The sequence below is a fragment of the Pelophylax lessonae genome (genome assembly GCF_965119305.1).
Source record: "Pelophylax lessonae genome assembly, chromosome: 5".
NCBI classification, from domain to species: Eukaryota; Metazoa; Chordata; class Amphibia; order Anura; family Ranidae; genus Pelophylax; species Pelophylax lessonae.
The window spans coordinates 284,291,032-284,435,210 of NC_138772.1; the positions used below are offsets into that span (position 1 = coordinate 284,291,032).

Here is a 144,179-nt window from a genome sequence, read left to right on the forward strand (position 1 = left end):
GGGTTATAACCCTCCCTTACTCTATCCAAAATGAAAAAAAAAAGTTTTGCCTTTTGTTTACTTTAAAATAACCACTATACATTATTTTTAAATCAGTATTAAACCCCAAACCAAAAATATAATATATTTCATCTTACTAATCCTTAGATGTGGTGGTGGTATTAGTTTTCTTTTCTAGTCTTTTTTCAACTCTGTTTTCACCTGGTGATCTGGCCAGTAACACACCTTCTATATTAGAGTGTACCCAGGGCTTTTTTTCTCAGAGAATAGGTGCAGGAACTCCCCCTTTCTGGGTCAATTCTTGTCTCTGCCCCTACCCACCCCTGAGCACCGTTTCTTTATTCAACCCCCCTCCCCCCTCCCCCCCACCTCTTAGTGCCGCCCTCTTTACAGAATACAGAGCCAGGTATCATTTTGTGGTGCTAAGTAATTTGTATGGAATTTGGTAATGATAGCAAGAAAAGCAGTAAAATAGATCCCCTGCATCCACCAGCAATAGATTTTCCCCAGCAGCCAGCATCAACAGACCCCCTTCCTCAACAGCACGTCCTATCCAGCAGCAATTGACTCCCCAGCATCATAATCCCCCCTCCAGCAAACCAGCAACAATTGCCCTCCCCAGAAACAATAAATAACCATGCAAAAATAGATCCCCTCCAGCAACAATAGATTCCCCCAGCAGCCATTATCAATAGACCCTCCAGCACACCCAAGCACCCCTTGCCATTAAATAGAGTACCATTCAGTACTGAAGGTGCCGGAACTGCGTTCCCCCGCGTTCCTGCTGAAAAAAAGCCCTGAGTGTACCTATTCTGGATGAATGAGCACAAAGGGGGCACCTTTGGACAGCAGCATTGTCAGTTGGTGGGAGGGTAGTGTTAGATGGACTAGCAGACTTAAATATATTGTAGCACTTACCCCCACAGGAGCCACCAGCTATGATGGGATCTCTGTTCTGTCACAACTCTTTAAGCTGCACATACCCCTGTGTTCTTAAAAGTTAATATGCTACCACTCTATAACAATGTACAGAAAATAGGCCACAAGCAACTATATGGTATTATAGCAATGCAGTTAAAGCGGAGTTCCACCCAAAAGTGGAAGCTCCACTTATCTGCTTCTTCTTCCCCTACGGTACCACATTTGGCACCTTTCGGGGGGGGGGGGGGGGAGCAGATACCTGTCAAAAACAAATACCTGTCCAACTTCTGTGTAAGGGCACTGCGGCGACCTACGTCATTTGCGGCTCCTCCTCCCCCCCCTCGCTGTCTTTTGGGAGGCACACACAGGTCCCAGAAAACAGTGGGAACATTCAGAAATCGCAAGTGCGTTTTGCACATGTGCAGTAGGAAACAGGCTGTGAAGCTGCAAGGCTTCACTTCCTGTTTACCTTAGTAAGGATGCCGACACCTGCACCCAGAGCAGATGGAAGGGGTCGGCTTCGGGTGCGGACATCGCAGGCACCCTGGACAGGTAAGTGTCCTTATATTAAAAGTCAACAGCTACAGTATTTGTAGCTGCTGACTTTTATTTATTTATTTTTAATACAGGCTGGAACTCCACTTTAAACAATTCATGAATCAATAAATAGGCGATTGAACAGGTTTTAAAAGGGGTACTAGATAACGTGAGCACTGACCCATAAAATGGTAATTAACTGAACTGTAGATGGGACTGTGGACAGCAATGGAGCACAGAAAGAAGACCCAAATAAACAAATGGTGGAGTTAAAATGGCCACGGCCCCTTTATTATTGGTATATACAGTACATATCAAGACAAATGCATAACTTGTGCTATTACAGTAGCTAATAACAACTCACTTAAAACATACCAGTGAAAACCAAACAGCCACTACGGCTCATGTTGTCATACTATTAAACCATTTCACTACTGACCCCTGGCCCACCCCCCCCCCCCCCACCACAGCCAACTCCACCACATTTTGTTATTGAAAATGTCGAGACCAGTGTCTGACAACTGGACACCATCCTCTCTATATAGTCCCACTATTCCCCCCCTCTAAATCTACGTGCCGAAAAGGGGAAACCACCCACGGTGGGTAAGACCTTTGCAGTTGCCCTATTTTTTTTTTCTCCATTTCTCAAAAGGTGAGTTGAACCAAACCAGCCTGGGTACAATTTCTGAGAAAACTAAAACCGTCTTAGGCAGTGACATTCGGAAATGATAGAAATCATTTCTGATTTAAAAAATCATATTCAGTGTTTTTACCAGTGGCGGAACTACCAGAGTCGCAGCAGTCACCATTGCGACTGGGCCCTGGAGTTCCGCCACTGTGGAGGGGTCCAGCGGGCCCACCCGCCCGTTCGTTCATTCGTCCATCAGTCCATTTGTCCGTTCATCCATCAGTCCGTTCATTCATTCATTCCACCGTGTGGGGGGGTGTGGCCAGCTACTGAGGGGAGACGGAGCTGAGCACAGGAGTCTGGAGCCCCACCTATCCTCTCCAGGGAAAGAAAGAAGCGGTGCAGGGAGGAGGCGGACACGAAAAAAAAAATGTCTGCTGACACCAATAGAGTTAAGGGGGAGGAGCTCTCCCCTCTGCAAGGAGACCCCATGGAGGCACGTGTAGTGGATGCTGAGGAGGAATCGACTGACTGACAAGGTAAGTGACAAATTGCTAGTGCAACTGATCCCAACCTCCACCACCTCTCCCTCTTACTGATCCCCCCCACCACCACTACCACTACAGATCTCATCCCTATTCCCCCATCAAATCTACAACAGATAGGAATGAGATCTGTGGTGGGGGGATCAGTAAGAAGCAGAGGTGGTGGGGGGAGGATGACACCACCGCTGTCACTAATCCCACCCCCCCTCACCACCACCGCTGTCACTAATCCTACCCCCCTTACCACCACTGCTGTCACTAATCCTACCCCCCTCACCACCACTGTCACTAATCCTACCCCCCTCACCACCACTGCTCTCACTAATCCTACCCCCCCTTACCACCACCGCTGTCACTAATCCTACCCCCCTCACCACCACTGCTGTCACTAATCCTACACCCCATCACCACCACCGCTGTCACTAATCCTACCCCACTCACCACCACCGCTGTCACTAATCCTACCCCCCTCACCACCGCTGTCCCTATTCCTACCCCCCTCACCACCGCTGTCACTAATCCTACCCCACTCACCACCATCACTGCTGTCACTAATCTCACCCCCCTCCCCACCACCGCTATCACTAATCCTTTCCCCCTCACCACCACCGCTGTCACTAATCCTACCCCCCTCACCACCACCGCTGTCACTAATACTACCCCCCCCCCACCAACACCACTTTAACTATTCCCACCCCCTTACCACCACCAATGCCACTAATCCCATCCTGCTACCACCCCTGCCACTGATCCCATCCCACCACTGCCACTCGTCCCATCCCACCACCGCTGCCACTGACCCAATCCCCTCCACCACCGCTGCCACTTTTCCTATCCACCCCCCCCCCCACCACCGCTGCCACTCATCCCATCCCCTACCACTACCACCACAGCTCATTCCATCCTACCACTGCTGCCACTGATCCTATCCCACCACCACCCCTGCCACTGATTCCATCCCACCATCACCTCTGACACTCATCCCATTCCATCTACCCCACCACTGCTGCTGCCACTGATTCCATTCTCCCCCACAGCTGAAACTCATGCCATTCCTTTACCACTGCCACTTATTCCATCCCCCCCATTACCGCTGCCACTCATCCTATTCTATCCCCCCATCACTACCACCACCGCTGCGACTCATTCCAGTTCCAGGGGGCCCATGGCTCATTGTTGTACACCAAGATGGGAGGGGCAGCGGGGGCGGCATATAGAGGAACCAATCCCCCCTCTGCTGCAGGAAGAAAATTTAGGGGATCAGTTCCTCTATATGCCGCCCCTTCTATCCAGGTGTACAGGGGTGATGCATTGCGCTGGGTCACCCCAGGGGTTAAGGGGGCCCTTCATGGTTTCTTGCACTGGGGCCCTGAAGGTTTTAGCTACATCTTTGGTTTTTACCTTCCCAATGTCATTGCCTCCCAGATGAAGAATTAAAACATTAGGTGCTGGAAAAGAATGAATTCTGCTACTCAATTCAGAAAATAAATCCTGCCATCGCATTCCTCGTATACCATGCAAGCAAATATGTACCCTAATTGGATCAAAACTCAAGCTTTCGGAATAATTTCATGACAAAGGACAGGAATTGACCTGAAATTAGAAATGATAGGGCAGATACACATTTTCAGATTGCCATCTTCCAATTTTCTTAATAACGCTGACATCTTTTTTTTTTTTTTCTTTTTTTTTTTTTTTTTACTTTATTTTTATTTGCATATAAAATCTCAATATAACAGAGTTCCACCAATTTGATTTAAATTCGCAAATTACATAGTTAAATTATGCATCAAAAAGGCACACAAAAAAAGAAAAATATACATTAAATTTTATATATTTTTCCCCTTCCCACCCTCCCCCTTCCTCCCAGGATTCCTCCCCTTCTTGCCAGCCGTTTCACTCTAGAATGCCTCCCCATGGTAGATATGCTTAATTGTTTAATTCAATATATTTGGATGATTTTTTAAATTCTTTCCATTTCCCCCATTTTCTTTTCATATTTCTTGGAATCTCCTCTTGTGTATTACATAGGTATTCCATATTATAGTTATTATTTATCTTTTTACACCATTCCTTTATTTTCGGGCTCTCCTTTTCTCTCCACTTTTTTGGTATGGTTCCTTTTGCTGTATTTAGCATGGTTGGGACCAGAGTCATTTTATATTTTTTTAAGGGTATTGTTGTTTTATGAAATAGGCATGCCCATGGATCGTCCGGCACTTTTATTTCGGTGATATCTTCAATCAGTTGTCTTACCTCTAGCCAAAAATCTCTTATTTTGGGACAGTCCCAAAATAAATGATAAATTGTACCTATGTTGCCGCAATCCCGCCAGCATTTATCTGTCTTGCCTGGTTGGTATTTATTTATCACTTCTGGGGTGATGTACCACCTATATAGACATTTATAGTTTAATTCTGTAGTACTAACATCTATGGCTGTGGATCCAGCCATCCCCAGTACAGTCCCAAGCTCCTGTCCTTGCAAATGTGTTCCTATTTCTTTCTCCCATTTTCCTATATATGGAGGTTTTTCCATACTGTGCCATTCCGTCAGCATTTTGTAAATCTGAGACACTCCATGCCTTTGCATGGGAGAGTAGCTCAGTTTCTCGATATTGTTAAGATTTTTTTCCGACCTAATCGGCTGTGGTAATGAGCTGACAAAATGTTTCAGCTGGAGATATCTCCAATTATCTATTTTTATATTATTATTTTCTTGTTTTAATTTCTGAAGTGTTTTTATGTGCCCTTTGTGTAAAATATCTTTTAATTGAGTGTTCCCTATCCAATTTCCTCCCTGTTCTTCCTCCCCGGGTGGGAAGTATTTAGTGCCATTTAATGCTATCATTGGTGAGTTGTATTCCCATTTCAGTTGTTTATTTATTCCATCCCATATTTTATAAACTACCTTTGTCAATTCATGTGCTCCCTGTGTTTCCCTATATTTTGGTGGAATCCAAATTGTTTTGTGTAACTGATTATTATTTTGTGTACATTCTATCTCTACCCATCTTTTTTCTCTCCTTTCTATTTTTGTCCAGTCCACCATTCGTGAAATAATTACCGCCTTATAATACCTCTCTATGTCTGGGGTGGCTAATCCTCCCTGTGCTTTGCTTCTTGTCAGGGTCTTGTACTGTACTCTGGGTTTTTCCCACTGCCATATATACTTTGTCAGTAAGGTTCTAATTACCCTAAAAAAGATTGCGGGGATGTTTATTGGCAATAAAGAGAAGGTATATAAGATTTTTGGCAAGATAAACATCTTAACAACATTGTTTCTTCCAATCCATGAGATTTGACCATTTGATTTCTTTCTTATTTCTGTTTTTATTTCGTTCAGTAACGGTATATAATTCGCTTGGTATAATTTTTCAGTTTGAGGTGTTAAATATATCCCTAAGTATTTTAATTTTTCTTTTGTCCACGTATATGGGAAGTGTGTTTTTATACTTTGTTCTTCCTGAGTATTTAACCTTATATTCAGAATCTCTGATTTTATTGGATTTATTTTAAAGTTCGACAACTTTCCATAATCTTTTAGCTCCTTTTGAATATTTGGGAGAGTAATCCTTGGATTTGTGACAATGAATAGCAAGTCGTCAGCGTATGCTGCAACTTTGTGTTCTTCTTGATTTACCTTCACTCCTTTTATGTCTACATTTTGTCTAATTTTTGCCAGTAATGGTTCCAGGGTTAACACGAACAATAGGGGTGACAGGGGACACCCCTGTCTTGTCCCATTACTCATTCCAAATTTCTCTGATAAGCTTCCGTTTATTTTTATTTTTGCTGTGGGGTTGTTATATAATGCTTCTATCCATTGCCTCATTCTTAGCCCGATCCCTAAGCTTTTTATGGTTTCTTTCATGAAGTCCCAATCCACCCTATCAAAAGCCTTTTCGGCATCAATTGATAATAGGATGGAGGGGGCCTCGTGTTTTGTTGTTTTTTGTAGAAGTAGCAAGGTGCGTATAACATTATCCTTACCTTCTCGGCCTGGAACGAATCCTGTCTGGTCCGGATGGATCCACATTTTTAATAAATCTTTTAATCTCGTTGCCAAAATTTTCGCGAATAATTTTGTATCTGTGTTTAACAACGCGATTGGCCTATAACTAGAGCATAGGGTTTGATCTTTCCCTTCTTTCTGTATGACCGTTATATATGCCATTAGAGATTCTTCTCTTAGTTCTTCCTTCCCTATTTTATTCAGATATTCTTGCATTTTTGGTATTAATATTTCTTTAAATCTTTTATAGTACTTTATTGTGTATCCATCCGGACCTGGACTCCTTCCATTTTGAGTGGTTTTTAATGCTTCTCTTATTTCATTTTCAGTAATTGGCGCTTCGAGAAGTTCCAATTTATCTTCTGGGATCTTGGGCAGGTTTGCTTCCTCAATATATTTTTGGATATTTATTATTCTTTCCTGCCTTGTTTTTGAGGTTTCTTCCTTCCGGACGTTATATAACGTACTATAGAAGGCATGGAACGCTTTAGCTATTTCTGTAGTTGGGTTTACTGTTTCATTTTTACTGTTTTTAATTTTTTCTATGTAATTTTTTGATTTTTTCTTCCTCAGTAATCTTGCTAGGGATTTCCCTGGTTTATTTCCAAAGTTGTATCTGTATCTGGCTATCTTATTGAAGTAATTTCTAGATTCTTCTTCCAATAGATCTTTTAATTCATCTCTTTTAATTATAAGGTTTTCCTCTATTCCTTTTTTAAATTCTTTTTTATGTTTTTGTTCTAGATCATATATTTCTCTTATGAGTGTATTGATTTGATTGGATCTCTCTTTCTTTTTTTTTGAGGCACTGGCTATTAATATTCCTCGGATATACGCTTTGTGTGCTTCCCAGAGTGTAGCGGATGATATTTCTGGCGTATCATTCTTTTGAAAGTATAACTCTAGTTCTTTTTCTAGTCTGTTTCCTATTTCTTCATCTAGAATTAGTTCTTCATTTAACCTCCATGTTCCCATACTTTTGTGGTGTGTCGGTGTCTTGATTGTTAGGGTTAGGGGGGCATGGTCTGACAGTGTGATTGTACCTATTTCTGTGGTTTCTATAAATTCCAACAGGCGATGGTCAATAAAAAAGTAATCCAGTCTTGAGTACATCGAGTGTATTGAGGAGTAGTAAGTATAGTCTCTTTTTTTTGGATGTTGAACCCTCCATGCATCTACTAATTGGCTCTGGTGTAACTTTACCCTTATTTTCCTCAGTTTTTGGTCTCCTAGCGTCCTTACTCCCGATGTACTGTCGACGTTTGGATCTAAACAAAAATTTATATCTCCTGCCATTATCAGGTAGCCTTTTTTAAAGCTCTCTAGGTCGTACAGGATTCTCCCCAGATATTCACTTGGTTTTTTGTTTGGGTTATAGATATTGGCCAATGTCAGCTCCATCCCCCTTATTTGTCCCTTAAGGAAAATATATCGACCGTTCGGGTCTGTTTTCATTTCTTCTAAGGAGAATTCTGTATTTCCAGCTATTCCTATTGCTACTCCTCTTGCACGTTCTATTGGTGAGTCTCCGTAATACCATTTAGGAAAGTGTTTAGAGAAAAGTTTTAAATTCGAGTGGAGAGAGATGTGCGTTTCCTGTAGAAAAGCAATATTTGCTGCTTCTCTCCTCAGCTCTTCCAATATTTTATACCTTTTTGTATGGGAGTTTAATCCTCTTACATTGTACGTTATTATTTTTAGTTGTTCATCTTTCATTTTTTTTTCCTCCTACTTGATCCAGTTCCTCCTCGAACACGGGGGCACCGGATCGGTTTAAATTCTACTGACAACATACTACCAATGTTGTTAGTCTGGCAGGCTTTTAAAATTTCTTTTCTTTTTTGGCAAAGGAGAGTTTCACTATCCCTACCCTTCCCCCCCTCTCTCACCCTCCCCCCCTCCCCTCCCCCCCACCTCCGTCCCCTTCCGTCTCATGATGATATTTTTCTGATCAATTTTTGATCTTAGGGTATTTAGTTGTTTCTTTGGGTCATTCTCCCTGATACCCATTCCTTTGGGGTGGTGCTCTAGTGGGTTAGCACGATATACCTCCCTCCTCAGTTGGAAGGACGTTCCGGCTTTGGGGTGGGGCTATCCTGCTTCCTTTGTATAGCTTACCTCTCTTCCCCTCCCTCTCCCTCCCTCCTCCCCCCGCCCCCCGACCCCCCCTCCCCCAGTCCCCCTGCACAGTTCACATCAGTAAGAGAGGCCACTCCACGCAAAGCAGGAGAGGGGAGAGAAAAAAAAAAAAAAAAGAAAAAAAAAAAGGGGGGGGTTCTCTCCCGATTTGCATTATTTGGGCAGTATTTCCACATATTTTATCTTTTGTTTTTTCTAGCTAATGTCCATTGCTGTTCTTCCGTCTGTGAGTTTCTTCCTAGTTCATCTTCCCTATCGCCTTCATACCATCCAGGCAGGTTTGGTTCCTGTATATCAAGTTTTTTGCAAAATTCTTGAGTTTCCTCTGGAAAAGTGAGTTTTGCTGATCGCCCATCTCTTTTTCCTATTAAACTGGCTGGAAACCCCCAATTATATCTGATTCCTTGTTTTTGCATCTCTTCTGTCAAGGGTTTTAAAATTCTTCTCCTCCTCAGTGTTTCCGGTGCCAGATCTGTAAATATCTGTATCTTGTCATTTTCTGTATTTACTGCATTTAATAATGATTTATTCTTCTTTAGGTTTTCCCATATTTGTGCTTTATCTGTGTAGTTTTGAAACCTGATTATCACATCTCTAGGTGATTCTGCTGGGGCTCCTGTCGGTTTTCTTATGCGATGGACTCTGTCGATCAGCAATTGGTCTTCTTCCCTTCTACCTAATACTGGGTTTAGGATTTTTTGAAGTTTTTCTCCTAAATTTTCTTCCTGTGTTGTATCTCTTAATCCTCGGATCCTCAAATTTTTTCGTCTAGCTCTATTCTCTTGATCCTCTAGTTTGTAAGCTAGATCTCTGGCTTTTTTCTTGGTCTCATTTATTTCCTTTCTCATTCCCTGTATTATTTTTCTTTGGTCCTCTTGTTTTTTTTCTAGTTCTTCTACCCGTCCCAGGGCGTGTCCCAGGTCCATCTGGACCCGTCCTAGGTCGGTTTGGATTTTAACCAGTTTGATTTTTAAAGATTTTTCCAATCCTGCGAACATTTCTCGCATTTCACCTTTTGTGGGGGCGTGTTCTTTTGTTTCTCCCCGCTCTTCCTCTTCTTCCTCGTCGTTTTCAATCCTTATGCTTAATTCTGAATTTGCTGGACTGATTGGTGATTTAGCTACTTCAGTTTTTTGATTTTTCTCTACTTTCTTCTTGTCTGTTCCTTGTTGTTTTCCCTGGGATGTTTTTTCTAAGGCATTTTCTTGTGTCATAAATTTCCTTATTGTGTTAGGGCTTGAGGACACCCTTGGTGATTTTGCAATGGCTCCTCCTCTTGTGGATTTACCCCTCATTATGTAGAGAGTTGTTCCGCGGTTCCTATATAAAGTCTCGCAGCCTCCTATGATGGTGCTCCGAAATTTGGTATACCGTATTGATAATCAGAAAAAGATTTTGTCTACCTTCAAGCCAGAGGGAGACACAGACAAGCCGGGTAGCCTCTATTTTGAATCAATGTTCACAGGCGGCTATAGAGGTATGAGGCATGGGGCACTTCCAGCCTCCCACCCCCCTACTCAGGTCCTTATACAGGCTAGGGTGAATCTCGTCCTTAAATGTTTAAGAAGTGGGAGAGAGAAAAGACAATAGAACGAGGGAGAAAACTCAGGCTGTATGTCATAACAAGGTGTTTGGGTAATGTCAGGTATTATTTCACAGAGAAAGTGTTAATCATTTTATATATTTTATATAACCCCAAGGTCTTTATTTATACCTGTGATCTTCTTATGAGTCTCTGTGTACGGTTGCTGAGGAACCATGTGGAATAAACATGAGCTGATTTGGGGTATTGAGAGACTATTGTGGCTGTTAATCCAATAAGAAACACTTTATATGAGGTTGCTGGTTTAAACAGGGAGCAGCTGAATCAGTCTCAGATGTGCTGACATTGATATTTTACCATACTGCTTTATTGTATGTCTCTAGGAAGTCTTTATAAGTCCTTCTAATAAACAGTAAAATGACAGTAGGTATGATATAGAAAGAGGGTTTACTCCTCTGTGACTCACGGTTTTGTAGACTGTCCCTTTTTAAAAGTTTTTTTTTTCCCTTCTTCTCTCCCGTTCGTCTTTAGACTGAGTACTCTCCTGTCTCCTTAACTTCCAGCCCTCAGGCATCAGGACATCATCGTCTCCAGATGGGTGGGCTCAGATGGACCTGGCAGCTCTCTTGGGGTCCGCTCCCTCGGGACCTGCTCGCCTACGGACGTTTACCGACCATGTCCGGCCCCCCGCGCTGGCGGATTAGCAAGGAGGTCTCTCCTGTCGCCGCTATGGCTGCTCACCTGCGTTCCCGTGCAGGAGACAAGGCTCTCCAGCGCCGACTCCGCGTGCTGTAGGCGTGCAGGACTCCTCCGAGTGTTAGTGCTGCTTGAAGTCGTAGCTACAGACTATGGAGGGAGACGTCAGGGAGGGTGGGGGGGGGTCAGCAAGGTTCGCCGCTCGCAGTGCCCGCGCTCATCCCCGGGAGCTTAGGCATCCAGAGTCTGGCCGGAGGTGGGTCGGGAGCGGTCAGGATCCTTGGTGCCTCCATTCAGCAGGAGATAGCCCTCTCCCCCTCCGTCCTACGTGCGTGCCGATAGGCTCCTCCCCCTCATGACGGCCCAATAACGCTGACATCTAAACCCAGCCTGGTAGCCTCTGTGGCTGCCCCAATACAGAAAGAATGTGAAGACAAATTCATATTGTCCAATTTTAGAGAAGTTAGGCATTTACTCAGAACAGCATTGAATTGAAACCTCGTTAAAGGGGACCGATTCATATGACTAAACAATAAATCATGCATCGGAGGCCTGGACTGCAAAAATCCCAATAGCAACATCACAGGACAGATGGGGGAACCCGGAAAAGAATGTAAATGCAACAAAGAACCTTTGGCTGACTGGTCAGTTTTAGATCTAGGAATGAAAATTCTTAAATCGTCCTCCTATAGGAAAACGTGCTCGAATAAAATACTCAATAGTCTTTTTTTTATTAGGGGGTACCACCTCAGAAATTTGCAACGCCCCAAAAAAAAGAATCGAAAAAACAGCCCGAAATAAATTTGCCTCGTAAGCGGAATAACAAACCTTATCAATGGCCATACATAACTGTTCAAGACTAGAGGGCGCGATAGCTGTTTGCGTATGTGGCCAAAAAGATACCCTCTTGTAACCCTTTTCGCCTGTTTCACTCAAAGAACCTATTGCAAGCTGTATATTTATGTAATTTTAGGAAAAAAGAAAGCCCTGATAACATTTTATTAATATGGGCCCAAGATAGAGATTGAGAAATTAGGCTATTGAGGAAGGATAAAAGTAATTATTCAGAGAACATGGACAAAGGTTCCCCCCTGGAGGCTAAGTAAGAGAGCCACTGCCACCATGCAGAAAAATAAGCTGTGAAGGTAGAAGGCGCAATGGATCTCTCAATGCTCTTGCAAACCATACCTAAATCAGATCCCAAAGATGCAAAGGACATTTTATACCTCTCTCTCTCGTAAAAGCAGCCTGAATCTGGTCATCTGCAAACGAGAAAGAGAATCTGCAATCTCATTGTGCTTACCTGGTAAATAGCAGGCCTTCACCCATATGTTAAGACTCAAGCATTTGAAAACAAGGTATTTGATTAAAATGAGGACTGGATGGGATTTGGAGCAGTGCTCCCCAACCTTTTTATTGCCGTGGACCGGTCAACGTTTGATAATTTTTCTGTGGCCCGCTGGGGGACGGGGACGTCAAGAGTGACCAGCGTGCCCTTAATCAATGCAGAGTGCCCACAGCATTGCCCCCAATAAATGCAGAGTGCCACAGCATTGCCCCCAATAAATGCAGAGTGCCACAGCATTGCCCCCAATAAATGCAGAGTGCCACAGCATTGCCCCCAATAAATGCAGAGTGCCAATAAATGCAGAGTGCCACAGCATTGCCCCCAATAAATGCAGAGTGCCACAGCATTGCCCCCAATAAATGCAGAGTGCCACAGCATTGCCCCCAATAAATGCAGAGTGCCACAGCATTGCCCCCTTTCAATGTATAGATGCCAGCGTGCCACCTTTCAATGCAGAGCGCCAGCGTTCTCCCCGCGAGACCCGTCCGTGCACTTACCTCACTCCTCTTCAGTTTAGTCCCCGGCTTCCCGCATCTCCTCAGTCCTCCCGCTGCACCTCGGCCAATGGCGTGGGGTTTGCCTTTCGGCCAATCAGGAAGTGGGAGGACCCGCTCCCTGATTGGCCAGGAGGAGGATCAGTGTGACAATAGCAAATTTTCATTCGCTATTGTCACACAATGGGCGGGGTCGGGGGGGCGCAATGCTCTGCGCCGCCACAGTGAAATCATTTAAAGTTCCTCGGGCGGCCCGGTACCGTTTGATCCACGGACCAGTACCGGTCCGCGGCCCGGGGGTTGGGGAACACTGATTTGGAGGATAAGCAATTCACAGCGAAAAGGACCCCTTTGCTGTCTGTGCAAAAAAGATTCCTTTTATTTCTTAAATACTCACCCCAAATCTCGAACGCAACCTGAATAGGAAACAACTCCAGTAGCACCACATTCTTAACCAAATCCCTAGCTCTCGAAGAAGGATGCCACAATGAAGCGCACCAATGGGTTTCCCAAATAGATGCAAAACCCACCAAGCCCGCTGCATCAGTGAAGAGACAAATATCATTGTCTGATACAAATTCTTCCCATTAACTTCATCTAAAAACTGAGCCCATACCAACAGATATTCCCGTAAATCCGAAGTGATCCTGATACGAGACGTAGGGGATTTAAAATTGCCAAGTAGAAACGCCTAGAGAATATCCTGCCAATGGGCAATACTCTTGAAGCAAATGCAAGAAGGCCAAGAAGCTTCTGCATATCCTTCAAGATGATTTTTTCCATCTAATCACTATGGCAATGACATTCTTAAGTGTAGCAATTTTTTAATCCGGTAATCTAAATTCCATGGCCAAAGTATCAGTAGTAATACCTAAAAATATAATGGAAGTTGATGGGAAGATGGTCTTCTCATGGGCCAAAGGAATATTGAATTTGGCACAAACTGCTAAAAAGGAACTTAAAAAAAGCTGTTCATTCGAAGGGATTGCATGAGGACTCGAGGACATACAATGCGATTAGAGGAGAAGCGTTTTAACCTCAGGCAACGAGGGGGGTTCTTTACTGTTAGGGCTACAAGATTGTGGAATTCTCTACCACAAGAGGTGGTTTCTGCGGGTAGTATGGTGTCTTTCAAAAGACTCTTAGACTTGCATCTCAAGGATCAGAACATTAAGGGCTATGTGAGATGATTACAGCCACACACACCTACACAGGTTGAACTGGATGGACTATTGTCTTTATTCAACCTCACCTACTATGTATGTAACTATGTATGTAACTATGTATGTAACTATGTAAAATGTTATTGCATTCAAAAACTGATCGACGTAAAAAAAGAAAACCATCTAATTAATACATTGGTAAAGAGGACCCAGAACAGACTCTAACCACCCACTCAATAAAAGTAGAAAAAGCCTCAAAGTAATTGCAGGAAAGAGAGCAACCCATGGAAAGGCATTGATCAAAGAAAACACAATCGTCAAAATAAAATCCTAACAAATTAAAGGATAAAGGGTTAATGGGCAGTAAGCGAAAAGCGGGTTTCACGTCCACTTTAGCAAAGAATGCACCCCCACCTTCAAACAGGCACCCCTTACTTTCATTTTAATGCTAAACCTAATTTTAACTGATACAAACAGGGTTAAAAGTATAGGTAACTAACCCAAAGAAAAAAAATGTCCTTGTGTGCACACTACACATACAGCCCCAATAATGGGTGGGTATATATGTTCCTGAAAACGTGGTATATCTGGGGGTGACTACAAGTACCTGTAGCCTAAATAACAATATTAGCTGGCTGTTGTTGGGGTCCTGTTGTAGGGTGCTGCATGTGTAGCTGTCTCTTTAAGAGTTTGCAATAGATGGCTGATGGGCTGCTAAGCAAGGAGCAGGCTCTATTGCATTAATAAGCACAGATGATTCAGTTCTCACCCCTCCTGGGACACAGGAATCTGGCCCAGATCACTTGGCGGTCTGCTATCCACAGGCATTCAGGACCCAGTGATTCAGTCCTCCTGAACAGGTCCTCACATGGCTCAGCCTCTCAGCTTACTGAACATGGATCTGCTGACACCCGTCAGTATCCAATCCTGTCCCCCTAAAACGGGATCAGATCTAATGACAGTCGGATGGAAACGGACAGGTGGTCCATTTCCATCTGACAGCCCCAAAGAGAACAGCGGGGCTGTGTCTGCTCTGCATAACGGAGCGGACACAGTCTTGTCATCCACCTGCTGAGTGGGGAGATCCTCTGCTGAGCAGGCAGATGCGGATTACGGAGAAACCAGCCTTAATCATCATCTTCTGCTATATAGAATTTATTGTAGGGTATTCACATACTAATAGCCAATCACCAAAACAAAACTGTATCTTATTGCAGTTAACCAATACCTTGATGTAGTGGCGGCATTAGTGTTCTTTTTTTTTTTTTTTTTTTTAGGCTTTTTTCCCTTTTTTTTACCTGGTGATCCAGTCAGTAACACCCTTCTTGACGTAGGGTGCATCCACTCTAAACGGAAGAACAATGGAGACAGTTGTGGACAGCAGCGTTGTCAATATGTGAACAGGGTAGTGTTAGATATACTAGCAGATTTAGATGGACTTGACTAACATATTAAAATGGAATGCCAGCTAACATGTTTTAAGCAGTTTCAGAAACATTTTTTTCCCCTTTTGGGGTAAGGGTTTTACATAAATTAATAAAAGCTGATCATTGTAAGCACCCTTGTCTGTGTTATACAGTTTGTCTCCTCCCTCTAACTGCCACTTTTGCTGAACATGTTGGCTTGTTAAAGAAAAATTTAAAACAGACTTGTAGGTAGGATCAACAGGTAAAAATAAATGAAAAAAAATTAATGCAGCCGCCACAGCTAAAAATTGATAAGCTGCAAAATAATACATTTTTGTTTTTGGGTTTAATACTGATTTAATGCATTGGTCAGTTTTGCTACTGTTGTGTGGTGATCAGCCCTGGCAATCCCATACAAGTACAATGCCCCCATTCTGTCACCTTGCATTGTCAGCTGCAGTTGCATAGGGTTATGAATGCTTACTGAGCAGTATTCTATTATTGTAACATTCAAATGTGTTATGCAAGTATAACAGCCAAAGAGTTGACATTACTGTGTAAAGCCTGTTAAATCCAAGCATCCTCCCATGATTCTTAGCCTGAATCAAGACATGCACGAAACCAGTTTTTAGTATAATGATGACTTTTAATCATTTAAAAACATTTTTTTTTTTTTTTGTATTCTTTGTGGATGGGAAAACCTAACACTTGTATATAGGGGTTTTCTCAATTTGACTGCAAAAGCGGAAATACACTAACTCTAACCTTTGCACCAGTACTTTCTTTACTAAAAGGTTGACTTAGCCTTTAAGATAAAGTTTTCACCAAAGATTATAATGTGTAGTTCTTAGTATGACCACAAGGTGTCACTTGTGATTTTTCTGTCTGGAGTGGACAATATAATACATTCCTCTCTGCAGCAACATTGCGATAGTGACATCTACAGGCCGTTTAAAATATTGGACACCAATAAGACTAAATTAACTGTCCTGAAACACATGGCACACAGGGTTAATTAAAATACTGTCTTCATATTGGTACAAAATCAGTTGGCAATGCCTAATCTAATATATGATAACATGATCAAACCAACAGCATAGAGTAAAGCATATAAATGAGTTATAAAAATATTTTTAAAAACTATGCTTGCAATCAGTTAACAGGTATTGAGAATAACAGTAGCTAAACTGAAAATTTTCAGCATCTCTGTTTTTGCTAGATTGCATAATCTAGAGGGTCATAGGATGGGTGCTGCTAATATATAGTGGAGCTGAAGAGTCATTGAAAGGATGAGCAGATGAGGGAGGGCTATTGCCTATTATTGTCTCGCTGCTTATCATTGGCACCTGCCTACAGTACAAGTTCACAGGGAGCAGAGGATGCTCATTCCATCTTCTCTGCTCTGACCTCTTGCACATCTAAAATCCCAAGGACCAGCAGGGAAATGCCAGGACCTGAAATATAAGAAAACCAGATTATGTTCTTTATATCTTTGTGACCTCCCAAGAACACTTTTTACTATCTGATGAAACTCTTCCTTCTGTACAGCCTTCAATGTTATAGATTAAAAAGAGTAAGTAGGACTTGTTCATTATTTTTTTACTTGATAGTCTACAAACAGCATATAGCTGTTAAATGATTGTGATGTGTCATTGATTACTGATATATCTATCCATCCATTTTACTATTTATTCTGTGTTTTGTTTAGTTTTTTTTTTTTTTTTTTTTTTAAGGAAAATGTAATTTCTTTAAGTAAGGATGCAGAAGATATGCAATACATTCATTGCCTTGTATTCTGAATGCTAAAATAAGTATTTTATTTCAATTATTAAAGTAAAATTTGAACTTACCTTGTGTTATATTTATTTTTTATTATGCTAAAAATATATTGGTAGAGCAATACTATTAATATTATTTTCCCTCTCTTGATTCAACTTTTTTTTCAGCAATTTTATGAAAAATAAGATCCAGTTTTTGCATTCTGCGTAATATATAACTTAATTTGCGTTGGATTAGTTTGCTGTGATTGTGTATACTTCCATGTAGAATAAATACTGTGTGGAACCCAGTATGCGCTGCATGGGGTAGTGCTGGGGTCAAAGTCTCCGCTTTCCGATTGATAAATTCAGCACCGCTTTCTTACACTGAGCATCCTGACTCTGTAACACTAACAGAAATAGACTTCTAAACTGCTGATTGATTTGCAAAATGTCAGCCTAGCATTTACCATTTTCTAGATTGTTGCTCCTTTTGTTTAGATTTGCAATTTCTTTTTTTTTTTTTTTTTTCCAAAATATTTTTATTTGGTATTAACAAGAGTTACAATCGTGAAAAGACAAACATTTTAAGAGCTTGTGCAGGCTTATGTAAAAGCGTGTTCTTATCCTTTTTTTTTTTTTTTTTGTGTGTTCTTATCCTTTTAGTAATCAATAATATATCTTATCAGTAAGCAGACCCTGTAGAGGAAATGTCGCTCTGTTTATAGAGTTAAAGGTAAAGAACTTTGGTGGGCAGTGCGCAGAAGGGAGTCGCTGTCCATTTCTGGATGGTGCTGAAACTTTTATTCAGCCCCTTCTAGGGGTTAATAAGCTTTCCATTCCCTGACGACTGTGCAAATTGTGTCACAGCATCCTGATTTTATGTCTATTAGAACAAGAAAAAAAATCAGATTATTTTACAATTAATCTTGGAAGAATTTTAGAGTAAATTCTTCCCTGTGCGTGGGTACCTTCTGGAGACCAAATTTTTTTTATTAAAAAAACAAAAATGCTTACAGGGAGGACATTTGGTAATGTTTCTTTTCCAGTGCAATTGATATATAGGTTCTCATGTCAATGCTCTTGGCGTGTAGACAACTGTTTAAACCTAACATACACAGTCATCGTTTATATAGAATTCATATTCAAAGTTTTATAGTTGTAAATGTAATTTGTGGAATTTGATATTAAACAATAGTTATCCTACAAAATAGTTGATCAGTGAAAAACTTGTCATTTTCTCAGTTACAAAATTTTCAGTACACCACTGTTAAGTCTGATCATTTAGATAAGAGATACTCAATACTAAATACAATTTTGATAGTTCCCTTTTTTTTCTTTTTTTTTTTTATAGATGGGACAGTTTTACAAATTTTTTTTATTTTATAAAACTATAAACTATTTAGACAGTTTTCATGTTGCAGTTATACTTATACATTATATTCTTGTTTCTACCTTCAGTCATGCAATACCCAAAGCCTAAAAAAATAAATATATATTTTTTTATCTGATTTTTTTTTTTTTTTATCTAGCCAATCTGAAATTTTCCACTGATGATGAATCTTATATGAAAAGAGGTAAAGACTCCAGAGACAGGAAGAGAGAGAGAGAGAAATATAATTTTGCCCCTGTACAAATCATTAGTAAGACCTCATCTGGAACATGCAATTTGGTTTTGGGCACCGGTTTACAAAAAGCTTCAGAGAACTGGGGAAAGTTCAGAGAAGGGCAACCAAACTGATAAAAGGCATGAAGTAGATCAGCTATGAGGAAAGATTGGATTAGAACTGAATTTATAGAGAATAGGCGATTAAGGGGGGATATGATCAACGTGTATAAACACATAATAAACATCTAAACATCCATTTAGTGAACTTGGAGTAGAGTTTTTCATTTTCAGTTCATTACAAAGGACACAGGACATTTTTTCCATCTGGAGGAAAAATAACTAACCTCTAAATATAGAAAATATTCTTCACAGTTAGAGCTGTGAAAATGTGGAATAGACTCCCTCAAAAACTAGATCTGGCCAGTATAGTTTTGAACATGGCTGGATGAATTCCTAAATGCACAAAATAGAATTGGATAGTAACATTTAATAGTATTAGCACCAGGGACAGTTGATCCTGAGAATATTTAATTGCCCTACTGGATCACATTGGATCATGTTTTATTGTTCTTCTTTTTTGCTTTCCTCTGGTTCAACTCTGGGTATAGGATTGTGTATAAATATGGTAATATATGTTTGTTTATTTTTTATATTAGTTGAGCTAGGTGGACTTGTGTCTTTTTTCAACCTATGTAACTATGAATAAAACCACATGTTATTTTTATATTTAATTACATATTGCTTTCAGATTTAGTTTGTCGGTGTGGTATATATGTAGTTTGCAAGAACTGCTGGCGTGTGTGTATGTTGTGGAGCTAAGTGCTCTGGGCAATTCAGCTCGAATTGCACAATTCACTGCAACACACATAGCTAGTGTAAAAGTGGTGTCAAGTGAACCTAAATAACGGTATATACAAATGACACCTCAAGCGTAGCATATGCCAAAACTGGGTCAAAAACTGAGCTTGACCTTGTTGTCTGACCTCTTACTGAAAAAGATTATTTATAAAATGTACAAATGTACAGGCTAAAATATGCAGGCTAACATCTCAGGTAGTATAGGCTTTCTACCTTTTTGAATATATATATATACAGTATATATATATATGACTGTACATTTATATCAGTAAAGGTGAGCTGCAATCATTTAGTATCCATGTATCAACATCCACCAGTCTTTCTTCTTCTTTTTATTCAAAATTCCATGTTACACAGAACTGAGAACAACAGTTTTGGGCAACATTGCCCTTCCTCAATTTCTCAAGTAATCAAAAACACTAACAACACATTTTATATCTACTAACATCAGAGCTGGAAGAACTCCTACAGCATTGACTCATTACAATGTTGCGTTATGGCTGTGGGAGTTCTTCCGGTGCTTCAGAACTGGTACTTTATCCACTTTATTCATTGGATTATATATATATATATATAATTTTATAATTGTATATTATGTGTGTGTACAACCTACAGTGTTTTATTCTAGTATGCTTTAATATTGTTTTAGTTCTGTATAGTGGCAAAATCCTAACAATATTAAGTTGAAAAGTGACTCTGTTACAGATTAATGGAAAATGGAGCAAATTTTAAACTTTTGCCCTTGATGACTTTTCAGGTGTCTAGCTGGACTGTGGTAAGCTGACGGATTTTTTAGTTTTTTGGCAAATTTCCACTCTAAGTGTTTGACTATTTTAAGTTAAATATACAGTACAATATTTTCAAACTATGCAAGCTTGGTCTTATGTGGAATCATATATAGGAAATGCAGTCCAAAAATACCCTTTACTATAAGCCATCTATCTATGTATGACAGGTTGTCAGAAGATTTGGTAGTGACAAATGAGCGAATAGGTGTGCAGAGGTTAGGTTTAACAGATATCTAGTTGAACAGATACAGCTACAGGATAAATATATCTAATGATACATATAAAACAAATTAAGAAATACATTGTTATGCAAATGAAAGGAGTTACTTGGATAAGGCTAAAATTACAAGGGTACATTCTTTACAACTTTCCTGTATAATCTTATATATAGTTTTACAAATACGTTAGTGGATTATAAAATGCATTTAATTAAATTAAATGAAATTATTCAACGTGACAGATGAATAACTGAAAGAGTAATAAACATGTATGATACATTTTTTTTTGGATTTAAAGGCCAATGGCCATTAAAGTTATTGGCAAGTGCATACCATTGCTTTCTGTGTCTTGTTTTTATTTTTTTGTAACATTATTGTATTTCTTTTCCCTCTAAAAAATCTTTTTTTTTTGTTATTCAGAATTAAACTGTTATTTGGTATCACATGCATTGCATTTTCCTTTTTTGCAGTATTAAAATTGTGGAATCTTCCAACACCACTGGATGACTGCATCAGAACCTCATGATTAAAGCTAGACCACCAGTGGGACAAATGTCTTCAGTTGTTGCACCTGCTAAAGAAACCAATGCAATGGGACCTAAAGATGTTGAACTTATACTTGTAAAGGAACAAAATGGAGTCCAGTTCACTAACTCGACACTGGTTAATCCATCTCAGACAAATACTGAAAATGAAGAGAGAGAGACCTGGAGTAAGAAGATTGATTTCCTTCTTTCTGTTATTGGCTTTGCAGTGGACTTAGCTAATGTTTGGAGGTTTCCATACCTGTGTTACAAAAATGGAGGAGGTAAGAAATTATTCATACAACAGATAAAGACATAGCTAAACCTAGGGCTTTTTTTCTCATGGAATAGGTGCAGGAACTCTCTCCTACCTACCTCCGAGCACCTTCCCTTAGTTCCAAACCCTTCCCGCATCTCAGTACCGCCCCAGAGTAAAATATTTTCTTGTGGTGCTAAGTGATTTGTATGGAATTTGTTAATGATCCCCTGCAGCCAACAGCAATAGACCCCCCCCAGCAAAAATAGATTCCACCAGCAACAATAGACCCCCCCAGCAACAATGGACCCCCACAACAACCCCCCCCGCAACAATAGACCCCAGGCAAAAACAACAGATCTCCCAGAAGCCAGCATTAATAGACTCTCCAGCAGCCAGCAACAATAGACCCCTCCCTCAAGAGTAGATCCCCCCCGCAACAATTGACCCCCAGCAACATTAGACCTTGCCAGCAAAAATAGACCACCATGCAATAGGAGACCCCCTCCGCCAAGAATAGATCTCCAGCAGCCAGTATCAATAGATCCTTCAGCACACCTCTGCACCCCTTACCATTACATACATTTAGCGCTAGAGATGCAGTAAATCCGTTCCCCAGCGTTCCCTCTGAAAAAAAGCCCTGGCTAAAACTATATATGTGAATAAATATTTCTAGTTCTGTTGCACCAGCAGCCAACCATTATTTGTAGTTCTTTTCAGCTATACAGTTTGACACAAATAAAGTCTGCAGACTCTCGTGTCACCGTCTGACCTCCAGCATCTATTGGTGAAGTACTTCATCTGCCTTGTCCACTCCACTCTCCTTTTTAGCCTGCCAAAACCCCTCCCCCTATAGCTTGAAGTACCAAAACCTGTTATGATGAGACTACAGTGCAAAGCAATAGAGTGTGAAGAGTTTAATAGTTGTCTCTCTCATTTGTAGTATAATTTCTGTGGTACAAAGGATTATGGGAAGATAATATATAGCAGTAATGCTAGCAGTATCAGATAGTTTAGAGTAAAGGGACCATATTTTGCAGAGGTGCCTTGATCCAGCAGTGTGGTTGTACATGTATTGGCAAATGTATTCAACAAAAACCTATGCTGGAGTGTGTGTGTGTGCATAGGTGTGCGCAGCCTATTGCATTAGGGTGTGCACCCCAAAGTTTAAATACACATGCATGTGTTTGCCTACATGTATATGGCCCCGGTACATTACTCTCCCGGCTGGCAAAGTGAAATAGAAGTGTGTGGCACTTCTCTTATGGCAGAGCAGGTCCGAGGGAGATCTTTCCCATCTCCTCACTGGCAAACAGAGCGATAATGCTAATGTGCCCTAGGTGATTAGGGTGTGCCCAGGCACACCCGGCACACCCTGTGCGCACGCCTATGTGTGTGTGTGTGTGTGTGTCTGCTGGTGTGTGCGTATCTTACAACATCCAGCTATATATTCCATTGCATTGTTTGAAGTGACTATATGGTCTAAAGTAATATTTTTTGTTTGAAAAGGAAAAATGAAAAGAGTTTAAACCTCTGTAAAGATTTTTATTCTGGTTGTGTCCTTTTTCAGTGATGCAATAAAGACTATTTCAGGCAGCAATAAAGACCCTTTTTAGGTAGAGCAAGAAAGGGTTAGATGGTCTGCCCTTTTTTCTGCTTATGTCCACATTGGGGAGATACATTTTATTCCTATCTAGGCCACAGTGGTCACTAGTCATTATGAAGACAACAATAAAAACCTGACAGAAGACCTTGCACTAACAAGGGAGTTCTGACGAGATGTCATTAACTACTCTGGGCAAAGTTTTTTTTTTTTTTTTTTTTTTTACCAATGAAGACCATCACTGAGAGACTTGCTTCCCACAATGCATCACATGCTTAGTTGTTGAGTGAGGCACCCAGCACATAGTCCTTATGTTCTGCAACATTTTTCATTTCTGTATTTTATTTTTATACACGCAATGACATGGCAGAATCAACACTGTTTTTGGGTAGAGATATTTGTCTCTGTCTGTGAACAATGAACTATGTTGAGATACTGGGCGTAAGAAGCTGCTAATCATTCAATCTTTACTTAAATCCATTATCTACTTGTGTTTATTATATAACCATTTAGCAAATGTATGTATGTGTTTGTGTTATTTTATAAAATCTTTATAACACACAATGCAACCTTTTATACTGTAATATACCTTAATACCTTCATTAAAGGTGTTTTCCATGGCTTTCTTTTAGGTGCTTTCTTGGTACCATATTTGTTTTTCATGATTATTGCTGGCATGCCTCTTTTCTATATGGAGTTGGCTATTGGGCAGTTCAATCGAGAGGGAGCTGCTGGAGTGTGGAAAATATGCCCTATATTCAAAGGTAAATATGTTTAAAACACCACATTGCATTACATGCAATAGATAATTCAAATATTTAAAGATCACTGGCGATCCAAGTATTAAATGCAATATATTACAGTCCAAAGTATCTGCTTTTATCCTCATGGTTGGACACTGCCTTTATAACAAATCTATTTTATATAAATGAAAAGAAAATTGTTAAGGAAAAAGTGCCTGTTGGTGTCCTGAATGATAGCATTTTATAGGCATATATATATCCTCCTACTGGAAACCAATGGAGTTCAGCAAGGTGGATATTTCCACCCTCACCCTGTTTTGTAAATAATATTGAAGGAATGAGAAAAAGGTTGAAAGCACATCTCCCAGTAAAAACATCCTCATGGGCTGGCAATAAACAGATACAAATTACAACCAATGGTTGTTGACATGGGTTGGTATAAATACCAGAAAGCATTTGGGCAGTTCATTTGTTTGAAACATTATGGAATGCTCTATACCTGTTCATTTTTGCACTTCTTTTATTGGTCACTCCTGATGAAGCTACTGTAGTGGTGAAACATGCTGAGTTATGGCAGAAGCACACACCCATAGCACTCAAAACTAGCCTTTCTTGTACATGGACAACCTGGTTGATGGCCATAGTAGTCCATCTCCACTCTCCATTGAGAACATAAAAGAATGTCAGCTGCGCTCAACTTAGCTCTTCTTGCAGTATTATTACCAAACAATACATTTACTGGATACAGCGATACCTCCACCCAAAACCAGCCTTCTTTGACACGTTTTATCCCTCCTGGCTTGCTCACAAGAATAAGGGAAGTCCTATCAATTTATTGAATATTAAAAAATATTACATAAAGAGCTTAGTGGAGTGCAGCTGACATGTTATGGATCATGTTTGAGAATGTAACGAAGAAGGGAATAGTACCACATAATAAGGGTAACCAGTAACCAGTGTGTTTAGGGTCCCCCAATATCCTCTACTTACTCCCTTTCCTTTCCCCTAAATGTGAAGGATTAAAGGAAAGTGAGTGAAGTGCCATATATGACTAACATATAACTTAACAAGTACCCCCTCCCGCCTGGAGACTTGGCTCACAATTTCCTCCAGAACATCTACAGCCTTGATGTGTTTCACGCCATAGCACTTATTTATAAGGATAATTGCATAGTCAGCTATGGAGTGATTAAATGTCAGCACTGTTGAATCCTTTGCCACATACAGGCCACCCAATCACTGCATAGCTGACTGCAATTCTATATAAGAAAAGGGAATGCGTGAGAAGAGATGACTCATATAGAGTTGACTTGTGTTCTTTATCCATCCTTTATACAATGATACAGTGGGTACGGAAAGTATTCAGACCCCCTTAAATTTTTCACTCTTTGTTATATTGCAGCTATTTGCTAAAATCATTTAAGTTCATTCTTCTTCCTCATGAATGTACACATAGCACCCCATACTGACAGAAAAACACAGAATTGTTGACATTGTTGCAGATTTATTAAAAAAGAAAAACTGAAATATCACATGGTCCTAAGTATTCAGACCCTTTGCTCAGTATTTAGTAGAAGCCCCCTTTTGATCTAATACAGCCAGGAGTCTTTTTGGGAAAGATGCAACAAGTCTTTCACACCTGGATTTGGGGATCCTCTGCCATTTCTCCTTGCAGATCCTCTCCAGTTCTGTCAGGTTGGATGGTAAACGTTGGTGGACAGCCATTTTTAGGTCTCTCCAGAGATGCTCAATTGGGTTTAAGTCAGGGCTCTGGCTGGGCCATTCAAGAACAGTCACTGAGTTGTTGTGAAGCCACTCCTTCGTTATTTTAGCTGTGTGCTTAGGGTCATTGTCTTGTTGGAAGGTAAACCTTTGGCCCAGTCTGAGGTCCAGAGCACTCTGGAGAAGGTTTTTGTCCAGGATATCCCTGTACTTGGCCGCATTCATCTTTCCCTCAATTGCAACCAGTCGTCCTGTCCCTGCAGCTGAAAAACACCCCCACAGCATGATGCTGCCACCACCATGCTTCACTGTTGGGACTGTATTGGACAGGTGATGAGCAGTGCCTGGTTTTCTCCACACATACCGCTTAGAATTAAGGCCAAAAAGTTCTATTTTGGTCTCATCAGACCAGAGAATCTTATTTCTCACCATCTTGGAGTCCTTCAGGTGTTTTTTAGCAAACTCCATGCAGGCTTTCATGTGTCTTACACTGAGGAAAGGCTTCCGTCGGGCCACTCTGCCATAAAGCCCCGACTGGTGGAGGGCTGCAGTGATGGTTGACTTTCTACAACTTTCTCCCATCTCCTGACTGCATCTCTGGAGCTCAGCCACAGTGATCTTTGGGTTCTTCTTTACCTCTCTCACCAAGGCTCTTCTCCCCCCGATAGCTCAGTTTGGCCGGACGGCCAGCTCTAGGAAGGGTTCTGGTCGTCCCAAACGTCTTCCATTTGAGGATTATGGAGGCCACTGTGCTCTTAGGAACCTTAAGTGCAGCAGAAATCTTTTTGTAACCTTGGCCAGATCTGTGCCTTGCCACAATTCTGTCTCTGAGCTCTTCAGGCAGTTCCTTTGACCTCCTGATTCTCATTTGCTCTGACATGCATTGTGATCTGGAAGGTCTTATATAGACAGGTGTGTGGCTTTCCTAATCAAGTCCAATCAGTATAATCAAACACAGCTGGACTCGAAGGTGTAGAACCATCTCAAGGATGATCAGAAGAAATGGAAAGCACCTGAGTTAAATATATGAGTGTCACAGCAAAGGGTCTGAATACTTAGGACCATGTGATATTTCAGTTTTTCTTTTTTAATAAATCTGCAACAATGTCAACAATTCTGTGTTTTTCTGTCAGTATGGGGTGCTATGTGTACATTCATGAGGAAGAAGAATGAACGTAAATGATTTTAGCAAAATGGCTGCAATATAACAAAGAGTGAAAAATTTAAAGGGGTCTGAATACTTTCCAGACTGTACATACTAGTGAGCAAATATTGGGAATTGGTATAATGACTGTCAAGTGTTTTTTTTTTTTAAAGACAATTTACAATTTAAAAATATATAAATATAGAAATATTTAGAGCACTGTCATATTTTTATTGCTGTGTCTCAGAGATTCTTTCTGTATTTGTTCTAATCACCATTGTCACTGAAACTGAAAGCAAGGAAAAGTCAGAACTTTTGAATTCAGAACCTGAATAGGGGGGAAATCTTCTAATAGGGACAGTTCTTGTAAGAAGAGATGTCCCTCTTTTTGGAGAGATTTCCTCTCACATGTTGTGGCTAAAGGACAGAAAGTATAGGGAAATATCTTAAAGGCAGGGGTTTTATTCTTTCCCAAGTCTATCCAACACAAGAAAAAAGTTTTGGCATAGATATATACCCGACTTTTAGGGCAGACCAGAGGTAGATATGTAGTGTGCATGTCCGATTTTGACCCCAAGAAAAGAAAATGACCCTATTTTACAACAGCATTATACATACAGTTGGGTCTCAATGCCCATCCACCTCTTATATGTCTTGCTGCCTTGTTTTGTTGTGCCATTGGTGTCCCCAGGATTTTGAGCTGTCATGGACAGAACACTGGCAACCATCAACAGTCAAAAGCTGGTAGGACAGACTCCCAATGACATGAGCTCTGGGAAGCCAATCACAGTGCAAGATGATTGGGAGCCCCTTCAACTGGGCTTTATTTAAAAATAAAGAAAAGTGTCAATTACATTTCTAAACATCATCAGACTTTAGGAATTAAAGTGGTTCCAAAGTCTAAACACTTTTTACCTTAATGCATTGCTTGAATTAAGGTAAAAAATTTTTAAGGCATCAAATGTGGCCCCTTACTCCCCCCCCCCTTAATACCTACCTGAAACATCATTCAACCAAGTGCTGTGCACATTTGCAGCTTTCCTCTCCCCTCATCTCTATCTCAATGGCTTTGCTGGGTCACCGAAAGCAATTGGCTCTCAGTGCCGTCAATCAAAGCCACTTACAAGGGAGTCTGACTTGGGGCCAAATCCTGCTGTCTTTGTCAATGGACACAGCAGGGGGGGTCAGGAGCAGGCAAGCATGAATGCCCCCTATTGGAAGCGGCTTACCATGGGGGCACTGGAAAGAGAGGAGGAGCCAGGAGCGCCAGCAGGGGGCCTGAGAAGAGGAGGTTTGGGGCAGCTCTGTGCAATTCCATTGCACAGAGCAAGTGTTAGAGATGTTTTTTTTTTTCCTTTACAATCATTTTACCTTTTTTTACACTATGAATATACTGTACATCACTAGAGGAATCCAATGAGTTTCCTTAAAACTCTCATTAAAAGTTAAGTGACCAAAGATGTTTCAGCAGTGTAAAAATTGCCAGCAGCAAGACCTTTTTAAATAGAAATTTTGGGACCAAATTTATTTATTTTAAAATGTATACTTTATTTGCATAAGAATATGCAAAAAACAATACTTTGTCGGGGTACATTCTCCCCTGTACTGCGACGCAGCGCATAAATACACTACATTACAATACATTTCCAATCATACAAATAAATACATTCAAATACATTCATTCTGCGGTATGATGCCTGATGTGTTGTGCGGAGTAAGGATACCCGTGCCATCATGCATGACGCCGCAATCTATATTGCTCCAGTTGCTTCGCTCACCGGTCATACACCGTAAAGTATTTTAATTGATTCTCATCCCTTTTCCCCCTTCCCTAGATGATGCATTTGATGACGCCGCAATACCCCTAAAGCATGAAACTAGAAATCATTGACTATACGTTGCAACTATCAGACAACATTACGTTTCAAAAAAGCAACAGGTGTGATGGGGGGGGGGGGGGGGGGTAGGAGAGAGGGGTAAGGGGAGGGGAATGAAGTCACAAGCCTGAAGCTTTATTGAATAGACAAAGACACACAAGCGAGAGTGGGGGGAGGGGAAATCTTCAGACCTCCTCTTCCTCCATGAAATCCATCAAGTTATAGTCTCTGAGCAGACTGTGGACCAGTCTGCGACAGTCCTCAATGGACATCCTCTCCCGCTGGTGGATAAGGCACTTTCTGTCGCACCATAAAGTGCCCTTAAAGCAACACAACACCCGCCAGGCATTGTGAATGTCCTCTTGGGAAAAAGTTCCACAAAATAGTCTGTTCAGCACACTGAAGTGTGTGATGGCAGTCTGTAGTACAAAGCAGTGGCGTAGCGTGGGGGATGCAGGGGGAGCCGGCCGCACCGGGCGCAACATCTGGGGGGTGCATCCGCTCCGCAGTGTCATATCAGATGTCACGGAGTCACTCACTATGTCATAGGCTGGCCGCCGCCGCCGCTGAGTCTGCTCTCGACTCTGCCCCTGGCTCACTCTCACTGCTTCGGCTTGGCAGCTCGGCTCGGCCGCTCGGCTCCCGAATCCAATCCAGCTGGCGTCGCCCACTGTGGAGTGGTGGTGGGGGGAGACAGGCCAGGCGTGCAGTGCGGAGATGGACTGTCTGGGGGAGGGACTAACCCGTGCAGCGGCCGCCCAGCGCAGCGTGGGAGACGGGGAGAGAAGAACCACACCAGGCCAGCAGCAGAAGAAGCCGGCGCGGCGAGGAGGAGGAGGACGACAGGACAGGAGTCACAACAGGACAGGAGTCAGCAATTTCAACAAAGGAGGCATGTGAGAGGCCAGAGAGCCTGGTGACAGTGGTGCTGCAGCAGGAGGAAAACCTAGCCTGGGGTCGGTCGGGACAGGTGAAAAAAAGGTAGGAGTAGTGTACTGGCTGTACTAGTCACGGTCTGACTGAGTGAGAAGACTATGTAAAGGGGATCTATTTTAAGGGGAACCTGGCCTGCTGTAAGGGGGAGATCTAAATGGGGGACGACGGGACCTCACCTCACCTCACCTCACCCTGGCCTGCTGTAAGGGGGGGATCTATATGGGGGACCTCACCCTGGCCTGCTGTAAGGGGGGGATCTATATGGGGGATCTGATCCCCCATATAGATCCCCCCTTACAGTAGGCCAGGGTGAGGTGAGGTCCCCCATATAGATCCCCCCTTACAGCAGGCCAGGGTGAGGTGCGGTCCCGTCCCCCATATAGATCTCCCCCCTTACAGCAGGCCAGGGTGAGGTGAGGTCCCCCATATAGATCTCCCCCTTACAGCAGGCCAGGGTGAGGTGAGGTCCAGGGTCCCCCATATAGATCCCCCTCACTCTTGCCTACTGTAAGGGGGGTGATCTATATGGGGGACCTCACCTCACCCTGACCTGCTGTAAAGGAGGATCTATGGGGGACCTGCCCTGGCCTGCTCTAAAGGGGGATCTATGGGGACCCTGCTCTAAAGGGGATCTATGCCATAGATTCCCCTTTAGAGCAGGATCCCCATATATCCCCTTTAGAGCAGGCCAGGGTCCCCATCGATCCCCCTTTAGAGCAGGGTCCCCATAGATTCCCCACTTTAGAGAAATGTCCCCATAAATTATATGGGGACCATTCTCTAAAGGGGATCTATGGGGACCCTGCTCTAAAAGGTGATCTATGGAGACCCTTCTCTAAAGTAGGTTCTATGGGGGACCCTGCTCTAAAGGGGATCTATTTAATTACATCAGTATTTTCATAACAAACAATACATGTGCTTAGGGGGTAAGGGTTTCTCTAGTGGAAGAGACTCAAGTGCTAAAATCCCGCGGGTTAGGGGGGTGCAAATTACTTGCCTCGCCCCGGGTGCTGACAACCCATGCTACGCCACTGGTACAAAGTATTTGAGTTCAGGTTCCAAGGCCCTCAACAGGCTCTGTGCAAAGGTGCACTCCCAGAAAACGTACAAAGCAGTTTCCTCGTGGATGATGCAAAAAGGGCAGTGCCTGTATCTGCACAAGTTTCTGGCATGCATAAATGTCCTGAGCGGCAACCCCCCTTGGATTGCCATCCATGCCAGATCTTTGTGCCTGTTGGTGAGTCCCTTTGAAGAGACGTTCCTCCAGACCACTTTGCAAGTGGCTGAAGGGAGGCCTGGAACAGTCTCAATAGTGTCTGTTTCTCTGATTTACTTGTAAATAGTTTTTGGCTTCCACAAGTTGGGCTTAACTCCAGTCAGCCCCTGCTCCCTGATGAACTTGAAAGTGTCCAAGTAGTACCAGGGAGTGTCCCAGTTGTAGGGGATGGGGCTGTCCCATTTGTCCCATCCAAGGGACCTCCAAAGAGGAAGGAGGAGGAAACGGGACATGGAGTTGCCGCCAGAGTCCAAAGTTATGTCAACCAAAGTCCTGCGGATGCAGTTGCAGGCAAAGAACACCCTCAGCAATGTGGCGATGTCGGGCACTCCCTTACCGCCCTTGAGGGGTTCCTTGAACATGACTACCCGCTTCACTCTGTCTATCTTGGAGCCCTAGATGAAGTGAAACACCGCCCTGGTGATGGCCTTGCAGGTGTTGACCCGGGGGGGCAGGCCTGGGCGAGGTACTGAAACACAGGGAGAATCTCGCTGCGGAGTACCAGTGTTTTCCCTTCGATGGTGAGTTCTCTGAAGCTCCATAGTCCAAATTTCTGTCTCATCTTGGACAGTCTTTCCTCCCAAGACTTCAGGGCTGCGCCTTCAGCTCCAAACCAGACTCCAAGAATTTTGATGAAGTCCACCTTGACGCTAAAAGGGATGGGTGCAGAAGAAGGCAGGAACCACTTTCCGAAGAGCATGACTTCTTACTTCCCGCAGTTGACCTTTGCCCCTGAAGCTTTGCCAAAGTCCTTACAGGTCTGGATGAGCGAGTTGATGGAGCACTGATCAGCACAGAACACCGTTACGTCGTCCATGTAAAGTGAGCACTTGACATCCCTTCTGTCCGGTCCCCGTGCGGTGATCCCCCTGATCTCTGGGTTCCGTCTGATGCATTCGGCAAAGAGCTCTATACAGCAAACAAAAAGCAGAGGTGAGAGAGGGCAGCCTTGTCTGACCCCAGAGAGCACAGGGAAAGGATCAGTTTTCCAGCCATTCACCAACACCGTACTACAAATATCATGGTACATTACATTGACATACGAACAAAACATTTCCCCAAGACCAAACCTGCGCAGAGCTCTGCACATAAACTCATGGGAGACACAGTCAAAGGCCTTTTCCTGGTGAAGACTGACCAGGGCCACGTGCACACGGCGGCCTTGAATGTACTGGACCGTGTCCCAGACAAGCGCTAGGCTGTCCGCAATCCTGCAACCAGGAATGCCACAAGTCTGATCCGGGTGGATGATCTGTCCGATGACAGATTTCAGCCTGTTTGCCAGAACTTTGGCGAGGATTTTGTAGTCCATGTTCAAGAGAGAGATGGGACGCCAGTTTTTCAGATCCCATCTCTCCCCCTTCCGCTTATACAAAATCGTGATCATCCCCTCCCTCAGCAAAGGAGGCATTATGCCCTCCATCACCATCTCCTCGTACAGCTCGAGCAGGTCCGGCCAACAAGATCCCACATCGCTACATAGAGCTCTGCTGGTAGACCATCGCAGCCTGGGGTCCTGCCTTGCCTAAAGGATCTGATGGCAGAGTGCAGCTCATCCAACGCCAAGGGGGCGTTGATGGCCGACGAACCTGCAGGATAAATTTGGTTAGTGATACCTGACAAGAAACTGTCGGCCGCAGTCGTGTCTGTTTCTTTAGTAGTGCCAGAGCTGGTGGTGGTGACATTGTACGGTGGTTCCTATAACTGACACCAATGACCCTGCATTGAAGGCACTGTGTATTGCTCTAGCACTACATAAACAAAGACTTTTGAAGGACTCTGTTCTTGCTTAGTTGGATGTTTTGGATTATTTATGCAATTTATGCACTTTATTTATTTGCACTTTATGAAAGGAGGGTAACACCATCCCTGCGCTACTGAAATTCTAAGAAAAATAATCAGTATTTTTTTGTGATGAATTTTAGTTTATGTATAGTTGTCACTGAGGCTTTATCAACTCTGCGATGTGAAAATCACCTGCAAGACGCACACTGCTATGCGACCCAAAGTTGTCGCTAAATACAGCAAATGTGTGTATCGCTGAAATGTATTTTGCACAATAGCTGACTAGCAAGCACGTATACCTGCTGTAGATATATCAGCAGTGCAACGTGCTCACTAGACGGAACCCTGACACTTAAAAGTATCCCTACAAAAACTAGATTATTGAATCTAACTATAGTGGTATATAGTATCCTAACTACACTGCATATCCCTTTCCTCACACTAAAAGAACAGCCCCATACAGCAGAAGATAACTGACACTGTCCCTTTAATAATCGCTGTATTTCTAACTACAATGATAATCTTTCTGTAAGCTGACTGTTCTTCTGCTGATATGGAGCTTTACAAGCAATCGGCTATGCAGCAACGTTGTTTAACACAGCAGGAGAAACACAAATGCTTCCACTCTCTTCCAAAGCCTGTGTATTACAGTGCTAGAGGTTAGGCGGGGCTATGTTATATACTGGGGGGCGTATTCACTCCTGATTGGTCTCTGGTCCCCGTAGTCACTCCAATCGCATTCCTAGCAGACTCCTGCCATCACATTCGCTTTTACTGACGTTTCTGGGCCAATCACGGGCTTTTAAAGCCCACTTCCTATCCCATTGCATTTTGGGCGGTTCTGGTGACCGAATTCCGAACTTTTACCGCAAAAAGTTCGGAATTCGGCCGAATTTCGAACACCCAATGTTTGGATCGAACCGATGGTCGACCCGAGCCATTTCGATCATCCCTACCAATGACTTTAATTCAACCACAAAATACAATTATAGACAAATAAGCCAATCATATTTACCAGTTCTGGACGGGAAAGATTTGCCTCCTTGATGACCAGGCCATCCTTTGTGATTCGACGCTGCGTTACTTTAACAGAAAATTGCGTGGTTGTGCGACACTGTACCTGTGCGATTTCTATTTTTTGCGATATAAACAAAAAAAGAGCGACAATTCTGAAAAAAGAAAACAATATTTTTCACATTCTGTTATATAACATTCCCAAAAAAGAAGAATTTAAAATTAAACATTTCCATCCTTTTAGGCCAATTTGTATTCTGCTACATATTTTGGGTAAATTGCAACAAGCAATTTTTGATTGGTTTGCACAAACTAGGGGAAAGATTTATGTCATTTTTATTTATTTATTTTTTACTAGTAATGACAGCGATCTGCGACATTGTGGCGGACAGATCGGACCCCTAACTGACATTTTTGACACTTTTGGGGGGACCATTGAAATTATTACAGTAATCAGTGCTAAAAAGATGCACTGTTACTGTAATAATGACACTGGCAGGGAAGGGGTTAACCTAGGGGTGATCAAAGGGTTAAATGTGAGCCTAGGGGGAGTGTTTTCTAACTGTGGGGGGAGGGACTTATGAAATTATCATAGAGACCTGTGATCCTATATAGAAGGATCACAGGCCTCTGTGATCATTTCACAGAGAAGAACAGTCAGCTGTGTTTACAACAGCTGACCATCCTACTCTCTCAGCGGGAGCGACCCTGGGTGCCCAGAGGCAATCGCGGCAGCTGGTCCCGTGGATCGGTATCCCCTCTGCCTAGTGGGGGCTGGAGAGTGCCGCCAGCGGTGCGCGCTCGCCCTTAAGCACCACTCCAGCGACCGACTTACCCCTACGTCGTTTTGCGCAGCCGAGCCAGCCTGCCGCAGTAAATATGCAGCGGGCAGTCGGCAAGTGTTTAATAACAAAAAAGAAACAAAAGTGTGGATTGTCAAAAGACCTAGCAATAAGAATTAAAGTACAGTTTTCTAACTGACTCTTATCTTTTCCTAAGCAATTTATCAGCTTTGTCCTTTCCCTACAGCAGCTTCCAATACACTGACACTTCTGCTGCTCTGTGCCTCCCACCCATCCTATAGTGAGAGGGCTAGCACACAAGAAAGCCTCAATTATTAGCCCTTCTACATCAGCTGACCTAAGTTCAAAGGACCTTGTAGGGTAATTTGCAATCATGTTACAATGGATTAGGACAGCTAAATTCCTGAATTAGTTCACTGGGACTAAAAATCTTGAACAGACTGGGTATGCCTGAAACCCATGGTAGACCTGAACAAAAAACGAATCTATACTTAAGCCTAATGGGCCATACACACTATAAGATTTTCTGAAGACTTTTTCCTTTAGACTTACCAAAACCATATAATATGAGGTCAGACCTAAACACTTTCAATTTGTATGCAATCTGGCAGGCACTACATAGAAAAGGTAAATCTGAAGGAAATCTAACCACAAAAGTTGGATAGTGTGTATCCAGCTTAAGACTGATTAATTTTCAGCGGTAATGAAAGCTACACCCAAATTCATTGTGAACAATGTGTAAGAACTGGGAAGCCTTCATAATTAAAAACTATGGGAAACTGAGACTGCAGTCCTACCAGATACACTGGTCACAATGCAATGAAATGAGTTATAAAACAAAAAACAAAAAGAAAAAACACATTTACATTTCTCATAATTTTTTGGTTTACACTAGAACAATTGCAGGGTTCCCTAAATAGCATTCCTAATTTGCATACTTATTGCCTAATTTTTTTTACCCAAAAAGTTATTTTTGTCTTTGTTTTACAGGAGTTGGCTTTACAGTCATTCTGATATCTTTATATGTGGGATTTTTTTACAACGTGATCATTGCCTGGGCTTTGCATTATCTTTTCTCCTCATTTACATCGGAGCTTCCATGGATTCACTGCAATAATTCATGGAATAGTCCCAACTGTTCTGAGACAAGATATGATTTCAATGGATCAAGCTACTCTTCTTTCAATGACACTTCCATGGTCACTCCAGCTGCAGAATACTTTGAGTAAGTACTGAACAGTTACTCATCAAGTCTCTGATGGTGTGTGAGTAAATAACAGCAGTGGAGTGGTTTTCTAACTAGGTTTGGTTTATTATATAATACAATAATGTGTAGCACAACACTATAAAACGTAAACTAGCACATATACAATATGTATAAGTCCATATAAAATTGTGAATAACTACAAAAAAAAAAGAAATATTCAAAATGAATAACACAGTCCTGCACCCGATAGTGCTCTATATGTGAATTATTCTTTCAAATTCTTCTTGTGCTCATCTGCCACCAGGTGAAAAACCTGCTCACCCCCAATACAATAAAAATAATGGCTATTAATCACTCAGGCTTTGGTAACACCTTCTCCTTCCACTTGTCCGGCATTCACCATATATTAAATGGGACAAAATGGCAACAACATAGTGCTCTCTGTATAAATCTTCTTAATTTATCCCCCACTTATAAAAACACTTACCAAAAAGACAATCAAAAAATGCTTTAAAACAAATCCGTCAGCCAGCTCACCACTACCCTAGTTTATCCTGGGAGATTAATAGCCAGTGAAGGACACAGATGAGCCTATTTTTATTGTTTTGGAAGTAAGCAGGTTTTTCACTTGGTGGCAGATGAGCATTATTTACAAGAAGAATTTGAAAGAATAATTCACATATAGACCACTATAGGGTGCAGGACTGTGTTTTTAATTTTTAATATTTTATTTTTATTTTTGTAGTTGTTTCACAATTTCATAAGGGCTTATACATATTATTTTTGAGCTAGTTTAAATTTTATAGTGTTGCGCTATACTTAATTGCATTATATAAAAAAAATTTGGTTGGAGGTGAGGTGAAACATCTTATAGTGTTATATATATGGCAACACAGAGGTGTACAACTTTAAATAATTTTGTTTTAATTTTTGTTTTACCTGCATGGATGGAATTAGTATTGATTTGATTAGATTTGGTTTATTGTTGATGTAAAAACCAACGTATAATGTTGCTGTACCTTTGTGTGATCAAATTATAGTTTTACATTTAGGTACTGAACACAGGTTTTATTTAAAGGGCCAGTCTATTAAAAATGGAAAATTTGGGTTTTGGTAGATGCTGGAGAGCTAACCAACTAGACCATTTTCTTCATATAAATCTTGGGGTCTCTGTTAAGCCCCGTACACACGCACAGATTGTTGGCCAATTGATCGGCCAACTTTTGTCCAGTGTTGTTTGTTGGTTGAAATGTGCTCTCGACTTGCACTGGACTTTTGTTGGCCAACAAAAACCAACTTCAGAAGTGATGTCATGTGATGGTTGACTTTCCGTGTGTTTTTTCTTCTCTGAGCATGCCCAGTCTTGCTCATCTGATTTTTGTCTGCCGAAATCTGTACTGACTGAGGAACAATCGGCCGTTCTTTGTTGGCCAACAAAAATTTTATAGCATGCACACCAGATTTTTTTCGGCCGAAAATTTGCAGTTGGTTGTCGGAAGCATCATACTAACAAGCCTACAATCGGCAGATCGGACGTTGGCCAACAATTTACGGCCAATAATCTGTGCGTGTGTACGGGGCTTTAGTGAGACATTTTAACGTCAGTTCCCAAATCTGCACAACTTCTTTGGCCATTATTAGAGGTTCCCAGTCTTCCTATTGGATTTTTACCATTAAGATAAACTTATTGAGAATACAAGAAGCGATCTTGTATCAATGATGAATGGAGACACCCAAAACTCCATAGTGGGCAGGAAAGAAGTCAGGAATTGTAGCAGGGAGATATTGCAATTGGAGAATACAACACATTTAACAAGCTGGAGCTGAATCAGCCATACATGCTTTGACTAAAATATTATAAACCCTGTAAACTGACTAACCTTTTACCATCCAAATGTTTTTCTGAAGATTAACTGACCCTGTATACATAAAAATGTTATTCTATAGAATGCCATATTCAGCAATAAATCACAAAGCGCTTACCAACCTACGAAAAGCTTTTCCATTACATCTCCCACACCTGTATACCCCTAATGGACAAGAGCAATTTTATCATCTCAGCTACAGGACTATTGATTTGGCAAGTACTTTGTCTTAAATATGGAAAAAAGTAAAACATATATATATTTTTTTCAGGATCAATAAGTCATTCTTTTGGCAGTGCTTTCTTATAAAATTGATTTTATTTCGTATGCAATGTAGAGTCAAAAAGGCATAACAAAATGAAATAAATATCCTTTTTATGGTTTTACCGGTGATAGTTTTAATTTAAAACAACTTGTGTTACTATAGATAAAAATTTCTAATTTTTCATAGCAAAGTTTACTTATTTAAAAATTAAATTTAGGCAGTTTTTTTTTTTTAAATATATATAAAATCCCTGCTTGTAAGGTTGCTTCAACCGATATTATGTGCAAATGTAAGGATACTCTTTTGATTTGCATCTCACAGAAATAGTATTAATACAGTGTAAAAAGAATATAGGTAAATCTTTTTCAATGCTGCCTGAGAACACTGGGGGAGATTTACTTAAGCTGGTGCACAAAAAATCTGGCGCAGCTGTGCATAGTAACCAATCAGCTTCTAGGTTTTATTGTCCAAGCTTAATTGAACAAGCTGAAGCTAGAAGCTGATTGGTCACTATGCACAGCTGTACCAGATTCTGCGTGCATATGTTTTAGTAAATCTCCCCTGTAGTTTACATAATTTAGATACTTTTAACAGGAAGTGCTGCAGTGGCTCCTGAGACACAAATTTTAATTTTGACAGCTGGCCTCTCAAAAATAGCAGTCGAATGGCTGCTTTGGGTGAATAGGAATGGGTGTATGAAGCACTCCCTAGGAATTTAGATGACATTTTTGGGGTGTACCTTGTGGGGCTCAATGACTTTTGTGTAGTACTGCATGTTAATGCATATAACAAGTATTAGCATGTTGCCGTGCTATTCATTTTGAATGGCACATCAATCCACTAAAGCAATTCAATGCAGCTACAATGCATATGTTTTGCAGTGCATTACAAAGCACAGTAGTGTACTAGGATGGGTGATGGTACAATGCGTCAAAAGAAAATTCTGCATGTACTTTTTCTGTCCATTCCGGCGCATTGGCAGCCAAATCCAAATTACTGGGCTGCCCTAGCACAACACATGGTAATTCGGGACACAACACACAAGAAGGCAAAGTGTGGATAGAGCCTAAAGCCCCGTACACACGTACCGATGGTCGGCTTACAAATGTTCCTCTTTTCTCCCCGGGATGTCGGTGTCTGCTGAAAAGTGCAAAGACAGCACAAGGACAGCACAAGAATTTTGTCCGCCGACTGCAGAAGTGATGTCATGTAATGGTTAACTTTCCCTGTGTTTTCTATTTTCTGAGCATGCCCAGTCTTGCAAATCTGCGGTCTGTCGGCCGAATTGTGTACTGACAGGCGAACAATCGTCCGTTCTGGTGTCGGCATACAAATATTTTCATGTTTGCACGAAAGACTTTTGTCCGCGGATTGTGCGCAGACATCTGTCGGAGGCACCATACTAACACGCGTACAATCGGCAGATCCTTCGTCCACCGACGTTTGTATGCCGACGATCGGTACGTGTGTACGGGCCTTTACTCCCAAAGTCCTCAACAAGTACCTCTTAGTTTTAGTCTGGGAGTGTGGAGTAAAGATCCTAATTGGATTGCTGGTTATAGTTTTAAATAGGCTTTATTAGGTTTCAGAAGCTTATTAGTGTGTTTCAAGGTCGATAAAGTCTGCTAAAGTCTGTCAATGGACTGTTTAAAGCTACAGCCATTATTCCCTTTGTCATTTGTACACAGATGGAGTAGAGCTAAAAGGTGATTCAAAACTTCAAGAAAGCTTTAAAAATGCAGTTTGAAGTAAATACCTTTTAAAGTTTTAGCTTTTTAAGCTAAGGTTAAACACATACATGTGTTTAAGGCTCAGTGCTATTGTGTGCCATTTAAATTATTATTTCTGCAGTGAATATGGATCAATGGTTTATAAAATATGGAAACCCCTTTAGTAAAGGTAAGTGGAACCCTATAGGAAGCTTTTAAAAACGAGAATATGATGTTCTGTATAGTAGCCGGTTGCCCATTCAAAGCTGAATCAGCAGAGGAAAGATTTTTTTCTGAGAGATGTAAAATTATTAGGATATTGAGGCAAAAGGTATGATATTCATGCTTTATATATTTAACTTTTGAATTAGTCTCCTGTGCTTCGAAAATGTTTGAGCTGAGAATTTTCAGTTTTCTGACCACAGCTACAGTATATGTCTCAGACCAACAATTAAGATAGAAGTGCAACTGAGACCCAGGTGCAGACAGTAATGGCAGATGCATGTGGATTGGGGAACATGATCTGCCGTACAGTGATCTTCATGCTGGCTGAACATAGTTGGAGCGGCAGTGAAGAGGTTACTGTACTACGCGGGAAAGGGCGCGCTGAAGAAATCTGTCCAACAGGAGGAGCCACCACCAGAGAGCCAGCTAATCTGGAATTGTGGGCGGAGTCTTATGCTAACCTCATCAGGAGAGAAGAGACCCTATATTCCCCACCTGGGAGAGGAAATAGGCAGACCCTCCCCAGGTTCTTAAGGTGCCAATGCTTCATTCAGAGGAAGGTGGCCCTGGAGTATGGGAACGACTACCCCTATGCTCCTCGGGGGATAATGCTTGAGATTGAGGCCAAGAGGGAATAATGGTGCAAATATGCCATCTGGGAGCTCCTGTACATTCCTAGACCATATCGGAACAAGGAGAGGCCTGATCTATGGGACACCTTCTGTTCTGTGAAAACAAATTGGAACTTGGGATGGGCTGTTTACATAGACCGAGTGGAGGTCCGTTGCCCAAACGGATCTGGCAAGGCTGGGTCTGTCCATGTCAAGGACCCCGATGGGAAAACCATCTCGACCCCTCATCCAGACTATTACTGCTGAGGATGCAGGACTTCACCTTTGCAGAGGTACCGTGTTAAGGCTGGCTAGCCTAAGAATTTCTGGAAGAAGAAGAGGGGCTAGAGAACAGTTTAAAGTTAAAAGTCAAGGTTCAGGTTGTTGCTGTAAGGGCCAAAGCCCTATTCCCAATAGCTCTTTCCCTTCTATCCTTGCAATAGGGATCAGGAAATCAATAGAACTGCTACCACTTGGTAGTATCACCAAGATAGGGCCGACCCTCTAACTTTACAGGAGACTCTTTGTTCAAAAGACTTAAGTCAGTAGTTGCGCAGATCCATTCTTCAGCTGCTACAGGAAGTTGTTCTTACTAAACATTCTTTGGAGATCCTTTGGGCCATGGGGCCAGGATCATTCTCTACCTCAAAGTTAAAGGGGACACTCTGCAAAGAAACTTGGGCCATCGGGCCATGGGAGAAAGTACAGAAGAAGAGGATCCTTTCATAAAGATACTTTGCTTAAAACGCACTTTGCGAAGATCCTGTCGGGCCAGTTGGAAGAACTTTATGTAAGTTACTACCTTCAGGAGAGCAGGTAGTGGCTTAAGGTCTTTTCTGGGAAGGGGATGCCAGGATGTCAGGGACCCCTTGAAGAGACCGGTAACACTCTTGGACAAGCTTGCTCAGGCTCCAGCAAAATAGCTTGTCACAAGAAGAAGAGACGTTGCCTCAGTGTTACAGGAGGAAAGGGCACTGTGAGCATCAGTCCGGTGGACTCCACATGCCTTCACTCTGAACTTGTGAGTTTGACTGTGATAGGAGGAGAGTCAGTGCCCTAGTGCTGGAGGAGGGACTGTGCCTATCATTCAGTCGCCAAGAATGATGTGTAAAGTCTAGATGACTTCTACATGAATGTATAGTAGAAAAGTATGTAGTGAAAAGGTCGCCTTAATACTTGCCTAATTTACATTTCTTTTGCAGGCTTGCTTTGGAATTCTGGGTCTGGCTAGGCCCTTCACCATTTGTACAATGTAAATATTGCATTTAGTTAGTTAGCCAGGATGCTATTCTTACCTGCCCAAGCTGATTTTTTTGTTTAGCCTAGGGTGCATTGACTTAAATGCACCTACTTTGTGTAGATAACCTTGTGAATATTTGTACAGCAGAGATATATATTTTTTTCATGTAATTTATTATATCTATTGACTGTGTACATTTGTTATTCCCCTTTTACCCCTTTCCAGGTTAGTGGGATACTCCATTGTAAATTAAAAAAAAAAATAGTGTAGGGGGCGGCTGCCCCAGAGCCAGTGAGGACATGGCTCGGTTTGGCTGGGGGTGATTGTAGCACCCTCCTAGGTAGGTGCTAGAGAGAGAGTATAGTTTTTGGCTGTTTCTGCCTATCAGAGGAGCAGCAGGCAAATGCTATATTGTTTTCTGCTTAACAGAGAGCAGGATCTGTGAGTTAGGTCTGCTCATGGTGCTCAGTGTGTTATTCATCTGGTCTAGGGAGTTTTTCACGCTGGTCCAATAGGGGGGAATATTGGGCGGTGGAGGAAACCAGGCCAATGGGTACACAGGCTTTGATACAGTCTCAGTGATTGGCACAGACTGGTTGTCTCGGTGCATTCTGGAGTGTGGTAACCCTAACGGTAACCCAGGGGGACCCGAAAGTGTAATATCCAGCAGTCCTCAAGGGGGCAGTGATAGATAGATAGATAGATAGATAGATAGATAGATAGATAGATAGATAGATAGATAGATAGATAGATAGATAGATAGATAGATAGATAGATAGATAGATAGATAGATAGATAGATAGATAGATAGATAGATAGATAGATAGATAGATAGATAGACTATATTACCAAAAGCACACCCGCCTTTACACGCACATTAACTTTAATCCCAGTCGTCATAGTCTGTAGTCATAGTCCAGTGCACAAAGCAAGGTCCATAAAGACATAGATGAGTGAGTTTGGGGTGGAGGAACTTGACTGGCCTGCACAGAGTCCTGACCTCAACTTGACAGACACCTTTGGGATGAATTAGAGTGGAGACTTCAAAATTCCCATAGAGAAACTCCTAAACATTGCGGACTGCCTTCCCAGAGGAGCTGAACTAAGACTGGGATGCCATTAAAGTTCATGTGAGTGTAAAGGCAGGCATCCCAACACGTTTGGTAAAGTGTGTGTGTGTGTGTATATATATATATATATATATATATATATATATATATACTTTTTTTATATATATAGCCATTTGTCCATTAAATCTGCCATGTACATTTGTTCTGTGTAAATTGCTGAAAAATAAATGTTCTTTAAGGCTGTTTTCTCCTTGATTATGGTCATTAGTCAAATACTACATCATGGCCACTAGATAGGGCAGGGGAGTAACGGAAATACTGTATATACATCTTTTTAACAAGAGATACAATGTAACAATAATAGGGAACGCTAGAGGGAATTATCAAATTAATGTATAGTTTACTACTGCCCATAATAAAAGAAGCTGAAAACAACCTCATTTTTGCCCCATTTGTACTTAACACTTGTACATGCATAAAATAAGTATGTATCTGGATATTTTATGTAGACATTTTACCAGTGTGTTATTTTTAAAAAATTACACATGGATTTTTGGGATCTGGAATCATGGGCCTTATATCTAAGCTATAGTAGTTGTGTTTGACATCTGGTCTTTCATGCTGAGATGATGTCCTTTTGTTGTGCTAATCCTCTCATGCAGCAGATGTTGCAGCTGTCGTTGGGTTTTGATGTGTAGCTGCCACTTGTTTACCATCATGTCTGAGTTAGAAAGGTAGAGAAAGTCTTTTGAGGTATTAATGTTTTTTCAAATTTTTGTCTGAAAGGTGTTTGGCTTGATAGCCACTAAATATGTTGGTTTTGTGACCGTATCTGCAAAAGTGAAAGTGATGAATTAAGAGAACATCTTTTAGTGTTGGAAAATGCTGCACAGGTCAGACAGATATATATATATACAGTATATATATATACAGTGTATATATATATATATATATATATATATATATATATATATACACACAAGTTATACACACACAAGTTTATTGGTCAAAACCCTTTTTTCAAACTCAAGCTAACAGGGTATTAGGCAGTAGTCCCAATTAATATTGATTTAACTCTGTTATAAAGATAGTCTCCACATAAGTACTTGTAATACGTACCTATAATCTGATATTTGGAAAAAATTTACAATGACCAATTATATATACATTCCTGGTTGAATATATACAGCTTATTAAATCATATAATAAATAAAACTTGGAAAAGATATAGGCCCCTGGTGTGAGAAGTAGTGATCTCATATGTTGTCAAATTCATATCTTCTAAATTCAGAGCTTACCCAGGGCATAAAGCAGTGTTAAACCCAAAGCCAAAAATGTAATATATTGCAGTTTATCAGTCATTAGATGTGGTAGCTGCATTCGTTTTCTTTTGTTTTGGGCTTTTCCCCTCTGTTTTTACCTGTTAATCTGGCACGTTATACACCCCGTGTATTAGGATGCCTACAATCTGGATGGAGAAGCAACAGAGACACCTTTAGACAGCAGCATTGTCAGTCTATCCGCAGGGGAGTGTTAGATGTACTAGAATATAAATACACTAACAAGTTGAAGCTGAACTACAGCTAACACTTTTTTAAGCAGTTACAGAAATAGTTTTGTTCCTTTGTAGATAAAGGTTTTACATGAATGAATAAAAGCTGATTATTCTAAGCACCCCATCAGTGGTTCATTTCAACCCTATAACTGCTACACCCGCAGGACAGCATGTTTTGTTGAAACATAACAGACTTACAGTTATGGGCCACATCACCGGGTGAAAGTAAAAGATAGAAAGACTAAAAAAGAAAACGAATGCAGCCAATCATATCTAAGAATTGGTAAGCTGCAATATAATAAATGCTTTTGTATTTAATACCACTTTAACTATGCCTAAAAGATGGGGTTTTGGAAACCCAATACTATTGAATACTGAAATCTGATCATCATTCAAGTGTAAACTACATATGTATTGTCATTGTATACGTATCCCTTCCAAGGTTTTTGAAAAACACTAAAATCCAATAACATATACTTAGGTATTGAAAGCCTAATTAAAGCCCTACATTTTCTACTTGCTATACATACAATCAAGTAAAAAATAAGATACTGTTTGGCAGCATGTAGTTTTGTCTTCTTTACATACCTGCTATACTCCATTGAGCGGAAATGCTAAGCTTATGTCCTTTTCAGCTCTATTTTTTCCCAGCTATATTACATTTAATATACAAAGGGCAATAATCTTACCCTTCTTTACCCATGCACTTTTCAAAATTAAAGCAGAGCTAAATTCTTCTGTATTGGGGCTGAGCTGTCACCATAGTGTGCAAGGATACACAGCACACTTGAACATCATGACACACTTCCATATGATTCCACCGCCATATTCCCCTCTGCTTCTTCCCAGTCCTTCATTGTTTCTCTCCAGTCATTGGATGGCCGCTGATAATGTAACTTCTGCACATGTGCACCGGAGTCACAGTGCAGTAAACGAAGTGACGAAGTCGGAAATGACGAAACGCATTGGGGCGTGACTATACTGCTTTCTGGAATCAGCCGTCAAGAACCGGAAAGTGTCTCTGAGAGATCTTGTATACCAGTGTGGAGAGGGTGAGATTATATGGGAGATGCTTAGCAGATTCTACAGGCAATATTAACATTGTGATCATATGAATGTAACTATTGAATTCTTTTTTTAATAAATGTGACGATTTCTACAACACTACACTAGTGTTAGCTATTCTTTTTCATATGCCTGTATCTAACACCCAGGGGATGAGGAGACAGAGAGTGAGAGGACCGCACACTAACTATCAGGGAGATCGTGTTCAACCTGTTACACGATTATAGCCTTGTCCATGACAGTAAAAATGTTTAGATGTCTGGTGAGTGGTTAATCTACCAGGAGTGTACCTACACAGTGGTGGTGGAGTGTGAGGTGTCACTATAACTGCACATTTGGATTTATCCTGGACTCTCCCTGAGTTTGAGACATATACACATTTTTGAAAAGAGTATTGGATGGACTTATTTTAAAGACTATATTTATTGTTTAAATATTTTACTATTTTAAGGACTATATTTACAATAAATTTTTTAAAGGTTAATTTTGCGCTACTGTTTTCTTTGACGTGTAACCTGGAAAAAATTAGGTATACGCTAGATTTCTTTTTATTAATCATATCTGTGTGTAAGTAGCAGCATCTAATGTTTGATATTTAAATTTCACCTGAGTGCAGGGGTGTACTACATAGCAATACGTTGTTTGGTAGTTCATATTTTTTTTTCCCATATACAGTATGTATTGCATCTGTGTAATTAGCTGTTTGCCTAGATTTTAGCTTTAACATTCAGCTGAGCTCTTTAAAACGCATATAAATATAAATTAAAAAAAACCTTGAAAAGAAGTTGAGGGCACACATATCTGTCTATCATGACCTATGCTTTAAAAAAAAACTTGATGAATGGCTAGATCGAATTATATTTAAAGCTACCTTTTTTGCTGATAAGAAAGGGGTCTATTTCTAAAGCATTCGGTAGGAAATTTGACCAGTGAATCCTTTACCCCTATTTACTCAAGTAAGATTTCCCAGCATTTGCCTAGCATTCCATAGTCACATTCACCCAATTTGCAATAGTATGAATGTGCACCAGATGAATTCAGCTTCAGTTGTAAAGCCATTTAGGCCCCTTTTACACTTGTGCGGCTTGTATTGCGACTTGGGACTGCAAAATCGCATGACCAGTTGTACTCCATGATTTCCAATGAGTACTGTTCATATCTGTGCGACTTCAAGTTGCAACAACTTCAAAGTAGTCCCTACACTACTTAGGTCCAACTTTGATGCGTTTTGAGATCCATAGACATAGACATTGCTTCAAATCCAGTCAAAATCATGGCAAAATCGTGCAACTTTTAGGTCGTACAAGTGTGAAAGGGGCCAAAATCTTACTTGTAAAGGCAGCATACTTCAGGTTAATCTGCCCATCAAAGCTGTCCATAGTGCTGAAATTCGTTTTTTTTTTTTTTTTTTTTTTATACACTGTTTTAGTACTAGGAGGCTAAATGTCACTTTTTCATTGTAAAACAATTTAAAAGAAAAAAGAAAATATCCCTGCCCACTCCACTGAGAACTAACCAGCCCACCACACTTGTCATACAGGCATAGCAAATGTTTGGAGAGTGTGCAGCCCTCTTACAATGCTTATAACAGCCTGTGCGCCCTTCAGCATTGGGGTTCAGCAGAGGGGTTCCCCCAAAGCAGAAGTCCCCCTATCAAAGCACCAGTTCCTGACACTCAGAGGGACCCAGGCTCTTTGGCATCACTGGTGGCCAGGAGGTATGCTGATAAATGGAGGGATTATAGCCATCTCCTTCCAGATGAACTAGTTTTGGGGGTCTCTCACGTAGAAAAGAAGTCAAAATGGATAAAAAAACACCACACATGTACGTCACTTTGTTGAAGTGGCTGTACCAGGGTAATGCCCCGTTTTTTAGAAAGGGCGGTTGGTCTGTAGGTGATAACAACTGATGTGGCTAAGTAACCGCTTGGCTGTTGACACAAGGAGTGGGAGGGGACATCTCCCCCCCCCCCCGTTGCCGATCCACCGAGGTCTTCAGGGACAAGGAGACCCGAGCAACCAGCCGACACGTTTGCCGGCTGGTTGGAGTCCCGAACAAACCCGAGATCTACTTCGATTGGGTCTCCAATGTAGTAAGCCAGAAGCAACGTCACTGGTTTGCTCGGCTGCCAATGGTGCCAATTTTAAAAACTCCAAAGTATTCAATAACCCATATTTTGGAGTTTTTAATACTTTGAAGTGCAGTGGAGGGGTTTGGGGTCTTTTAGACCACAGATCCCTCCACAAAGAGTACCTGTCACTACACGCAAATGTAAACAGTATTCAAATAACACATGTAAGGTATAGTTGCAATCATCAGAGTGAGAGCAATAATTCTTGCAAAATACCTCCTCTGTAACTCTGAACTGGTTATTTCGCCTATGGAGATTTTTAAATACCATAGTTTGTCGCCATTCCATGAGTGTGCTTAATTTTAAACCATAACATGTTAGATATCTTTGTAATCTGTGTGACATCATCTTTCACAATTTACAAAAAATTGGGCTAACTTTGCTGTTTAGTTTTTTTAAAATTCAGTGAAGTGTAATTGTTTCACAAAAATTGTGTTTAAAAGACCACTGCGCAAATACTGTGTGACAAAAAATATTGCAGCAACTGCCATTTTATTCTCCAGAGTCTTTGCTAAAAAAAAAAAAATATATATAATATATATATCCTCAAACATCAGCAGCTCCAGCTCTCCCATCTTGTTGGCCAGGACTCTGTCATTGGTATACAAACCTCGTAATTTTGGCCATTTACATATATCCTCATTTGATGTTTTTAGGCTGCTCTTGTGATTTTTCCCCATACCCACCCTGGGTTTAGGAGCTCCGAACACCCTACCACTAATGTCCCCATTTGTGCCCTCTGAATCTTGCTTTCATGCAACAGGCAACCTAATAGATCAGGCTCCCCTGAAAGCAGATGGAGCATAAAATGCTTTGAACCTAGCACCTAACTAGGAGGGTGCTACATCAAAAACAGCAATTTTGCTTGCACATGATTGGATGATAGAAATCAGCAGAGTTTCCCCTAATTTTAGATCTTCCCCTCAGATCCACAGCAACTGCAACTTCCAAGTACACTTGTAGTGCAGAGTGGTTTTGCCTTTAGTAAACCAACTCCAATGTTTTTGCAGCTCAACTAGGTGAATGTTAGTGAAAAAACAGGTTAAAATGTCAGGTAAATGTGCAGGGAATGTAGCATTCAATATTCTCTTACATAGGCTGAATGTTACAGTAAATACTTAGTGAAAATAGATATTGCTAAATGGCAGGAAATGCAATTTTCCCTGGATGAGTCTTTTTCAGGAAAATTTGCACTTATTTAGTGTGATACAGAGGGGTTGCTTTACTTAAAGCAACTAGACTGTACACTTTGCAAAGTGCAGTTGCACTCTGCAAGTGCAATTGCTCCAGAGCTTAGTAAATGAGGTAAAGTTTCATTTTGCAAAGGATATCCAATCACATGCAAGGAAAATAAAAAAAAAACAGCATTTTTGCTTGCACATGATTGGATGTTTGAAGCCAACAGAGCCTCTGCTAATTTACTAAGCTCTGGAGCAACTGCTCTTGCAGAGTGCAACTGCACCTTGCAAAGTGCACAGCATATATGCCTTTGGTAAACCAACCCAACAGGGCCGCTGATAGGGGGGGACCCCCAGCCCTCTTGTAGGGGGCCCGAGCACACAGGGGGGCCCACACAGAGAGGGGGATTAGTGATGGACAACATATACAGAAATCTTCCTCCAGCACCTGAATCTGATCTGTCCCTCTCCCTGCTATCAGCTTTTATCTGTTGAGAAAGAGACAGTTGTCCCTCACTAATCCCCCTCCCTTGTGCCCCCCCCCCTCCCAGCACTTATCTCTGCTCAGGAGTTTATTTGTAAATTGTAACTTTGTTTCTCTCTCTCTGTCTCTCTGATCACTGAGCTCCAACTGCCGAGCCTGTATATTTTTCTCACCTCATCTTCTTTTTTATTTAACCACTTGCCAACTGCCTAACGCCGATCTACGTCGGCAGTCAGCCCCTCACAGGCAAAGTGACGTAGGGCTACGTCACTAGCTTGTGAGGGTCTAGGGAGCGAGCGCGCGCCCCCGGAGGCACGCTCCCGCGTGGTCACGGACCCCCCCCGCGCGTGTGACCAGCGGACCCGATGTCCGCCGGTCACTCGGCGATCGGCGGGGGAGAGGGAGAATGTCAGGCAGCTTGTGTAAACAAGCGACCTGTCATTCTCCTCGCTGTAAAGACACTGATCAAACGGATCTAGTATGTAGATCCGTTGATCAGTGTCCTTACAGCTCAAGCCACAGCCAATCACAGTAGAAAGCACGCCCCTAGGGATACACACATCCCCTCCCTCCCAAATAAAGTTAACCCCTTCACAACCAGTGTATTTTTACAGTAACAGTGCATATGTATAGCACTGATTACTGTAGAAATGTCACTGGTAACCCCAAAAGTGTCACAAATGTCAGTCAAGGGTCCGATCTGTCCGCCCCAATGTCGCAGTACCGCAAAAAAAATCGCAGATCGCCGCCATTACGCGTTAAAAAAAAACAACAAAAATGACAAAAATCTTTCCCTTTGTTAGTAAACGCGATAACTTTTGCGCAAACCAATCAAAATACGCCTTTTGCGATTTTTTTTTACCAAACATATGTAGCATAAAACAAATTGGCCGAAAATTTTAAAAAATTTTGATTTTTACTTTTTTTTTGGGGGGAATTTCATATAAAAAAATGTGAAAAATATTGTTATTTTTGCAAAATTGACGCTCTTTTTTTGTTTATAGCGCGTGATCAAAAAATCGCACAGGTGATCAAATACCACCAAAAGAAAGCTCTGTTTGTGGGAAAAAAAGGACGTCAAATTCGTTTAGGTACAGCGTCGCACGACCGCGCAATTGTCCGTTAAATTCACACAGTGCCGAATCGCAAAATACCCCCTGGTCGGAATGGGGGTAAAATCTTCCGGGGCTTAAGTGGTTAACATAGTTTTTTTTTTTTTTTTAGATTTAGCAGGAATTATGCGACTTATGTTATATTTTTGTCTGCTAATAGTGATTTTGTTGTAATTTTAGCTAAATATTTCTTTAATATTTTCTTGGGGGGGGGGCCCTGCCAGGTAGTCTGTATGGGGCCCCGCGATTTCTAACAGCAGCCCTGCAACCCAATAATGTGAATGCTAACCAAAGAATTTTGGTTGAACATTAGATGAATTACACATTGAATATTTGATAAATAGACTCCAGTATAAATAAAAACATGAATCCAATTAAAAGCACACTGCAAGTGCATGTTGCATACATGATTGAACTCCATTGATGAAAAGATTCAGGCTAGGTTCACATCTATGCCCATATTTTTAGTGTGCTTTTTAATGTTCATACAATATTTTGTTGGGCATCACAGCACATAAAAAATACACGGAATTTGGGGCACATCAAGACCCCCATCCTTACGAGAATGGTATAATCGAATCAACAAGATAGCTGAAATGGAAGAACTCATATCCATCTCCTCAGACTTACCAAATAAATATAATGATATATATATATGGTCTTGCTGGACACTTTTTCTGTCGTACAATGAATACCTACACACTTCCCAAACTTGACTTGCTATACTCGTTCTTCCAATATACTCTAACCCTTCGTAAAAAAACTTTAAGTATACAAAGAAAAACTTACAGTCAATCGCAACCATCCCAATACTTATGCTCACTCTTTCACTTTGACGATGTTATAACTTAAATTATCTGACACTCACTACTCCCTTCATCCTCTTCCTCCCCCTTATACCCCCTCACCTAAACCTCCCCTACTCCATCCCTAACCCTCTACCCCCATACAAGGTCAAGATTCCTGGAGTATTTGTGCTGGACGCAACTACCAACATACCTATGATGTACGACACAAAACGTAGCATACGCCTTTAACCGAAACACATGCTTGTACCTCGAAATACCAGATAAAATCTCTGTTTAGTATGACTGGATAATACACTTACCTAAAAACTGATTTTCCCATTACAACTAATACATCCATCTCTAAATGTCTTTCCGAATCAACCATGAAAAGTTGCCATATTTTGCCTTACTTTAAAAATGTAACCCATGTAATTTAACTTCTTGTTTTTGTACATGCCATATTTGTGAACCTTGTACCTTCTTTATACCTTAATAAACTTGTTTGTAACAAAAAAAAAAAAAAATACACAGAAAAATTGACATGCTTTATTTTCAAAATCACAACACAATGAATCGCAGAGATCTAAACAGCCTCCCTAAAAAACATTGCCTCTTATGATACATGTGCTAAAAAATATTGGCTGTTTATCTGGTAGTTTGGGAACACAATAATTTGGCTTGCTGCCATCCAATAGCACTTACTATTAGGAACACAGAAGTTAGGGGAGCGCAGATTAACACTCATTGGCTTAATGATACATGCGTTTTTTTTGCTTTAGAGCACATTAAAACGCAAAGGTGTAAATGGGGCCAAATACAATCAAGTTTTAGCAATAGATCATGGCAGTATGGCATTATACACATTGATTTGCGTTGTTCCTATATGCTTGATCTACTATATGTTGTAAGTGTGATGTGTTCTTCTGAGATTCGACTGAGGATACGAGTCTTTGACAAGGGCTAAGCGTGTAATCATCAAAAGCATGGACTACATATAGAGCTAAATTGTGCTATTACAATTTATCCAGGTATCTCTGTGTACAATTGTTGCCCCAAATTCAGCACTGCTTATTGCTGCAGTTCCAGATTGGGAAACTGTTCATACTGGGAAAGCACCAAAATTATTTTGTTGCTTGCTAACATACTGAACTCGTTAGAAACTCAAAAGAAAGGCTATCCAATAAATGAAAGATTAATATCTGAACAGAATGCGATGGTGTAGACAGACTGAGCTGGTTTAATGTGTCATTACTATGAATTGGGAGTACAATGATTACTACAGAAAAAAGTGCCAACGTTTGAATGTAGAATAATTATATAAAATTGTTTTGACATTTTCTTGTAAATAGGTGATTTTTCCTTTAGGGTGGGATTGATACATAGGATGATTCTGTTGGATATACAGCAATTACTATGGGAGGATTGTTGGTTTTAGTGAACATTTAAATGTGTAAGTGTGTTTTAAAGTGTTACTAAACCCAGGACCCTGCATTCACTATATCTGGTCTCCCACAGTACAGCTACATTTTCTCATCAGCAGTTAGAGCAGTCTTGTGACTTCTATCAGTGTCCAGTCAAGCACAGGTTAAAGCCTGTAGGAGAAGTTTTCTGACTGTCCTATGAGGATGCAGGACCCTTGACCCTCTGTCTGTACAGTGCTGATTGGCCCTGTGCTGATCACATGCACTCTCCCAAGAAAAAAAAAACTCTCTAGCAATACACACTAAACTGAGCATGTGCAGCCTGACTCCATAGACTCGGGGTTATCAGGAAATTTTTGGAGACAGTGGAAGGAGGGAAAGATCAGAGAAGACCGGATCAAGCAGCCTTTTTACACAATGCAAAGGATTAACCTCTTAGGTTCCAGAGTAAGTATAACAAGCATGGTTTATTGCTTTATTGTTGTGGGTTAAGGCTGGCCATACACTATACAATTTTCTTATTCAATTTCCTTTAGATTTACCTTAAACTATGTAGTGCAAGGGCCTGCCTGATTGCATACAAATTGAAAGTGTTTAGGTTTGACCCTATATTACATGGTTTTGGTAAATCTAAAGGAAAGTTGAACAAGAAAATTGTATAGTGTATGGCCAGCCTTAGTAACACTTTAAAATACCTATCTTGTTTTTTACATCAGTACATGTTTAATCACCATGCTTTTATTTGTTGTAATCCCAAGAGGTTAGTGTTTTTCTTCATAATTGTTGCAATGGTCTTCTCCACTGGACTCCAGATATCAACTATAGTAGGGAGTGTCTGGTCCCTGTAGTCACATAAGTTTCAGTTTTATTTTAAATCCACTTTAACTGTTTTCCCTTGGTTTTAAATACACATGATATTTGGAATATATTTCCCCCCTGTCAGAGTAGGCAGACAGCAGTAAGTACTTTTCTTATTGTAAATGACCAAACAATCCCTTGCTTGATATTTCTTCATAACCACAAATTTTACAGGGGCTTTACTGCCTCAAAACCGTCTCTATCATGTCTATTCTGTAGGGTGCTATGTGGTATTATAATAATGTCTTAGTAAACTGTTGTCCCCATAGCCTCCCACTGTATACTGTTCTTTCTTCCAATACTGATTGCAAGCTGACAAAATGATAAAGTGATAAGCTTTGTAAATCAATCAATCACTTCTCTACTCCCCTGGTTGCAGCATAGGGGTCATATTATCTGCATAAGGCAAGTTGCTCCATTTTTGCTACATTATGGATGCTAAGTTGCAATGATTTCCTGCCCAAGTACCCTTTATTCTTTGCACCCTTTATTGTTTGCACCACAGTGCCTTATTTACTAAAAAAAAACACTCCACAGTCATACCTTTGTGATTTTTTGCACGTTGGCCGACCAGTGATGTTGCATGACAAGAGGATTGCCATTGTTTTCAATGGGGCGGCTCACATCTATGAGCTTCTCTTCTGTGCATCTTGGGAAAAAACACTGTTTTTTTTTTTTTTTGGTGCGATAATGTGCATTTTTGGCCCCATAGACATTAGTAAAAATGCATGAAAAGTCATAGTATGCATGAAAATGAATGAACAACACATGGAAATAATGTATGTGGGTATACACCTGTAAGCTTTATTTTTCAGACACACAAACAAATTTTCCCAACCAACTAGTTTTGTGTTTGGGAAAATACGCCCATACGTGTGTACCTGTAAATGCAAGTACAGTAAAACCTTGGATTGCGAGTTACTTGGTCTGCGAGTGTTTTACAAGATGAGAAGATTAGCTATATTGATTTTTTTATAAATTTTAACTTGATAAATGAGTGATGTCTTGCAATACGAGTATCAACTGAGTACAAGCCTGCCGTCACACCAGGTATGATTTAAAGTAGTGCAATTTAAAGCCTGACTTTAACCACTACTTCAGCACTACTACTGTAAAATTTGTAATGATTTAATATGACTTGAGTGCTACTTCATTGAGAGGGACCGTCCATGTCACAGGGAGGAACAGTGATGTTATGAACAAAAGTTTAACTATCAAACAGTTAATATTTAACTTCTTTTAGGCTCAAGTAAGAGAGGCACCGTTAAGTGTAGAAATATGGTTATATTTATTGAAGGTACAACATTTAGCAACTCACATGGTTAATGATTAACCACTTAAGCCCCGGAAGATTTTACCCCCTTCCTGACCAGGGGGTATTTTGCGATTCGGCACTGCGTGACTTTAACGGAGAATTGCGCGGTCGTGCGACGCTGTACCTAAACGAATTTGGCGTCCTTTTTTTCCCACAAACAGAGCTTTCTTTTGGCGGTATTTGATCACCTGTGCGATTTTTTGATCACGCGCTATAAACCAAAAAAGGGCGTCCATTTTGCAAAAATAGCAATATTTTTCCCTTTTTTTATATGAAATTCCCCCAAAAAAAAATGTAAAAATCAAAATTTTTTAAAATTTTCGGCCAATTTGTTTTATGCTACCTATGTTTGGTAAAAAAAATCGCAAAAAGCGTATTTTGATTGGTTTGCGCAAAAGTTATTGCGTTTACTAACTAAGGGAAAGATTTTTGTCATTTTTGTTGTTTTTTTTTTTAACGCGTAATGGCGGCGATCTGCGATTTTTTTTGCGGTACTGCGACATTGCGGCGGACAGATCGGACCCTTGACTGACATTTTTGACACTTTTGGGGTTACCAGTGACATTTCTACAGTAATCAGTGCTATATATATGCACTGTTACTGTAAAAATACACTGGTAGTGAAGGGGTTAACTTTATTTGAGAGGGAGGGGCTGTGTGTGTCCCTAGGGGCGTGATTCTAACTGTGATTGGCTGGGGCTTCAGCTGTATGCAGAGTGATCAACGGATCTACATAGTAGATCCAGATGATCAGCTCTCATACAGCGAGGAGAATGACAGGCAGCTTGTTTACACAAGCTGCCTGACTTTCTCCCTCTCCCCCGCTGATCGCAGAGTGGCCGGCGGACATCGGGTCCGCCGGTCACATGCGCGGGGGGGTCCGTGACCACTCGGGAGCGGGAGCGCGCCTCCGGGGGCGCGCGCTCGCTCCCTAGACCCTCACAAGCTAGTGACGTAGCCCTACGTCACTTTGCCTGTGAGGGGCTGACCGCCGACGTAGATAGTCGTGCGGCGGTCGGCAAGTGGTTAAGAGAGGCAAATCTAAGTAATTAGGCATCTGGGCTAAAGCTGTCCACATAGACCGTCCTCCTCACCGCTGGCTCTCACAGCTGTCATTATGCAATTGTGACCGGGAAGACTACCCTGCAGTAGAACGATCTGAAAGCAAGGCTTGAAGCGCTTATGGAGCGCAGCGTGGAAGCGATGATGGTGATGCGGAGGACAGTCTATGTGGACAGCTTTACCCCGGATGCCTGTATACTTAGATGTGCCCGTTTTAATCATCAGCCATGTGAGTTGCTAACTGTTGTACCTTAATTAAATGTAACCATATTGCTACACTTAGAGGCACCTTTCTTCTCTTTTATGCTCTGTAGCTCCTGCTGGATTCTGCTTTATGCTTTATGCATTCCCTTTTGACAGTTTGTTTTTCGTTTTGTGGTTGTGGAACAAATCATCTCAGTTTCCATTATTTCTTACGGGGAAATTCACTTTGATATACGAGTGCTTTGGATTACAAGCACAATTCTGGAGCAAATTATGCTCGCAATCCAAGGTTTTACTGAACTTTTGCAGCATTTACATGTGCATATCCACCAGGGCTGTCTTTAATATTGATTAGACCCTGGGCAAAAATTTTTGGGCCCTCCTGAATCCACTCATCAACTATTTGTGAGCAGTGTGGGCTCAAGAGGAAGCGGCCCCATAACAATGACAGCTTCCCCTTTTGCCCTGTGTTAAAGATGGCCCTGATACCTATGTACAGTGTATTTTGCAATTCATTCCTATTGGCAGAGTTACAGAGCAGCAGGGGCTCCAAGGCACCACATACACAGGGGTATGTCATGCTGTATGGCCATGGCCATAGGCCTGCAAAAATGTGTACACAAGCCCTTTAAACATATCAACAAAAATGCATGAAAATGTAGGCACACAAGTGTGAATCTAGGTAGCAGGGACTGTAATGAGACCATAAATGTGTTAATATTTTCCGAGAACACTGTTTCTTTGTACAACTGGTTATTATATATTACTGGGAGCACATGGGAAGCATTAGCAATCTGTAACGATAGCTTTGCATTGTTTTAAAACGTGCTTGAAATAGTGATAGTGTAGTGTAGAAGCATTACAAAACCATTAATAATTTACTTCTGAATTACTATTTAGCTAGCATGCTATATGATTACTATACTGGATGATGTGCCATGTTCTGTGCAAAGATAAATAATAATCCACTGCTCTATCACTCCCTTGAAAATTAGCATTGAAAACATAATATATCTAGCACAAATTCACTTCTCTCTCCATTAATAAATAACTTTACATCACATTAAACAACTTCAGAATGTATGGTTACATTGTATGCTTCTGAAAGAAAAATACATTTTTTTTCTCTTTCTTTTTTTAAGACGAGGTGTTCTGCATCTTCATGAAAGCAAAGGAATCCATGATTTAGGACTTCCACGCTGGAAGCTGACGTCCTGCCTGATTATTGTGATTGTATTCCTTTACTTCAGTCTATGGAAAGGCGTGAAAACTTCGGGGAAGGTATACTCATCTTTTAAGTGTTTTTAATACCTAAACAAATTTGTAGATACCTTCAGGATATCACATGAAATGTTTGTTTGGGGATGGTAGAAAAAAAAGAAAATGTTGATGGAATAATAAAATAATAGTCTATTAATCTACATGGAGTTACATGAATTTCTGTATCGAATGGTATAACTATAGTCCCACCTGCACAGTGTTAGCGTTTTTTCCTCCTGTTCCAGCAGTGGGAGTAGAGTCTTGGCATACACTGTGTGACAGCTGATTGGAGGAAAGGCACACACCTCCCTCCAATAGGCAGAGGAACAAATTTACATGCAGAACTGCAGTCTGAATAGACAAGCTCTCTGCTAATCTACCTCTAAGCTCCTTCCCCGACACAAATTTTCAGATACTTTTATCTTGTGTGTCAGAGAACTTGTCAGAAGTTATCATGCTGAAAACAGAGAAACGAAGCAGCAGAAAGACACGGCACTTAGGGCTTTGTAGAGAGAGAAGTAAACACTACAGATATAAGTAGTATATAAGTCAAATTTCATAAATGGGGTTTACAACCTTTATTTCAAAAAAGTACCTTCTATTGCTGTCAGCCTCCTCCAAATCCCAAATCCTTTTTTTTTCACTGCTGTGATTGGCCTTCTTGTTAGAGGGTGGCTGCATTCATTCTTTGTGGTCCTACTGTATGTAGGAATGTAGACCACTCTCCCTTGCTCACTCCAGAGATGGAATTTGTAATGTGCATAGAGCAATGCACATGACTACAACTAACATGCACTGCTTTTTCCAAATAAGTGGAAATAAGAGGGTACAGGAGAGGTTTTGGAGCTAGCATGTGGATGTTACAGGGGGCAGAGAACACAGTAAGAAGCATTTGAATGAAAAAATGATTACAGCGCAAGTAGCAGCGGATGTGTACAGATTATTTTTGTAGAATAAAGACTAGTGTCACTTTATGAGCATTGTCATATTACTAACTTGAAGAGAGGTGCAGACAGTAACCTGTTTCTTCCCAAACTAAGACTGGCTATTAAAATCTGGTTTCTTTTGTCCCCTGAAAAAGACATTATACTGTTGACCTCACAGGGTAAGAATCTCTGCAGTCTGGAAGAAGGTACGCTGGCACTGCTATGCAAGTCAGTAAATATGCTTTATGGAGCAGTTTCTTGCCACATGGCAAGCGAGACAAGGCAGTTTCTTTTTACAGTACAGTCTTTCTCCCTTCAAATCCATTTTCCCCATTTTGTTCTCTTTCCAGAGCACTTGATTACTTTAATGCAAATAGGCTGTTCAGTTTGGGAAGGAAGTTGCACTTTGCAAGGGAATTGGTCTCGGAGCTTAGTGAAAGATGTTGAGCTGTGCTGACTTCCATCATCTAATTAGGCACAAGCAAAGATTTTTTTTTTTTATGTTCCTTGCACGCAATTGGGTATTCCTTGCAAAGTGACATTTCCCTTTATTCCCTAAGCTCTGGGGCAAATTTGCTTGCAAAGTGAACAGCCTGTTTGCCTTTCAACCCCAGTATCTCTCTTTTTCTCTAGGTAGTCTCTCATCCTAAAGCTCCCTGGACACGGGCCGAATATTGGGTGGTATCAGCCGGTTTCTTTTGAACTAGTCGATACCGCCCAATATTCGGCCAGTGTGTACCACTGTGCCAGCCAGTCCGCCTTCTGTTAAAGGGGTAAGACTAAAAAGGTTTGCCGTTCGTCATCTGATCAGTGCTCTTAGGGGGGCAGAATACGATAACTCAGCGGGGAGATTGCTGCACTAACATTGGATAGTTAGTACTGGATGTCTTCCTGATCTAGGCTTTTGACCTCATTCATTATGGCACTGTTAAACCTGCATTGAAAATTTAAAGGCTATTTCTAAACACATAAAAAGGCAGGTAATGATTGTTTAATGGTGTCATTCAAAGTCAGTGTTTACCTGTGTTTAGGTGCTGTCGGGTTAGGTTCCTTTAGAGCAGTGATGACAAACCTTGGCCCCCCAGATGTTTTGTAACCACTTTTCCCATGATGCCCATGCACTCTGCAGTGTAGTTGAGTATCATGGGAAATGTAGTTTCAACACATCTGGGGTGCCAAGGTTTGCCATCTCTACTTTAGAGGAAACTGAATTCTGTGCATCCAGGATCCCATTAGAAACGTTTTAAGTGAGACTAAATGTAATTTCTCTCTCTCTCTCTCCACATGGCAAACTCTCCAGAAAAGTCATTTTCTCTATATTCAGCGAAGTCTCTCTCTTTAAACTGCGCCTTACTTTATCTGAGCACTACTAACTAAAACGCTATTCAAAGCGGAGTTCAGCCTAAAAAAAAAAAAAAAATTAAAAATCAGCATCTACAAATACTTTAAATATAAGGACACTTACCTGTCCTGGACACCCCTAGCCGATTTGTCAGTCGGTATCGGGTGCATGCGCTGGCATCTTCACTAAGGATAACAGTGAGTGAAGTCTTGCAGCTTCACAGTCTGTTTCCTGCTGCATATGTGCGAATGGCGCTGCACTTTCTGAATGGTCCCTCTGACTTTTGGGACCTGTGTGTCTCCCAGAAGGCAGTGCGAGGGGGGGGGGGCGGTTTCGGAAGTTTCGTAGATTGCTGCGATCGCCGTGCAGTGATCTTATCTGGAAGTGGGAGCGGGTACCTGGTTTTGACAGGTATCCACTCCCCCCCCCAAAAAAGAGCCAAAGTGGCAGTGGAGGAGATGGGGAGGGTGCTTCCCCTATTGGGTGGAGCTCAGCTTTACTTCATCTTTAATATTCAAAGTAAATGCTTCCATCTATTCCTGTCTCCATGCTTTATTTTGTTGAGAAATCACTGTGAAAAACAACCCCCTAGAATTTATTGCTGTGGCCATCTTGAGTAAGGGCAAATGATTCATGTAGTATTTACTCCCAGGAATCCATCTGCCCTTAGCTCTGGCATTCAGGCTGGAGGGAGTGCTTGGCTGAGTTGAAAGAAAAAAAAATCCAGATGAAGACTCCTGGGATGTATGGCATAATTTCAACTTAGACCAGAAACCAGGAGGAAAATGTAAAAAAAGAAAATATAATATACAGTACCTTCCTATCTATTTACTACTTTAACAGAGGCAGCATACGGAATAAAATAATGTTGATTGAGAAAGTAAAATTCCACTTTAAATCCCTCTTGCTCTCTCTTACACACATACACAAACACACAAACACACAAACACACACACACCCAAAACACATTAGTGCAGACTACTTTCTCTCTTTCACAAGCAGTCTCTGTACATGGCACCGCTCCATGTCAGCGCTTCTTTCTCTACCGGAAGCATGATGTCCCTTTTACCAGGGCAACCCCTATCTCACTCACACACCAGGGCAATCTTCTCTCTACTGTCTCTCTCTTTTACTCTTCCTTCCAGACAGTCTTTACATATGGCTCTGTCCAAAGCATGCTCTCTTTCTCCTCAACACAATTTAGAAATAGCAGTACTTGCATAGTCATTTTCTGAATTGTATCAATTGTATTAATTTTCTTACATTTAAAAGTAATGAAGCATATTATACTGTATGCAAATCTTCCTACGGGTTTTGCTTTCCTGGTTTCTTACTTTGTCATTTAATTTTGTTTCCAGGTAGTATGGATTACAGCAACGATGCCTTATGTTGTCCTGACTGCATTGCTACTTCGTGGTATCACACTTCCAGGTGCCATTGATGGCATCAAAGCTTACTTAAGTGTTGATTTTCTCCGTCTTTGTGAGGCATCGGTAAGTTTAAATATACCCTACAATTAAATGAATCTGGCTGTAGTTTATTCTGGTTCTTTCCACCTGGGTGTCAACAAGCTCAACATTTCCCTTTTTCATTTCCCTGTTAAATACTAGCCTTTGGTCCCTGTCATCTTCAGTGACTTCACCTTCTCCTGACATGTGTGTTGTTTGAGCAACACCTGAGGGTACTTAAGGACCCCTTACATAGCTGGTTTATTGTGTGGATGTTTCTGCTTCTACCCTTTACATCTTGCAGCTACTGCATCATGATCAGGGGAAAGCTGAAAGGTGGGCAGAAGATGAGTTTGCCTTGAGTGCATCAATGGAGGCAAGCATTAACAGGACCAGATTCCTGCATCATAATTTTTGCCAACTAGCAACTCCTAAGTCCTACTCTACCATTCCTGATTCCACGTGCCAAGCTACTTTTTATAACTTCTGACCCATCATTGGCCTAGTTCTCTTACCCTCCCAACTACCTTTCTTGTATGTGCTACCAGTTGATAGTTGTCTTTTTGCCAAAGCTATGGCCGTCACATTAAATATTCCCCATTGGTGTAAGGGGGAAGGTGAGCTTTGTGGAGTAATCCAGTATTGAGCATAATCCCATTCCCAAGGAGGCAGAACGGTTTTAAGCCAACTTTCCTGTAGCACTATGAAGAGAACGAAAGAAACATTATCAATGCTATACACAGCTGTTTTTGGGGAATGTTTTGTAAGCTGTTTCTGTCTGAGATGACCTTGTTATTTAGTTTATTACTGTCTGCAGGGAAAGATAATGTTACATAATCCATTGCTGCTTGGAGACTAGGGAGTAATGTTTGTAGTCACATAGGTGGAGTGCAATGTAAAACAGTATATACTGTAGACATTACAGGGCAGTTAGAACATCTTTGCTGTTCTGAAATTGCCTGAACACAACAACTGCCAATTGAAAGAGACACAGGAAGTGTGCTGCAAACCACTATGGAGATGGCTTAACAAAGAGAAAATAACAGAAGTCCTCCCTTTTGCACTTTGATTGACTGGTCATTACAATAGCATGTGAATGTATAGGAATGTCTTTACAATATTCTTTCCCTATAGATGGAAGATATTTTCTGGGTGCCAAAGTTTCACTGACTATCGTCTTAAATTATCAAGCTACAGTAACAGTTTAGTCACATTAATATGTGCCTAAGGGCTGCTAAAATGGGCTTTCAATATTATCACGTGTTTTCCTTAAGTATTTATTAGCAAACCTTTAGCATCTTGATGAGTTAGAGCCCACATGTGTCTGTGAGATCATAGAAACGTTATATCTGAACTAAATACACAACAACAATCATGTAGCTAAGAGCACAGACACCAACATCCATGCTCCCGGCTACTTCACAATGCTCGGCAAATATTTTGACACAGCTCAATAGCTCAAGCTAACATTTTCAAAAGCAATTAAATGAATCAGGGGGGTGATCTTTTTAGTCAAACAAAGCCAGCTGTAAGATAGGCTTTCCCTGCTGTGTTGTCCCTTTTGAGAACCCATAGTGCTTTGGGAATTCTTTCTCTTGTATTAAATGTTTATATGTAAAACAAAGTCTGTACACATAAAAAAATATTAAAATATAGGTTTAAAAACATATTAAAATAGGATATTTTTCCATTTCTATGTAGTACACTTTCCTTTTACCTGAACTTGAATAGATCCAAGTCTTGATTAGACTCCTGGCTGTTGGTAGGTTCCAATCAGATGATATATAGAGCCTACATTGACAACCCCTTTGTTTTAGTAATTTCTCCCTAACTAAGCTGTTTTCTACTGTCTGATCAAACTCATTTAAGGTCCACAGTAACTGACAGGCCTATATTTGCGTAAATTTGCATAGAATTTGGAACAATTAGAGCTTTTTTTTTTTTTTTTACAGAGTCAAAAGCCAAGGTAAACATGTTAAATACTGTAGGTCATTACATTCCCGTATCAGGGGCGCATCCAGAGTCTAGTCTCAGGAGGGGCACTGCCAGAAAATAGGGTGTTGCTTACAGAACTGTTTTTAACATATCATACAGTCCTTACATTGTTTAAAATAGTAACATATTTAAAATTATGCCACTTCCTCTCAGCATGCAGGAGGTAGGGAAGAATAGTGACATCTGCCAACCATAGTAATTAAAATGTTAAGGCCAGCCGCGACAGAGGCGGTGGTCATAACACTTTTATCAACTTCACAGGAGATCTTTATGGTTTCCCTGCGGGTTTCCTGATGCGCTACAGTATAGTGCACCTCTCCATCTGGGACTTTTTCCCTCCTCCACACACCGCGGCAAAACTAAGGGGGGAGGCTGCTAAAGTGCACCTCTCCATCCGGGACTCATGCCCCTACAGCAGGGGTGCCCAACCTCTTGAGGAGAGAGGGACACTTTAGCGCCTTGGTAACCGGGCGGAGCGGGCAGATGACAGGTCCATGTCCACTCAGCATATGCAGAGCAGACACGGACAAAGCTAGCTCTACTCTATGGGCCCTCCGATACGCCCAGATAGTAGGGGACGGGTCCCCTTCTGTTTTATTAAGTGGATTAGATTGGAGATAGGTGGGTGTAAACACACACAAATCCGTTTACATCTGCCGCTCTATAGAGGTAAATGGAGGGTCCAATTGGGTCCACCCAAAAAACAGACAGGTGGACCCGATTAGACCGATTGTGTGAAAGGGGCCTAAGGCTGCTTTCAGACAGATGCACTGTCCTTTACCTGCACCTCAACTAAACTCAATCTTCACTTCTTCCCCAGGATTACTGCAGGTATCGCTGGCTGCTGCTGTCCCCCAGGTGGGTATGGCTGGTGGCTGCTGCTGGCTTTCCTAAAGAGCTGGTACTGCTGGTGGGTACTGCTGGCTTTTACTGCTGGCTGGTACTGCTCTTGGGTACTGCTGGTGGGTTCTGCTGGCTGGTATTGCTGTTGGTTACTGGTAGTGGGTACTGCTTGTGGGTTCTGCTGGCTGGTACTGCTGGTGGGTTCTGTTCGCTTGTACTGCTGGTGGGTAGTGCTAGCTGGTGCTGGTGGGTACTGCTGGCCGGTACTGCTGGTGGGTACTGCTGGCGGGTACTGCTTCCGGGTTCTGCTGGCTGGTACTGCTGGTGGGTACTGGTGGGTACTGCTGCCTGGTGCTGGTGGGTACTGCTGGCTGGTACTGCTGGTGGGTTCTGCTGGCTGGTACTCCTGGTGGGTACTGCTGGCTGGTACTCCTGGTGGGTACTGCTGGCTGGTGCTGGTGGGTACTGCTGGCCGGTACTGCTAGGGGGTACTTCTGGCTGGTACTGCTGGTGAGTGCTGGTGCTGGTGGGTACTGCTGGCTGGTACTGCTTGCTGGTACTGCTAGTGGGTACTGCTGGCTGGTACTGAGAGTACTGCTGGCAGGTACTGCTGGCTGGTACTGCTGGTGGGTATTGCTGGCTGGTGCTGATGGGTACTGCTGGCTGGTACTGCCGGTGAGTACTGCTGGCTGGTACTGCTGGCTGGTGCTGGTGGGTACTGCTGGCTGGTGGGTACTGCTGGCTGGTGCTGGTGGGTACTGCTGGCGGGTACTGTTGGTGGGTACTGCTGGCTGGTGGGTACTGCTGGTGGGTACTGCTGGCTGATGGGTACTGCTGGCAGGTACTGTTGGTGGGTATTGCCTGCTCGTGCTGCTGGCCGGTACTGCTGGCAGGTACTGTTGGTGGTTATTGCTGGCTGGCACTGCTGGCGGGTACTGTTGGTGGGTTCCTGATGCACCATTCCTGAGCATCAGTGTGATAGGAGCCGCACTGGAGGAAGCATGCAGCTGCAGTAGAGAGCATTTGGGGTCACTCCGACTGTGACAGAAGCCGGCGTAATACAGGAAGCATCAGCTCCGCTTCCTCTAGTGCGGCTCTGATATTTACAGCGATGCTTGGGGTTGGTGGGCCAGGAACCCACAATCTGGGCTTGCCGACCCACCATCCCAGAGCAGAAGGGAGAGTCAGTAATATTTTCTCGGGGGGGGGGGGAGCAATTGCCCCGTTGCCCCACCCTTCTTTGATCCACCCCTGTCCCGTAGGCTGATTCAGCATTGACTGTTCTCTTTGTGAATGGCCGCAATTAAAATACACAGATCAGCCATATCAGTATGACCACTATTAGGTAAAATAAATAAATTGATTATTTTATTACAGTGACATCTGAAAGTTGGTGGAATATATTAGGCAGCAAGTGAACATGTTGTCCCTGATGTGTTGAAAGCAGAGGAAAATGGGCAAGTATAAGCATTTAAGTGACTTTGACAAGGAACAAATTGTAATGGCCAGAGCCACTCCAAATCTGCAGCTGTTGTTTGGCATGTTTCCATTTCTGCCAAAAGTGGTTCAAGGAAGGAAACCGGTGCACCAGCGACAGAGACATAGGCAGCCAAGGCTCACTGATAGAAGTGAGGAATGAAGGCTGGCCTGTGTACTCTAATCCAGAAGAGCTACTGTAGCTAAAATTGCTGAAAAAGTTTATTCTGGTTCTGAAAGAAAGAAGTCTGGACACAGTGCATACGTTTATTGCGTACGGGGCAGGTTGTCCATGCTGACCCATGTCCACAGCCAAAAGTGCCTACAATCGAACAATTGAAGAAGGTGACCTAGTCAGATGAATCATGTTTTCTTTTACATTATGGGGGTGTGTGCGTCACTTACCTAGGAAAGAGATGGCAGCAGGATGCAGTATGGGAAGAAGACAAGCCGGAGGAGGCAGTCTGATGCTTTGGGCAATATTCTGCTGGGAAACCTTGGGTCCCGCCATTCATGTGAATGTTACTTTAGAATCTATACCTTAAAAAGTCAAGGCATGGACCTACTCAATATTAAGTCACGAGGGACCTACTAAGTATTAGGTGGGTGGTCATACTGTTATGGCTGATCGGTGTGAATTTCCAAAGGATGTTTCGTGTAGGCAGATTACCAAGAATACCATATTCTTTTCGAAGTGTTGGTCTTCATTGACCCACATTTGGGAAAGTCTGTGTGACCTTGTACGTAATTCACTTAAGATTTATAGAAGAGAAGTGAAAAAAAATGTGAACTTTGTCTGTTATGGCCATTTAACACATCGATAACTCTATTTTCTAAAAAGATATTTAGATTAACAGTGCAATCATTTTTTTTAACAAACGCACCTTCACAGGTTCCTGACATAAATTTAATGAAAGAAACAATGCAGCTACTGAGTCCATTTTTTTTAAATTTGCGATCAATCTGAGCTAATATTTTATTTTCCATAATAAAGAGCAATGGAGGGGCATAATTTCCCTCTTTGCTAGCTCACGACTTGACAACTCAAAGCAATAATCTGAGAAATTGGAATTGGGCTCCGTAATTGGTGAAATTACCTTGTATTCAACACTATCTTTCATCTTTATGCTGAATGAGTTTCCTGCAATTATCTCTAATAACAGCTCTCCCTCTCTCCCTCCTCCTTCCACCATTCTTTGTCTGCCTGCTTCTGGGGATTGTTTAAAGGTTTGGATTGATGCTGCCACTCAGATCTGCTTCTCACTCGGTGTTGGGTTTGGTGTGCTAATTGCTTTCTCCAGTTACAATAAGTTTACAAACAACTGCTATAGGTAAGTCATAAAAGCAATGTTATGATACGCTGCAGTAAATGCTATCTAATATGTTAAATTAAATACATCATTAAAATAAAGTTAATCAAAATATGAATGTTTTTTACAGTCTATATATAGCTTTTTATATAAAAATGCAGAATATTACAGAATTGCCATACTATTAGGTCTAAAGCCACAACTGTTTTACTTAATGTACATTGTATTTTAAACAACTAATGTTACAAGGCATTATTTATTATAACGATGCACAATGTCCATTTTACCCTTTCACTAGTTTACAGGTGGACCTGTAATAAAAACTAGGCTTATCATTATGGTAAAATCAAGCCTGCGTGATAAAATAAAATCCAATAAAATACCCTTAGGCTTGACCAATGGTAAAATCTTCATTCTTGTGGTGTCTGCTCATATGACCACTGCAAAAGCACTTTGTCATGAGATCTCTTCTGTTGAATGGACAACTCTACCCTAACTGACTTGATGTCTGTTCTGTATGAGTCCCCGATATGAAAACAGACTGTACTGGGCCCAGATGTATGCAGGCTTTCCATCCTTCTAAAAAATGTTTTTAGATTTATTTAGTCCTCCTTATGGCCTGCATGCTGAATATTAAAATAACTATGGGTTCATTTTTTAATAAAGGACTGCTTTAAACCAACTTTTAGCACTTTAGAAAATTCCAGTTTTACAAAAAGAAAAAAAAAAACACAAATTCTGGGTAAACAATATGCATGGCAAATATTCTTTTAGATGGCATTGACAATCCTTAACTGCTCTATTTCTATAGATACTAAGTTAGACTAATAATTATGTTAGCAGAAATATTTTGAAAGTTAGAGGAAAGTACTTTTACATGATCAGTACAGTACATTGTTGTATTAGGAAAAAATGCACTATCGTTCCATAAGTGCCGTCTTTTATGAGAAAGGTAAGTCCCAGTGCATTAAACCAAAAGATTTTTCCTGGCATGGCGCATTTGACTTTTTAAAGTAATTAGTAACTTAACCTCAAGTTCTGAGCACATGTCATGTCAGTGAATCTATTACAGGAGCAGAAAAGTAAGGATATCTGTCTACAGCGTAATTACCATACTTCTCAACTTTAGAACTTGACAAAGGACAACTTTAAAATAGGGAAGAATGCGGTGCAAACAGTGGGATGGGCACATTGGTGATGGTTTACAGATATTCCTGCAGCAGCTTTGATAAACAAATACCACCTGGCACTAGAAGAGTTATTATATTAAGGGCAGAAACATCCTAGAAGGTGTTGTTCATTAATAAAAATTTTTTTTTAGCTAGTGCAAGAGTGCAACTAATGAATCACCCCTTCTGCCAGTACAAATCCCCCCAAGACCATATTGCACCCAGTGCAGCCCTAACTCCTCCTCAGATCAGACTCCCTGCCAGACCCTTTCTAATACAGACCCCCCCCCCCCCCCAGGACAGACCACCCTATGACACATACTCCCTTGCAGCCCCTAATCAGTACAGACTGCTCCACAGTACAGATCCCCTTACTCCCCACCAGTATGAATCCCCCCTCTTGTTCAGACCCCCCCACCAGTACAGAACTCTCCTACAGTACAGACCTCCTCTGACCCCACCAGTACAGACACACTCTAGTACAGATCTTCTCCCTCCCCACCAGTACAAACCCCCCTCCAGTATAGAGCCCCTCTCTAGAACTGACCCACTTTCTCCCCACCAGTACCGAATCCCATTGTAGTACAGAGGATCCCTGTAGTACTGACCTCCTTCCTTTCACTAGAGAGTCCCTCTCCAGTACAGACTCCTCCCTCCCCAGCAGTAGTGACCTCCTTTCTTTCAATACAGACTCCTCTTCCAGTACAGATTTCCTCCCACCTGTAAAGACTCCTTCCCCTCTTTAAGTTGATTATGCTGGAGCCAAGGAGAAGCTACCCTCAGTTTGCTATATGAGTGAACCAGTAAAGGTAATTCATATGCAAATCTCACATTAACTTGCATTTAAATGACTCAAGCCATGTGCACAGTGTACAGGGGCAGAGCCTTTGTGGGACAGAGCCCCTGTGAATGGGAATGGGGGAGGGGGGGGGGGTTAGAATGCAGAATGGTCCTGTACGGTTTCGGGACTTTTGGAAGCTATGCAATTACTGGTCCAATCTGTATAAAAATGTTGCATTTTTAGGCCTTTTAAAGAATTGTATGAGCGGTGTGTACAGCAAAGCTTTCATGTAGAATTTAAGCAGCTTTTCTAAAGCCTTTAAAGTGGTAGTAAACCCTCCTATTGATTCGTACATACAGGTAAGCTTTTAATAAAGCTTACCTGTAAGTAAAATAAATATCTCCTAATTGTGCACCGTTTAGGAGATATTCTAGCGAGCAGCAGCCGGTGATGTCATCGCCGCATGCGCTCTGCAGTAACGGCATATTCGTGCCATTTCTTCAGAGAGCTGTGCCATGGCCATGACTCCTGTGCACATGCCTTACGGCTCGGCTATTCAAGCTACCATAGCCCACAAACTCAGAAGGAAGATGGGGTGAATATAGAATCCCTGTCACTGGTGACAGCACACCACTGGAGGGCTTTATTCTAAGGTAAGTATTTCATAATGTGCTAGTATGCGATGCACACTAGCACATTATGTAATTGCCTTGAAGGGGATTTGTTTTCCTCAATGCTACAGTTTACTAACGCTTTAACACCTTTTAGCTCATGTTACGTGATGTTAGACATTGATCATGATGGTGGAATTGACTGTCACTTTAACAATCTGCTAGCAGACTTTAGCAGGATTTCAACTAATTTCAAGTAGTATTAGGGCATACTAAAAGCATTCTAAATTTAGACAGGCAGCACTCCTGTTACGATCAGTGACTTTCTCCTTCCAAAACTGGAGCTAAAGGGTTACAAGAAAAGACAGGCAGTGCCAATCCAAGCCTCCTGTTCATAGCCTCTTGGCTAAATTTCTGCACCTAGGTGCCAGTCCCAGAAAGGTGCATGTTCCGCTCCATACTGATCCCATAGTACAAAAACTCAAGGTAACACTCAGTTCACTCAGCTGTTCAGTTTATTCCAAATCACTGACTTTTGCTCAGTTACTGCCCCGTGGCAATGCTCACCAGAATAAATAAAGTGGTGGCAATTTAAAACCGTGTGCTTTTAAAGCCTTTATAGCGCCAATTATGGTTTGTATTGTATAGTTACATAGTAGCACCCTCCCTGCATGGGAGGGGAGAGTGGACTCACCTCCAGCAGGGAGCAGGCTAGCATTTACCTCAAGGTAGATCCATGGCCAAAGTAGAGAGCATTACATGGCGATGAAGGGCACCAGTCACTTTAAGATTTTGAAGTTTTGCTCCAGCTCACAGGGAGAGAGGGTTAGGATTAGGTCTACAAACTCCATTACTCCAAAGTAGTCCTGGGATTCTCAGAGAGCAGACACTCCAGCCCCCACCCAGCAGACATCTATCAGGCAAAAGAAGGGCCAGAACCCTCTGAGGGCAGCAACTAATCCTACCTCCAGCAAACATCCATCAGGCTCTTCTATCTCACAATGCACCCTCCTTGACCTGGCAGAGCTGCTCTGCTAAACCTGTGTTAGGCCTATAGGGCTTAGACCTACACAACACAAACTCCAAACCCATCCTCACCCAGGCTGATGCCCGGGGGAGAGAGCTCACAAAGCCACTCCTTGAGCTCTTATAAGCTCCTCCAGCATCCACCATTATAGGAAGACTACTAGTGGGAGCTTGAAGCAGCTTAAAGGCTTAATAGCAAAAGTTTTGCCAAGCTGCGTGACACCTAGTGATGACAGTAGGGTACCACAGAAACTCTGAAATATAAGGAAGAGACAAATGGAGCAGCTATCAATTGTCCAAGACTAGTTACCACCCAAGAAAGATACATTTAGACACCCAAAAAAGTACAGGGTGACTTCATACATATCTGTGGGCCTCCTGTGGAAGTGAAAATCACAGTAGTAGTTTCTGCTACTACAGTGATTGCTGTGGTCTTCCAGGTCTTGTTTTGGGAGCACTTAGCCTGGCTGCCATTCTGTAAGTGCCAAGCATTTTTTTCAATACATGCAAAGCATTCTCTGATTGGAAAAGGTAGTGAGTGGAGATCGTAATGACACCGGCCCTCCTATCCACCTTGTCCAATCTGAAAACATTTTGCATTCTTTGGGAAAAATGAAGGAAATTCCTTGAATTGCAGCATGGGATCTGGAAAGCTGCAGTGATCCCTGTAGCAGCTGTGGCTACTCCACTTCCACAGCAGTTCAACGGGTATGGAATATGTATACTTACTGTGTAATATTAAAAATATCTGGAGTTAAGTTTTAATTTATTTATAATTTAGAGTGCACTTCCTTAAAGCTAACTAAGCACAGATTCTGCTCAATTAGCTTCTTCCTCAGCTATGGTGGAGAATGACAGCACTGAACCTGGAGTCGATCTGAGCTGATTGTTTCCGGTGTCATTACTCATAGGGATGATCAGGGAATGCATGTTCGCTGATGGTCTGCTGCGCTTCATGCTGACAACCACCATGATGATCCTGGGATATGTGAGCATGGAACACATGGCAGGGGGGTAGGGTAAAGAGGGTGGGGGATAGTGATAATTCTGCAGGCTGTAGAAATTATTGAGTAACTGTACAGTTTCCCAAATCACTTCTGATAAAAACCCAACAACCTGAGGAGAAAATGCAAACTACTAGCTGCTGTAGTTGCAGTAGCATTGGCCGCTATATTGGTTGGGACTCGGTTTACAGGTCAGCGCTGCTGCAGCATATTACATCGGTGGCATAGAAAGGATTAAACGTTTCAGGAATGCTGCTGAAAACCTACCAAATTTCAATTATTATGATTTTAGTGAAACATACTGTATTTAAAATGACACAGACTCTATAGACAAAATTATGTTTTGTTTTCTGGATAAAAATCTTTCTATCTAGAGGCATAGCTAAGTTCTTGCCAGCAATAAGTGGGCTTGTGGAGTACCTGCTGCAAACCTCTATAGAGTCACATTCTGACTACTCTTAGTATTTAATGTGCTAGTGGTGTTTCCTGCTGCATGTAGGGATGTATTCCCTAAGGTCTGCCAAAACCTGCCACTATTTTTTAAATTTTGCTGTAATGTAGGGATTTCAACAGTAAAGTGAGCTTGGGAGCTTCCTATGTCATGTCATCTGACAAACTGTCTGATCCAGAGGGCAACATGGGCTTGGCTTGATGTTTTTTGACAACCCAATCCATGATGAGCTTGTCATTAATGAATATGGGCTAGTTTAAAAAAAAAAAAAAAATCTTCTGGGAGGATCTTGCCTACAAGTTTTTACCTAGGTCTAAGGTGCTGGGCTGGATCCCATGCCTGGGGTACTTTAACCTCTTGACCTACCATATGATACTGGGTGCCTAATTATAGATCTTACCCACACTAATCTGACTGCTGCCAAGAATATTACTGAAGCCACTGGAGCAAAACATCAATCTCCACTGGTCTACTACTTTACCCAAGTTGATCCAGTAGCTAAAGAAATGTTGCTGGGGACATTTGAGTAACACCTGATCAGTGGAGGTTCTTCTGTTGCAGTCACTAACTGGCACAGGGAAAACCCAGGAACCTCTGTTGCAATGGATGCTACTTCTGTCTGCTGTATGCAGAAGAAGTCTGAGCTCCATGCAGGTCCTTGCAGCTTGAGAAGATGTGCTATTGTTGGATATTCCACCCATTCCCTACCCTCTTTGTGTTTTAAATAAACCTTTAAAAAGACTGTAAGAGATACGATCTGTGAGAGATACAAAGTGTGACAAAGGTGAGTACTATGCCCATGATAATTCCCATTTGGGGGTCCTACTTGCACTTCACAAGGCTGAACTGAGTAGAGGCACTGCCAGGATAAGAATTTGCTATGGCTCCATGCTCCCACCTTGAAAAGTTTTAGCCTTCAGTTACCACATATTGGCAGCAACAATGAAATATACATAGAGAGCTGGCAGGCATTAGTAGACATGGCAAAGACATTGCCTTAAAGTACAACTAAAGGCAAAACTCTTTTTTTAAGTTCTGGAAAGAGTGGAGATGGATTAGAACATGGTTCAAATTTCAAGTCCTGAGCAAATAGGCTTTAGGAGTTACTTGCCACCACTTGCCCCGCCCAATGCCTACCCTGCCCCGCCCCTAATTCTGCCCCTAAACACGCCCTCGTAAATTATGTCATGAAATTGTTAAATTGTTAAATGTTTTATGCAGAATTAAGTTCCAAAAATAAATATTAACAACAACAATATAAAGTAAAAAAATGTAGCAGGCTCTCGCGCTTAAAAAAACTGATCCTGCTTCAACCTTGTGACAAAGTGGAACAAATAAATATCAATGTGCTGCAACTTAAAATATATATATAACTGTGAATAATAGTGAAAAATTAAACACTAGCCACGCACAAATCGAATTAGCCAAAACATCATAACATATGTATTAATAAATAATTTAGAGCATATGCAATCCAACAAATATCATATAGTGAATCGTGGTAAGTAAAGAAGTCCAATGTAACTGTGAGCAACTCAACAGAAACAGAAAATATAGGAAACAGTCCACAACCACTTCAAAGTCCAAAAAAATCCAAAAGAATAGTGATAATTGGATGATCCAGTGAGATTCCAGTGCCTACTGAATGAGGAAACATCCAGAAGATCCACCACCTCTGTGCTCCACTCCCCTCAGCCAAGCAACTCACCCCCACTTATTGCCCTCCACTCTCGTGGGTCGGGCTAGCAGCGCTAGAATATTCCACCACGGCAATCAGGATGAAGATAGCCATAGATCCCTGGTTATTGGGCAACCTCTTTTCCGCTCATTGCATGTAAAACAGAACAGAAGAGCCCCTCTAGTGCAATAACGTAAAGACACTTTATTCAAAATAAAATCCACTAAATTGCATGTACTTGTGAGATACTTATAAAGCGCATCAATCAAGAAAACAATAGATAAGGGGGGATTGGGGTGCTCACTCCGGTCCTGACGCAGCGGCGTTGTAATGCTGGAACCCGAGTGACACCTCCGCTCACCCGACCGATCCTCCGGTACGTCATGTGGCCACGCCCCTGACACGTTTCATCACGTCCGTAGTATAGGTGCTACCCAACCATAATTCTGGAGGGATGGTGTGGGGGAGAGCAAGGGAATATGGCGCAGCAAATTCTATTCTGTACCAGCCCCAAAGTTTTTACAAGAATTACACTGGATTTACTCAGCTCAGAGTAATCATTTTAGTTTCAGGGTTTGACCGTTCTTTGCCTCTTGTGGTTTCCATATGCATTCATTAGCCTGTCTCTACCCTGCTCTGTTGTTTTGTTTTTGTAGGGATGCAATTATTACAACCTCAGTCAATTCCCTGACAAGCTTTTTTTCTGGATTTGTCATCTTCTCCTTCCTTGGATACATGTCTCAAAAGCATAATGTACCTATTGGTGATGTTGCCACGGATGGTAAGTATACTGATTGATGTATAGGTTTATGTTCCTTAACATAGAGCAAGGGTGTCAAACTCAATTTCATCGTGGGCCACACCAGCATTATGGTTGCCCTCAAAGGATCTGGCTGTATCTATATATATTTATCCAGGGCTTGTTTATCAGAGAATAGGTGCAGGAACAACAGTGGGAGGATCCTAAAGGATAATAATTACCAGTTCAGGGGTGCCCCATGCACAGAGCGCATAGTTCAGGGGTGCAGTACATACAGAGTGCAGAGTTCAGGGGTTTGCTGAGTACAGAGTGACGGGTTAAGGAGTGCACTTTATATAGACTGCATAGTTTAGGGGTGTGCTTTGCACAGTGTGCAGGGCTCAGCTCTCTTTCACAGGCTGTCCACATCTCATCTCAACTCCTCCTCGGACCTCTGCACCACTATGTCCCATTCCCCACCTATATACACATATCCATCTGTAACTCTCATCTCTTTCCCTTATTCCCCAAAAGCTGTCTCACATCTCACCTACCCAGCTGGCTCTAGTAACTCCCAGCAGCGTAGATGGCTTTGCCTCTCTCTCACATGGAAGGAGATCATTGGTCGGCATCTGTGCATTCAAGCACAGATGGGGATTTCAGTGCAGCTTTCCACATGATACCTCATCCCTCACTGCACCTGCATCTCCCATGTCCCTGCCATGAGTCCAGGGCAGGCAGGGATCTGAGAGAGCCGCCGAGAGGAAAGCTGTCCTTGTGAATACAGAAGGTTTCTCTGTTTACAAGTGACAGTGGTGAGAGAGAATCGGAGGGAGAGAGTTGGAGGTCGATGAAAAGAGTTCCACCACATTCCAGCTGAAAAAATAGCCCTGGGTGTGAGGGTCACTTGAAGTGGACTGACGCTCTGGATTCAGGCCTTGTGTTTGACACATGTCGCATAGGGTATACTCCTTACATCTTGTCCCTCTCCCACTGCTGCTTCTCCCTCCACAACTCTTGTCAGCAGATCCAAGCTGTCAAAATGACAGAAGAGACTTGCTCTCTATCACAGAACGGCTGCAGCCACTGGTGTGTAAAATGGATCTTCTGAACTGTGTGGACATGACATGTTTTGTAAGTTTACCAGTGACCTATAATCTTGACATAAGGTTTTCTATTATACAGTATATTGTGAAACTGTGCATATTATATCTTGTGTAACTTTCTCATTCCAAATAGCAACATGAATGAATAAAATTTATCTTTAGAGGAATGCTGGAATGTATGATCTAACCTCAAAACCAAAATTCAGTATATCTTTATATTATTTATTATGCAGTACAGTTTATATTTACTTTAATATGTAACTTCCTAGATTTCTTCAATTCTTTCCTTTCCCTTGCCTCCCATTCCTTCCTGTAATTGGTAGTTGAAAAGGTTTAATATTAATGGATTATTTTCTTTATTCCCACAGGGCCTGGGCTGATATTTATCATATATCCAGAGGCTATTGCTACCCTTCCACTTTCTTCAGTGTGGGCTGTTATTTTCTTTATCATGCTTCTCACCCTGGGAATTGACAGTGCAGTAAGTTAAAATGTACATGTTAATATTTAGATCTATTGGTTAAATAAAACTGTACTATTAACCTAAAGTAGACATAAATGTTAGATCCATTCTTTTCCTATTAAAATACTCTGCTGCTGATTGCCAGCATCCTTTTTACAGTCACTTCACATCTACATGCACTACAGGAAGGAGAAATCACAAGGCATTTTGTAGAGTTTCCTGATGCTAACAGCAGTGGACCATGCCTGAATCATTTTTGTTGAAATAACTACTTATAGTTTCCATCAGAAGCCTGTGTGACATTGTAACAACACAGGAGTACAATGGGGAGACAAAACAGGGCATCATAACCCTATAATGGGAAATGTCTGACCAAGGACCTACATGGCAGAGTCACTAGGAATTAATGAATTTTAATAAAATAAAAAGACTGAAAATTGTTTTTCAAATTCCATTAACCTTTTATTTATTGGGTTTACATATAGAGTACTTTAAGCAGTCTGTGCTCATTATATGGTTTTTGGATAGTGGGAATTATATGACCATATGTTAAACTCTAACATTCATACATAAACACATTAAAAGTTCATAAGAGAAATTCTGATCCTATTATCTGGTGTACATATAGAGGACCTGAACTTAAAAGAACAAGAGCGAAGGCTTTGTTCAGACATATGGATTCTGTTCCTGGTGGCCTCGTGATTAATGGATACAAAAAATATTTTTAATGATTTGTTTGATTTAGGTGTTTATCAAATGTAGCCCTCTTTTGAAGGGGGGGGGGGGTAAAGTTGGCAGTCTCTTCACCCAGAGGGGATTCTCTTCCTGGAAAATTAAACAATTATCTAATTAAAGTATTTGGGAGCACAAGAACTACTGCAACCCATAAATAACAACCTTAGCAGATGAACACCAGCATGGAAATAATGCAGGCTTTATAAAAGAAAAGATAAATAATAGTACATACATCTAATGTACAGTACAAACAGGTATTATCAGCAAAGGGCCCAATATAAGTCCTAGTGGAATTGTGCACATATACCCAAGTATGTATAGTTTATGAGAAAGATGCCTTCTGATGAATGTTGCAGCAAAGTTAGGTTGCAGGTGCCCATGGGGATGATCATGATTTGGTCTCTGTCTTTGTGTTGGAGACCAGAAGACAAGATCAGCTGTGATGGGGAGAAACTCAAACTGTTGTCCAACCAGCTTGAAATGCAGCTACTCACATGCAGAAACTGTGGTGATGCACTGGAATTTAGAGTTAGTCCTTCCCTAGTAGTTTCTAATCTGCCATGCAACCTGACCTCTAACTACCAGAAGTGAATCTAGTGTGAAAGAAATTCTGCGCTTATGGACAAAGGAATGGGCTGCAGCCAACCTCAAAATATAGTCCAAAAACTATATCAATAAATGTGGGAAAGATGAAGTGAGATGGCGCTGCCTGATTATGTGCAAGGGGTATAGAAAAAAGTTAATTTAATTGTCACAAAGTAAAGTGCTATTGTGCTGGCTTGAATAATGACGTGCAATCCACGGTATAGGGTATAAGTGTATAAAAAGGTTTAAAACAAGTTTAGAGAGCACTCTCCCCAAATATGTGCTCAAAGTGATGTGTGCAATAAATGGTTAAATAAGTTAATAAACAGAAACCTGTATGCCAGTGAGAGAGTAATAATGGTGTTTCACAAATTTAAAAATTATAATCTAATGTAATCTGATTAAAAATGTGCTAGGAAAATAAGTACAATAAATAAATAAATTAATGTGCAAAAAAACTGTGTGCCAATAAAAGAGATTAAGATGATAATGGTGATCACACAATTAAAGCAATATAATAGTCCAATAAAAAAGATAAGCAGTCCATACAGTGCTATAAAATTAAAAAATGTGATAATCCGCCAAAGGGTGACAAACTGTCTTTAAAGGTGCTATGAAGTGAAGCAGATATATCAATCAATGGGTGATATTCCAAGTGATCCAGGTGCTGGGTGATGGGTGAGAAAAACCAGTGGACCCCTCCAATTTCTCCCGCACTCACCAGAAATATGTACCCCTACAGGGGTAATGGGCCTTGATATAATATCCTCTTATCCAGCAATTTTGATGTGTGGGGCTCTTGGGGGGAAGGTGTCTCCTTCACCTGGGTAGTGGAGCCTCCCTTTCCTCAGACGGTGATGATATGCAAGAAGAAGCACTAATATAGTGATGTATCGTTTCAAAAATACTTTATTAAACAAATTAAAGTCAGGTACTCACATAAAATAAGCAGTAAACGGGCATCCAGAGCAGTAGGGGCCGTGAGTCCCTCGTTGGCGGCTACTTCCAGGATGCTATGCGTGTCAGCGACCGGATCTGCGTTGCAGTGGGGCGGAAATGCCGTAATCGCGCACGACGCGTTTCGTCAGAGCTGACATCATTGCTCTGGATGCCCGTTTACTGCTTATTTTATGTGAGTACCTGACTTTAATTTGTTTAATAAAGTATTTTCGAAACGGTACATCACTATATTAGCGCTTCTTCTTGCTCTACTACCCAGGTGAAGGAGACACCTTCCCCCCAAGAGCCCCACACAACAAAATTGCTGGATAAGAGGATATTATATCAAGGCCCATTACCCCTGTAGGGGTAAATATTTCTGGTGAGTGCGGGAGAAATTGGAGGGGTGCACTGGTTTTTCTCACCCATGACCCAGCACCTGGATCACTTGGAATATCACCCATTGATTGATATATCTGCTTCACTTCATAGCACCCATCACCCAGCACCTGGATCACTTGGAATATCACCCATTGATTGATATATCTGCTTCACTTCATAGCACCTTTAAAGACTGTTTGTCACCCTTTGGCGGATTATCACATTTTTTTAATTTTATAGCACTGTATGGACTGCTTATCTTTTTTATTGGACTATTATATTGCTTTAATTGTGTGATCACCATTATCATCTTAATCTCTTTTATTGGCACACAGTTTTTTCGCACATTAATTTATTTATTTATTGCACTTATTTTCCTAGCACATTTTTCATCAGATTACATTAGATTATAATTTTTAAATTTGTGAAACACCATTATTACTCTCTCACTGGCATACAGGTTTCTGTTTATTAACTTATTTAACCATTTATTGCACACATCACTTTGATCACATATTTGGGGAGAGTGCTCTCTAAACTTGTTTTAAACCTTTTTATACACTTATACCCTATACCATGGATTGCACGTCATTATTCAAGCCAGCACAATAGCACTTTACTTTGTGACAATGAAATTATCTTTTTTCTATACCACTTGCACATAATCAGGCAGCGCCATCTCACCTCATTTTTCCCACAGAAGTGAATCTAGCCTAAACCGAATCTAGCCTTTGCTGATATCGAGCCCTAAGCTAAAACTAGCTTTAGAATCCCAGACCAGATGGGACAAGGTTAATTAAAATAACAGGAGCTGCAAATAACTAAAATACCAGGATCTGCATATAAACTCTATTGCAATAAACAGATTCCCCTACTAACTTACTGGAAGGTGACTACTACTAAATACAGTAGCACAGACCTAGCTATCTTTCACTGTGCATGTGAGATAATAACAATAGAACAGAGACTTGCCTGTCACTAGAAATCAGATCAAGAAGTTATAGCCAGTCAACCAGCCCCCTAGAGACAGGTGCTAATACATAATTGTACATAAACACTGTGATATTAGCAGCTATTATCAGAGGATAGCAGATCCCCACACATAAAATATATTTTTTTGACTATTAATTTTCTTCATTCGGGTCTGGATCCAGTCATCATAGACATGACTGAACCCCCCTCAGGCTTCTCAGCAGCAACAGATAAGCTTTTCTTTATGATGGGATGATGGCTGGACTCACAAAAAGTGCTGCTGGAGTCACAGGTAATGTCAAAACATCTCCCTTTGAAATAAAACATACATGAAAGCGTTGTTTTACACTTTTCTGCTATGGAAAGCTCTTACTGAGCACTTATTAGCAGGATTGCAAACTCAGGAGCTGAATCAATCAGCTACTGGGCTAATGTCACACTTATCCCTAACACAGGTGGGCAGACACTATAGCTGGCTTCTGTGTTCTTCTGTGTTCTTCACCTCTAGCAGCCCCCTTTCCCATAAGGCAAGTAGGCCTACCAGTACTTGGCCCCCAGGTCTTATACACAATGCTATAGGGACCGGCTACCACGCCGGGGCATGCGCAAACTGAGCAAAGTAAACAGGTACTTGCAGTTGGCAGACAGGCAAGGTTCAGAATAGTCAGGGTCAATATCTGAAGCCAAAAGAGTTCAGAGAATAGTCGATATCTGATCTGAGGTCGTCAACGAGGGAAACCAATCTAGCAGAGTAGGGCAGACAAACAGGGAGCTTGAAGCACGGATAACAAAAGCAATATCACAAGCATGAGACTGCAGGCTTGGCTGGCTTAAATCAGGTTTGGTCTCCACACAGAGACTGACCACATCAATTGCCTTGCAGGTGGACAGGCAGAGAGAACGTATCACAGCCAAAACTAGGATGCTGGAATGAGACCAGCAGCTATGAAGGATCAGGAGCCCTACATGCTCCTGACAGCTTGGTGTTAGACCATAGATGTCAGTGAAACCCAGGATTTTCAGAATTAAATTTTTTTTAAAATGGCATTAGGATAAAGAATTGTAATTGCAGCACTCTTTTAAAAGCATGCTTGGCATGCACTTTTTTTGTATAAAAAAAATGTCAGCAAAAAAAATTAAAAAATAATTTTTTGTCCATAGTGATGAGCCAGTTTCTCCCCCTCTATGCTTGTAAACTTTGTAGTTACATAACTAAAAAGGTTGTTCAGCTCTTTACAACTTATACATATTTGTATCATGTCTTCTCTCAACAAGTTTTTTAAAATAATTTAACACAACAGAAGTCAGGCTCACTGGTCTACCTGGCTACATGATTACCTTGATCCAGTTACCTGGTTTTAGGTTTTCTATCTTTTGAAACAAAGGTACAAAGTATGCTGCATCCCAGCTTTGTGATACTACTCCAGTTAAGAGGGAGTCTTAAAAATAGTGTAATTCTTTCAGTATACAGGTAGAAATGCTATCTGGGCCAAGTGTATCTTAATTTTTCTGGGCATTAGCACACCTATTCTTAAAGAAAGTTGGCCACACACAGATAAACCTGTAGGTCGGATTCCTCTATCCTAGCTAAACAGCGCGAATGGATGAATCACCCACTGTGGCTAGTGTATTGGTGCTGCCGGATGTCAAATCATCCAAACAGTGCCTGCTTCTAATTGGAGGCAGGCACTGTTCGCCCGACTTCTGTAAGACAGACTGCTGTACACATTGGTTGAATGTTCAAAAGAAACTGGCCAATACCAGCCCGTGTGTACCAGCTTTAAGATTAAATGTCTTTTGTTTTCACGCATTTGAAAAGTATTTCGCTTATTTAAACTGAAGGTTCACTTTGTCTTTAGCGTACTGCCGAACTCAAGTGACTCCTCAAAATATGGATTTGTCCCACAGTATAAGTTGTCAATATCCAATGTGTGAATCAGTATGATTCCTTGAGATTCAGACTTGGGTCTGAAAAAAGAACATTTTTTTTTTTTTTTTTTAATTAAAAGTAGAATATTTCTCAACTATTGGCTAAGGGGGGGGGGGGGATAATGGCACTGTGTCCACTCATCCACTTAAGGGTACACAGGCATTGCAGATCTGACTTCTGAAGTTAAATTTATTTTTACACAGATTTCTCAGCTACTATCTAGGGATTGCTGGGGACCAGAGATTTGACGGGGGAAATCTATACACAGAGGTTGTTTGAAAATTGTAGGTTGTGTGAATTCAGGATATGTAGAAGGATCATTCTTGGTGTTACCTTTTTGTTTGAATACTTCTTAAGCAGATGAGCAGCAATGTAAAACATCTTAGTTAATTTCATTTAAAAAAGAGCTTTTTGTTGGAGTAGACTAACTTTTTTTCCTTTTTATTTTATTACAGATGGGAGGAATGGAGTCCGTAATCACTGGCCTGATTGATGAATTTAAGTTTCTGCATAAACATCGGGAGCTTTTTACACTCTTCATTGTCCTGTGTACTTTCTTCATATCTCTCTCCTGTGTAACCAACGTATGTTATCAGTGTGTCCTTAGAAACATAGGGTGATGAAGCGTGATGGCAGAAAAAAGCCCTGTTTTTTTTTCTTTTTTTTATCTGGGTATAGATGAAAAAGTTAAAAAAAATTTAAACAAATAACAAATAAGTGTTTTACATCTAATCTTAGTATCAATAGTATTTATTACAATACATTGGTAATAGAAATGGCAATACTCAAAATAGTTTATATATTTTATTTAAAGGTTATAGTTTTGAAAATTTTCTAAAAAAATCTTGAAGCAAAATTATTAAATGTATTTTATTAAAACAAATAAAACTTATGACCCTATTTGTAGAAATTTTCAGTGCATTCCTAAAGTATTCAGACCCCCTTTAATTTTTTTTCAATTCTGTTGTTTTGCAGCCCAATACCACAGTTGTTTAGGTTCATTTTTTTCTCATTAATCTGCACTCAGTAGCCCATAATGGCAATGTAAAAACAGAATTTTGAAAAGAAAAAACTGAAATACCACATGTACCGTACTTAAGAATTCCGGCCCTTTACTTGGTATTTTATTGAAGCCCCTTTTGCAGCCATTTTTAGGTCTCTCCTGGGATTTTCAAGTCAGGGCTCTGGCTGGGCCACTCTAGGACACTCACATAGATGTCCCTAAGCCATTCCTGTGTTGTCTTGGCTGTGTCCTTAGGATTGTTGTCATGTTGGAAGGTGAACCTTCAGCCCACTCTGAGGTTCTGAGCACTGTGGAACAGGTTTTCATTGAGGATATCTCTGTACATTGCTCCATTTAGCTTTCCCTCAACCCTGACTAGTCTCCCAGTCCCTGCTGCGGAAAAACACCCCCACAGCATGATGCTGCCACTTCCATGATTTACTGTTGGGTTGATATTGGGCAGGTGATGAGCAGTGCCTGGTTTCCTCCAAACATAATGTTTAGAATTGCGGCCAAACAGTTTAATCTTGGTTTCATCAGACAAGAAAGTCTTGTTCCTCACAGTCAGAGAGTCTTTTAGGTGTTTTTTTGCAAACTCCAAGCGATTTTTCATGTGTTTTGCATTGAGGAGAGGCTTCCGTCTAGCCACTCAGTGTAGTCATGGTTGTCCTTCAGGAACTTTGTCCCATACCCACACAGGAACTCTAGAGCTTAGCCAGAGTGACCATCAGGTTCTTGGTCACCTCTCTTACTAAGGCCCTCCTCCCCCGATTGCTCAGTTTGGCTAGGTGACCAGCTCTTGGAAGAGTCCTGGTTATGCCAAACTTCTTCAATTTGAGAATTATGGAGGCCACTGTGATCTTAGGAACCTTCAGTGCAGCAGAATTTTTTTTTGTAGCCTTCCTAAGATCTGTGCTTTGCAATAATCCTGTCTGAGCTCTACCAGCAGTTCCTTTGAGCTCATAGCTTTTGCTCTGATACAGTATGCATTGTCAGCTAAGAGGTCTTTTATAGAGAGGTATATGCATCTCCAAATCCTGTCCAATATATTTATGGAATTTACCACAGGTAGACTCCAATCAAGGTGAAGAGAAATGGGAGGCACCTGAGCTAAATTCCAACAATTTATTGTTGCAAAGGATCTGAATACGTATGCCAATGTGATATTTCAGATTTCCTTTTTCATACATTTGCAAACATTTCTAAAATTCTGTTTTCACTTTGTCATTATGGGGTACTGAGTGTAGATTAATGAGAAAAAAATTAATTTAAAGATCTGCAGTATCAGGTTGCAACATAACAAAATTGAAAACAATTAAGGGGATCTGAATACTTTATGAATGCAAGGTATTCCTGTAACCAAATTCAACTGAAATTCAGAATGAACAGCAGTACACTGCAACACAAATATACCCATTCTTTACTACAATGCAAATATGTGAATCCAGCCTTAGACTGAGAATTCCTAATTTTTTTCTCTCCTCTTGTTTACCTCTAATGATGGCTATTTCATTTGTGTCCTTGTGGCAATCAGGTAACCTTGTGATTCGGTACTTTGTCTTAGTTATTATCTAATGCATATCTAGTGATGACTGCACTAATATGTCAGGCATTGGCTTTGAAAAAATACAATCCTAATTTAATTTGGCCAAGTTATTGACATACTGCCAGCATCTAAGGGTGCCATTTATTAAAATCAAAATTTGAGACTGTGGGGTTGATTTACTAAAACTGGAGAGTGCAAAATCTGGTGCAGCTCTGAATAGAAACCAATCAGGTTCCAGGTTTAGTTATCAAAGCTTAATTGAACAAGCTGTTAGAGGCTGGTTGGCTGCCATGCACAGCTGCACCAGATTTTGCACTCTCCAGTTTTAGTAAATCAACTCCTGTGTGTCATAAGCAAAAACCTCTGAAAACATAATTAAATGAAAAACAACCATCAACAATTCTAAAATCATTAGAAACACGATTAGACACTTTTAAAAATATTCTGATAATATTTATAGGTGTTGCTCTTTTCGGTTCTGCTCATGTAATAGAAACACAACTATCAGCAACATTGTTAGAGGCCATAAAAAGGGTCCTGTGCGTGTTTGTGCCGAATCAGATGCAAATTCAGCCATACTATCTGTATGGCTGAATTCAGATCGCACAGATATCGCATTTGATTTTCAGTGCGCTCCAAATCACATGCGATGTCTGCCATTGCAGATGTGTGAACTGAGCCTCAGTGTTTTACTTCCACTTTCTCCTTATCAATGCTGCATTCCCCTCCTGTGGGTTCTCTACCTTCTTCCATCATTTCATCCATAGTGTTAAAGTCCCTTCTAGTGTGGCCTCTGAACCTTGGCTATCATCTCCTGCCTATCTGTTTACTGTTTGATTGTCTCTGATACCCTGCTTTCCTATGTTCCCTTTAGTTATTTTGTTTTTCTTCTGTGCCTGCTCTCGCCCTTTTCCTGTGTAATTCTTGAAGCTTGCCATACAATGTCAGTGATTAGCATAAATAACAGTCTCCAGGTTCAGAATAATATGAGTCCAATGCATATCCAGGGGTATATAACAGTCAATCCCCCCTACAATGCATACACCATGAAGTTTCCATTTTGAGGGACTTATACAAACTTCACAGGCTTTCACACATCAGAGGTATCATAGCTCACAGAACCAACTGTTTTGTTCTCATAGATGGGTTTCTGCCCCTACTCTAACAAACCCTCTAAGCAATGGGCTCTATGTTATTTAGATGAAAAGCTTGCCCTGCAGCACCAGGCCTTGTTCCCCACCATTCCCAGTAACTACTTGTGCCATGCAGACATGTCCTATTGAAACTGTCCTCTTTGCACCTCCTGAAATGAAAGCGCATGTAAATGCAGAGAAGTCCAGAAGTGATGCAAAAGGTCACTGCAACTCAGTCAGCTGTTCCTCTGCAATTCATCAAAATGTACAGCTGTAGACAATACGACTCTGTATGGTGGGCACCTCTGTGGGTGTTCAGGATGGTATACAGTATTCAACAAAGGGGTCAGCCCTGCACACCCTCGTTCCTAGTGCTCAGAGTTCTCAGTGCCTTTATTGCAATCCTTTGGGACCTCTGCTCTCTCAATATCCACTATAAATGTTCTCATCTTTCATTTGATCTATGATGGTTCTTAGTCTTCTGAACCAAACTTTCAGTGCATGGTGATTCTGCATGCAAAAGTACATAGATGAAGTGCCTTATGCCACTGCACATCTGCTTGTGGGCAGCTCCTGGATGTCATAATGGAAAAAAACTCCTTATTACAAGTAAAATATAATGGGGTCCTGCTATCACTAAGCTTTGCTCCTTGTCCCTCAGCCGCATCCCAAATATAATTATGTGCTGGCTGGTGCACAAAGCTGTACCTCAATTTCACACAAGTGTAAAAGTTTATGAACTGTTGTTTCTGCCCACTGAGGACAGGAAATAGAGTTCCTGCATAATTGTATGCACCAAAAGGACTTATTCTGTCAATTATTCTCTTGCCTCTTTTTTCCCCCTTATGTCTACAATCTACTCCTGCTGCTTCTATTTTCTATCTTCTCGGCCATTATCTGCTCCAAAAGATGGCTACTACTTTCTGTCTATGATCTGCTATAGTCTCTCTCCTCCCTTAAAGCCATGGAATCCCCTTCACTACACTCTTGTCCCTGCATGTTTGATCATCCACGGTCCAGTCCTGCTGACCCTCCTTCTAGCATTTTCCATTACACAGCCCCCCTCCCAAGCACTCTTTATCTAACATTTCCCAGTGTGTTTTTTTTTTATCCATTATCTCTTTCATTCACTCTCCATAACACAAGCCCAAGTGTACATTAACAGTAATGAGAATAATTAAAACACTATTTTTTGGAAACTCTATATGAATAACAGTTGCCATACATGTTAAAATACAGTTGTATCACTGAAAAATGGAATAATATGATTTGAGATGTTTTTATAAGTTTTCCAAATGTTAAATTGCAAAGGAAGCCCTTGGACAGGCTGGGAAATTTCAGATTGATTTGTTTAATTTTAGATTTTTTTTCTATCCAGTCTTTTATGACTTGCAAATAAATCCAACAAATGAAAGTCATTCACAATTATGATTGATAATTGAAAGAGTTAGCAAACATAGGTGGAGCATATTAGGGAAAATACTCCCAAATGATAGAAACATTTTATCCCCCTAAAAATTTGTTGCAAAATGAATGTGCATGAATTAAAGTGGTAAAAAAGCACAAAAAATATATATATATTGCAGCTTACCAATGCTTAAATGTAGTAGTTTCATCAGTTTTCTTGTTTTCCCCTTATCTTGATCTGTTGATCCAGCCAGTACCACACTTCCTGTCTTAGGGTGGCTGCTTTATCTATAGAGGAGCAATGGAGTCACCCTTGGACAGTGGCACTGTTTGGAGAGATAGTATAAAGCCTGGGTTGAAACTGACAGCTCAGGTCGGAGCTGCTGTACTAACGATCCAACATTAGTACAGAGATCTCCCCCCGCTAAGCTGTTGTATTGTGACGGGGGATGCCCTTTGCCGAGAGCGCTGATCGAGAGCTGGTCGGCTGCTGGTTTTCCAGCATGCCTGTCCATAAGAAGTCGGCTTCTGTCCGACTAGCTGGTATACACACGGGCCGAATGCTGGCCCATTTTTATTGAACTGGCATTCAGCCCATGTGTATGGGGCTTTAGATGGAATTGTAGAAATAAATGAGCTTTACATAAGTGCCTAACTCCAGCTAACACTGTTAAACACTTAAGTCATAGTTTTGTTTCCTTTTTGAAAAAAGGGTTTTAACCAAATGAAGAGACGCTGACCTTTGTAAACACCCCTGTCAATGTTAATTGGTTTGTCTTAACCCTCTTCCATTTTAGTTGCACAGCTTGGTGTGTTAAAGGGGGTTAAAAACGTCAGGATCAACAGGTAAAAAAACTAAACTAAAACAAAGTTTCAGGGGGGCAAAACAAGACTGATTTGTTAATGTTAGTGATAGACTGCATCATATATGTCATTTTTATCATTGCCTTTAGTACCAATTTAAGTTTAAGGCAGATATTTTTCACTAGAAGAAAAAGAAACCTTCACCCCAACTTATACCATACATTTTTTAAGTTTAAAGTTTGGAATAGGTGGAGCCAATTACCATTGAACCTGACAAAGTAAATCATGATAAAAATCGGGATACCTTAACCCCTGGTAATTAGTTCCTTACTAATGTACTAGAGAGTGAGAAAGCATAAATCACCAAAGAAAGCATTTAATAACTTCTGTCCAACTTCAGATTTGGCTTTCCATGTTTGACGCACATATTTTTGCTGTCCAAAAAAATATCAGCCCTAATTTTTTTTCTTCTTTGTATTATTTTCTAGGGTGGAATCTATGTTTTTACACTACTTGACCATTTTGCTGCAGGTACATCTATTCTTTTTGGGGTTCTCTTTGAAGCTATTGGAATCGCATGGTTTTATGGTAAGAAATACATGTATTGGCAGAATATTCTGTAGTATCTTAGTAAATGTTGTTATTCAAAATAATATTTCTAAAAAAAATATAAATATATGAAAACAGGTAAAATAAAAAAAAGTTCTCCTCAGTGAGTTTACAAAAAACGTAAATCAACTTTATAAATGAGTTTTATATTTAGTACAAATTGTAATCCTCTCTTCTTGCCACAAGGATGCTGTTGCACCTAAATTAATACAAGACATGTCCTGTAAGTGGTGTGATGGGTGTGAAATGCTTGGTTCCCAGTATGGGATGCTGCAAGACATAAGACTTTTCTGAATTATTACCTGCAGGGATTAAAAGACAAGTATAATATTTATTATATTATATACCTCTTATTTTTACTTTTCTACTTTTGGTTTGTGTATTTGGAATAACCTACAATAACAAAGTAATACATATATTGTTTTTTTTTTTTTTTTAGGGTGTGGTGGTATTTTCAATGCTTTTTTCTATGCAATTTATAGACAAAAATATGTAAAAAAGTAAAATAAAAAATAACGCTTTCTCCTACGTTGATCAGTGTTATGGCACTTTTCCACTGCAAGTACCAGCTCGGCTCCACTCGGCACTGCTTGGCCCAGCTCGGCTCAGTTTGCTTTTCCACTGCGTACTACGAGTCAGCACGTTTCAGCACTGCATAGGCTCTACTTGGCTCGGTTTGCTTTTCCACTAAAGTAGTAAGTAGGTGGGATTACAACGATTCTCTGACCAATCAGTGGCTAGTAGTGACAAACAAGGCTGCATGCAAAGGATTGTGGGATATGGTATAGGTACGGCCCGCTTGGAACCCCAACTGAGGTGGTATTGTTTAAGCGAGCTGTACCGAGCCATACCATGTAGTGGAAAAGCGTCGCTGTACCAAACCGTTCTAACACGTACCATGCGGTATCATGCAGTGGAGAAGCCCCAAACCGAGCCTTACCATGCAGTGGAAAAGAGCAAATAGTTTTCAAAGAAAAAAGTACTACTGTAGATAAAAAAGACACTAAAATGTAATTTGTGGTATAATGCATTACAAAATTGTTTATTAGTGAAACAAATGCTTTTTTAAGTTTTGCAAGACACTTGACTTCACAAATAAAAACTTAAGTAAAAATATATAGGTGTTTTAATCAATTCCAGCCTGTATCACCACTACAGGTAATGCAAACATCACATCCACCTCTTCGCTGGTTGTAGGGAAGTGGTTGAGGAATTAAAATAGAGAAAGTTGGCAGAATAATTATGATGAAGAGTAGAAGAAGAGGGTGGGGGTAACTAGAGGTGATTAGGGTAACTGAGGGTTAATGAGGGGTACAAAACTGACATAATATGCAAACCTAAGGCCATTTCTTTTTATTTGCATATGAATAAACCATGTACAGTGGGTACGGAAAGTATTCAGACCCCCTTAAATTTTTCACTCTTTGTTATATTGCAGCCATATGCTGAAATCATTTAAGTTCATTCTTCTTCCTCATGAATGTACACATAGCACCCCATACTGACAGAAAAACACAGAATTGTTGACATTGTTGCAGATTTATTAAAAAAGAAAAACTGAAATATCACATGGTCCTAAGTATTCAGACCCTTTGCTGTGACACTCATATATTTAACTCAGGTGCTTTCCATTTCTTCTGATCATCCTTGAGATGGTTCTACACCTTCATTTGAGTCCAGCTGTGTTTGATTATACTGATTGGACTTGATTAGGAAAGCCACACACCTGTCTATATAAGACCTTCCAGATCACAATGCATGTCAGAGCAAATGAGAATCATGAGGTCAAAGGAACTGCCTGAAGAGCTCAGAGACAGAATTGTGGCAAGGCACAGATCTGGCCAAGGTTACAAAAAGATTTCTGCTGCACTTAAGGTTCCTAAGAGCACAGTGGCCTCCATAATCCTCAAATGGAAGACGTTTGGGACGACCAGAACCCTTCCTAGAGCTGGCCGTCCGGCCAAACTGAGCTATCGGGGGAGAAGAGCCTTGGTGAGAGAGGTAAAGAAGAACCCAAAGATCACTGTGGCTGAGCTCCAGAGATGCAGTCAAGAGATGGGAGAAAGTTGTAGAAAGTCAACCATCACTGCAGCCCTCCACCAGTCGGGGCTTTATGGCAGAGTGGCCCGACGGAAGCCTCTCCTCAGTGTAAGACACATGAAAGCCTGCATGGAGTTTGCTAAAAAAACACCTGAAGGACTCCAAGATGGTGAGAAATAAGATTCTCTGGTCTGATGAGACCAAAATAGAACTTTTTGGCCTTAATTCTAAGCGGTATGTGTGGAGAAAACCAGGCACTGCTCATCACCTGTCCAATACAGTCCCAACAGTGAAGCATGGTGGTGGCAGCATCATGCTGTGGGGGTGTTTTTCAGCTGCAGGGACAGGACGACTGGTTGCAATCGAGGGAAAGATGAATGCGGCCAAGTACAGGGATATCCTGGACAAAAACCTTCTCCAGAGTGCTCTGGCCCTCAGACTGGGCTGATGGTTTACCTTCCAACAAGACAATGACCCTAAGCACACAGCTAAAATAACGAAGGAGTGGCTTCACAACAACTCCGTGACTGTTCTTCAATGGCCCAGCCAGAGCCCTGACTTAAACCCAATTGAGCATCTCTGGAGAGACCTAAAAATGGCTGTCCACCAACGTTTACCATCCAACCTGACAGAACTGGAGAGGATCTGCAAGGAGGAATGGCAGAGGATCCCCAAATCCAGGTGTGAAAGACTTGTTGCATCTTTCCCAAAAAGACTCCTGGCTGTATTAGATCAAAAGGGGGCTTCTACTAAATACTGAGCAAAGGGTCTGAATACTTAGGACCATGTGATATTTCAGTTTTTCTTTTTTAATAAATCTGCAACAATGTCAACAATTCTGTGTTTTTCTGTCAGTACGGGGTGCTATGTGTACATTCATGAGGAAGAAGAATGAACTTAAATGATTTTAGCAAATGGCTGCAATATAACAAAGAGTGAAAAATTTAAGGGGGTCTGAATACTTTCCGTACCCACTGTAAGTACAATGTAACAAAAATGTAACATTTTATTTCTGATTAATGCTTCTAAACAATTTACAAACAATGTTTAAAAGTTCAGTTATTCATAGCAGATGCTGCTACTGAAAAACCCACCAAGTCCTAACTTAATTCTGACAGCTTGATAATTGCCAGCAGGAGTGGCAGTAGGGGCAGCAACAGAAGCAGAGGGGGAGGGTGTGTTATGCATGCCCTGTGAAAGTTTTATTGGTGTACATGCCCAGGGTATGCAAATTATACTATATAACCATAAACATATATAACTGCACAGCCAGGTAGTAATTTACCAAGATGTAGCAAAATATCACAGCTTCCTACTGATTATTAAGTAATTGAGATTAATAAGGATAGGAAAATGCATTGGAGTCAGTTGGGGGTATAGAAACGTAAGTTGTTTTTAGTGATTTTTGAGGGTGCCGTGGACTTTAAATGGCTGTGGAGGATTGTGTAAGCTTCTTTCAACTTGATCCCTGACCTACTCATATGTGCCCAAACATCTTTCCTCATTAATTGGGTACATGATAGTAGATATTGAGGAACAAAGAAATGCAAAGCAATGCAGTTTTTTTATTTTATTTTTTAAACTGTTATTATTTTTACCTGTTATCTTCTTTAAGAAAAGTATTCCCTTCTAGGTGGACATCAAGTACACTTGGTAAGAAATTCATTGGCAGCTATCAATGACATTTAATATCCAAGCCATATGATCACCATGTCAATGACTGAATTTGCCTTTCCCAACATTTTGTTTAAATTGGCCTCAAACGTCACCATGTTGACTGCTTAGGTGATGTTTTCGTACAAAGAAAAATTGTGTGATCACCATGTCAACTCTGATATGGTGATTACGTGACTTTGCAGCAGGTGTCGGTGCCATGGCTTGATGTTTCACCATGCCACTGACATCAGTCCATCAGTACTGCAAAGGTGATGGTAAGGCCTCATGCACACTGGGTGTTATCAAAACATCAGTAGAAAGCTGTAGCTGTAGAAGGAGTTTGAGCTTTTTTGCAGTGGTGTTATTCAGCTGTTTTTAGTTTTTTTCAGCTGTAGCATTTTTTAGCTTTTTTTTTTTATAACAAAACTATACTCCCCCAAAAGCTTATGGCTCAAAAGCGTTGATAAACACAGAATAGCCATGTTTTGCAGCATTTTTTTTTTTTGTGTTTTTCAACTTTTTTATAGCTTTTATTAGAGTTAGAGTGTTTTTACAGCTGAAAAACGCCTCCTAAAACCCACCAATTCTGGGGATTTTTTTCCAGCCAGAAAACACCCCTGCCAAAAACTGCTGATAACAGCCTATGTGTGCATGGACACAGGATAACATGCTGGGGAATTTACTGGCTTCAGAAAAAAACGTCTGACACCAAAAACAGCAGCTGTAAAAATGTGCAGTGTGCATGAGGCCTTAAGCTTTCCTAAAAAAAAAAGTAATTCCATCCAAATTTCGGCAATAGAAAATCTGAAATATCACAGCAAAATAATTTTGTCTAAACTACTCTACTACTCATTATTGGAAAATGATATGCTTTCCAATATTCTTTATTCTCAGATGCAGGGCTGTTCACTTCTAGACATTGCTTCTTTTGTGTACCCTAAAGAAACAGTGCAGGGAAACATATTTGAAATCGATGTGAAGTCAGCACAGATCTGCAGACACTGTATGTTCTGGGTCAGTGACCCAGAAAATACTGTGGCAATTAGACCAGAATGAAAGTAAGGAAATTAGTATTTTTTAAAAACAATAGATCAGCAGTGGTGGCCCTTCCTATCTCACCCATCAAGGGTTGTTGGTGAAAATGGGACTTGGCACCAATGTTGTTGAATAAAAAAGTAATCGTAAGTCTCGTATATTTCTTTGATGTTTTGCTAAAAATGTTGTTTTAAAAATATGTACAATTTCCTATAGCTTTCTTTACTTTTATCCAGGTGTAGATAGATTCAGTGATGACATAGAGGAGATGATTGGAAAACGACCAGGATTGTACTGGAGACTTTGCTGGAAGTTTGTCAGTCCCTGTTTCCTCCTGGTAAGTCGAATAACACACATTTATAGTTGAAAAATCCTAGGCCAGATTGTTCTTACTGTTGAACCTCCTTGACATTTTTCATTGCAGTGATTTAAAGTGACCCTTACTTACTTAGGGCTCATGCTCCACTGGTGGTTCCTCCTCACTATCGCTCTGACTCTGAATATGTACTATAAATGATGTGTGTTTCATTAACCTACCTAGTGCTATCTTACAACCTCTATTTCAAACTGAATTATTGCCTTTATCTAGGTCCACCTAAATGTCTCTTTACTGGGAACTCCAGGCAATATACAATAGCTTGTACTTAGTTTCTACATGTAGCAAGATTTCCAGGCCTGTGGCCTGATGTGGGTCTGCCATTAGTACTGGAATCCTTTCCAGCCCATGTGAGCTGAATCCCCATGTGTGACAATTGAAACAGTGACAAATCCGGCATCTTTGTTTGTGGTTTTTATTATGGATTAAGGGGATGGGAGAAGGGAATGAGTGGGATACTCCTTTAGGCTTGAACTAATTACAATTGGGACTTTGTTCCTGGAAAAATGCCCGTTGGTGCTTCCTTGACGCTAGCCAGTGCCAGCTAATGCTCACTGACTCGGAGAACACTCTGTAAAACAGAGGAAGTGTTGAATCCCCGACCTATAGTCCAGTAGATCCAAGACTGAGAACTGTAGAACTGCTGACACTGCTTCACTGTGTAAGTCTTTTAATACTTTCCCCCTCCTGGCACAGCTTGAGGTAGTATTATGTAGAACTCCAAATAGTTAACACTGTAACTGGCACACGCAATACAATTCAGGGCCCAGACTGCAGGTGTCCCCTTTGCTCCTTGAACTCTTCAGGGTCCACTGACTATGTACCCCCTTTACACTTCAGGGTCCTCAACCTAGGCACCCCCTTTACAGCTAGCTGACCTTGAATCCCCGAACCTCTTCCGGCGTGGTCCCCTCTGACTCTTGGCAGACCCCCAGGGGCAATCCACATTACTCACGACCTGTGTAGGCTTTCCTTGGACTGGACCCCTCTCTCTCTCAGCAGGCTCTCGGCACACCGGATCCCCTCAGCTCAACTCAGCACTCTGTGGACACTCAGGCGACACCCTGAGACATCCATCTTCCTCAGACAGGAAGAGACAGCCGCACTCTCCTTCCTGGGACTCTGCTCCCACCAAAGAAACCTTGCCATGCACTTCCCCCCCAAACTTATATCCACTCCCAGAATCCCTTACAGCGTAATCTGCCTTCTGGGGTAGTTACAAGCTGGGATGTGTCCCCTAATTGGGCTTCCCACACTGCCCAATGAGAAGCCTCTCACAGGAGCCAGTGGGGATACTTCTCCCCTCAGCAGACACATCTGGAAGCCATGACACCCTGACTAGATAAATCACAGCCCTGCTGTCAGGCAGACAAGGCCCACTATAGTTTTACCTAGCACCTATTTGTAGGGTGCTACATACATGAAGGCATTTAACCACTTGCACTTGATACCATGGTCTAAATATTATCATATGAACCTCTTTAACTCAGTCTAGCTATATATAGATCATACATATGGAGGTGGAAATTATGGATTGGTCACTTAATCTTGCTTCTAAGATGTTACATATGGATAAATGGACAGGTTTGGTATATTATAACTAGCCCTCAGCACTGCTAAAACACTAACCTCTGCAATTACTGGAAAATCAAATGCTGGCAGGAATATGATGCATAGGTATACCCTTCATTCTTGAAAGTGTGAATAAATAATAGGCTAAAGAATACAATATTATGGATTAAGCCTGCTCAATATAATATAGTGTTCTGGTGTTGGGTTTTGTAGGCAAAGCTTATGTTTGCTTGATGGTATCATCACTATTTAATAAAATCAGCACTATAGCTGCAGTGTATAATTAAATGAAGTAATCAAGGAAAAACTAACTTTGAACAATGACACAGTTTGAAAATGATTGGTTGTTTCGGTAGTTCTTGTGAACTTTATAAAATGGAAATTCCCCTCTTATTAAAAAAATGTATATAATTCATAATGAATATAATTTGTATAATGATGTGCCCTTCCCAAAGAAAGAAGATGCCAATACGTTGGACACTTGCACGAGTGGATTACAGGATCCTTGGTTCCAAGACCATCAATATTAATTGAGCCAGTGTCAGTTTGTAAATTGATTTTCTTTTATATTATGCTTATCCATTATTGTTTTTTATTTGTAAAATTACACTTATATCTTGGCCTTCTTTGTAAATGCTAATTTACAAAGAGAAGAAATTTTGTAAATATTTACTCTTATCCAAGCCTGCCTAAAGAAGTCCCATTTTGTACATTTCCTAATTTCTTCAAATGTCATTATGGCTTCCCCACCACATGGATACCCTTTCTCTATTGCACACAGATTTGTAGTTTCAGATTTCACTAACATGTTATTATGATCCAACTATTTAGATATAATTATCAATATAGGTCTATTCGATGAGCAATCTGTGTCACTTTTAATGTCTCCTTTTTTGGTAGTCTTGGGGAGAGAACATTACAACGTATTGCAATGTCTGTTTGCTAACAATTCTGAAGGATGCAGTGAATAAATATTTAGCTGTAGCTCAGCATGAAGAGGAAGGAACGCCACCCAGCCTGTAGGAAGGAAGGAGGTATAGGAAAACACATGGGGGAGGTATAAGTTTAAGAGGAGAGGGAATAGACACAACGGTTGCTTAGGGAAGAGGAAAACTGAGCACATAGGTTGGCCATTGGGAAAAGGAAGAGAGTCACAAAGAATGCCAGAAAGGAGGGAGAGCAGAAGCATTGATCAAAGGGAGTGAATGGGGGTGAACGCATAGCATGGCCAGATTGAAAATGCATGTTTCTATTTTTAGTGTAAAGGTTTTTAGAAGCACAAAGAATGGCATTAGAGTCAAGAAGTTTCAGTATGAATTCTTTTGACAGAGGGGGGTGTACTGGGTAGAGGGGGTGGAAGCTGTATGCAATAGACTGGAGGTGTTAATTACATTAGTAAATAACTAATTAGATAAAATTGAATATAATGTTTTGATTAATGCAAAGGTATTATAGGTTTAAAAAAAGGACCCCCAAATCTCTTATTTTTCACAACTAGTTAGGCAGCTATGGCAGCATGAACCTAAAAGTGATTTACATTTGCTCCACATCCTTATGATTTTACTTCATGTTACAGCTTCCCTTTTACCTTGTTACAGTCTATAGCATATCTCAATGTTTCGATCTAATATTCCCTGTACACACTTTTTGCTAATAGCTTTTTGCTGTTATATAGTATACCAACACATTTAATGCACCAATATGCTCAATCATTTTCCTATTGACTTGCATGAATATGTGGATCTTTTCTACAGTTTCATATGATATGCATGCAATCAGATTTTTGTTCACAAATCTTTTTAACAACAGGTTATGGTATTCATATAATGTTTTATATCCATTTTTGCTGAAGTGTGTAAAAATGTGTATGGAAAATGTTGTTTTTATTTTTTTTCATTTTCAGATTCTAGTTCATGATTGGTTTCACAATTTGTAGGGGATTTAGAAAGACAAACAGCAGTTACACTGGCTTATGGCAGCCAACTATAGTTTACATTGTGCTGATGTTATTGTCTAAAATTTGATTGGTTGCCATTGAATATTAGATATTATACAATATTAATGTCTACAGATATACTGAAACAATATTTTTGCATTTCTGCATAGTTAATGTGATTTATATTTTTTTTCTAGTTTGTGGTCGTTGTTAGTATTGTTACATACAGATCGCCAAAATATGGAAACTACACATTCCCGGAATGGGCAAATGTTATTGGCTGGTTAGTTGCCCTATCATCCATGGCCTTGGTACCCATTTATGCCATATATAAATTTTGCACAATTCCTGGATCCTTTCGTGAGGTGTGTATAACCTAATTTATTACAATGAAACTGTATTATGACTATAGATTTTACATGAATATATGATTTTTCCATTTCAGAGAATTGCATATGCAATAACCCCTGAAAAAGATTATGAGCTGATAGAAAGAGGAGAAGTACGCCAGTTTACTGTAAGTCTTTTACTGTGCATCATATTACCAGTATAATGTTTTTTTTTTTTTTAAATGCATGCATTGACTTGTTTTTCTTAAATTTAAGCTTCAGTTTAAAATGATAATCTAGATTTTGAATACCTTATTTTATATAAATTGTTTATCAGTAAAAATGGAAACATTAAGAAATGGAATTTAAACTTTCAGATTTATTAAAATGGACCAAGATCAGACCTTGATTATCTTGCTTCACTTCATGCTGATATCTCAACTGCCTGCCCTATGCTCTGCCACATTGTATACCATTTGATTCTTGCTTCAGCTTCACAGCTTTGTCTTACACTTGCTAACTGGACAGTCAAAAACCAATGTGATGATGTTTGACAATTTTCTGTCAAATGTAACATAAATGTTACAATTGTAACCCTGTTTTTTGGTGGGGGTGGAGATTACTCTCTTTTGGCAATTTACTACCACTTTCTCTTGGTACCTGGGTAAGATCTTAGCTTCTGCATAAATTGAAGATAGGTTGTCTAAAATAAATTATCTCTAGTATAAATTGTCCACTCAGATGGTCCTCGATTTTTCAAATGTGATTTACTTCTGAAAATACCCTGTCCCATAGCATTTCACTTATTTCTTGCTGCAATGCACCTCCATTCCTTAGGTAACCTTTCAAATCCTTTATTAAAGTTTGAGATGGAGGAATGAGAAGGTTGAATATGCAAAATTGATTTACTTACTAACACAGCTTTTCAGTGCTGAGAGTCTCTGGATGGGTTTCAACTACAGGGGCACACAGCTAGTGCAAACCAAACTTTCCACAAAACTTGAGGTAGTCTGACATAGGTCCAGCTCATTTACTCCTGCTTAAGGGCACAGCTTTTCCAAAAAGGAAGCCTGCGAGAGGTCATCTACTTCCAAGTCACATAGCCTGTCTTTACCAGGAACACAGACCAATTTCTTAAGGCAACAACTTGCAACCAGGAAAGAATCCTAGTTAGGAAAAGGACTCTGTATGAATAGTCCCAAACTCCATCTTACAAACACATCTGGATTTGGCCAGGCAACAAACCAAGCACAGTTCTCCACATCACACCTGTGTCATAGCACTCTAGAGCCTACTAAACAAAGTCCTGGCAGATTATGTAGCAGAAAGAACTGACCCTTGGATACTGCAATCTGAAACTGACCTTTGAAAACCAGAAAAACATAATGTGGTTTTGAAAACACATCCCTTCATATCTCTATCTATATAAGTCAAAGTTTGTAATTTTAACCACTTAAGCCCTGGAGGACTTGGCCGCTCAAAGACCAGGCCCAATTTTGAGATTCGGCACTGCGTGACTGTAACAGACAATTGCGCAGTCATGTGACGCTGTACCCAAATGAAATTGATGTCCTTTTTTTTCCTACAAACAGAGCTTTCTTTTGGTGGTATTTGATCACCTGTGCGATTTTTACTTTTTGCGCTATAAACAAAAAAGAGTGACAATTTTGAAAAAATAATATTTTTCAAATTTTTTTATATGAAATTCTCAAAGAAAAAAAAGTAAAAATCTAAATTTTTTAACATTTTAGGCCAATTTGTTTTCTGCTACATATTTTTGGTAAAAAAAATCGCAATAAGCGTATTTTGATTGGTTTGCGCAAAAGTTATTGCGTTTACTAACTACAGGAAAGATTTATGTAATTTTTATTGTTTTGTTTTAAACTAGTAATGGCGGCGATCTGCAATTTGTTTTTGCGGGACTGTGACATTGTGGCGGACAGATTGGACCCCTGACTGACATTTTTGACACTTTTGGGGGTACCAGTGACATTACTACAGTAATCAGTGCTATAAATATGCACTGTTACTGTAAAAATTACACTGGCAGGGAAGGGGTTAACTTTATTAGTGATCAAGGGGTTAAGTGGGTCCCTAGGGGCGTTGTTCTTACTGTCAAGGGGCGTGGCTTGTTAGATCATAACAGAGACATACGATCCTACATAGCCGGATCACATAGCCTCTGTCATGATCTAAAGGAGAATGACAGACGGCTGTGTTTACATCAGCCGTCTGCCTTTCTCCCTCTCCTGAGCGAGATTGCGCGTGACCGGCGGACATCGGAGCCACCGGTCACACACACGGGGATGTCAGTGAATGAGCGGGGGCGGGAGCGCACCGCCGGCGGCGCGCTTGCCCCCTACAGGCTCGTGGGCGAGTGACGTACCGATATGTCACTTTGCCCAGGAGGGCTGACTGCCGCCGTATATAGTCGTGTGGCGGTGGGCAAGTAGTTAAAGTCTATCCAAACCCAAGCAGCATTGGAGAATCTGTGTAGGAAATATGGTTGAAAAGGATGTGCTAACAGTATGAGACAACTAGTTGAAGCCTGCTTCAAAGGTACAGTGTTAGCAAGTTTTTCTGTCTCCATGAAAAGAAAAGGTCAAGGTGGTTGCATCCTGTCAAGTGATAAATTTTTTTCTGTATCACACTTTTTGGAGTGTCAGTCATCTGGGTCCCATGCAGTTCTCACTGAATCTTCTCACCTACCTTCATACCACTACTGTGTCCAACAGTGATGTCAAAAACAAAGGGAGAAGTTAGCGAGAACTGCAGGGAACCCAGGAGATTGGCCCCTTAAAAAGTTTTTGTTTCTCAGAGGACTTTGGACAAAAGGGTGAACTGGCAATGGCTAGTATTTACAGTCTTTTTTTTACAGGTAAAAAGTTTTGACTAATTATTTTTTCACGACAGGGTAGTGTTATTAATAACACCTAGTAATTATTTTTACATAGATTTTAATATGGCAGAAGAGTTTGCGCATAGGATTACAGTAATGTGAATTATCTGTGTTAGTGTTGGTTTGCGCACGTTTTCGAAATGTATATTTTACTGCCAAATTTGCTTCTCACAAAGGAACTTTCTTGTTTACGTTTGCTCTACATTTAGCACATAATTATGCCATTTATGTTTTGCTAACACTAATATTACAAAATGTTTTCAAGGACAACAATTAATATAACACATGATAAGTTAAAAAAAAAAAAAAAAAAGAAAGAAAAAAATGAAAGCATAGTTTTGTTTGGTTTTTCATTAGACTTGCTTTGCTATTTAGTGACCCAATGGAGCATGCTAATGATAGTTCTAACAATATAATTAAGAAAGCATGCTACTGCCGGCCACATGCCTAATCAGGACATTCACCCTGTTATTGTCTTCATTGTAATGCCACATTTAATAGCCTAAAAAACATTGCACATGGGGAGCTGCTCAGCGTGCATTCAGTATATTGAGAAACATTGTAAAAGTTCTAAAAAAAAGGAGATTTTATGCCATTTTATATATTCACTAGCCACTGTAACTACAATGACCTCAAATATTAGGACATTTTGTTAGGTAGAAGTATTAAAAAAAAATAATGAATATAATACAATTATATAATCAATAGACAGTAGATATGATAGTTATGAATCCCAAAATAAAACCCCCAAAAAAACAAGTACAAATAGTGCAAGCATTTTGTATAGATCTTGTTTAAATAATATTTTTGTATATACAGTGATGGACACAGTCTGCAAATGGTACCTACTGTATGTGAGAATAATTTTTTAATAATTGCTTACAAAGATACATTTGTTCATTAATTATAGATACATAGATGCAAATGAAGAATAGCTTTTGTGATGCCCTTGAACTCTATCATGGGTCATAATATACAACTTTAAGTACTTTGGGGTTGATTTACCAAATGCAAAACAGACTGTTACCTTTGCAAGGGAATTTTCCCTTGGTAATTTTTCCCAGACCCTAATGAACTAATTAAAGCTCTGCCGACTTCCACCATTCAATCATGTGCAAGTAAGCAAAAATCCAGTCTTTTTTTATTTTCTTTGCATGTAAAATCTCACCACATTTACTAAACCAAGTGGAAAACTTCATTGAAAAGTGCAACTTCCCTTGCAAAGTGAACAGATTATTTGCCTTTAGTAAATCAACCCCTTTCTGTCTACATACGCTAGCTCCAGCAGTGGCTTTGCTTCCTGGGCACACTTCTGAAATATGCTGGCATAATGCGTGTTGGCGGCTTATAGTCCCCCCTGGAAGTGCTTTAAGTGCGAAGAATGCTTCCTCTTTCTCACCTTCCATGGAAGTACTTAAGCAGTGCTTAGGTCTACATGACTGCAAGAAAGGGTCCCAGCATCCATGCCCACATCTAGTAAAAATAGGATCCTATCTTCCAGAGGGCCCTTGTGCAGCTTTATAGTCTGCAAAAATAGTGTGTCTACCCTTGTATATATACATTATTGAGCAGAGGTACGTATTACTAAATACCAGTCTTTCAAAGAGTAGATATTTTAATACCTAATTAGAGAGTGCCACATCACATCTCCATAGAGGTTGCTAGAAAGGAAAGTAGACATACTAGATATTACTAATACTACAATCATTCTTATGTCTTGAAATATTTCTCAGGGCTCTGGGGGTCAAATCTCTGCAACTGAATTTCCAGCTGCGTCCACATAACTTTTAAGGGTTGACAGTGGTTACAGTCCATGGCAGTAGGTAGCCAAAGTAGTGGTAGTAAGATCTTACAAGCAGAAATCCAGAGAGGTGCACCACCTGCCTATTCATGTGAGTTAGCTCTTTTCAATTTGCATCCAATATCATTATATGAACTTAAAGATTATGTTCTTTCTCTCTTTAATGTCATCTAATGTATAAACTTCAATATACGCCAAGGAACAATGTAAAAACGTGACTGAAGCAATGCTAAAATTTTGCACCTGCTTATATAACATTATTAGCTCAAAGTTTGCTTTACTGTGTCATTATTGGCATGATTCCATGATTATTTTTTTTTTCAGCTCCAACATTGGCTTAGTGTATAAGAACACTGCAAAAGGTAATGGAAGAAATACAGCCAAATAAGAAGAAATATAATCTTTAATATATTCAGTACCAGAGTGGTGGATTTGTTTAACACGCATTGAGAAAGATTTTCCTATTCCGAATACCTTCAGAGTATACTTGGGAATACAAGTGTCATGACTGCCTTGTATGGTGTTATTCTGTTTTTTTCTCTTTATTTTCAATAATGTTTTCTAATATAAATCCTAGCACCTTATGCTATGGAAAAGTATAAATAGAACTTTTCAGTAAGCTGCACGGTTAACTGGTCAACTTTAAATTATGCCATTGATAAAAACAAATGAGCATAAGATCAGAGGCAGAGGTTCTTGCTAGCCAGCTAATAATAAATCTTTAACGTGCATTATTATGTAATTTCAATGTGCTAATGACTGTTCAATGATATAGATATAAAATGGAGATATGTTTTATTTTATTAAGGGTATGTGATATTGTTTGAATGTCAGGGTTAGTATGCCCTACAAATATTTCCAATAGCAGTGCTACAAAAATGCAGTGGTATTTAAAATGGACTAAAGAGGTGCTGTCAAATCCAAACAAGTATTTACTTGTAAAGCAAGTTTATCTGTTTTATTTTACTGTGTTTTACATTCACATTCTGTAAAGAACCACTTTAAGCTTACTGTATATGGATGTAGTGTCTATTACCAGTACCTAACCACTTTTCATGTTAGTTTTGTCTGCTGTAGGTTATTAAAAAGAGTATAGGCTCAACTCATTAAGCTATAGTGCATGAGTAATTTGCTATAATGATTACCATTTTTAGCCATATTGGGTGCATTTTTGATGCAGTCCAGTGCATTTCCCCCTCTCTTTTTTCTTCATTTAGGTGTGTTCCAGTGGGGTTTAAAGCGTTTCAGTGCAGGAAAAATGCAGTATGTTCTACTTTTTTTTTCTGTTTCTGGAACGCACTGGAACTGAAAGCACTGGTGGGAACTATGCCTTTGGGAACCATATAACCTACTTTCCATGCCTTTTTGATGCAGAAAAAAAACGCACTGGACTGCGTGTGGTGGGAACTGGCCCTTTAGGATGACATGGAGAAAAACGTTCTACAAGAAACACAAGTTTTATATGCCCCATTCAGTAAAAATGTGCAAATTATATATTGTGCCAGCAGTCCATTACCCTATTACCGGTTGCTCAGTGGGTTAAATGCATTTATTAATGTTTGCAGGTATTGCTTTGCAAGAGCAATAGTACTACAGCTAAGTACTATTTTAGCGTAATATGTTAGTTAGCACTTAGTAAATATGCCTCTACACAAAAGGCATGTTCACTAGCCTACCCAGTGATTCAGAAATGACTTGCATTACCGAATTCTGCCTCTTACAAACCCAAGCCTTCTAAAATGTGTTTGCAATTGAATGACAAGTTGTATGTTGAAAGGCATAGATCAAACTTGTTCTTGGGGTTTAATGTATTTTAGGAGTAGGGAAAATTGTCCTTCTGAGAATCCCTTTCACTGAGCATTTTATGCTAAATTATAATATGTTTTCCATGTGTTTGTAATCCATCATAAAAATAAGCGTAACAAATATTGGAGTATGAACAGACCCTTTAGCAGGGGTTGTAATTATACAGGATATAGTCTGTTAGATAATAGGCAAACAATTGTCACACATCTTCTGCTTTATCTCAGGTAAAGGGCTCATTTATTCAGGTACAGAAAATGCTGCGTTTAGACATTGATTTCTATAATCCTGCATTTAGATGCATACAAAACTATCTGCTGTACACACCTAAACGCAGCATTTTTTCTGCCTATGTGAATGAGCCCAAAGGTTTACTATGCTGGATAAGCTTGTATTCACACCTGAGCAAAGTATATTCCTGGTGATTTTGAAGCTTTTTTTCAGCCATTTTTCAGGCAGATTGCTGGTGTTTTACAAGCATTTTTGCACATGTATTAAGCTCCAGGAGTTTGCTTCCTGGGCTGGGCAAGGGTAGGGTCCTCTACTACTATACAGATCTACTGTATAGTAGTAGAGGACCTCTTCAAGTATAAAAATGCACATTGATGTCTATAGGACCAAAAATGCCTAAAGACCTATGTCCTTTTTTGAGTCTGGTATGTAGGGTGACTGAGCGTAAACGTTGAAACAAGGACAATTAGAAAGAATGGGATTCTGCATAGTCAGGTGTAGGGAAACAAACAGAAAAATGCTCAAGTGTGAATAGGGGGTAAAACCCAGGGAATACAGTTTGTTGCAGAAACATAACACTTACTGCATGGAATGTACAAATCTGATGCAAAACAGGAAAAGTAGCATTTCCCTTTAACTGTATATTGCTTATACATTTTATTGTCTGGTCTTTGAGTTTGTAGTGGGCTTAAAATTAAAATGGGTTTCATGTATCTAATTTGAAACATGTGAATATCTTAATCAGTTTTCGGTATTTTTCTGGAAATGTTAGCTAATATTTTTGAACAACCTCAAAGTTTTTTTAAAGAAGTTGCTAAGAGTTTACAACTTGTTTACAGCCAGGAACACTGCCAACCTTCTAGCTTAGAAAATGTTCTAACTTTGCTGTTCTATGGGAAACATTATTCCCTTCAATTGCAAAGTGGAAGATCTACTGCTAAGAAAGAAAAGGATTAGTGTAATCAAGGGTGAGAGAGACAGGGGACATTGCAGTAATCAGGATCAAGAGATACAAACTTGGAATAAGTATGCAAATCAAGAAAGTCAAAAAGCTTACTTGTTCTGGGTCATCCGAACAGTTATAAATAGGTCTGGAATTGCGAACGTTCCCCAAACACAATTGAAGTCTATGGGAGTTTAAAACCATTTGGTTTGGTTTCATTCAAATAACATGCTTGGGGGGTGCCCTAAGCTGCCTATGGGTGGTGCACCTGTGATGTGCCAAAGCAAAAAGTAGATTTCCAAACATTAAAAAAAAGTCATTTAAATTAATGAAAAATAACAGTTCCTGGCAACTTCACTCTGTTTGTATGCCACTGGGGATTTCCTTCAACATCCTGGAAGAGTCTGGTTTGGATTTGGTCCCCACAAATGCATGCAAGACCCTTATACAAGCATGCAGGAAAAAAAGGGTGGACTGTATCGAGTGTGCACCTCCTGAACCATACTATGCCACATGCCACTAACTCAGGGAGGGTTTTTTGCTAGGGGGGTGGGGGCCTCTGGCAAAGCACCTTTTTTTTCCATGTTGAAGAGGAGTAAAAAGGCCTATTCCCCACATCCCTGACCTAGTGAATGTTAGAGTTTGCGGGGGGGGGGGGGGAATAAAACCGTTTGGAATTTAAAGTAAATGAGTAAAGGGGTACATAGTACTCCTGGTTACTAATTCACAAAAAAAGTAAAGTAGTAAATAAACACACAGGCACCTTACAAAAGTTTTAATAAAAGAAAAAAAAATAATGTTTTACCGATGTCCTAAAAATGATGTCCCCAATTTCCAAAAAATAATGTCCCACAATGTCCATATTTATCCCACAAGGTAATTGTCCCATGATGATCCCTCTCCGGATGACATATGACAGCCGGCAGGTTGATGGATAGTAGCCACCTACATTCTAGAAATCACTATCCCTGGCTAGCAGCTGAATAAAACAATGGGGCTGTGGACACTGGCTGACTTAATTCACCAAATATGGGCAGAAGGCTAGGGTGTAAGAAAACACTAGCACCCTAGTAACCAATGGCGCTGTGTGGCCCCTCCATATTTGGTCAATGATTCCAGTCATTATTTACATGCAAATGCAAGCAAGGGAATAACTTGGCAGGCAGTAAATGGGGCAAGGGATGCGTCACTGGTAGTTTATAGTGCTCGTAGTTTGTGAGTCAGCACCTGGTCCCAGCTAGTCCAGCCCACTGTCTTCTGAATTGATAGCATTGCCTAAGGTGCAGAAATTCTCCCATTATGAGCTGCAGTGTCTGTGACAGTGTGCAAGTAAGACACAAATAAAGGAAGAATTGGCTTAGATAGGGAAAGTAATTAAATTTTTTTGTTTAATTTGTGAGGCTCATGCATCACATAGTAATTGGGTTTGGGATTTGTTTAGACAGTTATACAGGAGCGTTTAGTTGTACTTAAATATTAAAATATCTTTAATTGTATTTTTTGTAAGTACCTGAATCTGTTTTGGCATCAGCCTTCTGTTTTTTCTGCACAGCAGCACTAAGAATGTGAGAGGGAGATGCAGCACTTAGAGCCATTTAAACGTACAGTTCATGTGTGCTGACAAGAAATGTATTGACATTAGGAGAGAGAAGAGAGATCACCTTATCAGTCTTATGCTACTTCTTCACAGATTAGAACCAGGGAGGTGTCCAAGCTATCTGTATTTGAGAAAGTGTGTATCATTATCTAGCTGTACTACCTGGTAGAGTTATGTAAATTTCAGTACTGGTTTTGCAGAATTACATAAAATTCCACAGATTCCATATATGTGTTTCAACTGTGTGCCTGGAGTTCAGTTTTGTTTAATTTTGCAAATAGCAGAACCTATTTAAAAAAAATATAGAATTATGCTTGGTTATCAAACTTCAGCAGTACCAATTTAGGTGCTTTAATTTTCTAAATGTGACTGTTAATGAACCTGGGATAAAAGGGGCTATGTAGGGACCACCTGGCAATGTGTGTAGTAGTGAAACTCTTATGGTGTCAGTTGTATTATTTTTTTCTTTTACATTTATACTTTTATAAACTAATATTTTATACCTTTATATTTAGAGTTTACAAAACATAACATTTAATACCAGCTTCTGCCACCTCAAACCTTCGTTCTCTACACACAGACCCACTAGGGCCTTATGTCCAGTGTGACCCTAGCTATATTATCATAGATTCTAAAGGTACTGAACTTTAGTGAGCAGACTTTGCAATTCATCCCCTAGGAATTTTGGCTGTCCATGCATGGTCAGACATTTCAGGAATTATGTGATCATGTCATAACATCTCATCTGACATCATGTGCATTAACTAGTTATGTAGGATGTAACAACCAAGCAATGTGGAGCGCTTAGTGCATAATGTCTTCAGATTGCTGTCTATAAAAAGTACGTATTTATATTTTATTTAGGAGGAGCAGGAGCCAGTGAGTAGGAGACCTGGGCCTGCTTGGGGAGAGGCATATGTACATATATGCCTGCACATCATGGACCTTCAAAAAACATCCAATGGTTTTAATCAAAGTGATCACCTTACAGTGTCCAACGTTTCGGGACCGAACAGGACCCTTTCGTCTCTGTGATGTGATCACTTTGAATAGAAACTTTGGACATAATTTGAAGATCCATGATGTTCTGGCAGATATGTTTATTGACCTGTGAAGTTTCAAGTCTAAGGCTGGCTGTTGCTGCAGCACCGGCTAGTCTTAAACCTACTCCAGGAAGGTGTGCAATGGGAATATTGACAAAGCTTTGGGGGAGGAGGAAATACAGTAACAATTATTAAATCAGATTTTCTGATCTGTCCAATCACTCATTTCCTTCCAAAGTGGCTGATTAGAAGAGTCAGGGAGTCACCCATAAGCATAAGATGTACCCCCTGTTCTGCCAATAACTGTCATTTAATGTCTAAGGCTGCCTTTAGAAGTCCGTATTATCACTTTCTTCCATCATTTTGGAAACATCTCTGCATTGTTTTGCAGTTCCATATAAAAAGGTATAATTGTTTTACTAGCACCAAAAAAAAAAAAAAAAAAACGACCAAAAGAGAAACATTTAAAGAAGAAGGTCAGTAGAGTCCTTCAGAGTTTTCCAGTGCTGCTGCAGTTGTTGTTATGCCCTATTAGCTACCTGGTTTTATACAATAGGGTTAATTTCCTAAAGACAAATAGACTGTGCACATTGCAAGTGCAGTTGCACATGACAAGGGCATTTGCTCCAAAGTAGTGAGGTAAAGCTTCACTTTGCAAAGAATACCCAATCACATGCAAGGAAAATAATAAAAAACAGCATTTTGCTTGCACGTGGTTGGATGATGGAAGTCAGCAGAGCTTCTCATTTACTAAGCTCTGGACTAATTGCCCTTACAGAGTGCAACTGCACTTGCAAAGAGCACAGTCTATTTGTCTTTAGTAAACCAACCCCAATGTGTGCATATGACATATTTTTTTAAAGTAAGGCAGATGGACATGTAAGCCTGATGAGAGGGGGTTATGGATGGCCCTTATGATGGGCCCACGCCACGCAGGCATCTGTTGTTGCTGCTGGTAACTCACTGTTAAGGGGTTTAATTGTAGGACTGCTAATTTAATACTAAAGCAAGACTTAAAAATTTAAACTAGACAGAAGTGGCACACATATGCTTCTCCACCAGTAAGCTAGGTGTGGGGTTGCAGCTGTGTAAAAGGTGTACATTGCTCTTTGCTTTAGAGGATTGCATAGATTGAGTGTCTCTGGCTTTAACTTGGTTCCCTTGGCTACAGGTTTAGTAAAGACTGAATTGAAACTGAGCCTATGTTATATTAATGTATCATAGCTGCAGTACAAATGAAAAAACTAAATTCTGGCTGATTGTGGTCACTTGACTATCAGTATGTCTGGATACACTCAAAGCTGCAAAGGTAATTTAATTGCAGTGTGCGTAAACTAACTCTGTGTTGGGTGGCTACTAGCTAGTTTACAATTTCTGAAAAGTGTTGTTTCAATACCATGGTCACAGTCTCATGAGGAGATTATGACAACGAAAAATCTGACTGCAACTGCTACCCAAACTAAAGTTTGAATGGGGGAGCATCTCCACTCAAGGCCAAAAGCTCAACATAAGCTTTTATACTGGTCTAGGGAGCAAAAGCCCCATTTCTCGCTAGCCCAGTATTCACTGCTATAAATCCAATAAAACATTGGCTATTTTGCACTGGGAATCCCATGTAGATAAATCAAAAGCCAATAGCTTTGCACCATATTTACACTTATACATCATAACGTGTGTGAAAGGATGTGGGTTATAACTAAATTAGCACAGGGCTAATAAGACAACATCAATTCAGTAATCAGTATTGCTATATATTGTTACTGATAGTCATTTAGAAACAGTGACCCACAGGAGATTATATATTCTACCTGACTAAATGTAAGATTATCATACTGGCTGAAATTCATATTTAGTTCTTCATTTTCCAGTATTTTTAATGTAGTAATTTCCAGCTGAACGTATGCTGTATTATATTGTACATATAATATTAACACCCAACAGTGTTCAATTTTCTACTCTGGCAGTATGCTCAGTCATGTTAGCTGATGTGCTAAAAAACAAAATGCAACATACATAAATGTTTTTGACTACTGTACACATTCTTACCTGTACTGTAAATCATAAATGTATAGTATATTGTAGCTATACCAAGAGCCTATAACAGAGAAACACATAATAAGTTATATATAAAATGTTTTATATTGTTTTAGTAAAAAAGTATAAATAATATATTGCCAAGTAACTAAAGGTACTGCAGCTATTTATGTTTAAATTAAAAAATAAAAGCTAAATGTGTACAACATGTTTTAATATTATCATCAAAAAGTACCTGCACTGGAGGTTAAATGCCTGTTCACATTTGTATAGAAATGAGCAGTCAAGAACTTATAAAGGAACCCTTTGGAGGAATGAATACCATTGTGTACTAATGATAGTTGTGTTAAGTGTACACAGTACTGCTGTTGTTACTAGTCAGTGTTTGGAGCTGTTAATGGATCTGTATCCAAATACCGAATCAGGTATGCCTGTATATGTATTCATGTTATGGGATTGTAGGCAGCATGGCAGAAAAAAAACCTAAATAAATAAAGACTTGGGACAACAAAGCTAGAGATGAAATTAATCATGGCCCTTTATTAATGGTTTTAATATGGTTTATTTTAAATTAAAAAAATTATATACCAAATAAACTATTTGTAACCAATGAGAATTAAACAACAATTAACCATCACCCAGCCCAGTCACCATGACTTGGGTTGGATATAACATAGGAGATTTACTGAAACTGTTCCCCTATACTAAGAATAGTGACACATAATAATGGCTGCAACAAGGGAGGGAGGACGGGGAACTCGCTGATGGGGCCTTGACGGCTGATGACCTGAGCCTGTGATCTGGGCTTTATATAGGGTCCTAAACCCCTTCTAGAAGGATCCTAACATTCAGCTGACAGGTCATGAGCTCCCTCCAGAGGTTACAGCTGACTGAAAAGGGGAGCTGTGAAACTGCCAGCTGCCACAATCCCATAAAGGGGAGGGGGAGCTTAAAAGAGGCAACCCCTTCTTTCCATTCATATAAACTTTTTAACAATGAATGTTGTATTTTGTCTGATATTCACTTACAAACAAACACAAATATACAACACAGTGCAACAAATATTTCTGAGTTTAGCAGTTGCTTTAAGGCTGAATACCATGTATAGATATTTCTGCATACTTACATACATTGGTCTAGCCTGGACCAATGTAACTATGCATAATCCATATCTGATTGATCCCTTTGGAAGCTGTAAATCACTGTAGTAGGCACTTCTACTATATTGATCATCGCTAGCTTCCAGGTCTCATGTCAAGCGGCTGCCCTGCTGTGTTGTAAACACAGGAGGATGCTTGCAAGGCATGGGCACCATTGCTTTGAAACAATGAATCTGAAGTGTTTTCTGTCTGGATGAGGTGGGGATAAAGCTAGGCCATTGTAACTATGCAAAAATATCCATACCTAGAATTCAGCTGATTCAGTGATTGTAAACCTCAGACATGATGAATGAACAAAGCACATCCTACTAAAGTTTGTACTAACCTGAATCCAAAGCACAAAGTGTGGCTCCTCTCTGATCTCTCCCTTGTCTGCATGACTCACTCCTATTAGATTAACCCCACGCCACAGCATCCCAGGACATGCCCCATCACCCCTCTAGCACACAGCAGATGACTCACAAACTCAACTTTATGTGTATCTGAGCCTGTGAAGATGAGAGTGTGTCACTTTCCTCCAATCAGCTCTCAGATTACGCTCTGTGCTCTAGCTCTGCAGTGTGTGTGTGAAATTAGATCCCTGCCCTCTGCTTTCTGCTGCTGAGAATTGCTCTTTAAAATGTGTGTTTTGGAAGACTGTAGAGAACAGGTGCTACAGATAAAAAGGTACAACTTATGTAGAGGCTTTGTTCCATCTCTGTGTATGACCTGAGGCTAATCATTTCGCTGGGTATATGTAAGGGTTTACAACTACTTTACGTGTATCTTGCTAATGTACAAGTTGTTTCCTATAAGTCTGGAAACAATGCACATGAATGTTACACTGCTGCACAAATGACTGTTACCCTTTATTTGACCAGGTATATTTAGATTGTACTTTTCTGTGCACTACTCTAATGTCCTGTTCTTACTATAAGTATTTGTGTAAAGTGTAAATCATTGTAAGTCAGTATTTAGTAAACTATATTTCAGAATATATTTTTAAAATGTCAGTATTATTTTTTTAATATATAGTAATCTAATTCCTCAATAAAAAAGACTATACGATCATTAACTGAAGCTGGTGCCAGGTTTCCCTTGGTTTGCCAACAGCATAATTCATACGAGTATGGAACATGGTTTAACTAAACCGGACAAATGAAAAACATGTAATATATGGACATAGCAAAAAATGACATAAAAAGACCAGTAATCCTTAACAATAAATCTGTTTATGTAAGATATGTAGGAACTTGGGTGTCAGAATCTGTAAGGGTTTGTTCAGACCAGCCTGCACACTAAAACATGAGCATACTGATGTGCATTGTATAGGGGAAAGGAGAGGTGGTTCAAAGCATTGTTACAATGCATTGCACTCTTTTTTTTTTTTTTTACTTTATTGAAGGGTCGAAATATAACTTTATTCAAGTCTATTCCCCCCGTTGGGATGTGCTGCTGTGACACGTGGGGGTAGATTTACTAAAACTGGTGCACACAGAATCTGGTGCAGCTGTGCATAGAAACCCATCAGCTTCTAGGTTTAATTGTCAAAGCTTAAGGATCCATTCATACTTGTCATGGACATCAGAGTTGCATGACAAGTCATTCCCCATGTTTTCCAATGATAACCATTCGTATATGCGTGACTTATTTGCAGCAACTTCAAAGTAGTTCATGCACTACTTTGGTCCGACTTTCATGCAACTTGGGGGGCCACAGACTTCAATATTAACCCTTAAAAGTTGCATGAAAGTCATACCTAAATGGTATACAGTGCAATTTGTGTAAAACAGTTGTTCCTTATTACTGGTCAAAGCCAAAGTCCTATCCAAGTTGCACCCATCAAAAGTTGTGTCAAAGTTGCACCATAGTTGCACTCCAAAGTCGGCCCAACTTTGGAGTCGTACAAGTGTAAATGGAGCCTAATTGAGCAAGTTGAAGTTAGAAACTGATTGGTTTCTATCTGCACCAGATTCCATGTGCACAAGTTTTAGTAAATCTCCCCTGTGGAGCCATATAGTGCACTGCATGTCAACCCAATGCTATGGTGAGAACAGGGCACAGAAAAAATTATTACATTCTAGGTGTCCTTGTGTTGAGCCTTTGTTGACCTATGCAGATCAATTCAGCTCAATTTCTTAAAGAGTGCTTTAATATATGTGCCAGTTTATTACTTAACTTTGCGGGCCCATTCACACTATGCCTTAATATGTGTTGCGTTAGGACATCTCTTTGAAGTCTCTTTAATTTGAATGCTGGCAAATCAAGGCGAAAAGGAAGCAGACATGACTAGTTTTTCAAAACACAGTGCACTACAATGTATAGTATATGTTCCGTGGTGCGCTGCCGGGCATTGAGTGTTGTACTCTACTGTACAGTGTGTTGGGATACCATTAATGAGGAATGCCACCACAACTTACCACACATAGAGCAGGTGCATCTCAACATGCATTTTAGTGTGAATGGACCTTAAGATATATGTTATCAATAACTGCACCACTACAGTAGGACTAAGAGCAAAACTTTTTTTTCATTTTGGCTAGTGTAATGTTATAACCCCTGTGATTTTTTTCTTTTTGGTCACCAGGGCTACCAGAACTAGCATCCCCATTGGAATATTTCCCTTGTATTCCTGTTGACAACCCAAAATTTGGCATTTTGTTTCATTTTCACTGTCAGTGACAGGTATTCTATTCCCTCTGCACTCTATTCAAAACCAAGAAAAAGAAATCCTGAAAAAAAAGTTTTACTTTTTTTATACTTGAATGAATAGGAAACAAACACACATGCCTCTTATGTTGTGATACCTGTTAACACAGATCAACACCCAAGAAAAATAACCAAATATATTGCAGCTCACCAGTTCTTCGATGTTGTGGCTCTACTTTTTTTATTTAGTAGGACTTTTGTATTCCTTTCGTTTCATCTGATGGTCCTGTCAGTGACATCCTGACAAGTCAATGACATTCAGGACAAGGTCCTGAAAGTGACAATGCTCACTCACTGTACTATATGCATTGAGAATCAGCGTTTTGACCCAATGGGTAGGAAGTGTGTTGGGTCTACAGAACACCATTGTTTACTACACAGAAAAGTATGAGGACACTGGATTTCTGGCCGGATCATAATGAAAACAAATGTAGTCCCCACATCTGAGTCCTGATAAGATGCAATATTTTTTTTATTATACATTATTTTTTTTAGATTAGATGCACTTTAGGTGTTGGCGGTCTGTAAAGGCTTTTCTTGATCAAGGGTCAGGCTGGTTAAACTCATCCTTTTCAAGGAAATGGTAAAGAATGAATGTTGGTTCATGTGTTGTTGTTTGGATATATGCATGACAGATCATAAAGCCAGACAGAGAATGAGAATTGTGTTTTAGATTATTTTTTAACATATTTACAAATTGGGGTTGATTTACTAAAGTTAAATAGACTCTTCACTTTACAAGGAAGTTGCATTTTGGAAGGGAATCACCCCCAGAGCTTAGTAAATGAAGTGAAGCTTTGCTGACTTCCATTATCAAATCATGTACAGGCAAAAATGCTGTTTTTTTGTTTTCCTTGTACGTGATTGGGTATTCTTTACAAAGTCATCAGGGCTAGTTTTAAAAAGTTCATACACCAGAAATAAATATGCCACGATCAGCAGTTTAGGATAGGCTAATGGATACAGATTCGTTGTCAAGGGTTACTGCCTGTAATTTAAATTTAAAACATTTTGGCTTACAGAAAAAATAAAATGTGTATCCAATCGTGGTTTACAATATTCTGGTAACAGAAATGGATGCATTTGCATTATGTTATTAAATAAAATACATTTTCCTTACATACTGACATATGCCTAAATGATGTGAACTATTTTTTCAAATCTTCAATGTGAGGAATCAGTTTAGCTACATACTAAAAAGTACATTTATATCTTAGTTCTGTAAATGTGATATGTGTGAATACTTTTACTAAATTGAATGTTTATATAAAGGTCAATTTTATTGTGTTAAATATACCATGTACTGATAAAATGCTGTCATTTTATTTAAAGTAATATTCAATAAAAATCTAATTTTCATGAAACTAAGTCTTGCGCTTTTTTTAAACTGCATGTAAGTAATTATATTTTATTATAATTATGTTTGTTTGCCACTTTTACTAATGTAAAATGCGGATTTTACTCAAACCATTTATAGAAAGTGATGGCGGTTTTGCAACCAAGCCTTTTTTGTTCAGGAAAGTGGTAAGATAGGTACTGAAATGGCAAGTGACACTAATTAACAAATAAGCATTGATAAATAAGTACTGATCATCTTACAGTGTGAAGCACATAAGGAAAATCAGACCATGTTTCATCGTTAACCTCCTCTGAAAAAAAGAGGAGCTTGATAGCAATGGAAAGGATAATTCTATTGCCCCATTATTTCCCCCGCTAAGTTTGGTATAATCCATATTGTTTTGCAATGTAAATGTGCCTGAAAAAGGGCTTCTCTTAAAGCGGTAGTATCCCACTTTTTTCACTTTTACCTACAGGTAAGCCTATAATAAGGCTTACCTGTAGGTACAAATAATATCTCCTAAACCGGCACGGTTTAGGAGATATTTACAGTGCATGCAGCCGCTCGCGCTCTGAAGGTCCGGGGGGACCTTCAATTAAGTTGCCGGGAGCTTGCCGGAAAAATCACTCCTGCGCGCATGCGCGGGAGTGACGTCATCGCGGCTCCGGCCAATCAGCGCGCCGGAACCGTCTCTTCCGGCCAATCAGCGCGCCGGAGCCGCCGAACCCGGAAGAGACGACGAGGGATCATGGCAGCGCCCGCATCGATGTCCGGGGGTCCGTGTCGGAGCTTCGTTTTAAGGTAAGTTACACATAATGGGCTAGTATGCGATGCATACTAGCTCATTATGCCTTTGTCTTGCAGGTTTTTTTTTTTATTTTTTTTTTATAGGGTTTACAACCGCTTTAAGCTGGATACACACTATACAGCTTTTGTTAATAGATTTTCTTTAGCTGTACCTTCAACTATGTAGTGCAAAGGCCTGCCTGATTGCATACAAATTCAAAGTGTTTAGGTTTGACCTCATAATATATGGTTTTGGTAAATCTAAAGGAAAAAAATCTAATGAAAATTGTATAGCGTGTATCTAGCTTTACACAGTGTCAAAGAAATCACTGCTGTAGTTAAAGTGGAGCTTCACCCAAAAGGGGAAGCTCCGCTTCTTTACCTCCTCCCCCCCTCTGGTGCCACATTTTGCAACTTGTGGGGGGGGGGGGTACCTGGTTTTGACAGGTACCCGCACCCCCTTCCTGCTAAGTTTGCCACGGTGAACCCAGCTGGAAGTTTGGGACTCGCCGCAGCCGGCCCATTGAGAAAGTGCAGCTCGATTTGCACAGTAGGAAACCTACTGTGAAGCCACAAGGCTTCACTGCCAGTTTCCATTATCCAAGATGGTGGCGCCAGTATCCGAGAGCCGATTCAAGAATCGGGTTGGGTGAGAACACTGCGGGATTCCTAGATGGGTAAGTGCCGTAATAGTAAAAGTCTACAATACAACATTTGTAGCTGCGGACTATTAATTTTTTGGTGCGCTTTTTGGTGAGCTCCGCTTTAAAGTGTATGTTAGGCCAAAATAAATAATAAAAATAATAAAAGAAATATGCAGTACATTTCTGCAATACCTGCCCATTTCCCAATGTTTTATCCTTACAAACACCCTGAAATTACTAAAATGGCATTTGATCTGCATCAGAGATGCCCTGAGTTTGTGTGTCCTGTTATTAGCTGACAACACACAACGTTATTATGAACTGCGTTGTGTCAGCCCTGTCCAGTTGTATTTGCTTAACTACTCAAATTCTCCCACCCTCTCATGTTTACAGCATAAACACTAATCATTCTGAAGTTCTTTTGCAGGGTTAAATGCATTGAGATAATACAAAAGGATGTGTACAAGACACAGGACAGCTCTGAATTTTGGCCACGATTAAGTTCTCATTTACACTTGCGATTAGAAGGTGGTCAAAATAGAAAGTTGAGTAGCATTTTTACTACCCAACATCGAAATAGCCATCTCAAGCTGCACAGGTAAACAGACAGGGCTGTACACATGCCACAGTCGCAATGCCTTTTTTCATAGCTGTGGCCAAAATTCTACCCCCTGTTGGGTTCTGTTGGCAGTACCACTGTCAAATGCAACCAAAGTGAATGGGGCCCTGCCAATACCACCCTGCAATTGCAGAGTGCTGGTCCGGGCTTTGCAGGGTTAAAGCAGGCACTGATGTGACAAGTATTTAGGAGAATCATGCTACAAACTAAATTCTGTTATAGATTTATAGGGGGATAAAAGTCGGGGCTCTATCTGTTATACAGATGAAGATTATTTTTTCAGCTAAAAATATTTAAAATCTGTTTATCAATAAATAACATAATAAGGCTAAAAATGTGCTAACTTTTTACACTAGATTAATAAGAAACAAAAATGTAGCTCACATTGCATATAAATAAGAGAAAAAATATGCATGCGCAAAAAAATGTCATGGATTGAATGTAATAGCAAGCCAGCACACTCTCTGTATCATCCATAGACAGTAAACAGTATAATCAGTCAATGAACCCAGAAACAGTTTTCTCCACTCAGAGTGCAATGCCATCTTGGTGGATGCACCAACCCAGGGAAGAAAATGGTTTCTGGGTTCATTGATTAAGCTTGGCCAAACCTCCTGTATTTAAGGGGTCCTGGCAGCAAGGGACATGATGCATAAGGGCGGAGCCTACTGAGTGATGTCATCATGCCCAGCCACTGGACTTTAGATGGCTTCCTGTATCTGGCTAACTATGTATTCTGTGAGCAGATTGGATTGCGTATTTTGGTGAATAAAGTATTTAAATGAAGAGCACTAGATCTGGTTTATTGTTTTGAGGTGCTCTTAATATACAGTGGGTACGGAAAGTATTCAGACCCCCTTAAATTTTTCACTCTTTGTTATATTGCAGCCATTTGCTAAAATCATTTAAGTTCATTCTTCTTCCTCATGAATGTACACATAGCACCCCATACTGACAGAAAAACACAGAATTGTTGACATTGTTGCAGATTTATTAAAAAAGAAAAACTGAAATATCACATGGTCCTAAGTATTCAGACCCTTTGCTCAGTATTTAGTAGAAGCCCGCTTTTGATCAAATACAGCCAGGAGTCTTTTTGGGAAAGATGCAACAAGTCTTTCACACCTGGATTTGGGGATCCTCTGCCATTCCTCCTTGCAGATCCTCTCCAGTTCTGTCAGGTTGGATGGTAAACATTGGTGGACAGCCATTTTTAGGTCTCTCCAGAGATGCTCAATTGGGTTTAAGTCAGGGCTCTGGCTGGGCCATTCAAGAACAGTCACGGAGTTGTTGTGAAGCCACTCCTTCGTTATTTTAGCTGTGTGCCTAGGGTCATTGTCTTGTTGGAAGGTAAACCTTAGGCCCAGTCTGAGGTCCAGAGCACTCTGGAGAAGGTTTTTGTCCAGGATATCCCTGTACTTGGCCGCATTCATCTTTCCCTCGATTGCAACCAGTCGTCCTGTCCCTGCAGCTGAAAAACACCCCCACAGCATGATGCTGCCACCACCATGCTTCACTGTTGGGACTGTATTGGACAGGTGATGAGCAGTGCCTGGTTTTCTCCACACATACCACTTAGAATTAAGGCCAAAAAGTTCTATTTTGGTCTCATCAGACCAGAGAATCTTATTTCTCACCATCTTGGAGTCCTTCCGGTGTTTTTTTTAGCAAACTCCATGCAGGCTTTCATGTGTCTTACACTGAGGAGAGGCTTCCGTCGGGCCACTCTGCCATAAAGCCCCGACTGGTGGAGGGCTGCAGTGATGGTTGACTTTCTACAACTTTCTCCCATCTCCTGACTGCATCTCTGGAGCTCAGCCACAGTGATCTTTGGGTTCTTCTTTACCTCTCTCACCAAGGCTCTTCTCCCCCGATAGCTCAGTTTGGCCGGATGGCCAGCTCTAGGAAGGGTTCTGGTCGTCCCAAACGTCTTCCATTTGAGGATTATGGAGGCCACTGTGCTCTTAGGAACCTTAAGTGCAGCAGAAATCTTTTTGTAACCTTGGCCAGATCTGTGCCTTGCCACAATTCTGTCTCTGAGCTCTTCAGGCAGTTCCTTTGACCTCATGATTCTCATTTGCTCTGACATGCATTGTGATCCTGGAAGGTCTTATATAGACAGGTGTGTGGCTTTCCTAATCAAGTCCAATCAGTATAATCAAACACAGCTGGACTCAAATGAAGGTGTAGAACCATCTCAAGGATGATCAGAAGAAATGGAAAGCACCTGAGTTAAATATATGAGTGTCACAGCAAAGGGTCTGAATACTTAGGACCATGTGATATTTCAGTTTTTCTTTTTTAATAAATCTGCAACAATGTCAACAATTCTGTGTTTTTCTGTCAGTATGGGGTGCTATGTGTACATTAATGAAAAAATCTTGGGATAGAAAAGGCGGGGCTTTGCGGGCCAGTGGGAGTAGAAGGATCAGAGACAAAACTAATTATAAAACCAAAAATACATTTTATTGATACAAAAAGAGAATAAAAAACACGCATAGGCTACCATGCATGTATAATTGCAACAAACTGACATACAGATAAAATCAAAACATATAATGTCACTGTTGGTCTAGAAACATATCCCATAGGGATTAAAGCCAAAAGACAAAGCCTGTATAGGATGGAAGATGGGTCTCAAGCTGAGTTCGGTCACGGTAGGTCCCCAGCAAGCCGACGCGTTTCGCTCAAGGCTTCCTCAGGGCCTGAGAGACCATAACAGACCGATGTTTCTATAAGTAACATAAAAGTATATCAAATCAATGTGAGTTGCAAATTTCATAATACAACATATATATACTATTAGATATTTTTATGTCTATGTTTATACTTAGTTCTAGTTTTGTAGTGACCCTTCTTAGCAGTGACCGGTATTAAGCGACAGGGCTGCAGCGATACATATGCCGTTCGGAAGATATTGCTTCCATATTCACCATATAAAGTCTAAAATAGACCTCAAATAGACCTCAAGGGTATATTTTTCTTGCACCGAGTCCGATATGCTGGGTCCCGACTACTTCATCAACTGCAAGGCTGTGAATCAAAGTACCAATATATGTATATCTGTGTTTAACATGTGGTCGCTAGCAATTTGATGTAGTCTCTATTTTTCACCAACCTTCTGGGGATAGTTCCACTGTAGCCTCGTGGGGTAAAGTCACCCCTCAGCAGGTGGATGTCCTCTTCCTAAATTATTCGTCCTTATGTGTACATTCACTCCCAGATGCAATAAATCTAGGGATGTGGGTATACATATTATTATTCATTTTCAATGGAGGGCATTTAGGATTATAATATCTCCATTATATATAGCTACTTATTTCGATAATGGTGAATATTCAGGAGGTGAGATATAGCTACATAGAGGGAGAAAAGGATAAGAGGGGGTGGCTATCGATTATATAATGATTGAAGTAAGTAGCATAATATAAACACCCACCTAGCATTCACATTACGATAATCACCATAATTATAGTCCGGGAGCCAGACAGCTTCCTCTGTGCACTTGGTAAGAAGTATATCCTCGGGATACGGGTCAAATATGACGACCGCGTTAACCTAAAAGGAGGACCAATATCTTATATAGATATATGCGTAGGGATTACTGGTCATAGCTCTGGCAGGGAACCAAAGACTGTAGGGGCAGATGTAGTATCAGGGGGGGGGGTCTTAAATACTGATCAATTATTTTGCTTAATGGTTCCGTATATGATCCAATTCCCGATATGATTGGGCGTCCTGGAGGATTTTGTGGGTTTTTATGCGTTTTTGGCAATGTGTAAAATGTGGGTAAACGGGGTGAATCAATTTTTATGGCTTCATATGTGTCCTTGCTGATTATGCCGTTATTGTATGCTTCATAAATTAGTACTTTATATTTATTTTGAGCAGACAATATCCTCTCCTCATTGATAGGCTTGTACCACTCTCTATTCTTTAGAATGTCCCAGCACATGTTGCGATATTGTAAATGATCCATGATTACAATATTGCCCCCCTTATCGGAGGGCTTTATTATAATCTGAGAGGGATCATTGGCTGGATTGGGGATATACAGGCTATAATATCCAAGACACTGTAATTAACCCTTGTACCTATGTCTTTCAGGGCTTGGATAGCCCAGGACCTTGGGTCCATATAACTGGAATATATATTTGTGTAGGCCCCCTTTCCTGCCTGTAATACTTTCTCAGCTTGAGGAGAGGTATGTATATATGTCAGACAAAACCCCCCCCCCCCTGATACTACATCTGCCCCTACAGTCTTTGGTTCCCTGCCAGAGCTATGACCAGTAATCCCTACGCATATATCTATATAAGATATTGGTCCTCCTTTTAGGTTAACGCGGTCGTCATATTTGACCCGTATCCCGAGGATATACTTCTTACCAAGTGCACAGAGGAAGCTGTCTGGCTCCCGGACTATAATTATGGTGATTATCGTAATGTGAATGCTAGGTGGGTGTTTATATTATGCTACTTACTTCAATCATTATATAATCGATAGCCACCCCCTCTTATCCTTTTCTCCCTCTATGTAGCTATATCTCACCTCCTGAATATTCACCATTATCGAAATAAGTAGCTATATATAATGGAGATATTATAATCCTAAATGCCCTCCATTGAAAATGAATAATAATATGTATACCCACATCCCTAGATTTATTGCATCTGGGAGTGAATGTACACATAAGGACGAATAATTTAGGAAGAGGACATCCACCTGCTGAGGGGTGACTTTACCCCACGAGGCTACAGTGGAACTATCCCCAGAAGGTTGGTGAAAAATAGAGACTACATCAAATTGCTAGCGACCACATGTTAAACACAGATATACATATATTGGTACTTTGATTCACAGCCTTGCAGTTGATGAAGTAGTCGGGACCCAGCATATCGGACTCGGTGCAAGAAAAATATACCCTTGAGGTCTATTTGAGGTCTATTTTAGACTTTATATGGTGAATATGGAAGCAATATCTTCCGAACGGCATATGTATCGCTGCAGCCCTGTCGCTTAATACCGGTCACTGCTAAGAAGGGTCACTACAAAACTAGAACTAAGTATAAACATAGACATAAAAATATCTAATAGTATATATATGTTGTATTATGAAATTTGCAACTCACATTGATTTGATATACTTTTATGTTACTTATAGAAACATCGGTCTGTTATGGTCTCTCAGGCCCTGAGGAAGCCTTGAGCGAAACGCGTCGGCTTGCTGGGGACCTACCGTGACCGAACTCAGCTTGAGACCCATCTTCCATCCTATACAGGCTTTGTCTTTTGGCTTTAATCCCTATGGGATATGTTTCTAGACCAACAGTGACATTATATGTTTTGATTTTATCTGTATGTCAGTTTGTTGCAATTATACATGCATGGTAGCCTATGCGTGTTTTTTATTCTCTTTTTGTATCAATAAAATGTATTTTTGGTTTTATAATTAGTTTTGTCTCTGATCCTTCTACTCCCACTGGCCCGCAAAGCCCCGCCTTTTCTATCCCAAGATTTTTTCATTAGTCCTTAACAGGGGTAAGGGCCTATACTGCACGGCAATTTTTGTGTACTATGTGTACATTCATGAGGAAGAAGAATGAACTTAAATGATTTTAGCAAATGGCTGCAATATAACAAAGAGTGAAAAATTTAAGGGGGTCTGAATACTTTCCGTACCCACTGTATAATGGAGCAATCTTTGTGGATGGGAGTTGATGAGAGTTGAAGCGATATCCCAGTTCCCATGAACAGAGGAGGTGTGGACCAACTTACTTTCAAATACTTTATGGTGCTTTTTGTGATCTCTTATAATTTCAGGGTTGGTTCCAAGGTGAGCAGATTCACACACACTCACAATGTACAGAACCTCACAATGTACAGAAGTGCACCAAATATAGAAGAGTAATGAACTGTGATGTTGCTTTTGTTTTTTCACTATTTTAGATTCACTGACTATATTCTTTTTCATATGGTGGACTTTATAATTTGGTTTATACGTATTTATGGTTTATATATAGACTTCACATTTTCCATATTTAATTAATGTTTTGATATGTTTTTTAGTGCTACACATAATTAATCAATTTAGAAAAAGACTGCTATATGGCCATGTATGTCGATCTGTACATAAAGACACCTACGTCCCCAATGAAATATAGAAAAAATGCTAAAAGGGGGTCACCATGAGACAAGTGCAGAAAAATGTAACCCAACTTGACATTGGAGACGCCCATGTACCCAATAGTCAATGGGCTACTGCACTCGCGACATGACATGGAAAGCTCCAAGAAGCATATGAAGGGGGGGGGGGGGCAATGTATGGGACTTTAATGGTGTCATACACAAAAATGGGTAAAGACAGTTTAGTAAAATTTGAAAAAAGTTTTTATTACATCAACAAGCATATTTATAAAAATATACAACGAACAGGATAAAATACACCCATTCAGAGGACATAGAATATGATATTCGATTGTTCTAACAAGAGGGACATGGAAAGATACATATTTAATCAGAAAACCAGAACCTCCGGTAAGTTGATACAAGGGGTCCATGTCCGTCTGGAATACTTTACATGTTTCACGGTGTTTAAACCGCTTCTTCAGAAGTTTATTGTACACAATAGTCTAAATTCTCTCTTAAATATCCTTTGATCCTCTGAGATTTTAAATTAAAAACAAGGGGAAACCCATACTATGGTATGGTGATATGATCCTTAGATTCCCTAACCATGGAACTGGTCCAGGGAGTCAAAGAGGGGCCAAAAGGGTGCAGTCAGAAAGCTGATCAAAGGGCCTGTAGAGATATTGGTATAGATAGAAATTGTCCTCAGGTGACTCTCAATAATGGAGGTAATCCAGGGTAATCGGATATCCACCCCAGTGTAGACAGACTGGTATCAGGACACTCTCAATGGCCACCTAGCTGGTACCAATACCAATATCTCTACAGGCCCTATGATCAGCTTTCTGACCGCACCCTTTTGGCCCCTCTTTGACTCCCTGGACCAGTTCCATGGTTAGGGAATCTAAGGATCATATCACCATACCATAGTATGGGTTTCCCCTTGTTTTTAATTTAAAATCTCAGAGGATCAAAGGATATTTAAGAGAGAATTTAGACTATTGTGTACAATAAACTTCTGAAGAAGCGGTTTAAACACCGCAAAACATCTAAAGTATTCCAGACGGACATGGACCCCTTGTATCAACTTACCGGAGGTTCTGGTTTTCTGATTAAATATGTATCTTTCCATGTCCCTCTTGTTAGAACAATCGAATATCATATTCTATGTCCTCTGAATGGGTGTATTTTATCCTGTTCGTTGTATATTTTTATAAATATGCTTGTTGATGTAATAAAAACTTTTTCAAATTTTACTAAACTGTCTTTACCCATTTTTGTGTATGACACCATTAAAGTCCCATACATTGCCCCCCCCCCCCTTCATATGCTTCTTGGAGCTTTCCATGTCGCGAGTGCAGTAGCCCATTGACTATTGGGTACATGGGCGTCTCCCATGTCAAGTTGGGTTACATTTTTTTGCACTTGTCTCATGGTGACCCCCTTTTAGCATTTTTTCTAATTAATCAATTTATTACATGTAAACAAACAACCACTCCAGCAATCAAAGGACTGTCCCCTATAAAGTAACTGTGTGGAGTCTATACTTCCTCTAATGGAATGCTTCAACGATGCAGCCCTCTTCAGATGGGGGAATCCAAAATAAAACTACAAATAAAAATGCACAAGAGGACACAAAAACCTAGTGCATTAAACAAAGTTTTAATAATACAAAGAAACCAAAATGCCAAATTTCGACGCATTTCAGGGATGCCCCCCCCCCATCCTCAGAGCTGTGGCAGCCTGGTGTTAACTTCCTAATATGTGCAAAGGCCCCCTAAAGCTCTACCCCTCCACTCAGGCAGGGTCAAAGGTTGTCATAATAAAAAAATCCATAGACATATTATAGATAGAAAAAAATAAATATAAACTATTAAAACTAGTTATTTATCTGCAGGGATAGGCATGGACCAAGGCTGTGGTGGATATTTTTCAAAGTACAGACCTTAGTGAAGGACACCAAGGTACATTTCAAATTAAAAAACATCCAAAAACCATCTGTCTACTCTCTGGTCTAGTTCTACAAGTACAAATACATTTTAAATAAAATTTATATAAAGACTGCTTGTGGTATACTGTTATAAAATGTTTAAAAGATTTTCAAAATTCATACTTTTTATATTTTTCGGTTGTATTGAGACGCAGCAGCAGCAACAAAGTCCTTTGTAGATGTGGATGAAGTAGCAATATGCAAACATGCATCAACGCAACAGTTCTCAAGGTGATTTCTTGTAGAGGTTTGATAACATTCATATGGCTGGAGCCTCACTCACAGCAGCATGTGTCAGGGCTCAGTGTTTAGAGCAGGGCCCCCATAGATCTCCCTTTTGGAGCAGGCCAGAGTCCCCATAGATCCCCTTTTAGAGCAGGGTACCCATAAATCCCCCTTTAGAGCAAGGTCCCCAATGATCCCCCTTTAGAGCAGGGTCCTCAAATATCCCCCTTTAGAGCAGGGTCCTCAAATATCCCCCTTTAGAGCAGGGTCCTTATAGATCCCCCTTTAGAGCAGGGTCCCCATAGATCCCCCTTTAGAGCAGGGTCCCCAAAGATCCCCCTTTAAAGCAGGGCACCCAAAAGATCCCCCTTTAGAGCAGGCCAGGGTTCCCCATAGATCCCCCTTTAGAGCAGGCCTGGGTACCCATAGATTCCCCTTTAGAGCAGGGTCCCCCAAAGATCCCCCTTTAGAGAAGGCCAGGTTCCCCATAGATCCCCGTTTAGAGCAGGTCCCCCCATAGTTCCCCCTTTAGAGCAGGCCAGGGCCCCCCCATAGATCTCAATTATGATCTGATTTCTGGAGCCTATGAACAGGACACAGACTACACGAGTTGACTCACAACAAGGAAGCTGGGGCCCAGGTTGGTGCACGCTACGCACACTGAGACCAGCGGGCACGGGCAGGTTAGAGGAGGAAGTTCCTTCCGTTCTCTTCATCTGTCTGAAGGTCAGGGTGTGGGGGCGGGGCAATGCGCAAGCATTGAGCAGTGCACCTGATTAGTTAGGATGCCGGCGGTCCTACTAACCAGCAGGCAGCGATGGAGGAGCTGGGAGTGGATGTTGCCTATGACTGTGCCACTTGGAACCATACAAGGACCGCTCATGGACACCAGTGTCTGTGTACGGACACCTTGCAGATCCCTGTTCATCTGTAGCAACTGAAGAATTATTCAGAGAACCAAAAAATTGAAAAGCTCTTTGATCAGCCATGGACTCTCAGGAAAATAAATATTTAAAATTGAACATTTAAGCACACCACTTTTAAAATGGATTATAATGTTATTTTTTACCATGAATGTGTTCATTGCCTTCAAGATATACTAGCTGTATTTTCTGCATAAGCCTCTTTTGGCTGCCTTAAAACAGTTTTGGCCTCTACTCAGAGGCTGGCTACATCACAGGTGGACAGGCAGAGAGGGAGAATGCAGCTCAGCCAGCAGCTGTCAGCTGTTACATGCTCCTGTAAAGCATCAATTCTTCTAGGTACACTTGCACACAGTTTTTGAAGGAACTCAGAAGGTAGGTTGTTCCAAACATCTTGCATAACTAACTACAGATCTTCTGTGGATGTAGGCTGCCTCAAATCCTTCTTTCTTCATGTAATCTCAGACTTGATGATGTAGAGATCAACGCTTTGTGGGGGCCAAATGATCACTTCCCGGTTCCTCTTTACGCTGAAGATGGTGTGACATGATGGATAAGTATCTGCCTGTGTTTCTCAGGATTCAGGACACCATTGATCCTAACCAAATGTAAAACTACATTTGCAGAAAGTAGCCCCAATCTTTCAAGCAACCTTCACCATGCTTTACTGTTGCCTGCAGACACTTAATATTGCACTCTCCAGCCCTTCAGTGAACAAACTGCTACAGACAAATTTTTGAAATTTTGACTCATCAGTCCATTTTTCTGCACCCCAATTTCAGTGTTTTCAGGCATAGTTGAGTCACTTAGCCTTGTTTCCACATTGGAGGTATGACTTTTTGGCCGCAATTCTTCCATGAAGACCACTGGTCTCCACCAGTTCTGTGCTGATGGCATTGCTGAACATCTTCCAATGTCAAAGGGAAGAAAGCATGATGTGTCTCTAATCTGTTGCCTTAAGATTTATTGGCGACCCCTGCATCTACGGTCCTTAATGTCGCCCATTTCTTTATGCTTCTTTAACCACTTAAGCCCCGGAGGATTTGGCTGCTAAACGACCAGGGGGTATTTTGCGATTCGGCACTGCGTGACTTTAACGGACAATTGCGCGGTCGTGCGACGCTGTACCTAAACGAATTTGACGTCCTTTTTTTCCCACAAACAGAGCTTTCTTTTGGTGGTATTTGATCACCTGTGCGCTTTTTACTTTTTGCGCTATAAACAAAAAAACAGCGTAAATTTTGCAAAAATAACAATATTTTTCACATTTTTTTTATATGAAATTCCCCCAAAAAAAATGTAAAAATCAAAATTTTTTTAAATTTTCGGCCAATTTGTTTTATCCTACCTATGTTTGGTAAAAAAAAAAATCGCAAAAAGCGTATTTTTATTGGTTTGTGCAAAAGTTATCGCGTTTACTAACAAAGGGAAAGATTTTTGTCATTTTTGTTGTTTTTTTTTTAACGCATAATGGCGGCGATCTGCGATTTTTTTTGCGGTACTGCGACATTGCGGCGGACAGATCAGACCCTTGACTGACATTTTTGACACTTTTGGGGTTACCAGTGACATTTCTACAGTAATCAGTGCTATACATATGCACTGTTACTGTAAAAATACACTGGTAGTGAAGGGGTTAACTTTATTTGGGAGGGAGGGGCTGTGTGTATCCCTAGGGGCGTGCTTTCTACTGTGATTGGCTGTGGCTTGAGCTGTAAGGACACTGATCAACGGTTCTACATAGTAGATCCGTCTGATCAGTGTTTTTACACCGAGGAGAATGACAGGTGGCTTGTTTACACAAGCCGCCTGACTTTCTCCCTCTCCCCCGACGATCGCCGAGTGACTGGCGGACATCGGGTCCGCCAGTCACACACGCGGGGGGGTCCGTGACCGCGCGGGAGCGGGAGCGCGCCTCCGCGGGCGCGCGCTCGCTCCCCAGACCCTCCCAGGCTAGTGACGTTAATTAACGTCACTCTGCCTGGCCGGGGCTGACCGCCGCAGTAAATCTACTTGCGGCGGTCGGCAAGTGGTTAAAAGAGCTTGAACAGCATATCATCAAACCCCCAGTCTGCTTTGAAATCTTTGCCTAAGAGAGACCTTGCTAATGCAGCATATCTTCTGTGTTTCTTGTTGCTGTGCCCAGTCTTGCCACGGTGTATGACCTGTGACAGGAAACTGCCTTCCACAACCTCATCTTAGTAGCAGAGTTTGGCTGTTCCTCACCCATTTTTAAGCCAACTATATAGCTGTTTCTGTTTCAGGTAATGACTGTTTTTCAATCTGTATATGAAATGAATGATCATTTGCACCTGTTTAGTATAATTGGTAATCATAGACCTGAATCTAATCTTACAAAATCTCTGAATTTGTGCAGGTGTACAAAGTGTGCGAGTGTAAGAATTGATGCTGATTTGAAGCCAAAGGGTAGTCATGCCAAATGTTAATTTGATTTAGATTTTTTTTCTGTTCACTCACTTTGCATTTTGTAAATTGATATAAATAAATAATTAAATAATATCATTTTGAAAGCATTCTTACTTTACAGCAAATTGACACTGTTATACAAGCTGTACACTCCCTACTTTACATTGTAGCAAAGTGTCATTTCTTCAGTGTTATCACATGAAAATATATAATAAAATATTTACAAAAATGGGGTGTACTCACTTTTGTGAGATACTGTATATATATATATATATATATATATATATATATATATATATATATATATATATACTCAATAAAGTTATAAACGCAACACTTTTGTTTTTGCCCCCATTTTTCATGAGTTGAACTCAAAGATCCAAGACTTTTTCTATGTACACAAAAGGCATATTTCTCTCAAATATTATTCACAAATCTGTCTAAATCTGTGTTAGTGAGCACTTCTCCTTTGCTGAGATAATCCATCCACCTCACAGGTGTGACATATGAAGATGCTGATTAGACAGCATGATTATTGCAAAGGTGTGCCTTAGGCTGGCCACAATAAAAGGCCACTCTAAGGGCTCTTTCACACAGGGGACCGTTCAGATCCGCCTGTCTGTTTTTTTGGCTGATCTGAACGGTCCCCCCCATGCTTCCCTATGGGGCATCGGATGTCAGCGGAGACATGTCCGCTGATATCCGATCCGATATGTCAAATCTGGATGGATGGAACCCCTTTTTTCCATCCGTGGATCGGATGAGAACGGACCGAAGATTTCCCCCATAGAGATGAATGGGGAACTGACAGCTGTGTCTCCGCACACACCATGTAGACACAGCTGTCATCCTCCTGCTCAGCGGGGGATCGGCGGATCGATCCCCCGCTGAGTAAAACTTACTCCATCCGACGGATGGAGTGTGTGAAAGGGGCCTAAAATGTGCAGTTTTATCACACAGCACAATGCCACAGATGTCGCAAGTTTTGAGGGATCGTGCAATTGGCATGCTGACTACAGGTATGTCCACAAGAGCTGTTGCCCGTGAATTTAGTGTTCATTTCTCTACCATAAGCCATCTCTAATGTGTTTCAGAGAATTTGGCAGTACATCCAACTGGCCTCACAACCGCAGACCACGTGTAACCACACCAGCCCAGGACCTCCACATCCAGCATCTTCACCTCCAAGATCGTCTGAGTCCACCACCCAGACAGCTGCTGCAACAATCGGTTTGCAGCAGATGTCTACGACTGGGATGCCGTTAAAGTTCATGTGCATGTAAAGGCAGGCATCCCAATACTTTTGGTAATATAGTGTATATTGTACATAGTACATAATATATATATATATATATATATATATATATATATATGTACAGTATATATATATATATACTGTACATTTACATTAGTTTCTTATGCCTGGTAAACACTGAGGAGCTCGCGAGGAGGTCTCTGTACTAACTATGCGATGTTAGAACAGCGATCTCCCCGCTGAGCTACTATGTGTTGACAGGGGGACTTTCCCCCCCGCCAGAACAGTGGCGGATCCAGGGGGGGGGGCAACGGGTCAATTGCCCCCCCCCCCCGAAAATATTACTACCCACTCCAGTCTAGTGAGTCCCCCCAGTGTCCAGCCAGCAGCCAAAATTCACATACCAGTTCTTCTATACGTCACATTGTTTTTTACGATTTTATTCTCCCTGTAAATCCTGTACTGATGCCAGGAAGCTGGGGACTCTTTTTTTCCTGTGGAGGGATACAGTGGCTCTGGCCGCATAAGCCGATAATCTTTAGCTAGACCCGGCCAGGCAGATTTCAGAGGCGGATTGATATACAGCCTCTTTGCTGCCTTCTCAGCCAATAGGAAAGGCTGAACCGCCCCCCTTCTCCAGCCCGCCTTCTATGAATTCCAAGATACAGAGGAGAGAACATGTCAGCAGCAAGATTGGAGGGACAGGAGAGAGCCCAGCCCAGCCTGCTACACTACAGGGGATGAAAACAAACAGTGAGGTTCTCCAGCTCCTGGCTGCTGTGAGTGAGTTTTCCCTACACTTGCCTAGAGAGAGAGGAGCAGCTTCAGTCAGTATGAAGAGCACATGCTGGTTTCTGCAGTGTGGCATAGTGATGATTAGAAGGGCAGCTGAAGACCATCCAGGCTGTACTCTGACACCAGCAAGGCTTTTGGTAAATCTCCTCTGTGGAACAGACAGAGCACATATATCCTGCATTACTATAACACAGCACAAGGCTCTTACAAAGACCCTGACAGGGAGAGAGAAATGATGGATCTCTGTGTTCTGTCTGTCCATCCATGTCCATCCATCCATCCATCTGCTTCCCTTATCTTTGACAAACATTGCTGGTGTCACAATACAAGATAAATAGATTTTAAAGGGTTTTGTCTTCTGGTGCTACCCTAACGCTGTTTCCCAGGCTGTAAGATGCACCTGGGCTGCCTGGATGAATGCAATTCAACTGCAATTACACAGAATGTGCTCAGCCAACTGTGTGCAAGAGACACGAATCTCAATAAAAGTAATGTGAACTTTCCCTCTGTACTATCTCTCCCTCCTCATGTCATGCAGTCTATTCAAGAGAATCAGCCAAAACGCAACTGTGCACTCCATGTAGCACACTCCTGCACTGTGCGCGTAGCGTCCTCCCGAGCCCTGCATTGTGCATGTAGCGTCCTCCCGAGCCCTGCACTGTGCGCGTAGCATCCTCCCGAGCCCTGCTCCCTGCGCGTAGCGTCCTCCCGAGCCCTGCTCTCTGCGCGTAGCGTCCTCCCGAGCCCTGCTCCCTGCGCGTAGCATCCTCCCGAGCCCTGCTCCCTGCGCATAGCCTCCTCCCGAGGCCCTGCTCCCTGCGCGGAGCGTCCTCCTGAACTCTGCACATAACACGAGCATACAGGGGCACACCACCAATATGCAGGGCCAGTAGTTACCAATATACAGAGGACATACCAAATCAAGTAAAACAACTACCATACAACTAAAAAAATCTCAAAAGCAATAAGAATCTTGTTAGCGGGTTCCTTCGTCTAATGGGAATCAATAAAAAGCAAAAAAATTCAGCGCTGCCATACAATTCATCTATGAAATTGTACAAATAGACTTATACGTGCAATGGTAAAATGAATATCTAGTGTAAATCAACCAATGTATTACAACATAGTAGTGATGGTGTCACCCTCTCTGCAAAAATATTTTGAGAAATTGCAGAGCTTCAATGTGCAAATAATGGTTAAATCCCCCACATACAATAACAGAGATGCTAATCAACCAGTGTGATAGAACATAGTAGTGATGGTGTCACCCTCTCTGCAAAAGGTAAGAAACATTGCAGAGCTGCGATGTGCAAATAGTAGCTATATATAATCATAAAAAATGTAAAATATGCACATCAATTGTACATTTTATTATGATTATATATAGGGGGTATCACCACTATTTGCACATCGCAGCTCTGCAATATTTCTTCCCTTTTGCAGCTGTGCGCTTCACTTACCGCATTAGCACCCTCGCTTTTACCTCAAGCACCACCATAGCACCCTCAAAAAAATTGTCTGGAGCACCCCCTGCCCGGATTGGATTTGAATTTTGCCACCCTACCACTTCCTCCAAGTTTTTTCTCTCTATCTTATCTTCTTGACAGTTGGTAGTCCTATTCCAAAAAATTCTAGTATCTATCTTTTTTATCTCATAAACAAAATGTGAGAAACAACGTTTATTTCATACAATCATTCCATAAACACATATCACATACACTGCATATATTATTTGAGGAAAATCTGCTTTTAAATACTAATCCAGGCCAGGCCAGCACATGAATCTGAGGGTCAACCTAAAAACGGGAGTAGGAGCAGTTCTGGGGACCCTGATGTGAGGAGGGGGGGGCTCTGTGGGGACCCTGATGTGAGGAGGAGGGGGCTCTGTGGGGACCCTGATGTGAGGAAAAGGGGGCTCTGTGGGGACCCTGGAGTAAGGGGGAGGGTGACTCTGGGGACATAAGGGGGAGGACTCTTGATAAAGAGGGGGGTGGGGATTTATGATGTAAGGGGAGATATTCATGTAAACAAGGGGGCTTGTCCTGACTGCAGCACTCTATCTGTTGTTTTGTCTGATAGACTGGCTTCTGATAAACAGTCCTGCAGTATTCGGTGAGCTCATGCAGCCAGTGACTGCAACGCTGATCAGTGTATTCTGACAGTGGGGGAATCCTGCTATCAGAATATACAGACACAACAGGGAGGATTTCCCCATTCACCGTGAATGTATGGATGGGGAAATGTATTCAGTTTTTGTTCAGCTGGCTGAATGAAAAATACTGAACCATGTATGGCGAGCTTTACTCATGACCCCTGTACTCTATACATTATGATGTTTTGTATGTTACCTCCTGACCACTGAACTCTACACAGTATGTTGTACATTACATAGCCCTGACTAAGGTGTTTATTATCCCAACAGTTGCAGGTTTTAATGAAGATCTTCTTTAAGGTAGGCTCAGTGATCAGTTTCTGTATGAAATAAGGCATATGTGATGGAAACGTTTAATTTTTTTTAAAAACGATCGTTCATTCTGAGGTTTATATGTGTCTATAAAACGGTTACTTGTGGCACAGTGATTAGGAGTATTTTGTGGTATGTGTGTGCAGTGTATACAGTGAGTAGGCACATATTCTGTTTAATCGCCCCCTTTAAGCCCTTTCCACTTTTAGCTGGGTACACACTTAAATGAGAAGTATGGGGAAAGCTTGTTTGGCTGTATTCTATGGATCACAGGAGTGCAGTTCGTTTTGCAATACAGTTCTGTAAGCAACAACTTATTTTCTGGCAGTGCCCCTCCCGAGACTAGACTCTGGATCCGCCCCTGCGCCAGAACCGATCAGAAGTTTGCAACTGTGAGTGCTGATCACATACTGATTGGCAGATTTTTTTCTGGCATGCCTATTCAACAGAAGCTGGACATTCAGTCAGCTTCTGTCTGACAGGCTGCCGTACACATAATCGGAATGTTGGCCAGTTTACAGTTAAAAATAGATATTCGACCCGTGTGTACCAGGCTTTAGGGGCTTACAGACTAAGATCCCTATCTCACATGCACACACATACAAGGGCAATTTATACAGGAGCCAATTAGCCTACCAGCACGTTTTTAGAGTGTTGGGGGAAACTGGAGTACCCAAAGAAAACCTATGCAAACACAGAGAGAACATGCAAATGTCATGCAGATAGTGTCCTGGCTAGGATTCAAGCCAAATACCCGTACAGACTCCACTGTCACCGGTATTATTCATAGGAATAGTGATCAAAAATCCATTCACACAATTGTTTTTTTCCCTCAGCTAGATTAGCCATATGGTATCTGCAGGGATACTACAGTGTCAACAGCTAAATTATTGTCTCCCAGTCTTAAAGTTATCGCATGCTGAGGGATATCCTTATGGTTGCAAACATTGGCAGAAAATGAACAGTATGACTATTGGCACTTTTACTGTTTTGGAGTTTGTGAGTAGAAGCATAGGAGTTGTGAAGAGAATTGAAATGTTTCTAATAATTATTTGGTGCAGGAACAACAGATTACCATTTATATAAAGAAGGACAACTAGCAATATCCCTCAAAACAATAACAGGTGGAACCTGGATTTGTGGTCTCTGGATCAACAATGAGCTGCATGACATCAAAAAGTGCTGTTACACAGCTTATTTAGTTTTATCAATGAAGGGACTCTTTTACAGCTGTGCATCATTACCGATCATTTTATTCACTATTTATAGGGTGTTGACGTGGACAATGGTTACGCCCCCTTGACAACGTCGTAATGACGAAACGCATTGGCAGGAGCTAATCCAGCGTCACCTCGTCACACCTGGAAGCCCGAGGTCGGCCATATTTTTGGTGGATCCAGGAAGACTGAAAGCCTTAAGCCTCTGCTGCAACATAGCTACTATATGCTTGTCTTTCTATTTTGTGGGTGAGTGCAATTCTTTATGTTGGCAATAAACTTGATTTTTGGCGGTATCACACTATGGGCTTGTCCCGATCTTTATTGTTTCCCACCCCACTTCGTACCTATCAAGTTTTGAAAGGAGCCAGTGTTGGTGTATACTCTGTGCGGCCTGAATCCTACTGGAGCTGTTACGCTGGAGAGAGGCTGTAGTAGTCCTAAACTACTCGCTGTGTACTTCCTATTTTTCTCCGGTAAGAGGCTCTGTGTGGTGGATGGGATCACAAGCTGTCTGTCAACTTAACATTCACCTGGGTGGAAGCTTTTATCGTACCACTATTTGAACTGAACTTTGTTTTTATCATCTGTTGAATACCTTTGGAGTGGACTGCATTTTGTTTTGATACAGTTTAATTCTGGACACTCTATATGTTTCAATTGCACGATCCTGACAGATCAGTGCTTTTTACTATTGGTATTTTCATGCATTCTATATATTGCAATATAGGATCTTGTTTGATTAGTGTTAACCACTTGAAGCATTTGCTCAGTTAACCCTTACATACTATTGTAAGCGCGACTCCCCTTTTTTGTTACTTTACCTTCACTTTCCAGGAGTTTAGGAGTACACTGCTCTTAAGGGCGCAGGTACATTTTATTTTATATCTTTTACAGGAATCTTGTAATTGGATGAACCTGTTATTGATGTACATCAAGACAATATATACAGTAGATAACTGTTCTCTTAGTATTCTTACTTCATGTATTGATTTTGTGTTTACAAATGTTTTATAAACAAGTTTAAGGCAGGCCATAGATGATGATGATCGCTCAATTACCCAATCAACACAGTCAGTGTTAATCGGGTAATCCCTCCTGCTGAGCTATTGTGTTGGGGGGGGGGGGGGCAACTCTGCTAGGAGAACATAATGGTTGTTGCTAGCGGCTATAACCAATGACAATAATCACATGCAAAAATCTGACATGCTAGTTGTACCCAAGTCGATCAATGGATTGACTTGGGTACGATCAGCCTGCCCGTACATGGATCGAATCTCGGCCAGTCCCTACTGAACCATCTATGGCTGGCTTAGAAGAAGGTTTATGCTCATTTATTTGGTCAGTTTTCAAGTAAACCAGAACTACTTGAAGAGTTGAGAAAAAGTTTTTTTTTTTCAAAGGTGTACCAAATTTGGCCATTATTTCAAATTTAAACAAAATTAAGAAAAAAACTAACTTTAGTTTAGATTTTCTTTCCTCATATCTACTTGATTGAAAAGAAAATTGTAAAATAATGAAATTATAATAGAAGTAAAACTGTGACAAAGAGTAACAGAGGTAAGCAAAAAACATAATTTTGTTGTCACTGTTTATTAGATGTTGCTTGTGTTATTCAATGTGTTGACTGAACAGAAACACCACTGTACGGTAAACCCACAACACATCAAACCACTATAAAGTTTTCTGTGCAAACAAAAAATTATAGAAGCTATTTGATAGCCCTCTCATGAAAAAAGCTTAGGACAAATAATAAAAAAAAAGTTGAAAAGAAAAGTAAAAGATACCATAGACAGCAGCTTTCAATCTCCTGGCCTAGGCAGGAAGTGCAATTTAAATTATAGCATAAAACACTGCTATAGATGAGGTAAAATAATACACTGCTATAGATCATATAAAATAGAAGTATAAATATACAGGTATATGAAACCAACTTATTGCACAGAAATAATTAATTGGGCATCTCTATTGGTCAATTAAAGAGGAAGTAAAGTTTTATGTTTTGTTTTTTTTTTTTCTTTTTCTTTTTTTTTTTCCACATTATGTGACACTTACCTGCAAATGAAGCCCGTGTTGTCCCCGCTGGTGGCATCCATCTTAGCTCTTCTTCCTTCTGGGTCTGCAAATTCCGGTTGTATTACTGGCCGGAGCCACGTGACGTCACTCCCGCGCATGCGCGCCGTTGCCGCCGGTCACGGCACATGGCTCTGAAGAAACTACGGCAGTTTCTTCAGAGAGCATGCCCCGATGATGTCATTGGCTGCATGTAGAATAAATATCTCCTAAACGGTGCAAGTTTAGGAGATATTTACAGTACTTAGAGGTAAGCCTTATTATAGGCTTACCTATAGGTATAAGTTATAAAGGTGGGTTTACAACCACTTTATAAAGGGTGTAAACAGTCACAAAATATAACTTTTGTGGGACCAACGCTACAGGATCTTGATTGATTCGTCTTCTGTTTTCCCCTAAATACAGTCAATTGAATAACAAGTCTTCCAGTAGGTATTCTACTACACTTAAAAACATTGTTGACCATTCAAAAATTTGATTACATAACACTTTTCATGCTTTCTATTACATATATTAATATGTAATAGCATCTAAAGTTGTAGTGTTAAAAAAAACTAAAATTTATTCTTGGTAAGTGTTAGGGATGAGGAAAGATTGGGCTTCCTAGTGAATATTTTTAGGTCATGTTATAGAGCTTTTCAAGGTTCATATTTTTACAGTTGTTTCAGTTCACAGGCCTCCAACTCCTTCTCGACATTTCTGTTGATATACTTTATCCCTGATGGTGTCACTTGTGAATTATTGTTACCAAATCCATTAACCTTAACCTTTGAGCTGCAAGCATGTGGTCTCAAGGACAGAAACATTGTCCTTAAAACCATGCTATTGTGTTATGATCTGTCTGAGCCACCATGAAATGATGGATCAAGAAGCTAGTTCCCTTTTTCAAAGAGCATCAGGAGTGACAAAAGAAAGTCAGTCTTTGAAAAAGAGACAGTGGCTTTGACAAGCTCTACAAATTCCACCCACTAATTAACTTTTTTTTCCCCAGAGATTCGCTGAACTGTATATCCCTGACCAAAACATCTGTGTTGACGAATCCCTTGTCCACTTCACTGGCTGGCTGAGAATCAAGCAGTACATTCCTAGTAAAAGGAGCAGATATGGATTGAAGCTCAACAAGCTCTGTGAAAGAGCCACAGGATTTGTACATGCCTTCCGAGTATATGAAGACAAAGATTCCCAGCTCCAGCCATCTGAGTGCTCACCTACATCGGCACAAGTGGAAAAATTGTCTGGGACCTAGATTTTCTACAATTCCAAAATGGTTATCACATCTACCTAGAAAATATTTACACAAGTATGCCCCTTTTTTGTCACCTGTAGTGCCAGAAAACCTTTGCCTGCGGTACTACCCAAACAAACAGAAAGGGCTTCCCACAAAGTCTGCTGACTACAAAGCTATAAGGGGGGAATCAGCGAGTCTGAGTAACACCAAAGTGTTGGTCATGAAGTGGAGGGATAAGAGAGTTGTGTACATCCTGTTCACCATCCACAATGAGGCCATGATGGAAATTCACAGAAGATGCGGTCCCATCCCAAAGCCTCAGCGATCAGATGTATCAACAAGAAAGTCCCTCTACTGATATAAAAAAATTGCAATTTACCTTTTCCATTTAGCCATTTATAATGCATATATCACCTATCACAGGTCCACACAAAGACCCACAACCTTTCTCAAATTTAGAGAAGATGTTATCACTGCCTTGATCTACCAGCAAGGATCTCCACCAAAAAATATTTGCTCTGATTCTGTAAACAGACTACATGAGTGCCATTTTCCTGAGAACATAACACCCACAGAAGCAGGTCAAAGACTCCAAAACAATGTTGGGTATGCAGCAGAGGGGGAGTTAGAAGAGACACCAGTATTCATTATCCTCAATGTCCTTCCCAACCAATGCCAATGTATCGGAGAATGCTTCCGACGTTACCACCTGTCACTAAAATCTTAAGTATAGTGCCCATATTTCTAATAGCCTGCCATTGCCCCATTTCTAATATCCATGCCTCTGGCTTCTACCTTAACTGACCTTGACCTGTTTATTGATGATGCCTCTGCCTGCCATCGGAATTGTTAATTAACTACTTTTCTGCATTCAACCTGAATGACCCTGCCTGGTGCCTCTGCCTGCGTCTGGATTATTTATGAACCACGTTTCTGCCTTCCGCCTGAACTGACCCTGGCCTGTTTATTGATAATGCCTCTGCCTGCCATCTGAATAGCTTATCAACCACATTTATGCCTTTTACCTGAACTGTTATAGACCATGTTTTTTGCCTGCCGCTTGGATTGATCTTTTGCCGTGCTACTGTAGTAGTCGGATTTAAGGTAACCCAGGGGTCTCAGATATGTGAGTAGTGTTCCGAGTAGAGAAAAATAGAGAATAGAGTTTTTGGTTTTCTCTGGGTTTTGTAATTTCCAGATCAGGATCTTGAGTCCGAAGGCTTAGAATAGATTTGGGTGGAAAGAAGAAGCCTCTACCCCTGTGCCCAGATCTTACCTGACCCTGGCCCAAAGCCTGATGTTCCTGCCTATTGCCTAGACCAATAATTTGGCTGTGCTTACCGTATCTTGGCCTGCTGCCTGTAATGACCCAGGACTTTTTATGGACCGTGTTCATGCTTGCTGCCTGGATGTCAGCCTGCTGCCTGTACTGACCCTGGCCTGTTTATGGACCATATTCCTGCCTGCTGACTGGACACGTCTTTTGGCTGTTGCTGACCTTATCTTCTCTGTAGACAACTGCTCTACTAAAACTTTATGTAATCTTTTGTTTACTATTTGTTTAGCTAGGCTGTGAAAAAGTCTCACATATGTGAGACCACATTGCCATATTTTAGAGGAATAGCGGAATGTGTTTTGGAGTGTAAATCTTGGTATGTCCCTGCCCTGTGTTAAAAATATATTTTAAATTGACAACTCTGTGTAAAAAAAATGCTTTTTCATTTTCTTTGTACATTTTCTAAAAACTTGTGGGAAAAAAATAACATGCTCAAAAGACTCATTATGCATCACAGAATATAAATTTAGGTGTTTGCACTGTCCTGGTGCTTCAGGGCCCTCAAAAATATGAAAGGTAGTTGGGAAATTAGATATGTAATTTATGCCCCTAGAAAACCTGAAGACTCTTCTTGAATGTTGGGCCTCTCTGTGTGGCTATGCTGTGAAAAAGTCCTACACATGTAGTATTGCATACTTAGGAGGAGTAGCAGAATGTATTTTGGATTACAATTCTTGGTATGTCCATGCTGTGTGTTAAAAATACAGCGGGTAAAATAAGTATTGAACAAATCACCATTTTTCTAAGTAAATATATTTCTAAAGGTGCTATTGACATGATCATTTCACCACATGTCGGTAGCAGCCCATGCAATCTAGACATACAAAGAAACCAAAACAAATATGGTTAAAAATGAAGTTATGTGTAATAAAAATCGCAGCAATGTTTAAAAGCATAGACTTGATAGAAGTGATGTTAAACCTTCACCTCCACACCTTCACCCAGTGCTCTTAATAAATACTCCTTACCAGAAGGATATGACCCCTTGATTATAGGGGGTCACAATCGGCATTAGTATCCACAATGATTCCGGGTCATCCACATAACTTTCCTCTCACCAGTAACGATGTGTGACCAGGTATTGGTGGAACTCCGATTTAGACTCTTTAGATTTGAAGACTGTTTGTGTGGAAGAATGGGTCAAAAGTTCACCTGAGCAATGCATGCGACTAGTTTCTCCATACAGGAGGCATCTTGAAGCTGTCATTACTAACAAAAGATTTTGTACCAAGTATTAAATAGATTTCAGTTAGAGTGTTCAATACTTTTTCCCTGTGTCATTCCATTTTTTTTACACATAACTTAATTTATGAACTTATTTGGTTTCTTTGAATGTATGGATTGCATTGGTTGTTACCGACATGTGGTAAAAATTTCATGTCAATAGCACCTTTAAAAATATATTTACCTAGAAAAAGGGTGACATGTTCAATACTTATTTTACCCGCTGTATCTTATAAATTGACAACTTTGTGTAAAAAACATACTTTGTCATTTTCTTTCAACACTTTCCAAAAAACTTGTGGAAAAAAATGACTCTTTATGCCTCATAGAATATACATTGCGGTGTTTGCTTTCCAAAATGGAGGGGGGGGTCATTTTGTGGGTGTTTTCACCGTCCTGATGCTCTAGGGCCTTCAAACATTTTTTATAGGTTGTCAGGAAATTAGATGTATAATTAATGTCCCTAGAACACCTGAAGATGCTACTGGGATTTTGGGTCTCTCTTTGTGGCTAGGCTGTGAGAAAGTCTCACACCAGTGGTATCCCCGTACTCAGGAAGAGTATCAGGTATGTGTTTTGGGGTGGAATTGCAAGTTTGCCTATGCCATCTGTGAGCAATAACTTGGTAATATGACAATTTTGTAAAAAAAATGTATTTAATTTCTCTATTTTCCAAAGAATTGTGGGAAAAACTTAAAAAACTCACCATGCCTCTTGCTAAATACCTTGGACTTTCTACTTTCCAAAAAGGGGTCATTTGGGGGGAATATTGAACTGTTCTGGCATTTTAGGACCTCAAGAAATGAAATAGGCAGTCAGTACATCGGGATTGATACATTTTCAGTGACCATAGCTTGTAGACTCTATAACTTTTACACAGACTAAATAATTTAAACCTGTTTGGGTTATTTTTAACAAAGGAATGTAGCAGAAAAAATGTTGGCCTAAATTTATGAGGAAAAATTGCTTAATTGCAAAATGTTTAATAGAAACTAAGAAAAATGTGTGTTTTTTCGCTTACATTGCAAAAAAAAAAAAAAAAAAAAAAGCCCATCGGTAATTAAATACCACCAAAAGAATGCTCTATCTATTCCAAGACAATGAGAATAATGTTTTTTGGGTACAGTGTTGCACGAGTAAATGTCGTTTAAAATGTGAGAGCACTAAAAGCTCAAAATTGGCCTGGACAGGAAGGGGATAAAAGTGAGTGGTATTGAAGAGGTTTAGCCTGTTTTGCCAACTTTGAGAGAGTCTGGCAAGACATATTAGTAATTGTAGGTCCATGAAGGAGGTGGTGGTGGGCTACACTTTGCTGATTTTACACATTTTGGTGAAAAAAAGGAAACTCTATCAGTTTGATCACGAGTGGATTAAGAAGACTATATATTCACATTAGTGTTGAACTTTCAAGTGTGGGCTGGATATTTTAATTATTCACAATATTTGATATAAATATGCTGTATATATACATGTTTTTTTTACTGATTTTTATATTCATCTATTAGAGATTGTTTGTTTTTCTTGCTTATGTGATAAGTTTTACCGAGGGGTTTTTCAGTGCTGTATATTTTTCGTGGTTAGCCTAAATCACACATGTCAAGCACAAGGACTACAGGTTGGAACCGGCCCTCACACCTCTCCAAGAGCTGCAGTAGAGCTCCAGCCCTCCTTTGGACCTCCAGACCCTGCACTTTCTGCTTCCCAGCTCCGACCCTAGCTTCTTCCCAACAGCAACACTAGGTAAGGGGGTGCCCTTTCATGTAAGGAAGGATAGGGGAGGACACTTGACATCTGATGTAAGGGGGGTGGGATACTCTGAACTTCTAGTATTATGGATAAAACTGGCCCTTTGGGGGCAATCATAATGCTGATGTTGCCCTCGATAAAGTTGAGTTTGACACAGGGACACAGGCAGGTTGGATGGCATTAATCGGGGAGGGTACAGAGAGTGGAAATTCAGTGGGGGGGCGTGAGGGGGGCTGATGCACACAGAAGGCGTTTTATCCTAATGCATAGAAGGCATTAAGATAAAAAACCTTTTGGCTTTACAACTTCTTTATAGTGGTGGTAACCCTATAAAAGCAAAACATGCTCCTCTCCCTTTAAGGCATGAGATATGGCACAGTGCTTTTGTCATGTCAATTGTCCCTTTCTATGTTGTACAATACCTGGTTGAGCCTGTCTGTTCCTGTGTTCCCCTGTTTAACCCTTTACCTACTGGGCACTTTACCCCCCTTCCTGCCCAGGCCAATTTTCAGCTTTCAGTGCTGTCACACTTTGAATGACAATTGCGAGGTCATGCAACACTGTACCCAATCAAAATGTATTATTATATAAATTTATTATTTTATCAAGTAAATTGATACCTAACATGTCATGCTTCAAAATTGCACAAGCTCGTGGACCAAGAGTCGACCGGCCGGCGGCTCATTCAAACAAACGCTCTCTATTTCTGATGTTTGTAAATTGCTTACCTTATTTTTTTTTTAATAAATGTTATGGTTTTACACTATGGGGCACCTTATTCTTTTTTATATGAACCTGTGACTTGATGCCTGCTGGGGATATCGTTTGGAGGCATTCCTCCATGTTGGGACCTGCTGAATTCTATGATCCTGAGTTTACTGGCATTGGACATTGGCTTATTACTGAGTATATCTGGTAAGCAGTTTTGTATGTCGGTGGTGGTTACACTCCTGACTGAAGTTTCCGCACACCTTGGGATTTCCTTCCTTTGGCTTTAATTCCCTCAAACAAATTGTTATCTGATACTGGCACTTAATTGTGTACATCTGGTAAGCAGCTTGTGCATGTGGGTGTTGGTTGCTTCTCTGACTGGAGTTTGGCACATACTTCGTTATTTACAACTTCCTTTGGCTATACTCATTTGTATGTCTGGTAAGCAGCTTGTAATATCGGTGGAGGTCACTATCTTTCACTTCAGCACTTTATTCCTTATTAAGTGGATTGCACTTAAGGTGTAAATTTCACCATTGGGTGTACATTTGTGATATGCACCCATAACAATTATACAGTGTTACGCTATGGGATCTTGTATCATTTTTTACATGCACGTGGTCCATGTTTGTTGATCTTTTCCTGTCGTCTGAGGTTGGAATTTATCCAGAGGTCTATCCTATTGAGCATCCTGGGAGTACACACCTTTGAATCAGGCACTTGATATACCTCAATCTGGTAAGCAGTCTGCGTATCTAGTGGCTGTTCCTTGCAATAGGAGTGATCTAACACTTTGGAATCTCACACGGACTACTGGATTGATCCCCAGGAGTTTTCCAGCAATTTATGTGGTCAAGATCAATTTTGACCTTTAGACATTTTTATTTGTAACTGTTGATTTTTTGGGTCCTTATAGGGACTATTGAACTTTAATTAACTCTGCACACAACTTGCTTTACACACTTCCTGGTTGGGTGTATGTCACATTCAAGTTGTTGTTAATATTATTATTTTTATTCACTGTATATTTCAAGTATTTAACTTGGTATTTCCGCCATATATAATATTTTGTGTGTTATAGCACAAATTCACTGCTTAGCGCGGCTTACCTTGATATCATTTTTGTTTAAGTGTTTGTCACACTATAAGCTGCTGCTTATGAGTACATTAGCATAGCGCGGTTATCTTCCAAATTTACTTATTTATTACAAGGAATGTAAACACACTGGACGCGTGTGAAGCAGCGGGAGCTCTTTTTTTAAATTTTGGGTGCGGCGGGCGAACTTTCCACCGAACGCCCTATTTGTTCATGTGTTCGCTGACGTTCAACTTACGTTCAACTCGAACATCAAGCTTATCCTTAATCCTAACCTTAATCCACCAGCGATTTGCATTACAATGTGAGCAATTTTTAAAATTGACTGGAACTCCACTTTAAGATAGCTCTTTGTCAGGTTTAGTCTTATGTGAAATAGCCCTGGACAATTTTTCATTGTAGATTACTTTAAATTGTGCAGTGAAAGAGACTACACTGTACAAAAAAGGGACTGCTAGTTAACAGGAGAGATTTTTGCTCATACAGTAGAAGATCAAGAATCACTCTTGTAGTTGAGTTCTCAATAAAAATAAATGTGGTATATATGTTTAAATGTAATTCTTGATTAGAATTCTATAATTCTGAAGAATATTATCCTAAATCTAGTAAAAAAAAAAAAAAAAAAAACTATGGAAATAATGAAATTAAGATAATTATTCCATACTTACTCTAACTAAAGGTTTTATCCTGAAATTGGGTTTGTCGGGACTGGGCATGAGTCTTTCTTATTGAAGTCTTCAAAACTAAAACAATAAACAATAAAACAATATCATAGAAAAATCATAATCAAGTACGAACGTAACACAATTATTTATGTTATTTCGACTATAAAGAACTACACAGATCTGCAGTCAGGGGTGCAAACAATGGAAAGGACAATGCAATTTGATATTTACTAGAATGTAATTTCATTTTATTGTTGTACCATAATTTAAAACTTGAAATATTAAAAAAAATATATATCATGAGGGCAAATATTTTACAAACTATATAAACATATATTTTTATAAATATAATTTCCACAAGCCCAGTTCACTTGCATAGCAGTCTAAGATTCTAGATGCTTACCTTGGAAACAGTAACATTTACAAGCAACACAATATGTTCACTGTTTCCCGTTTGATAGTTGCATAGATTTTTCTTTCGTATCCTAAACACATATTGTGTGTTGTTCAAGTGCTAGGCCTTCCTGATTAATAGGACCAATATCTTATCTGAGAATGAGGCATGATCCAGTAAAAATAAATAGTTTGTAACGTGATCCTCACTTTCATATTGTCAGTCTTCCAATATATAAGGGTCAAACTCGCTTTGGTTATTAGTAATAGATGTATTTGTTGAGTCTGGCAGAGGAGAGAGTACGCCTTTGGCTTCAAGTCTAAGTGATTATCTGATTTCATGAAAGCCAGCATGCCTGTGCAAACA

At 40.6% G+C, this 144,179-nt stretch overlaps 1 protein-coding gene across 1 annotated transcript; it reads left to right on the top strand.

The window, feature by feature from the left end:
- Positions 1 to 16,907: 16,907 nt before the first annotated feature.
- SLC6A3 (solute carrier family 6 member 3) lies at positions 16,908 to 101,465 on the top strand. The gene is made up of 15 exons (XM_082257441.1): positions 16,908 to 17,007; positions 21,135 to 21,472; positions 23,680 to 23,811; positions 35,338 to 35,572; positions 56,855 to 56,993; positions 60,599 to 60,733; positions 66,230 to 66,333; positions 73,689 to 73,813; positions 75,246 to 75,358; positions 81,338 to 81,466; positions 87,264 to 87,363; positions 92,352 to 92,452; positions 96,197 to 96,364; positions 96,445 to 96,516; positions 101,353 to 101,465. Exons 2-15 carry the CDS (start codon positions 21,187 to 21,189, stop codon positions 101,374 to 101,376), a joined length of 1,863 nt encoding a protein of 620 aa, XP_082113567.1. The 5' UTR covers positions 16,908 to 17,007; positions 21,135 to 21,186; the 3' UTR covers positions 101,377 to 101,465.
- Positions 101,466 to 144,179: the final 42,714 nt, after the last annotated feature.

What these genes read in the sequence shown, in the direction of transcription:
- SLC6A3 (XM_082257441.1), top strand. Translation starts at nt 21,187, where the DNA reads ATGATTAAAGCTAGACCACCAGTGGGACAAATGTCTTCAGTTGTTGCA. An exon ending in GTGTTACAAAAATGGAGGAG is followed by an intron (nt 21,473 to 23,679) that starts GTAAGAAATTAT and finishes GCTTTCTTTTAG; the next exon opens with GTGCTTTCTTGGTACCATAT. An exon ending in TGGTGATGTTGCCACGGATG is followed by an intron (nt 73,814 to 75,245) that starts GTAAGTATACTG and finishes TTATTCCCACAG; the next exon opens with GGCCTGGGCTGATATTTATC.